The following is a 144,179-nucleotide window of genomic DNA, read 5'->3' on the forward strand; positions in this document are numbered from 1 at the left end:
ATTCAGTAAGGATGATTTAGCTTTAATAAACCAAGGTGAAATTACTGCAATAAACAGCCTAACATCTGAAACTTTTTCAAGAATGTTAGCACCTTGCAAAACACAAGCAGAGATGCCTGAGCAGAATTTAGCAGCTACCACTGCTCCTCAGGTATCTGCTGCTGAGCCCACTGCTCTAGGTGATCAAAGCAGCAGACCAACTGTTTTGAAACCCACACCTACAAATCCCAAAAAGCAACACAAAAAGAAAAATCCAAAACCCCCCAAACCAATCAAAACGGCAACTCTGAAGGATGAGATACCAGAGTTAATGCCCGTGACAACACAAATGTCACAAGAAACCACTGCTGCTTCTTCCTCACAGTAGTTGGTACAAATATCTCTACCTATAACCATAACTCCTCCTGATTCTTCACAAAAAGAACAGGTTGTACACAAAGGGCCACCACATTATGATGCTCTGGATACACTCGTTTCCATCATCCACAACTCAATGCCCGGAGCAAACCGCTTTCTACACCCACCATCACATCCACAATTCCACAAAAAACACAACTACTGTTGGATGCAATTGATTTGAACCAGGCATTACCCAGTCCTTCTCAATCACCTGTTAATGAGAATATGCCTCAACAAATGACTGAGTCTGCTGTATCATTCATTGCTAACCCACCAACAAAACCTGAGGAGGTTACACCCATTGAGTTACAAGTAACTCTTTGTGGTAATCCAAGTGAAGCAGCCACTACAACTGTTGAACCCACTGGTTTTCAGTTGGACAGTGGTTACATCAATAAGACTTCCTTGGAGGCAATTCCTTCTATAGCACCTCTGCCAACCACCAGTGGATTTATTTATCCTACTGGCAACATCAAAAGGTTGTCAAGTGTTGAAGGGAGAAGACCCCAGTACCGAGAAAAATGGGCATCAGTGGTTGATGTTTGGAGTAAACTCCCTACCTCTACCATTGATAAAACCACTGTTAGTGGGAAATCAGATGATCCCATTAACTTGGGTGATGGTTTAAAGTACCAGAAATTGACGGCTCGTGTTGAAAAACTTGATAACTCTGTTGCAGAACTCAAAGATATGCTACAACAGTTGTTACAAGTACAAAAGGTACAATCCACTGTTGTTCCATCTCCAGCACTTGCTCCACAACAGGCATCTGCTATCAAAGAGATCTGGAATCTATTTCAACCTTTTCTCCATCAACAAGCAAAAATAGCAGATCAGCAACATGAAAAACATGTTCAACAGCTGCGAAATGCAATGGAGTCAAGGTTCAAAAACACCCAGGCAGATCTAAAGGCTCTCAAATCTCAGATCCTGCACACCACTGGCACTGCTCCTCCACCAGTTTTCTTCATTGATAAACTTCCCGAAGATAATGCCAAAAAGGGGGAGAAAATTCAGGAATGGAGAAGGAAGGGAATAGAGGATGGTCTCTATATTGCACCAGAAAATTCAAATATGACCAAACAAATCCCTTTGTCAGATGGAAGCAAGAAAATTGATGTGACTACAAATGCACTTGCAGAAGCAGTTGCATGTGTAAAAAGGGATAGAGAGGCCAAAAAGAAAGCCAGGGTTGATTACCTGGATCAGGGTACTTCAGGGTCAAGAGATGATGAAAATCTTATTGATGAAAAGAAGAAGCCTACAAGAAGAACAAGGCTACCCAAATCCATTCCAACCAGACGTTCAAAGTCTGCTCCAAAACCACCACCTAAAACAGCTGTTGTAACTCCTGTTGTAACCACTACTGTTGGTACCTCAGTGGTTTCAACATCTGCTCCCATTTCAACACACACCACTTCAACACACACTACATCCACTGCCTTACCACCATCACCACCAAAACCAAAATCACCTCCTGCCAAAAGGCAGAAGACAGCAGCTGTTATAACATCTGCTGTAAAGACAACAGTGGTTGGAACACCAGTTGTTTCAACAACAAACCACTGCCACTACAACCACCATTCCATCCAAAACATCATCAGTCCCTCCTCAAATAAAGAGGAGAAGGCTAATTCTTAAAGATGATGTCACTTCACCATCCCAAACTTCTTCAAAATCTTTAGCTCTTGTCAAAATACCAAAACCAGTTCCTCTTTCTTCAGTTCCAATGCACAAGCCCTTACCTCCTGCAGGTGTTCAATTTCCTCTTGAACTGGAAGCTGTTAAGAGAAGAAATAAAATCCTTTTATTATGAGGATGACCCTGCCAAAAGGAGTTTGCCATCAATCAAAGGATATCCCTGGCCCAAAAATGTCGATGAATATTTGAAGATAAAGGCCAAGCAAGCAGAGGATATCTCGAAAAGAAACACACAAGGGAAATCTGACAAAGAAATTTCTAGATACTACTAATATCTGCTCACACAAGTCAGTTCCCTAGAACGTTTTGCAAAGAATGTCAGTCAACAAATTTCAGAAAGAGCAGCTGAAACTTTGAAGAAAGACTACATTGAAAGCATCATGGCTCAAAAAAGTACAAAGGAGAGAGATACATGTACAAAGAGTGGACTATTTCTGAGCTTGAAGATGAAGCAGCAAGAATTCAAGACATGATAAAAAGAAAAGTCACTCACACTCCTCCTGACTAGGCAAAGTATAGAAAGAATGTACCTGACAAACAGGTAGAACTGAAAAGAATGAGAGAAGAACTGGTTGCTGCTGAATTTGGTAACAAAAGACAAATTGCTAGATGGAAAGAAGATGTGGTCAGGTCAACCTACAAAAGGTTGTAGGAATTAAGAAAGAAAGATCCAAAAGTTCCTCAAAAACCTGACTATCCTGAAGCAGCGGTTTTAAAAGGACCATCAAAGCTGCAAATCAGGAGAGCCACTGCTCCAACTGGTATTGCCTTCTACAAAAGAAGGAGACAAAGCCAGTTAGGTGTTGAAACAGTTCAAGAAATTCTTACTGGAAATGTCGTTGTAAAAGAAGGCTTGTTAAGAAAGTTTAAAGAAGAATTCGAACTGGAAAACTCTGCTAACACTGCTCAGCCAGTGATGAACAGGCCAACCTCACCAAATACCTCTGCTAATAAACATCTCCCAAGAAACCCACCAGGCTCAAAAATAAAAAAGTGGGAAACTGACAAACAGACCTGCGTATTGACTTTGCTCAGGTCTGGTGGAGAAGTGAAGAAAATATCAAGGGAACAAGCTCTTGGCCTGAGTCTTGAAGATTTGCAGGATCTCCTTGATCTTCCACTTAGCAGGGATGATGAAGACACAGATGCCCTTAACTTTGAATTACAATTTAAAGGCCAAATAAGGGAGCTGTTAATGAGGCAATAAAATATCCACAATAATGAAGAGTTTTGGCATTATCTGTTCCAGGGGGAGATTGTTGGGATTGAACCCTATCAGAGGAACAGATAATTAAAGCCAAAACTGGATCAGAGCAGTGGATCCAGAATAAGCAGATGTTTATATACAAATTTCTCCCCTTGAAAGTGATTACAACAATTGATGACCTCCTATCTGCTGATCTTGCTAACTGCTGACCCACAACTGCTGCTCAACTAAAGATCTGATGAAAGACTGAAGTCCTGCTGATTCAATCTACTGCCTTGAGTCAAGGACTTCTGATCCAGACAACTGTTGCTGGGTTCACAGCAGTAGAAGGTTGCAGCAGCTGATCAAAAGTCTGTTTTGTAATATAATGTATTAGTAGTAGTTAACACAGCAGTGTCTGTATGGATCAGAGGTTAGAGTTTGTTAGGAGGTTAGATGTCACTATCTTGGTGATGTCAGCTGAGATACCTCAGTGGTTTGATTTGCCTATAAATGGAGCAATACTCTGTACTGTTACATTTGATGGTCTTGAGTGAGTTATTCTCCTCAATTCAATCCTTTCATCTTGGGCAATCAACCTTGGGTTATCAGGCTGAGGGGGAGCTTAGTATTGTAAGCATACTTGTAATCTTTTGATTTTCATTGTAATCATTTGACTCAGAGTAAAACAAGTGTTTAACATACTATTTTCTTCCTTTGATTGTGTTTACAAAGTTTGTATCCATTTCCGCTGCACTTTACATTGTTTTACATTTATTGACATGTCAAGTTCATACAAACAAACACAATCATGTCAGCCTCAGATCCTAACACTTCATAAGGGTAACGTTTAAAAAAGGGTAACAAAATCGAAAAAAAGTCAAATTTTTCAAAATTTACACTATCGCCGGAGCGCCAAAGGTAGCGGAGGCTACCCCTTATCATAAGGTAGGTCCGCCCGTGGTAGGACTAAGGGCCTGTTTGGTTGACAGGAATCCATAGGATTTCAAGGGAATTGGAATTTGAATCCCATTCCTTGTGTTTGGTTGGACAAATTAGTTGAAGGGAATTAGTGTAACGCCTACTTTTCACATTTGACAAATAACATAGACTTCATACAAATTTTTGAAAAATTTTGACATGACCCATTCGTAAAGTAAACGTTTTCCTACTTTATAACGAAATCATTCCAAAATACATTCTACGACATGTTTCAAAAGATATAAAAGTAATAACCATACAAGATTTAAAATCCTAACTTACTTAGGAAACATCCTAGACATAAATTTAACATTTACATTATGAAAAAGTTTTGACCCATTTACAAAAGACGACTTTAACCAGAAGCGCATAAAGGGCTATGTAGTGTGTTCGGTCCGAGCTCGCATCGCCAAGAGCGGGATTTACCTAACATACATAACGCAAACATTCATTAGTTCAAATCTCAAAACAAATTTAACGCCTATCCTTTACTTATTCTAATTCGACCCATTAGCGAAATAAAACATTTTATCAACAACCTTATTAAATCATTCTTTTCATTCTAGCATGAAATTTCTTCATGCTCATTTATTCTTACCTTTCGAATACATTCAACATGTAAGACCTTCGACCCATTCATAACGGATCAATTCATACCATACGCTTTCAACGCTTTTTCCTCATTCCGACTCGTTATCTACAAGTCTTTACTTAAACCATTACATTATCCTTCCTTTTTAATATTTCGACCCACTTGAAGCGGGTTAAAATGCATCCATTGCTAATACACTTCCTATCCATTACCAATACTCAACATAACACAATTTTACCATGAACAAGCGTAAAAATTCCACACTAGGATTTAATTACCCAAACTAACATTCGCAAGTCTACAAGTAGAGAAAATGAAGTTCATATGAACTTACCGTGGTCTTGTGTCTCTTATGACTTGGAGTAACTTGCTTCTTCCTCTTTCTTTGTTCCTATACATCACAACTTCATATGCTTAGCTTTCGGAAATTTTCATTATTCTCATATTCTTTGTCATACAATATGATGTTTATGAACCATATGCATTCCCACCATAATCACATTTCATAAATTTAGCAAATTTTCATATGAAATCACAATTACATTAATTTAGACATTTCATCAAACACATGGCGTGCGTACATTCTAATAAGCATAATGTACAAGTAATTATAACACATTCCTCCTAAATTCATCAAATAAATCAACCAATTCTTTCAAAATCAACAATCATAACCATACTACATATGATTCATATCAAGTTACTCATCTAAACACTCCTATAACATGAGTTTAACATCAACATTATATAATTCATCCATGAATTTTACTAATTTTTTACTACCTTACATAATCTCAAGTGGGTTTTACCCCAACTACTAGTACAATCGAAATAGCACATAATATAACTCCTATTTGTTCATATCATCCAACATCTAGGTTTGATTTCATACAAACATCATAAATTATACATAACCCACTTCATGAATTTCATAAAAACATCAAATTTTAGACTTACTTGAGATCAAATATAGTTAGGAGATCCTAATTCCTAACTCCTGAATCAAGAATTCAGCTTTTAATCCCTTCAATTTGTAAGATTTGTGAGATTCTTTAGACTTAGGGTTTCCCCTTGGCTTCCCCCTTGTACGATCGCACCCAGGAACCAAATACTGGTTTCCTTTTCTTTCTTTTTTATTTTTTTTATTTATCAAGTCTTCATTAGACATTTACACCTTTGGTCCCTTGTCTTTTTAAAGTGTGTCAAAATGGTTAATTCTCATACTAACTTAATCACTTTCATTAGCATAAGGGGTTTTAGACTTATTATTAAAAACTTTCGAAACGGTAAAAATCTATATTTACCATTCCTTATTATTAAAACATCCCTATTAAATTATTATTCCAAGTCATACGAAATTTTGGGGTGTTACAAGTCTACCCCCCTTAAAGAAGGTTTCGTCTCCGAAACCTGAATACATACATCCTGACGAGTTAATCTGTATCCCTTCGTAATTACGTACCTCGAACTTCGATAACATGCTTTCATTCGATCATCCCTCATGATGAATCAGTCGTTACTACTCGGAACTTGTCTAATACATCTGGTAATTCAATCTTGTATGAATCAAAGCGATCCTATTACATTATTCATGATTATCATTCAATTGTTCAAGCTGATTTCTTAAAACTTATCTGTCAGATCATTCATTCTCGCATACCTCTAACATATACTTAGGGGAAATAATTATCATAATATTCATACTCGGTCATTCCTATTCATTCGTAATAAATCACAAACCAAATATCATTCAATAGTTTCTAACTATCTAGTTTCTATATACTCCCCATCCTTTCAAGGCCAATATCAAGCAAAATTTCTTTCATATCATTTGCTTGATAGGTCTTTTCATACTTTTCTTGTAATACCTTCGTATAATCTTTACCCGAGACCAATGTTTCTTCCACTGATGATCTATCATAACTGCATGGTTAACCACAACTTAATGTATACATTTATACAAATCGTGTACATATTATCCTGCTCTAATCCTCTTTATTGTCTATCCCTAGGTTACAAGGCCAACATAAGTCTTTAATCACGCTATCAATATGATCGTGTAATCAATACTTACATTTGAGCAACTCATATTACACGCGAGGTGTATGCTCAGCTATACTTGTTATCACATTCCATAGCCACCATACATACTTCATTCCTTCTAGCAATTGTAATACTAAGGCAATTACCCAACATTGTACCTCAAAGGGTTAATTCTTATCAACCTAGGTTCCGCTACATACGAGATTATAAGCTTAGTACATATGCCACTCCATTTCACGTATGAGTTACATAAAACTCGGCACAACCATTCATTCGATAATTAAGATTACACTCTACCACGTAGGGTTGTTTTATAACACGAACCAAGAATCATGTGTATAAAAACTTTAACTCTTGAACTTTTCTTTAGAGGCTTATCTTCTAATAATTCCTCACATACAATAGGGAACTCGACAGGAGGTAAGATTTATTCAAATATCCATTCAAATATTCATCATATTTTACATTCCACTCGATCCCTATTTATGTAACATTCCCCCTCTAACAGTTACCCATTCTTATATTTTCATTCTAGCTTCCATCTACGTTAACCTTTTACATTTTTCATATAGTTCTTTCTAATTATTCTAAATTTGGCATACTAAGTGTGTACCCCGCTTTCTTAACAATTCCTCGCTTTTCATTCTTTTCTATTACCCATTTTCCGATATGCGGATAGACTCTTACTATCTTTCCATCATGACATTTCAAGACATTTATTAATCTTACTCTACAATAAACAAAAATTTAGAGCCGTCATCATTTCCTATATTGATATGAAGATTATAATTTACTTACTAGCATTATGAGTCATTTACTTCTGTCTTCCAAGTCACTAACCATACATTGTTCCTTCACTATGTTGTTTGAATCAATAATGCCCACCATGAGCTTGCTACTTGATTCCTCTATTATTAACATCATCATTCTTCCTAGTCACCCCCTAAAGTAACGTAAAAACTTTGACTACTAATGTATTTATGTGTATGTGTTCTTTTAGTCCTACATTATGCTTGACTAACCAGGCTATCTGTGCCATTTACTTGTTATGTTTATACTTATCTTTAGTTAGGTGGAGAAAAAACATCTCCTCATTTGCTTTCATACTTTCCTTCCCACCTAATGACTCTAACTTTCATCTGTCTACGACCCTTTCTTAAGTCTCTATCTATGCTTACCACATAAATATCTTCCCATAAAATTTTAGTTCTACTAACATTTACTTTTTGTTAGACAAAAATTTTAATCCTTAGGACCATACTATTCTCGAAATTCTATCATCCTTTCATGTTCAATATTTTCTAAGCTTAATCGTAATTATCATTCCTGCCTTTCATGTCACACCCCGATTTCCACGTGTTTCACCGGTGGGCCCGGTGGGGGATTACCGTGACGTAGTTGGCAACAATATAGTCAAACCACACAATATTTAAATGCACAGCGGAAGCATAAAGATAGATATATTTCAACTATCGAATGTAATATCAAAGTATCACAAGTAGTTGAAAACAATCCACAGGGGATCAAAATAAAATAGGAATAATGTTCAACAGATAATGGCATCCCAAGCTTGCGAGACTCTAACGATGCTAAGGAGTAGCCAGCCTATTTCGTACAGAACCTGCATTTAATCTTTTTAGGGAAAATACGTCAGTTTACACTGGTAAATACATTCAACCGACACTTTTGAAAAAGGTTTAATAAAATTTATTTGAATGCACAAGGCACAAACTCTTTATAACTTGGGATAATTTATAAATTAAATCTTGTAAAAGAATTACATGTTCACTATGCGTTCAGTCGCCCGGGTCGTGCCGGGTTTAAGGTTAATAGACACGCCACAAAGCATAAAGCCGTGGCGGGAAAACCAACGGTTATACCTTTATAAATATAGACACTTTGTCGGGTGTACGCCTACACCCGTGTGTCGAGGTCGTGGCCATTTCGTAAAATGATGCCAAGGATATCCGGGACATGGTCATTAAGCTCCCAAAGGCGTAAAGCCAACAAAACAAATTTTTAAACGGGTCACATTGATAATAACCAACTTCTAATGAGTTGGGTCAATTCCCCGACCAAGCGGTATCTTTATATACCGTAACCCAAGCCCGTATAACGGAAAATAAGTTAAAAGTATTTACCTGAGCAAGTAATAATCCTTAATCAACAAATGCAAGTATCTTTTACTGGTCTCCTATTTTGGAACGAAGGTTTATAATAACCTATTAGAATCCTAACGGGTCTTTAATTTAGCCTTAGCTTAGACCGGTCAGTTTCGAAGGATAATTATGGTCTAATCGCGTGAAAGGCGAAAACCGGGAATGGAATGTGATTTGGACCCAACAAGTTTGAAGACTTGTTTTATATGGGTATAATAATCACACTCTGGATTTTGAAGTAAAAACGATAAGGTTTGACCCGTTTCGGCTAGTTCATGTAAACTAGTTACATAAACCGAACCGTGCGCGCAAAAGGCGTAACGGGTAACCGTAAGAGTCCTACACAGGTTCCCTAAGTTAATATGCTCTAAAGAGGTTGTGGTATCAGTAGGATACCTTCCATTATGCCCATAACAAGTTTAAATCCAATATACGCCCCGTAGGGGTATTTCGGTCTTTTTAAAGATTATAAAAGAGATTTCCGAGTTCTACAGGAAATCTGAGTTTTCCGAACAGTTTATAAAGTTCAAAATACTTTATTTATTATTTAAAATCAGTAGCAACTAGAATCGGGTCAAAATACCATGTAGAACTCAAGTTATGTCCGAAAAGGGTATATTCGGTATTTACCGAATCGATGCCATAACCGTAGGTTATGAGCAGGTAAAAAAAATAATTAAAAATATTTAAAAATCTCAAAATATTATTTTACATCAGTGTGTAAAAGGTTTGGTGTCGAAATTTGGGTTTAGATAGGCTTTATGCTAATTGCGCCGTTTAATTACTAAAGTTTCCGTAATTGCGCTATTTAGCATAACTCCCATTCTAGACCTCGGATTGACATGAAATTTTAGGGACATGCTTAGAATTCAGCAACTAAGGTTATTGTCCTTTCACATGTCCAAAATTCTCGTTTTAAAGTAAAAAGGGTGTCATGGTCAACTTTTGAGCTTTTAACGGAAATGTGTGAAAGACTAGGACAAACAACGAACCGGTCACAGAGGGTTATACCATCATGTAACCTGATCCTAAGAGAGTCCTAAGGCATATCTAAATCATACCATAACGGGTCAGAACTGAAGTCAAAGCAAAAGTCAAAGTTATGTGACTTTCGGTTCCGAACCGGGTCAAAACAGTAAATGATCGGATCAAACAAGCTTAGACCAATTTTAATACTTATCATCATGTTTTATGAGTGTCAAAACAGGTTACATGCCATCTACATTACTGATTATGCATAAAATCGAAAGTTAGCATTCTGTTGACTTTTTCTAAGCAAGTTTGACTCGACATTTGGACTAGTTGGAGTGGGAATCAGAGGGTGCCCTTTTTGGGGTTTAATGCCCACGTGATTACCAACATATAACTACCTTTGATTCGACAAACCACTGGACCATTTGTGATTTACCGTTAAGTCAATCGTTAATTACGACGGATTGACTTTTAAGCTATAACTATGCAAAAACTAAACCACAAAGGGTGGAGCATACTTACAAGAGTCCTATGCACGACCAGGGATGAGAAATGAAGACACTTGAGCTCCAGAAATGATCAGAAGAGTTGTTTGAAGGTGTGAAGAACAATGGTGCACTAAATGGCCTTTTATAGTAAACTTCACACCTTAGATCATTAACAACTAAGGTGCTGTTTGTTTTTTCCAAAAAGGTCTGCGCAACCTCTTATGTCTGCGCCGCGCAGACCACGCGCAGACAATGGCCCCTACAGACTGTTTGTTTTCCGGAAGATGTTTCGTTAAAAAAAGTCTGCCCGCCCTCTTCTTGGGGCAGACATGGACCAACCTCTTTTTACCTCTTCTATCATCTTCTCCTCTTCTCTCTTCCCTTTTCTGCTCTCAAACAACAAAACTCTAACTTCTTCATCCCATCTCCACCACCACCTCATCACCCTCCCACCGCCGTCCGCCACCCACCTCCCTCCTCACCAGCCCCAGCCACCTTGTTCTTCTCCTCCACCACCTCTCCTCCACCCTACTCCTCTTCCCACCTCCGCCACCTACCAGCGCCACCACCTCCGCCACCTCCACAACGGTCGTCGACCTCCGCCAACCCTGCCCGTCGGCGACCTATCCGCCACCTTCCCACTGTCGTCCGGCAAAAGGTTGACCACTTGAATCACACATATAATGAAAAAGCCCCTAAATTTATTTATCTTTTTTCCATATTCGTTCATAATCCTGTAGAAACCCACACACTTGAGGCAGTTGAGACATTAAAGAATGCCTCTGGATTTCAAAGATTTTCAAGAAAAGGTTTCAACTGGGTTCAGACCATGGCAACACTCCTTTGAATTCTGGGTTCTTGCTGTCGATATCTACACTGGTTATAAGGTAAAAATTGGTTATAAGGTAAAAATTGATTATCAACAGTTATATGAGTAGACCAGACGGTTGTTTTTGCTTTAATCAAAAGGGGTTTCTTGATTTTTGTGTTTGTGGGGAGAAATTGTGTTTTATTGGCCATTGTTGTCCCAATTTTGAAACTTTCTTGGTTTCTTGATGAAGTGTGCATTTTTTTTCTTTTTTCTGTTATATTTTTTTGCTGTTTGTGTGATGGTGAAAAACAAACAGTCTTCTTCTTGCAGTCTGCAGAGGTTTGGTCCATCTCTTCAGCTGCAAATGTCTGCAGATATGGTCCGCAGACTGCAGACATTTTACCTCTGAAAAAACAAACAGCACGTAAGGCTACAAGTGTTATTGGATGATCACCAAGTGTCCCTGAGTGCTAGGGGACGTTTAGGGGGCCCCCATGCTCTCATAATTGCTTCATAAGTCGGTTAAAACAGCAAACAGTGCTCCTGTCCGACTTTTCTATATCTGGGGGGCTGACGCGGCCCGCGTTAAGGATCATGCAACCTTTACGCGGGTCGCCTGAATCCATTCGTCAGAGCCCATATCTTTACTGACAATGCGGCCCGCGTAAGATCTTTTGTAATCTTTACGCGGCCCGCCTGAGACTTGTTTTTCAAGATTTTCAAATCTTTTTAATTATTGCACTTGGCCTTTGGGTTTCGAAGGGGTAACTTTGCGTTTTGGGCCTTGGTTAATTACGCATAAGGGCCCCGTGGCTTTTACCCAACTTATTAACCCTTGGTTAATTTATTATTACCCGTAAAGTCATAACTTTCAAAGTTTGACTCTTTTAACCCTTCGCATACGATTTTGGTCATAACTTTCTCGTTTTAAAACGGAACTTCGTGAAATTTATATCGCGCATTCTAGTGAGTATAATTTACCATTACAATGCCCAAAGGTCACTCAGAGGTATAACTTAAACATGTTGACACATTTGGCCCCTGCAGTTTGTAATTCCTCACTTTCTTCCATAATTCGTTCCGTACGATCCATGATACATTCGTTTGAAGGTACGAGCATCATTTAGGGTTACTGTACAGTATATTTATCCCTTGTTGACATTTTTAACCCTCGAATTTTACATACTTTCAATGTTTGTCAACTTTAGTCCTTTATTTAGTATTTAATACCACGTGTAAACTTATGACACGTGTCAATATATTATTGGACGCAAAATTTCGAGGTGTTAAATTTCATTACATTCTAGGACCATACCATCCTCTTTCGTAATCATCGCTTTTATTCCTTCCCACCATGTCATTTGTTATCATTTGTGTTTCCTTCGCCCGTTATCTACAATTAAGCATTTTCTACATTCATTACTTCATTTACTTTCCATGTCATCTCAAGTAACATTGACGCATTCATAATCACATTTCAATAACTTTCATTCCACTTGTACATTATCATCAATGTCGGTCACGATAGGCCACATTACACATGCCTTTCGTTCATAGGGGAATAGAATCCCTCATCCTTCTTACTTACTTTATCTCACCACCCGCTACTCGGAAAATATTTTATTAACAATTTCTTCGTTTTCATCAGCCATCTACTATATCATTCGAGATCATTATTAAATTTATTCTTTGGTCATGTTCATTCCATTCTATCATTAAATTTTCTTTTATATACTTTCCTTTCTTTCATGCGAGGTGTTAACGGTCCTTTATGACTACACCACCTATCTCTCATTATAGGGTTGATAAACCCAACTAGAACTTAATTCACAACCTTCCAATCATATACGTTCTTACTTCTAAACATTTCAACATGACCCGGTTGTCATTTAGAGGATCCTAATCACACCCCGATTTCCACACGTTTCACCGGTGGGCCCGGTGGGGGATTACCGTGACGTAGTTGGCAACAATATAGTCAAACCACACAATATTTAAATGCACAGCGGAAGCATAAAGATAGATATATTTCAACCACCAACTGTAATATCCAGTATCACAAGTAGTCGAAATAATCCACAGGGGATCAAAATAAAGATAGGAATAGTGTTCAACAGGTAGTAGCATCCAGGCTTGCGAGACTCTAACGATGCTAAGGAGTGGCCAGCCTATTTCGTGTAGAACCTGCATTTAATCTTTTTGGGGAAAATACGTCAGTTTACACTGGTAAATACATTCAACCGACACTTTTGTAAAAGTTTAATAAAATTGATTTGAATGCACAAGGCACAAACTCTTTATAACTTGGGACAATTAATCAAATTTAATCTTGTAAAAGAATTACATGTTCACTATGCGTTCGGTCGCCTGGGTCGTGCCGGGTTTAAGGTTAATTGACGCACCACATAGCAAAAAACCGGGTTTAAGGTTAATTAACCCCTCGCATATGAATTCGATCATAACTTTCTCGTTTTAAAACGGAACCTTGTGAAATTTATATCGTATATCCTAGTGAGCGTAATTTACTGTTTCAAAGTCTCGGGTTTGTTAAAGGGTCACTCAGAGGTATAACTTAAACATGTTGACACATTTAACCCCTGTAGTTTGTAATCTCTCACTTTCTTTCACATTTCGTTCCGTACGATCCATGATTTATTCGTTTGAAGGTACGAGCATCATTTAGGGTTACTGTACAGTATATTTATCCCTTGTTGACATTTTGAACCCTCGGATTCACATACTTTCTATGTTTGTCAACTTTAGTCCTTATTTAGCATTTATTATCACGTGTAAACTTATGACACGTGTTAATACATTATAGGACGCAAAATTTCGAGGTGTTACATCCTCACCCCCTTAAAAGAAATCTCGACCTCAAGATTTATTGAAATAATTGAGGGTACTTTTCTTTCATCGTGGATTCTACTTCCCACGTGTACTCGGGACCTCTACGGGCATCCCATTTTACCTTCGCAATCGGTATATACTTCATGCGAAGCTTCTTAACCTGTCGATCCTCGATCGACACCGGTTTTTCTACAAACTTTAGGCTCTCATCGATGTGTACATCTGTATGCGGTATAACCAGTGATTCATCAGCGAAACACTTTTTCAGATTACAGACGTGGAACACATTGTGGATACCACTGAGCTCTTCCGGTAAGTTTAATTTGTAGGCAACCGATCCGACACGTTCGATTACCTCGAAGGGTCCAATATATCTCGGGCTTAACTTGCCTTTCTTACCGAATCGCATCACCCCCTTCCAGGGTGATACCTTAAGCAACACCTTGTCGCCTACCTCGAAATTGAAAGGCTTACGCTTCAAATCTGCGTAGCTTTTCTGCCTGTCTCAGGCAGCTTTCAATCGAACGCGAATTTGGACAATCTTGTCCGTTGTTTCAAATATTATATCAGGTCCTGTCATCTGGACATCTCCAACTTCTGCCCAATAAACGGGCGTTCTACACTTTCTACCATATAAGGCTTCAAAAGGTGCAGCCTTAATGCCCGTATGGTAGCTGTTGTTATAGGAGAACTCGACCAATGGTAGGTGGTTATCCCAACTACCACCTAAGTCTATCGCACATGCACGAAGCATGTCTTCCAACGTTTGGATTGTACGCTCACTCTGCCCATCTGTCTGAGGGTGGTAAGCCGTACTAAAGTTCAAACGTGTGCCCAAAGATTGTTGGAAACTTTTCCAAAAGTGTGACGTGTACCTGGTATCTCTATCAGAGATGATAGACACAGGCATGCCATGCAGGGCTACAATCTTATCTACAAACAACTGGGCTAACATATCGGAGCTATGAGTCTCCTTTATGGGTAGGAAATGTGCTGACTTAGGGGGTGTTTGTTTTCTGTGAAAAGCTCTTCTAAACCTCTTATGTCTGCCCCACACAGACCACGCGCAGACGTTTGAGTCTGCAGTGTGTTTGTTTTCTCGAAGTGATTTCATTAAAAAATGTCTGCCCGTCCTCTTCTTGGGGCAGATGTGAACTCTCCTCTTCTAACCTCTTCTCCTTTTCTCTTCTACCTCACTTCAAACACACAGGTCTCACACACACAAACCCTAATTTCTTCTCCTCCAACCTTTCCTCCTCCCGGCGGCCACCTCCATACCCGCCGCCGCCCACCTCCGCCACCCCCTCATCCGCCGAGCTCCCCCACCTCCACAAGCTCCGGCGACATTCCCTCCATTCCAATAAAACTAGGGTTTCAACACACATCAATAGTAGCGTGCAATGTCGAATCTAAAGAACGACGACGATGACGATTACAAGTTTCTTCGTATCATGGATGCCATGGCTTCAATCAATTAAGAAAGTTAACCTCATCGGCGTCATCACTGAGATCAGCATACCCAAACAGAGCAGAGGCATTGGTACGTATATTACACATCTTCACTATTTCATTTATTGATTTATCTCAGTTTGTAATGAAATATTTTATCAGTTGTCACTTTGATTTCTTAAAGATACAATTTTGAAAATATATTATTTGTTGATTAATGGTGAAAATTGGGTTTGAACTGGCAATGATGAAAGAAAGGCCGGACTTACAGCTGCCCCCATAGTGGTTGGTAGTAGGTTGATGATAAGTTCTATAAGGTTATTTCTGAGCTGGTGATTTGATTTATAAATATCTCATATATAGTATGTTAATTTCTAATTTTATAGGTAACAGTTAATTGTGAGCTTGTTAAGTGACCTGATCTTCAATCCTTTTTGCTTTATCTATTTTTTTAATGGGGGTGAAAGTTTAAAAAAACAAACAGTCTTCTTCTTGCAGACTGCAGATGTTTGGTCCACCTCTTTAGCTGCAGATGTCTGCAGATGTGGTCCGCAGACTGCAGACGTTTTACCTTTGAAAAAACAAACAACACCTTAGTCAGTCTATCAACTATTACCCATATTGTATCGTTTCCCTTCTTTGTCTTTGGCAACTTGGTGATGAAATCCATCGTCACCATTTCCCACTTCCACTCAGGAAGTTCAGGCTGTTGTAGCAAGCCTGACGGCTTTTGATGTTCAGCTTTTACTTGCGCACAAGTCAAACACTTTGCTACATAGGTGGCTATAGACTTCTTCAAGCCTATCCACCAGAAGTTTGCCTTCAAGTCCTGGTACATTTTGTCCGCTCCAGGATGAACAGAATATCGGGAACTGTGGGCTTCCTGAAGGATAACGTCACGAAGACCTCCGTACACAGGAACCCATATCCTTCCATTCAATCTCAGAATTCCGTCTTTGCCGTAGGATAACTGCTCTTCAGTTACTCCTAGCTTTTCGTTAGGATAGTTAGCTTCTGACACAGCTTCTTTCTGTGTAGCTAACAATCTCTCATTCAGACTGTTCTTGATTTCAATGCTCTTGGCATTGATCCTTATTGGTTTCACTCTTTCTTTTATGCTCAAGGCATCTGCGACTACGTTGGCCTTGCCTGGATGGTATCTTATTTCACAGTCATAATCGTTCAGAGTCTCCATCCAACGTCGCTGCCTCATATTCAAATCTTTCTGATTGAACAGATGCTGAAGGCTCTTATGATCAGAATAGATCACGAATTTGATGCCATACAAATAATGCCTCCATAGTTTTAGTGCACATACAACGGCACCCAACTCCAAGTCATGGGTGGTGTAATTCTTTTCATGCACTTTCAATTGCCGTGAAACATAGGCAATGACCTTGCCCTTCTGCATAAGCACACAACCCATCCCGGTGTGTGATGCGTCGCAGTATACAACAAATTCTTCCATTTTGTCCGACAATGTCAACACAGGGGCATTGCTCAGCTTCTGTTTAAAGATATCAAATGCTTCTTGCTACTTAGGGCCCCAATTAAACTTTATATTCTTTCTAGTTAAAGAAGTTAGGGGTGCAGCAATTCTTGAGAAATTTTCGATGAAGCGTCTGTAGTATCCTGCTAAACCTAAGAAACTGCGAATCTCCGTAGGCGTCTTTGGCTCCTGCCAATTCATGACGGCTTCAACCTTGGCGGGATCCACTTGGATACCACGCTCACTGACTACATGTCCAAGGAATTGGACTTCTCGTAGCCAAAATTCACATTTAGAGAATTTGGCATAAAGCCTTTCTTGATGAAGCAATTTAAGAATACATCGCAGATGCTTCTCGTGGTCAGCTTGACTTTTTGAGTATATGAGGATGTCATCGATGAAGACAATGACAAATTTATCCAAGTAAGGCTTACAAACGCGATTCATGAGATCCATGAATGCGGCAGGTGCATTAGTGAGCCCAAAAGGCATCACTAGGAACTCGAAATGACCATAACGAGTCCTAAATGCAGTCTTGTGCACGTCTTCATCCTTGACCTTCAATTGATGGTAGCCTGACCTGAGATCAATCTTGGAAAAGTAGCTCTCTCCTTGCAATTGATCGAACAGATCGTCGATCCTGGGCAAAGGATACCTATTCTTGATAGTAACCTTATTAAGCTCACGGTAATCGATGCATAGACGCATCGAACCATCTTTCTTTTTGACGAACAATATTGGTGCTCCCCATGGAGACGAACTAGGTCTAACAAAACCTTTGGCTAGCAGATCATCTAGTTGCGTTCTTAATTCTTTCATTTCTGTCGCGCCAATCTATACGGTGCTCTTGCAATAGGCGCTGCTCCTGGAATGATGTCGATACTGAATTCCACTTGCCTATCTGGTGGCAAACCAGGAAGTTCTTCCGGGAAAAATTCAGGATAGTCAGAGATGACTGGGATGTCTTCAATCTTGGGTTTCTCCTCACAAATGGTCACCTGTGCCATATAGATGACACATCTCTTCTTCAAACATCTGGATGCCTTTAGCATAGACACTTGTGCAGGCAATCCATGCCGAGTATCTCCTTGAATGGTAAGTGGTTCTCCAGACGGAGTCTTGATCACCACTTGTTTCTTGTTGCACACAACCTGAAATCCATACCCAACACTATGTCGAAACCAGCTAGCTTAAAGGGTAACATGGATAAAGGAAATGAGTGGTTCCTACTGGATATGACACATCCATCTAACACAGTTGAGATTGTTTCCATAGTCCCATCAGCTAACTCTACCTCATAATTCACACTCAAGGCTTTAACAGGCAATTTTAACAACTCACAAAACTTATTATCCACAAAGGATTTATCTGCTCCGGAATCAAATAATACTCTTGCGAATACATCATTAATGAGAAACTTACCGGTTATAACGTTGTCGTTCTGGATAGCCTCTTGAACATTCATCTGAAAGACCCTGGCATTGGTCTTTTTCCCTTCTTCAGCCTTCTTCACTATCTTTGGGCAGTTAGTCTTGATGTGCCCTTTTTCGTTGCAACTTTAACAAGTTGCATCCTTGAGTTTCTTGCACTCAAGTGTCCTATGCTCAGAGGACTTGCAAATCCCACATGCCTTCGGCTGGGATTTCTGTTCATACCTGCACCTTCCGAAATGGTGCTTCTTGCAAACATTGCACTTGGGCCTATCGCCAGACTGTCGGTCATTCTTCTTGGTCTCTGATCCCTTCTTGTGGTCACGATTTCCCCGATGCTTCTTGCTTGACCTACGTGAATCACCATCTTCACGTTTCCTCTTCTCAGTGTCAGCATTTCTCAATGATCTCTGTCTTACTGCATCCAGTGTAAGAGACAGAGATATATCTGCTACGGATCTAAATGTAGCAGGCCTAGAAGCCTTCACGCTAGCTTTGATCTCCGGGGCCAGACCCCCGATGAAACGCACGATCCGTTTAGGTTCCGGGTTCACAAGGTACGGAACCAATCTTGACAGGGTGTTGAAACTTGTGAGATAAGCCTGGCAATCTAAGTTCTTCATGACCAGTGATAGGAAATCAGATTCTATCTTCTGGACCTCGTGTTGAGGGCAGTAGTTTTCTTTGATGAGAGCAACAAATTGCTCCCATGTCATGCTGTACAGAACAACCTTTCCTGAGGCTTGAACCAATGACCTCCACCACGCTAGGGCTTCACCCTTAAATGACTGGGATACAAACTTCACCACATCCCTCTCAGCACAACCACTAACGTCCACCACAATGTCCATTTCGTCCAGCCAGGTCATGCAATCCACAGCACCTTTTTCCCCAGTAAAATCTCGGGGCTTGCAGGAAACAAAATACTTATATGTGCAACCCTTGGCGCGAGGTGCATTATCGAACACTATCTTCTTAGGACGGGCACTGTTTTCATTTGATGAATGACGATCATCATCCTTCTTAGGTTTAGAGAGTGGTTTGCTATGAGATTCAGAATGGGTTCTTGGTTTAGAGTGTGGTGCAGATCGGGTCCTACTTCGAAATTCCCTATACTCTTCATACTGCCGCTCTAAGGCTTCTTTAACAGCGTTGTCTACAAACGCTTTTAATTCAGCAGTCGTTATGTTAACTTGGGCGTTATCGTTCCCATCCTCCTTTGGATGACTGCTATTCTCGCCTGAGTCAGCCATTGAAATCTTGATCTGCTACAGAAGATAATAACAGAAGTCTTATTTGGGAGTTTATTATGGAATTACCCTTATTGGGTAATTCATCAACCATGGTAAACATAGACCATATCTGGTTAATTTGTTACTCGCATTTATTTAGGATTTGAATATAACTTATCCTAATTACAAACAATATTGTTAGTGGCACAAAAGCCTAGTCACATGGACGTTTTATATATCATCAGCCAGGATTTCAGAGAATCAAGGCATGAAGGTTTGAACCATAGTTCTTTTACCTTTTCTGACAGGGAGTCATAGACTACAACTGTCTTTTGTCTTATATGACAATAAGTATGGCCCGTAGGCACTACATCACTAATGGATGTTTGATAAGTAATCATCTACTTGATGATGTAAACCCATGATTTATAAATCATTAACTTAGGTTTTGGAATCCTTAGAAGGATTCTTTTATAAGAATGACGCATGCGATTTTAACGAATCACATCTGCCAAGAATGTTAACATGTTTACAGAGGTTAACAGGAATCTGAATCTTTTACTCAGGTCTCACCATCTAGGCCGGGTCTTATAATGACACCAGGCTAGGTCTCACCATTAAGATTCTTCATTTAGGCGGACTTATTTAAAAGGAATGATTCTTGATTTATTTCATACAATAATGTATATAATGACAAAAATGAAGTTTTATAAGTTAACATTCCATTAATCATAAGAATGATTACACACTACCCTAAACGGGACTTTAAATAGACAAATACCTACGCAGAGGTTTACAAAAAACAAGTCCACGCAGGGACCAAATATAAGGATAGATGTCCGCACAGGGACAAAAGATAAGTCCACGCAGGGACTGAAAGGCAATGGTCCACGCAGGGACTAAAACAAATAAATGTCCACACAGGGACTTGATTAAAATAGGAAATACAATAGTACATCTAAAGACTAATGATCTCGCTTCTTCTTCCCTTTTAACAGGTTTGCTAGGCCTTTGAGGAATCCACGATTATTCTTACGCTCTTGCTCAAAGTCTCGTTCCACTCTGTTCAAACGGTGGAGAATTTCGTCCTGTTCTGGTGGGGAAAAACGCGGCTGCTGCATTACGTGCTGAGCCGGAGTTCTAGCGGGTATTGGGTACCCATGAGTTGAGTATCCCATTCCCCAAGGTGTTTCATAAGGTACTTCAGGATGAAGGGCGTGATAATTTGCCGCCGCTTCTATGTATGGGTCACCACCCATATAGTTGTAGTGAGTGTGAGTTGGCTGCTCAAATGGACTGTACGCTGTGGAACCGGCGTACGCAGGTATCGGGTTATCGTACCCAAATGGTGGCGGAGGTGGTGCAACTGGTGCCGAATTCACCTCTGCAGGGTGACTCGAAGGTCCACCTATTTGTGGGTCTTCTGGCAGTGGCGGAAAATGACTGCCACTGGAGTGTCGAGGGGTGCTGAAATGAAAATCCCCTCTTCATGCGGATATCCGCGCGCCTGATCTCCTACGCCTTGGCGGATCCAGAGGTGCTTGTTGAACTGGTGGCGGCGGAGGCGGTGGCGTAACTGCCACAAAACGTGAATCCTCGGAAGGATCCTGATGCTGCTGTTGTTGTTGCGCATGGGGCGAAGAATAGTGAGAGGGTGTAAAGTACCACTCGCACTGGTTAAACCTTGCCTGGTAACTGTCGGGACCTTGATAGGGTGTTCCATGGAAGGATGACCCATCAGAGATCTCGATAGGATGGTCGGGGGTACCTCTTGCAGGTTCGATGGGGTCCGTGTCCTCATCCATATCTACCGCATTGTCTTCGGAGAAGTGGTCCTAGAGGGTTAAAACCCACTGGTTCTTAGACATAGTCTGCCGGGTTGAACTGGCCTTGGAAGTAAGGAGTAGGATCACCATAGGAACGGTGCGAAACAGAACGCTGGAGAGGTATGAACGAAGGTTGAGGGTTACTGGGCTCGTTTTCCGAGTTCGGCCCAAAAGAGTGACGGTATGAAGGCGTCGAACTGTGTGAGGTAGACCGTCTGGCTGGCTCAAAGAGGTTCCTCCTACGCCTCTGAGGTTCTTCACTCCTTGTGTTGGAAGGAGCTCGCATGTATGAAGGTCCAGCCTTGTGATCATTGTGGGTAGTGATCGACCCTTTGCCTCTTCCTCCTCTTCTGATTGCTGGTGGCATATTTCCTGCTTAACAAATATTAATTCAACAACAAACAATAAAAGACAAACTGGAACCACAATTCGAATTTGTCCTATGTTCTTGTCTAGACTCGAGTATGTGCAATTGTGTCATTGAGATTAAACACATAGGGATAGTGTTTAATTCACTCAACGTTGGCTCTGATACCAACCTGTCACACCCCGATTTCCACACGTTTCACCGGTGGGCCCGGTGGGGGATTACCGTGACGTAGTTGGCAACAATATAGTCAAACCACACAATATTTAAATGCACAGCGGAAGCATAAAGATAGATATATTTCAACCACCAAATGTAATATCCTGTATCACAAGTAGTCGAAAATAATCCACAGGGGATCAAAATAAAAATAGGAATAGTGTTCAACAGGTAGTAGCATCCAGGCTTGCGAGACTCTAACGATGCTAAGGAGTGGCCAACCTATTTCGTGTAGAACCTGCATTTAATCTTTTTGGGGGAAAATACGTCAGTTTACACTGGTAAATACATTCAACCAACACTTTTGTAAAAGTTTAATAAAATTGATTTGAATGCACAAGGCACAAACTCTTTATAACTTGGGATAATTAATCAAATTTAATCTTGTAAAAGAATTACATGTTCACTATGTGTTCGGTCGCCCGGATCATGTCGGGTTTAAGGTTAATTGACGCACCACATAGCATAAAACCGTGGCGGGAAAACCAACGGTTATACCTTTATAATTATGGACACATTGTCGGGTGTACGCCTACACCCGCGTGTCAAGGTCGTGGCGATTTCGTAAAATGCTGCCAAGGATATCCGGGACATGGTCATTAAGCTCCCAAAGGCGTAAAGCCAACAAAACCAATTTTTAAAATGGTCACATTGATAATACCCAACTACTAATGAGTTAGGGTCAATTGCCCGACCAAGCGGTATTTTATATACCGTAACCCAAGCCCGTATAACGGAAAATAAGTTAAAAGTATTTACCTGAGCAAGTAATAACCTCAATAAACAAATGCAAGTATCTTTTACTGGTCTCCTATTCTGGAACGAAGGTTTATAACAACCTATTAGAATCCTAACGGGTCTTTAATTTAGCCTTAGCTTAGACCGGTCAGTTTTAAAAGATAATTACGGTTTAATCGCATGAAAGGCGAAAACCGAGAATGGAATATTGTTTGGACCCAACAAGTTTGAAGACTTGTTTTATATGGGTAATATAAACACATTCTGGATTTTGAGGTAAAATCGATAAGGTTTGACCCGTTTCGGCTAGTTTATGTAAATTAGTTACATAAACCGAACCGTACGCGCAAATGGCGTAACGGGTAACCGTAAGAGTCCTACACAGGCTTCCTGAGTTAATATGCTCTAAAGAGGTTGTGGTATCAGTAGGATACCTTCCATTATGCCCATAACGAGTTTAATTCCAATATACGCCCCGTAGGGGTATTTTGGTCATTTTAAAGCTTATAAAAGAGATTTCCGAGATCTACAGGTATTCTGAGTTTTCTGAACAGGTTATAAAGTTCAAAATACTTTATTTATTATTTAAAATCAGTAGCAACTGGATTCGGGTCAAAATACCTTGTAGAACTCATTTTACGTCCGAAAAGGGTATATTCGGTATTACCGAATCAAATGCCATAACCGCAGGTTATGAACATGTTAAAAATAATTAAAAATCTTTAAAAATCCCAAAATATTATTTTATATCAGTGTATAAAAGGTTTGGTGTTGAAATTTGGGTTTAGATAGGCTTTAGGCTAATTGCGCCGTTTAATTACTAAAGTTTCCGTAATTGCACTATTTAGCATAACTCCAATTCTAGACCTCGGATTGATATGAAATTTTAGGGACATGCTTAGAAATTAGTAACTAAGGTTATTGTCCTTTCATATGTCCAAAATTATCGTTTTAAAGTTAAAAGGGCGTTATGGTCAACATTTAAGCATATAACGGAAATGTGCAAACGACTCGGACAAACAACGAACCGGTCACAGAGGGTCATACCATCATATAACCTGGTCCTAAGAGAGTCCTAAGGCATATTTAAATCATATCATAACGGGTCAGAACTGAAGTCAAAGCAAAAGTCAAAGTATAACAGTACAGAATACTGTCAGCCTTGCCACACACCCTAATCTCAGATTGAGAAGAAGAACTCACTCAAAACGATCAAGTATAACAGTACAGAATACTGTCAGCCTTGCCACACACCCTAATCTCAGCAACAAGCATCGTCTTTTGTAAATGGGCCAAAATTCTCAATATGTCGAAGCATTGTACCCAGATAACCAACACAGCTGTGTTTGGGCAAAATTTCCACAAACTTCATATTTTCTTGAGTTTTCCGCAACGAATCACCAACAAGCTTTCCAAAACTACAATATTCAAATAAAACACAATTAAATGTCGATTCAATCGAATTTGTAACCACAAATATATATAAAATAGGGGATAAAAAGAATTAAAAAAAATGATACCAAGGCATATGGGATAAAGAATACTATGAAGTTGGTTGTCGGAAACGTTGAGTTTCCAAAGAAAGTTTAAGTATGATTTAGTCGCGAGTAATTTCTTTTACGTATTAGAAAGAATGAGAGCTACGTATCACTAGCATGGTTATATGATAGAAAGGATGAATGAATGTCTAAAATAAAGAATGATACGATACGATCGTCAATGACGATATGGCATGAAGTATGAATGATGAATGGAATGTGTCATGATAAAATGATGTTAAAACACGATGGTGGGAAGTATGAAATGAAATCTAATGAATGTAATAAATGTTATATGTAGATGGCGGACAATGTAAACGTGAATGACAATGAAACCGTGAATATAAGTTTACTAACACGAAGGCAATTAGTTAAATAACGAAGGAATAAGAAGTAAGTATAAGAATGAATGTATGTTTTGATTAACATGTCTAGAATGTTCGTAATGAAGGATAGTATGGTTTTATGACCTGCGAAAATGAATTATTGAAAGCAAAATAATGCATGAATGATAAAGAAATGAATGATAAATGGTATGCGGTGAGGTCACGAAGTGACCGTTAACACCAAGAATGATGAATGGTATGTGGTGAGGTTGTTAGCTGCACAGAAAGAAGCTGTGTCAAAAGCTAACTATCCTAACGAAAAGCTAGGAGTAACTGAAGAGCAGTTATCCTACGGCAAAGACGAAATTCTGAGATTGAATGGAAGGATATGGGTTCCTGTGTACGGAGGTCTTCGTGACGTTATCCTTCAGGAAGCCCACAGTTCCCGATATTCCGTTCATCCTGGAGCGGAAAAAATGTACCAGGACTTGAAGGCAAACTTCTGGTGGATAGGCTTGAAGAAGTCTATAGCCACCTATGTAGCAAAGTGTTTGACTTGTGCGCAAGTAAAAGCTGAACATCAAAAGCCGTCAGGCTTGCTACAACAGCCTAAACTTCCTGAGTGGAAGTGGGAAATGGTGACGATGGATTTCATCACCAAGTTGCCAAAGACAAAGAAGGGAAACGATACAATATGGGTAATAGTTAATAGACTGACTAAGTCAGCACATTTCCTACCCATAAAGGAGACTCATAGCTCCGATATGTTAGCCCAGTTGTTTGTAGATAAGATTGTAGCCCTGCATGGCGTGCCTGTGTCTATCATCTCTGATAGAGATACCAGGTACACGTCACACTTTTGGAAAAGTTTCCAACAATCTTTGGGCACACGTTTGAACTTTAGTACGACTTACCACCCTCAGACAGATGGGCAGAGTGAGCGTACAATCCAAACGTTGGAAGACATGCTTCGTGCATGTGCGATCGACTTAGGTGGTAGTTGGGATAACCACCTACCATTGGTCGAGTTCTCCTATAACAACAGCTACCATACGAGCATTAAGGCTGCACCTTTTGAAGCCTTATATGGTAGAAAGTGTAGAATGCCCGTTTGTTGGGCAGAAGTTGGAGATGTCCAGATGACAGGACCTGATATAATATTTGAAACAACGGACAAGATTGTCCAAATTCGCGTTCGATTGAAAGCTGCCCGAGACAGGCAGAAAAGCTACGCAGATTTGAAGCGTAAGCCTTTCAATTTCGAGGTAGGCGACAAGGTGTTGCTTAAGGTATCACCCTGGAAGGGGGTGATGCGATTCGGTAAGAAAGGCAAGTTAAGCCCGAGATATATTGGACCCTTCGAGGTAATCGAACGTGTCGGATCGGTTGCCTACAAATTAAACTTACCGGAAGAGCTCAGTGGTATCCACAATGTGTTCCACCTCTGTAATCTGAAAAAGTGTTTCGCTGATGAATCACTGGTTATACCGCATACAGATGTACACATCGATGAGAGCCTAAAGTTTGTAGAAAAACCGGTGTCGATCGAGGATCGACAGGTTAAGAAGCTTCGTAGGAAGTATATACCGATTGTGAAGGTAAAATGGGATGCCCGTAGAGGTCCCGAGTACACGTGGGAAGTAGAATCCACGATGAAAGAAAAGTACCCTCAATTATTTCAATAAATCTCGAGGTCGAGATTTCTTTTAAAGGGGTGAGGATGTAACACCTCGAAATTTTGCGTCCTATAATGTATTGACACGTGTCATAAGTTTACACGTGATAATAAATGCTAAATAAGGACTAAAGTTGACAAACATAGAAAGTATGTGAATCCAAGGGTTCAAAATGTCAACAAGGGATAAATATACTGTACAGTAACCCTAAATGATGCTCGTACCTTCAAACAAATAAATCATGGATCGTACGGAACGAAATGTCGAAGAAAGTGAGAGATTACAAACTACAGGGGTTAAATGTGTCAACATGTTTAAGTTATACCTCTGAGTGACCCTTTAACAAACCCGAGACTTTGAAACAGTAAATTACGCTCACTAGGATATACGATATAAATTTCGCAAGGTTCCGTTTTAAAACGAGAAAGTTATGATCGAATTCGTATGCGAGGGGTTAAAAACGTCAACATTGAAAGTTAGGACTTTTCGGGTAGTAATAAACTAACCGGGGACTTAACGGCGCGGGTAAAAGTCACGAGGCCCTTATACGCAAATAAAAGAGGCCCAAAGTGCAAAGTTACCCCTTCGAATCGCCAAAGGCCAACTGCAATAATGAAAAAGATTTGAAAATCTTATTAACAGGTCTCAGGCGGGCCGCGTAAAGGTAGCAAAGGACTTTACGCGGGCCGCGCTGACAGGAAAGATATGGGCTCTGACATTAGGATCCAGGCGGGCCGCGTAAAGGTTGAATGATCATTAACGCGGGCCGCGTCAGCCCCCAGATGCAGAAAAGTCAGACAGAAGCACTGTTGAGTGTTTTAACCGACATATGAGCCATTATTATGAGCATGGGCGCCCCCTAAACGTCCCCTAGCACTCAAGGACAGATGTTGATCATCTAGGAACACTTGTAGCACTTGTTGTCAATGATCTAAGGTGCCTAAACTACTATAAAAGGGCCATGAGTTGCAACATTGTTCTACACACCTCAATCTGCTTTCTTGATCACTTCTGGAGCTCAAGAACTCTCTCTTAGCATCTCTGGTCGTGTACTTAGCTTCTGTAAGTGTGCTTAACCCTTTATGGTTTAGTTTTTGCTTAGTTATAGTTTAAAAGTCAATCCGTCGTAATTAACGATTGACTTAACGGTTAATCACAAATGGTCCAGTGATTAATCGAAACAAAGGTAGTTATATGTTGGTAATCTTGTGGGCATTAAACCCTTAAAAGGGCACCCTCTGATTCTCACTCTAACTAGTCCAAATGTAGGGTCAAAGTTGCTTAGAAAAAGTCAACAGAATGCTAACTTTCGATTTTATGCATAATCAGTAATGTAGATGGCGTGTAACCTGTTTTGACACTCATATAACATGATAATAAGTATTATAACTGGTCTAAGCTTGTTTGATCCGACCATTTACTGTTTTGACCCGGTTCGGAACCGAAAGTCACAAAACGATCAAGTATTCATATTTGATTTGGGTGATTGGAGGTGATTGGACTTGGTCCCCATAAATCACAATGGACTAAATCAAGAATATGTAAAGCACGTTTGTTATTTATTGCAAAAGGTAACCGATGTTGTTTTGCTACCTGGCAAGTAGAACATAAAACTGGTTTCGGCAATAAAGAAGTGACATATAAAGAACCATGTTTTTGTAACAATGAAATAGTATCAAACGCAGCATGACCCAACCGACTATGCCAAACTTCATAAGATGCTCGAGGCGTAGAGATAACTTGAGATGCCACATTTGCTTGAAAACGGGAGCTTAAAATGTAAAGGCCATCTTCATGTTTCCCGGTTGCCAACTTTTTCTTTGTCACCCGATCCTGGATATGAAAATAATTACGAGAAAATAATACATCAACGGGGTGGTCATGTGTCAATTTACTAACAGAGAGTAAGCGTTTGGATAAATTTGGAACGACAAGAACATCTTTAAGATGAATATTATTAGAAATGGTAGCATTTCCGATATGTGTAATAGGTAACGTTTTCTTATTACCGAAAACCACTTTATCAGATCCATTATATGGTTTAAAATTGTGTAAAGAACCTGTCGAAGGAGCCATATGACTTGTTGCTCCCGTGTCCGTACACCAATCCGGAGTTGAATCAGAAACATTACAATGAGCATGGAAGGCCTCGGCAAGATGTGCTGCATTGTAAGAAGAGTTTTGTGCAAAGGAAGACAAGCTTGGGCAAGCGGGTGCGTAGTGGCCATCATGACGACATAACTGGCAATGTGGAATACGTTTACCTCGTCCACGAGTGCCTGATTGTTGGGTACCCAAGCGGCCTGAGCGACCGCGTCCACGAGCAAAGACGCCCCGGTTTGACGGGGTGGGTTGTTGGCCAGTGATAAACGCCGCTTGTGGGGGCGTCGAACTATTAAGAGAGGCCAAGAATAACTCATGAGATTCAGCTTTGGACATTAAATCACGAAAAGGAGGTGGCGGGTAAAGGGCACGGTGAGCTGTTGAGAAAGTCTCAAACGCCGGCCCCAAACCACATAAGAACCAGTGAGTCTTGTCCATGTCGGGAACGGGATGACCGATTGCCGACAGTTGATCGCACAATGATTTGAATTTTTTACCAAAGTCAGCAACTGATGAGGTACCTTTTCGAAGTTGTCTTAACGAGTCCCGTAAGGTTTGTGTGCGTTCAACAGAGGCATTTGAATAGGCTGATTCCAAAGCCATCCAAAGGGAGCGCGCGGTTGTGTGGCCAATTGCTTCGGCAATAGCTTCTTCGGTGAGAGACGATTGAAGAAGAAGGAGAACACGTTGATCCACCTCCAACCAGGAGGAGTAATCCGGATTTGGAACTTCTGCTCCATCAGTGATAATATTTTTCTCCGGTGCTTGAATAGTTCCATCAACATAGCCCGCGAGTTTTTGATGAGACAGGAGAGGGAAGACTTGATATCTCCATACCAGGTAGTTTGTAGAGGATAATTTTATGGTGAGCATGTGTAGAAGGGTTGCCATAGGAAGAGTAGCATCTGATTTTGTAGATGAAGAAGAATCAGGGGAGACCATGGGGAATAATCGGAGAGGAAGGAGGTGGTATTTTGCCCTAGGAAAGAGAGGCTGATACCATATAGGAAAAGATAAATGATTTTCCCTTGATTTACAAAAAGATACAGACCCCTTATAAATAATGGGGATGTGCTTAATTTAAGCTTTAGAATAAGGAAATTACAATAATCACTACAACAATCACGTGGTCAACATAATTTGAATTTTAAATTCTATCAGTATCTATACTATATAATAAAAGAAACCAATTTTGGGACACTTGTCATCATATTAGGCAATGTATCTTATAGATAATTATTATTTAGTTTAATCTCTTTTAATTAAATATAGATAACCATCCTATTAAATATTACTTAGTTTAATCTCTTAATGATAATTATTATTTAGTTTAGTTTTAATTTAATCTCCTTTAGAAAAAAATTCATAATTAGTTTATTAACCAAACACATTTTTTTATTGAAATATCTAACGATAAATTTTAACTTCGTTTGATGAAAATAAATAGAACTGAAGTTGGCTTAAAATTCATAATTAGTTTATTAACCAAACATATTTTTTTATTAAAATATCTAACGATAAATTTTAAACTTCGTTTGATGAAAGAATTGAAGTTCGCTTCCGCTTTTTTTTTTCCTTTTAAAAAAATTAGAGTAAATTGTCATTTTAGTCTCTGAGGTTTGTCCAAATTTGTCATTTTAGTCCAAATTGTTTGTTCCCCTCTGGGTCCCCGACTTTTCCCTTTTGTTGTCATTTTGATCATTTTGTCTAACTCCATCCAGAAACCCCACTTTTAACCAGGGGTATTTTGGGGATTAATTTTAAAATGTTTTTAGTTGAAGGTTTGATCCATTCTTTTAAAATGGGGTTTTTGGATGGAGTTAGGCAACATAATCAAAATGGCAACAAAAGAGAAAAGTCAGGGACCAAAAGAGGAAAAAAAACTATTTGGTCTAAAAAATTTGGACAAACCTCAGTGACTAAAATGACAATTTACTCAAAAAATTACCTACATCTACCAAGTAAATTAAAGAAACTAGAGCATATTGATAAAAATTAATTGCCATATATATGACCTAAACTAATTAAAATAAATTACTAATCTCATGAAGTTCATCATTTTTTTTATGTCCGGTATTTTTTCGCTTATGAGAAATGGGATGGCTTGATGATATAATCTATTTAAATAATTTAAACTGCAATATAAATTATATAACTAAATCTATCTATCAATCTATATATATACACACATATATAATAAAGTAAACCAATTTAAGACACATGACAATCATCAAGACTAGAATTCTATTTTCCCGTCTAAAACATAATCGTTGGCTCTGTTGTTATTAGCTTGAATAATGGTCCTGTTTTTTTACAAATAATTAATTAGTGTGTCAAATATGATGAAATTACTATTTTAGCGATTTATCCATTTTTTAAATTAGGATGTTATATATAGAACGGTTTGTGCATTAAAACATACTTTGGCCGGCTTTTGATCTATTTGACCTGTTTTGTTTTTTAAAACGTCCCATGTATAAGCGTTGGAGGTAAATTCACTTGAATCAACCCAATCAACTAAAGTGATTGGGTCTAGATTGCCACTTTACTCATTGCTTAGCTGTATAATATTACAAGCACATTACAATAATTTTTTAAGTCAGGCTCTATCAAACATATCATATTTACTGGTGGAAACTAGCGCAACTGGAGCCTTGGCTGGAGGGATGTCGGATGGGGCTGCTCTATTGTTTGTTTCCCCTGCCATCGCATTTGCTAGACGGTAGCAACTAAGAGAGTATATAACAACAATCATCGAAAGTCAAAACAGTTTCTCTTATGCTTCTATATATTTTTATAAATAGCAAATATGACAATGTTTCATTCTTTTAATGTCGTGTATCCACCATTGCCATGCATCTAATCATGAACCTTATATATACAAGGGCAGGCTTAAGTGTTAAAGGGAAAGTGTTATGGGGTTTGAAGGGTGGAAACAACTGAATTTGGATCATATATGAGGAAAAGCATAGCAGAAGCAAGAGACAGAGGAAAAGAAATGCTTGGTAGAACTTACTTTTTCTAAACCTAATTTCGAATTTCATTTCTTGATTTGAAACTTTTCTGGGCATATAATTATGTAATCCTCACTTTGATTTCTTTTTTCTTGCAAAATCTATATTTATTATAGGTTTATAGTTTTGTGGTGTTTATCAGCACTTAAATTGAATGGATTTATGTTTTATTGTATTATTTCAGTTTATTTACAGTATTATTTGAAACTTGAAAGGATGATTGATTTTAGGCAAATAATGAATACTATTACCGTACTGATACTCTTAATAGTAAACTTCACATAAAACTTTAGATTGCACATTTTAAAGTTTGGTTTCATTTTAGACAATTAAACCTTTAAAGTACTTTCATTGGTTAAACCGCGTGTACACGCGGGGTTTAACCTAGTTTCTATATGTTTTACAAAGTCAAAATCACGTTGTTGAATAAATTGCAACAAATATAAAAGCATGTAACAGCCAATCAACACAAATATGGCACCGTCGATGCATATATGACAAGTCCATAACATCGACCTCCCAGCTCTTAACAAACCGTCTATTCGTATATTATTTCTTTCAACCTTTTGACCAATTCTTGCACATTAAAAAATATAAATATACGAAAACACATTCTTGAATGATTAAATATCTAGATACTTTGAAATGAATATTTAAGATAAAAAGAAAAATAAGAGAAGATCAAGTGAGATTCAAACTTGTACATCATTACAACACTTGATCGATGACTTGATTAACGTTTTAATAGAAATCAATTCTTTAAAAGAAGTTATTAGGATCTTTATCATAGTAAAGAGAAAACATGGTGATCTCTACGATCTTGTATAAAAGATCAAGTAGAAAGGTGATCACTACCTTACTAGTGAAAACACGTGTGTGTATCGATCATCTTGCCATTTAAAGAGAATACTAGTGGAGAAGAATTTTTTTATGAAAAGCCAAGGGGCGAACGTGAGATGATTTTTTTTAACATTAGTCTGAACAACTATATATCTTATTGGTTCACTTGATGATGATTTAAGTTTCTTTCTCGTATGTATGTCTTTAGCATCGATAATTGTAGTTAAAATTTTAATATAAATATACTTAAAATTAGAAGCAAAGTTACCAATGAGCAAGATTATTGAAGATATCAAGCCAAGTTCGTTTTTATGGGTAAAAAATAAGTCGATAAAAATATGTTTAGTTTGGTAAATGTAGTATAGCACAATATTGGAGCTTTTATGATGCAAACTTGTCAATTAACAATGGTTCATAAAGAATTTCAATCCAACATTCTATAGAATAAACAAAACAAAACAATCTTTTTCACACATTTTAATACACACATATCAGTCTTTCATATAACTTTCAATCCTACCAAATCATTCTATGGATATTCGGTATCTAGCTACTTGCTAGGGCAGGTGCTTTTTGTGATTTATAAAACTCTCATACCGTTCAAAGAAAAAAACCGCAAACTCGCAAAGTTATCGATTAACTAATTGAAAATTCTTTTAACGGTCCATAAAGAATTTCGATCCAACATTTTATAGAATAAAAAATACATGTTTTTCACCCGTTTTAATACACATATCAATCATACATATAAACTTTTAGGGGGCGTTTGGTTCGCGGAATGTGTACGAATTGGAATTGGAATCCCTATGGAATTGGAATTTGATGGATTCCTTTGAAATCCATAGATGTGTTTGGTTGATAAATGTATTAATGGAATTAGAATTTAAAAATACCTAAAAAGACAAAATTACCCCTAGTTATAAACAATTGCCAAAAGTTTAAAAAACAACTATCTTAGGATATATGGGCATGATAAAAAATTTTTAAAAAATCCAAAAAATTATAAAAATAAAAAACAATAAAAAATTCTTAAAACTCAAAAAATTCTAAAAAATCCAAAAAATTATAAAAAAAACCAAAAAATTCTAAAAAATTCTAAAAATCCAAAAAATTTAAAAGTATCAAAAACAATTAAAAAATCAAAACAAAAACCTAAAAAATAATAAAAAGTTCAAAAAATTCTAAAAAATCAAAAAAATTATAAAAAATCAAAAAAATTCTAAAAAATCAAAAAAATTTCAAAAATTAATTTTTTGAATTTTTTTTTGATATTTTAGAATTTTTTGGTATTTTTATTATTATTATTTTTTATTTTTTAGATTTTTTTAATTTTTAAATTTTTTTTTTGGTTTTTTAGAATTTTTTGGGGTTTTTTAGATTTTTTATTATTTTTTAGAATTTTTTGGATTTTTTTATTTTTTTTATTTTTTGGATTCTTTAGAATTTTTTTTATTTTTTTTTTATTTTTTTAATGGATTTTTTATTATTTTTTTGATTTTTTAGAATTTTTAGTTTTTTATTATTATTATTTATTTTTTATATTTTTTTGGATTTTTATTATTTTTTTATTTTTAGAATTTTTTGATTTTTCAGAATTTTTTTGGATTTTTTTAGATTTTTTATTATTTTTTTGATTTTTTGATTTTTTTTGATTTTTTAGGATTTTTATGGATTTTTTAATATTATTTTTTTGTTTTTTTTTTTTGGATTTTTTAGAATTTTTTTGATTTTTTTATTATTTTTTTGTTTTTAGACAAAAAAGAAAGAGGCAAAGGGTTATTTCCGTAACTTTGGAAACATTCCCGTGGTTGTTTAAACTTTCCTTTTAAATTTAGAAGGAATCTGAATTCCATTAAATAAGGGATTTTGTTGGAATTGAAATCTAATTGTAACACCCCAAAATTCCGTATGACTTAGAATAATAATTTAATCGGGATGTTTTAATAATAAGGAATGGTAAATATAGATTTTTACCGTTTCGAAAGTTTTTAATAATAAGTCTAAAACCCCTTATGCTAATGAAAGTGATTAAGTTAGTATGAGAATTAACCATTTTGACACACTTTAAAACGATAAGGGACCAAAGGTGTAAATGTCTAATGAAGACTTGATAAATAAAAAAAATAAAAAAGTAAGAAAAGGAAACCAGTATTTGGTTCCTGGATGCGATCGTACAAGGGGGAAGCCAAGGGGAAACCCTAAGTCTAAAGAATCTCACAAATCTTACAAATTGAAGGGATTAAAAGCTGAATTCTTGATTCAGGAGTTAGGAATTAGGATCTCCTAACTATATTTGATCTCAAGTAAGTCTAAAATTTGATGTTTTTATGAAATTCATGAAGTGGGTTATGTATAATTTAAGATGTTTGTATGAAATCAAACCTAGATGTTGGATGATATGAACAAATAGGAGTTATATTATGTGCTATTTCGATTGTACTAGTAGTTGGGGTAAAACCCACTTGAGATTATGTAAGGTAGTAAAAAATTAGTAAAATTCATGGATGAATTATATAATGTTGATGTTAAACTCATGTTATAGGAGTGTTTAGATGAGTAACTTGATATGAATCATATGTAGTATGGTTATGATTGTTGATTTTGAAAGAATTGGTTGATTTATTTGATGAACTTAGGATGAATGTGTTATAATTACTTGTACATTATGCTTATTAGAATGTACGCACGCCATGTGTTTGATGAAATGTCTAAATTAATGTAATTGTGATTTCATATGAAAATTTGCTAAATTTATGAAATGTGATTATGGTGGGAATGCATATGGTTCATAAACATCATATTGTATGACAAAGAATATGAGAATAATGAAAATTTCCGAAAGCTAAGCATATGAAGTTGTGATGTATAGGAACAAAGAAAGAGGAAGAAGCAAGTTACTCCAAGTCATAAGGGACACAAGACCACGGTAAGTTCATATGAACTTCATTTTCTCTACTTGTAGACTTGCGAATGTTAGTTTGGGTAATTAAATCCTAGTGTGGAATTTTTACGCTTGTTCATGGTAAAATTGTGTTATGTTGAGTATTGGTAATGGATAGGAAGTGTATTAGCAATGGATGCATTTTAACCCGCTTCAAGTGGGTCGAAATATTAAAAAGGAAGGATAATGTAATGGTTTAAGTAAAGACTTGTAGATAACGACTCGGAATGAGGAAAAAGCGTTGAAAGCGTATGGTATGAATTGATCCGTTATGAATGGGTCGAAGGTCTTACATGTTGAATGTATTCGAAAGGCAAGAATAAATGAGCATGAAGAAATTTCATGCTAGAATGAAAAGAATGATTTAATAAGGTTGTTGATAAAATGTTTTATTTCGCTAATGGGTCGAATTAGAATAAGTAAAGGATAGGCGTTAAATTTGTTTTGAGATTTGAACTAATGAATGTTTGCGTTATGTATGTTAGGTAAATCCCGCTCTTGGCGATGCGAGCTCGGACCGAACACACTACATAGCCCTTTATGTGCTTCCGGTTAAAGTCGTCTTTTGTAAATGGGTCAAAACGTTTTCATAATGTAAATGTTAAATTTATGTCTAGGATGTTTCCTAAGTAAGTTAGGATTTTAAATCTTGTATGGTTATTACTTTTATATCTTTTGAAACATGTCGTAGAATGTATTTTGGAATGATTTCGTTATAAAGCAGGAAAACGTTTACTTTACGAATGGGTCATGTCAAAATTTTCCAAAAATTTGTATGAAGTCTATGTTATTTGTCAAATGTGAAAAGTGGGCGTTACAAGTTGGTATCAGAGCCTAGGTTTGAGGGATTTAAGCATTAAGTGCTTGAACTCAAACTGAAAGCTCTTGAGAAGTGTGTGTTCGTTCCGTGCCGCAAGTCAAGTAAGTATTTTAAAAGTTGAAATTTTTGCATTACAAATAATTTAGTTACGGAATGTTATGGAATGGTTACGGGATGTTGTGGAAAGATGTGGGATGAATCGGATCAGTTTGGGGGTTAGAACGAGTCAAATGAAATGGGAGCTAAACATTAGGTTACATCAGATCTGGCGCTGCACACAGTTGTGTCGTTAAGTGACACAGCTGTGTGGACCGTGGATGCTTGTTGCTGAGATTAGGGTGTGTGGCAAGGCTGACAGTATTCTGTACTGTTATACTTTGACTTTTGCTTTGACTTCAGTTCTGACCCGTTATGATATGATTTAAATATGCCTTAGGACTCTCTTAGGACCAGGTTATATGATGGTATGACCCTCTGTGACCGGTTCGTTGTTTGTCCGAGTCGTTTGCACATTTCCGTTATATGCTTAAATGTTGACCATAACGCCCTTTTAACTTTAAAACGAGAATTTTGGACATATGAAAGGACAATAACCTTAGTTACTGATTTCTAAGCATGTCCCTAAAATTTCATATCAATCCGAGGTCTAGAATTGGAGTTATGCTAAATAGTGCAATTACGGAAACTTTAGTAATTAAACGGCGCAATTAGCCTAAAGCCTATCTAAACCCAAATTTCAACACCAAACCTTTTATACACTCACTTTACTCAAAAGCATCCCAGTAGTTATGAAGTTTGAATTCAAATCGCAAAGCATAAAAACCAATTGCTAAGTTTAACACATGTACATTCACACCTGATCTTGAAACTATAATATCCCCAACTCCTATTAACACATTAACATATCATAGAATTAGCTTAGTTACTTTAATTGAAAAAGATTCTAACTTCGCGCACCTAAATGTTAAAAAATCAAAATGAACGATGACAATCCTTAAGCATTTCAAACTAATAGAAAGTGTATATATAGAAACGATTGAATAGTATCATAGGCATTTAATATTAATTGAGAGAATAACTCTCAGCCTCTTGTATATATTTGATAGTCTCAATCAATAAAACACACAGAGAATTCTCATATCTTACATGGTATCAACCTCTTTTTGTTCCTAACCCTAACCCTACCTCCGCCGCTGTCTCTCTTTGCAACCTCTCCCCTTACTTTTGATCTCCTATTTCACCTTGTCCTCTATTATGGATAGCAAACTTCATCCTGCTATGACAGTCTCTAATATTAAAAACCTAGCGCCTATAACCCTAGAGGTGGAAGCCGCCCATTACAACACTTAGGCAGAACTTTTCCAAAATTCTTTCTATGACCATCTGAAACTAGACAAAAAGCGTCGGCTGCTACCTCTTCTGCTACTGAAGCGGCTAAGGCCGCTGATTCTTCCCCTTCTGAAGATGAAGCTCTTTGGACTCGCCTGTATGCTATTGTCAAACAATGGATATATGGCACCATATCAACCGACCTTCTTCACACCATCCTTGGTCAAACAACCTACGATGCCTGGACCACCTTGGCTAACCTTTTCTGGGACAACAAAAACACCAGGTCTGTTTTTCTTCAACAAGAGTTTTCCAATTATCGTTTGGAAAATTTTCCAAACATGTCAACCTACTGTCAACAGATTAAACAACTTGCAAGTGTAAATGCTCCTATACACAACCAACACCTTGTTTTACAGCTGCTCACCAGTCTTACCAAGCAATATGATGGCCTCTCTACTATTCTGTAAAACAGGGAACCACTACCAAACTTCAATGAGGCACGTTCCCGTTTGATAATGGAAGAATCCAAAAGAAAACATAGGGCTACCTCAGCTCCTCTGCAACAGCCCTGGTAGCCGCTGTAACAACCCCATCTCCCCCAAACGAGTCACCAAGCAGCCACTCAGATCCCAACCGTGGCCGTGGCTGCACCCGGAGGAGTGGTCGGGGTCGGGGTTGTGGAAACAGCAACCGCAGAGGCCGGGGCCACTCTCCCTCAATTCAGCATCCCTACATAGTCTTTCCACAGTCATGGGCGTCTAACCAGTGGGGTTCTCTCTTGCAAAATCAGCAGTCATAGTGGCCAGCAGGTAACCCGAACCCACCCTGCCCATACCCGTCAACACCCAGACCTAATCCGGCAGCCGGAATCCTTGGTTCATCCCCATCTCAAGGCTACACTGCAGGTCCCGCCCCAAACACCCCGCCCCATATTTCTCCCCTTCCGCAATCCCAACATCAACCAAAACACAAGTCCTGCCCTAATCACCCAATGTCACATTATGCAAAATCGACGCATTGTTCCCAATCACCAACCCAGTAGCTTGATCAAACAATACCCACCCACCATCTTCAAGAGCAAAGCAACAACTTTGCTAATCTTTCTTTGCCTTCCAGATGAGAGACTTAAAAGGGGGTTTTCTTTCTTTGATTGATCAAGTATTCAATATCTTCCACCAACATACACCCTCATCTCAAATTTGGGATTTTTAAACACCCCCCCCCCCCAATGTCACATTATGCAAAATCGACGCATTGTTCCCAATCACCAACCCAGTAGCATGATCAAACAATACCCACCCACCATCTTCAAGAGCAAAGCAACAACTTTGCTAATCTTTCTTTGCCTTCCAGATGAGAGACTTAAAAGGGGGTTTTCTTTCTTTGATTGATCAAGTATTCAATATCTTCCACCAACATACACCCTCATCTCAAATTTGGGATTTTTAAACCCCCCCCCACCCCAATGTCACATTATGCAAAATCAACGCATTGTTCCCAATCACCAACCCAGTAGCATGATCAAACAATACCCACCCACCATCTTCAAGAGCAAAGCAACAACTTTGCTAATCTTTCTTTGCCTTCCAGATGAGAGACTTAAAAGGGGGTTTTCTTTCTTTGATTGATCAAGTATTCAATATCTTCCACCAATATACACCCTAATCTCAAATTTGGGATTTTAAACCCCCCCCCCTAATGTCACATTATGCAAAATCGACGCATTGTTCCCAATCACTAACCCAGTAGCATGATCAAACAATACCCACCCACCATCTTCAAGAGCAAAGCAACAACTTTGCTACTCTTTCTTTGCCTTCCAGATGAGAGACTTAAAAGGGGGTTTTCTTTCTTTGATTGATCAAGTATTCAATATCTTCCACCAACATACACCCTCATCTCAAATTTGGGATTTTTAAACCCCCCCCCCCCAATGTCACATTATGCAAAATCGACGCATTGTTCCCAATCACCAACCCAGTAGCATGATCAAACAATACCCACCCACCATCTTCAAGAGCAAAGCAACAACTTTGCTAATCTTTCTTTGCCTTCCAGATGAGAGACTTAAAAGGGGGTTTTCTTTCTTTGATTGATCAAGTATTCAATATCTTCCACCAACATACACCCTCATCTCAAATTTGGGATTTTTAAACACCCCCCCCCCCAATGTCACATTATGCAAAATCGACGCATTGTTCCCAATCACCAACCCAGTAGCATGATCAAACAATACCCACCCACCATCTTCAAGAGCAAAGCAACAACTTTGCTAATCTTTCTTTGCCTTCCAGATGAGAGACTTAAAAGGGGGTTTTCTTTCTTTGATTGATCAAGTATTCAATATCTTCCACCAACATACACCCTCATCTCAAATTTGGGATTTTTAAACCCCCCCCCCCCCTAGAGGGCTTATTACATATTTATATCATATAAATTAGCAACAAATGGAGGCATTAGGTGTTGTACCATATGTTTTGGGGGTTTTTCAAAAAAAATTGTTGATATTTCACTTTAAACCCAAAAGTACTTGATATTGTAGGTTTAACCCAAAGTTTTTTGTTTTTCTAATTTAACCTCACAACTTTTTTACTTTCAACTTTGATCCCCTATGTTTTTCATATTTTGCAAAATTTTTTGTTTTACCTTTGGTTCTAAATCTTGTGAGTTAACACGACACAGTTTGTGTGTGGATCAACAATTTTACGTTTTGTTATCCGCTTTGTTCTAAATTTTGCGAGTGAACATGGCGTAACGTACGTGTGTGGTTTAGTGTATTTACGCCGTCTATTTTTTCCCGTTTAATAAGTTCGTCACAACGCGCGAGTCCTAAATCGAGTTAGTTATTATTTTCTATGTTTTATATGTTGGTCTAATTTCTCCATATAAAAAAGTCACAACTTCAATGTTGGTGGTCCTTGGCTATAGTGTGGCGTTGGTGCTATTTGTCACGGTCTTATGCCCCAGTCGCAATGCAGGGGCTTAACACGATAGGTTATTTATATGGATACAAGTCATGGAACGTAGTAATTATGATACCATTAATTGTATTGAGCTTATTTGGTGAATTACTTATTTGTATAAGATTGTAAATGTGAATCTGATCAACAGCGTGTTAATCTCGTTGGCCGCGGCGCAACGCGCACGGGTCATTGTTCTAGTTTCCCCAAACAAAAAATTTAATTACATATTTCCCCTTTTTTTAGAGAAATTACCCAATTACCCTTATAAAAACCCATCACTTCCTTTTCCCTTTCTTCTTCCTCTGGAACTCATGACGTCAAAACCTGCAATCGTTTTTCTTCCTCTCGAACTATTAGTTTTTCTTTTTCGAAAATGGTCACAGACTTGTTGCGTATTGGTTGTGAGCTGAGACCCGACCCATTTTCAGTTTTGGCGTGGATTTTTTTTTGTGTGTATCCAGAATGTTTTGGATGCCATGCGTGCAATCAACCAATTGCTGATTATGAGGTAATGAGGTCATTTACGATTACTTCCATATGTTTCAATTCTTCATTGATCTTAATAATTAATATTAACTAATGATATTCTGCATCGCTTTTTTAAATATAGTTTTCCATGTCGGGATATTATCCTTATCATAATGGTTGCTACAAGGAGCACTATCATCCTAAATGCGATGTTTGCAAACACTTCGTAAGTATCGTTTACACAAAAATAATACATTTATTCATCAATTCGTAAGTCAATGTTATTCATATATTTACTGATCCCAACAAATGCTGCTGGGCTTATTGAATATAGTTTTTCATGGAACTTTGGTAAGACAAATGTGAGGAACAGTCCTAGAATGTTTAGTCATGACTCATAAATATTCTTATATAGTGAGTGTTTCTTTTGAACATCAAACACACAAAAAGCACCGGATCGAAAGAATGAAAGATAACATGCACTGATGCACCAACAAAGAGGTATTCTTGCAGCTATGTTGGTTTTTTTGATTTTCTAGTTTGGCACTTGTATTGACACCATCACACTCACTCGTCCACTTAAAGATGGAGATATTTTGGTCTCCAATGGAGCAACTTTTGCTCTAGGATTTTTTATTCCAACAAGTAAGGATTGTAATTTTGAAAGTTTGTGTTTTTTTATTATGAGTATTATGGTATTGTTTGGGAAATACTATATAAATTGGGAAAAATATGTAATTGAATGATATTAGAAAGGGGAAATATGTAAATATTTATTTAATAAGTTCATTAAGGGTAAAATAGTCATTCAATTAGAGTAATTTTAATGAAAATGGGGAAATATGTAATATGTATGAATTAGGGAGGGGAAATATATAACATATATGGGTTAGGGAGGGGAAATATCTAATTGAATTTTATGGTAGGGTAAGTCATGGGGGAAATATGTAAAAAAAACCCAAATTTTACATCCAAGATCTCAAATCAGATAAAACATTTGCACCGATTCCTAATTTCTTTTTAAAAACAAATCAACTCAACGTCAAGTAATGAAAGAGTTTAAACATCATAATCAACAACTGACCAAGTAAATCACACATAACCGAACATCAATCATGAGAAACAACGATCAAACATAACTGTGTTTCCATTGCAGCGTAAAAACTTAAAACGTAAAACCTAGTAAAAAAGCAAATAGCTTAGCTATCTACACACAATTGACAACTGAAAAACGTAACATGGTCGAAATCTAAAAACATAATCTTTCAGGACCACATTATACTTGGTTTTCGCATGTTACAAATCACTTCATTCACAAAAGTAGCAGCTCCGATGCACTTACCGGGCTACAAAAAAACCACAAAACTCATTCAAAGATCTGAATATATTCCAAAAGGTGTGTTCAGTTTCTTTGGGTTTTAAACTTTATTATGTCTATTTGCATACCCTGAGTTGATGATCTGGCGCTTGACAGCATAGTTGTCAAAAATGCCCTCCTTTCTCAGGGTCAATTAGGTCCCCCGTGTGCTGATTTAGTCCAACAACATTCCCCTTGTCATGCTCTCCCTATATAATTAGTTAAAGTGAGATCATATTATCATAATACACTTAACATAACATATTATACAAAAACTAAAAAGGAGTCAAAAGGTATAATAGAAGACAACAGTCAAAGAAATTATGACGTCTTGCGTGTCAAGTCCAGAATTTTCACTTTGGCACAATGAGGAGGGCATCCGCAAAAGCTTGAACACCAATTTGAGCATGCTAGTCACAAAAATAAACCAAGATACTTAAACAAATAATTTTATATATGTGTATATATATATATATATATATAGAGAGAGAGAGAGAGAGAAAGAGAGAAAGTGCACTGTACAATTGGCCTTAACGTACAATGCATATGCGATTTGAGTTCCGCATGTTATAATCCGCCAAACGAAAACCCGCATGTTATATATTATAAACCCGCATGTTGGAATACCTTACGTGATTGGAATCTTCTGATTTTGTGAACCGCATGTTGGAATATTCCGAGGTTGTGTACTCCACATGTTGGAATCATCCGAGTTTGTGAGTCTTCCGAGTTTGTAAGTTAAAGTCCGCATGTTATAACCTCAAATCCGCATGTTACGTGTTCATCGCGTACGCATCGTACGTTATGGCCAATTGTACATTAACTAACCCCTATATATATATATATAAGAGTTGGCTACAAAGTCCAAATTTTCTAGAAAGTGTAAAAAGTCATAAAACACCAAAATGTTAACCATAAACACACCCAAAACCCACAAATAACAAAATGAAGATTACTAAAACATCATATGTGTGGCTTGTGATTTGTGTTTTGGATGGTAAGGATCTGATTATCAAACGACAAACATTATTGTGTTTTATGTTAATTAGCATGTTGTAATTTATGTCCATAGTTCTATGATTGTGTGTTTGAAGTTTTTATGGACTATTATAGTTTGAATATAGTGTTTTAGTAGTTTTCACTCTGTTATGCGTAGGTTTTAGGTGTGTTTTATGACTGAAACTATAGTGTTTTATGACTTTTTACACTTTTTAGGAAATTTGGACTTTGTAGCCGAGGGTGGGAGTTGACTACAACGTCCATTTTTCCTACAAAGTGTAAAAAGTCATAAAACACCATAATGTCAACCATAAAAAACACTCAAAACCTACAAATAACAAAGTGAAGAATACTAAAACGCCATATTTATGGGTTTTGTGTTGTGTTTTGGATGATAAGGCTTTGATTATCGAATGACTAACATTAGTGTGTTTTATGATGATTATCATGTTGTGTTTTAAATTCATAGTTCTACAATGGTGTGTTTGAAGTTTTTATGGACTGTTAGGGTTTGGATATTGTGTTTTAGCGAACTTCACTCTGTTACTTGTGGGTTTTGAGTGTGTTTTTTGACTAAAATAGTGGTGTTTTATGACTTTGTACACTTTGTAGAAAAAATGGACTTTGTAGCCGAACTCTACCCTTCTAGCCGTACCCCACCCTCTGTGTGTGTGTGTGTGTGTGATATGGATTAAAACCTGAAAAATATTTATGCATGGAATATAAAGTGTCAAACCTACCCCTTTAGTAGTTTTTTTTCACTACATTAACCAAAGTGCGTGATTAGCTTTTTTTTTTCTTTGAGATACACATTTAGCACGTTTTTTGTTTCTTCTTTCTTGTGCGTTTTGTTCGATTGATGCTTTGTTTATGACTGGGAGCTCTGTTTGTTTTGTTAATTTTTAATTTTGTAGTTTCTTTTGTTAATGTGAATTGGTCGTTCTTTGATTTTCTTGCAGGGTTTTTGCTCTGGCTGTTTTAGGGATATAAGTTGCGTTATTAGCTGGTGTTATTGTGCATATTTTGGTTGTGGTAAGTGTGTTATGAAACTGTTGTGGTTCATAGTCATGTGATTTTTTAGTGTCATGTGTTTTTTGTGTGCTTGGAACGTCTGGATTAGGCATTATGTTCTTTTTGGTGATTGATGTTTGGATTTTTTTTTCAGAGTGAAGTGCTTTATGTTAAGGTTATGTTGAATGGTAACTTATTTGCATTTTTCTGTGTGATCTGTTTATTTGATGTAATCTTTTCATGTAATGTGTTGCGTTGATTTTCTGATGATGAAGTAGTTGGCTAGGGGGTTATATAGGTATGGTGTAATGGTGTTTTGTTTCTAGGATGTTGATTAGAAACAGTTAGGCTTGTGTATAGTAGGCTATTGAAGAGTCTGTGTAGTCGAAGGGTAAGGGTGGTCATTATTATTTATTACTATTGTATTGTTTTTGACTATGGTACTCGGTTCTGTATGGTTGATTTTGTTGGGTGTTGTCAAGTTAGTTTTCTTTTTTACCTTGATTTTATGCATATGATTAGTTAAATGTTTGATTATTTAGTAGCAAGTTGTTAGTCCAATGTTAAAAGCTGACTTTGTTGGTTTGTAAATTTGTAGCTGTTTTGTTTTTGTATTGTACAACGTGGAATATGTTTATTGTTGATAGGACTTTAAGTAATAAAAATAGGTGTTCGAATAGGCTGATTTGTTTTTGGCTTTTTGCTGGACCAGTTTTATGTTTGCTGCTAAGTAGAGTCTCTATGTGTTGGTGTATGTTTTGTTTTAATAGCCATACATTTATTTTTCTTTCATTTATTTTTGTGCGGCTCTTGAGATGTTTAGTTTAAAGTGAGTATCGAACTAAAAGAACCGAAAAAACATCATAATATCCATAACCAATGAAATCGGCATAGTTCTTGAACAAGTTTAAAGCATTGTAAAAGGTATTTCAAGTAGTTCTAAAAAATTCACTTTTTATTCCTTTCAACGACCTCTACCTTTAAAGACACCGAACAGGCACGTTCAAAGTTCTTCATCACTTTCAAAGTCACTCAATTCATTAGCATTGTCAATCGTCAGGTAGCGACCGCTTTTAAAACAATAGTTTGTTGTTCTCTTTAATGAGTAAGTCTTGTCAGCATAATCTCCGCGCCCCATCCTGTTTATGTATACTGGATATTCCCAGGTTGGGAATGTCGTCTTTTCAAACAATATCAGCCCGCTCTCTTTAGCCAATTTTTTAATGTTCCAGAGGCGATAAGGACCGTTGTAACCTTTATTGTCCTTTTGTATCGGTAAACTAGCCAGGCTGCCCTAGCAAAGAACCCACGTAATAGCGCCTTGTTATCCTTGCAATATAATCTTATTAGAACTGTTTTTAATAGAACTAAATCATCATTATTATTTTATTCTTACTCTATTATCTTCTTATCATATTCATAGCCATTCACATGCGCATGCGGTTGGTTGAATATGATTTGATGATATAGCCGGTGATTTATTCTTTCACAATACAAAGCAACATTCTATACAAAGCAACATTCTATAAATAAGTTGCAATAGAAAATCGAATCAAGTGGACGGACTGTTCATGTTTAATGACCTAATTACGATTTGCAACACTAGTTGAAAGTAGATCTAACAACGGATTTTTAACATTACAGTATGAAAAACGAATCTAAAACAATTAAAAAATATAAAAAGGCAAATAAAATCAACATTACAAAGCAACATTTAAAAAATCGAATCACATTGGACAAATTGCTCACGTTTATCTACCAAATTGTATCTGCCGTGAGGTGATTCAGCCATCTTCCTCTCCAATTGATGTGCAGTTTCCAGTATATGTGAACCTAAAAACATTACGATATCAAAAAGCACATAGAATGAACATTACAAAGAAATATTTTAAAAATAAGTTACAATGTATGAACACCGAATCAAATAGGACAGAATTGCTCACTTTTATAGACCGAATTGTATCTATTGCCGTCATTCAGAGGTGATTCAGTCATCTTCTTCAACTGATATGCAGGTTCCGGAGGTTGTGATCGGCGAGAGCAGATTCGACGGACTTGAAAGTATCTGGCGAGATTTCGTAGCGTCGCCATTTTAGAGAGTTCGATTTTGGAATTCAGTGTACCCCCAAACCGCCTTTATTTCCCCCAAATTGTTGACGGTTTTAGACTTTCAATTTATCCGTATTAGTCCCTTAAGTTTGATCTTATTATTAATTTCCCTCAAATTGTAGACGGTTATCGACTTTCAGTTTATCCGTATTAGTCCCGTAAATTTGACCTTATTAAATTAAAAAAAAAGTCACTCACTAACCACATCCACTTTTTCGGTTACATTTTGGTGTAATAGAGGGCATATACGCCATCACTTCTCTAAACAATTATAAATGAACTTTATTTTTTTCTAATAAATTCTAACAGTTCAAACCTGCACATAATTATATTCATATTTAGCATTGACAATTGGACATAAATTGATTCATTTAAATTTCTCAAACAACATTACTTCAAACATTTAAAGTAAGTACCTTATCAATGTTCACTGTTTTTTAGCAAGCAACACTACTCGAAGCATTTGGAGTAGTTACCTTAGGATTGTTTATTGAGTTTGAAGCATTTGATTCTCGACTAATATCAAGCGACATTATACATTCAGTGAGCTCCTCTAAATTAACTTCGTTAGAACCTACAAAATACAAACAAACATATATTATTAATGTAATATTATGTTATAAAAACCTTACAAAACACAAGGAAAATGGACATTACAACGATCTCCATATAACCAATCCTTTGTGCATATTATAGCCTAATCAGGGCCCAAACCCTCCGGGGCCCGGATTTTTTTTTACTAAAGTTACGTTATAGAACTTAAAATATATAAGTACTTAATTGGAAAATGACATGATGAGGCGCATGGTCTGGTGGTTCCCATGTCACTTTAATAGCAAGCAGACATTGAGTTCTACTCTTGATAGCTTCAATTTTAGTTGATTTTTTTTTCTTAATATTTGTTACTTATACATTAAATGCAAATGACATTAATTGACTAATTTGTGTTACATTGAATCAAAATGGGAACCATAGTTACTTCTCAAATCTAGTTTAAAAATGATTATTTATGTTAATTTCTAAAAATATTATTCAATCTACAACTAGTTGTGTGTTCCATTTCTTTTATGAAAAAAATCTTATTATGTTATTTTTTTCTTTCAACTCTGTGTGTTTTCTAAATAAATTTGTGTATTTTCTAAAAGTTTGTATTTTAGGGTCCCGTATTTTATCTTCGCACAGGACCCACAAATTTTCGAAGATTTTCGGAGACGACCATGTCTTGAGCGCCCCAACGGAACATATCTGGAAAATATTTATCTTTGTTTATCTTTTTTTTAGCATTAACCGAACAAATCTCAAGGTGTAATCTTGAAAACCCTTCATGAAAAGCATAGATCTGAGATTAAGTAGAGAAAAGATGTGATTGTTGCAAACAATAGATGGAAATATGGTGGGCGCCAGTGAAGAAACATGGGATCACCGTCGGGTAGGGCTAGGCAAAGTGCTCGTCGCTCACCGCTCGCTCGTCGCTTGCTCGGAAATTGCTGGAAAAATGCTCGCTCGATTTTTCACTCGGTTGTAAACGAGCCGACCGGCTCGGTTCGGTTTGTAAACGAGCCAAGCACGAGCAAAGGTTCGCTCGACTTGGTTCGGCTCGAATACTTTTATTATATATATACATATATATATATATATGCACAAATATATAGTTATTTTTATAAATATCACTATATTGAATATTGTAATTGTAAGGGTATTAAGCCCAAATTATCTATACCCCAACATCAAATCTAAGTCACTAAACCTAAGTTGTTTTGGTTTTGACTTCACACGTTTACTCACTCAAATCAAATTAAGTCACTTCACTCTTAGTTTTGAATGAAACAACTTCATGTTTATATTTGTTGAGCTCATATGTATCTTTAGTGAGTGAAAATTGAGCAAAAACAAGCATTAAATAATTTTGAATTAAGCAATGGTGACTTCTAAATTTAAAGTATTTGTATTAAAATTTAATTTAATATCGTAACTGAGCGAAAACGAGCAAAACCGAGCTGCTCGGTTATGAGTTCGAGCAACATTTTTTACTCATTTCCTTAAATTCGAACAGAGCCGAGCCGCTCGGTTTCAATTCGAGCAGAGTACAAGCAGACTCGGTTCCGCTCGGCTCATGAACAGCCCTACCGTCGGGGTGATTAGAACCGCTTTCTCTAAGAGACCTAGAATCACATCTTGGTCCTATCTGAACCTAGATCTAAAGAAAAGAGAAAAATGAGGATGTAGAGACGACCGCCAGCTACAAAAAGTGTTTCATGTCTCTTGCCCTAATAATAAGGTGAAGACCTTCTTATATAGAAAACATGTGCAACCTTAACCTTAACGGGCCAAGCCCAGTTAGAGGTTGTCTGTATAAGCCCAAATATAGTTAAATTATTAAGTTTAGGACAATATACCAAACATCATGTTTATCATATAATTTTCAAGAATGAAATGAAGCAATTTTGCTTGAGGGTGCATAACATGGGTTTTTTTTAAGTGAATAGAAAATCAAATCTAGTAAAAATATAGCGTATAAGAAATTCCTTCCAATTAGTTTTTGTTATTAAGGTCGTTAATTATTAAAACTATTTTATATGATATTGAAGTACGTATTCAGTTTATATGTACAAAATACAATTAAAACCTTGTTGAGCTAACTTTTTTATTATTTTCAATAGTTTAATAATTTTTTTACTTTGTTTTTGTAGAAAAAGTAGCCAAAAATATATTTGTTTTTTTTTTTTTCCAAAAAATTATGTGTTATGTTTGTCATTCAACACTTAAATAGTTAAATTTGGCGCAAGTTAACTTTTTTTTTGTCGCACGAGAAACTTACCATGCTTGAGGTTAAGGAGGCATTGTGATTTTGTAGTTGTGACAAGTCTTCTGGTCTGGAGGTTTTAGCTTTAGCTTTGTTAAAAGGTATTAGGAGGTTAAATCTTCGACTTTGTTAAGGATTTACTTTTACGCATGGTCGTCTCCGCAAATGTACGATTTTTTTTATCACATAATTCCTAAGACCAATAGCCCTATGTTTGTTACCGATTTTCGGCCTATTATCCTTATTGGGGTGTAATATAAAATTATTGCTAAACTTCCAGCAAAGCAAATCGACTAGCTAGGGTGATTGACTCTGTTGTGAATTGTGAGTTGTGAATAGGGATGAGTACCTGTACCCATACTAGTACCAAGAACATCGGTACCAAATTTGAACAAAATTGGGTCCCAAATACCATACTGAATATATTGGTATGGTACGGGTATTTCGGTACAGTACCCGCTTTGGTACCTGTTTGTTTTATTTTAGTTTTTGAGCACTCGTACGGATACTATATAGGCAAAATCGACATGAATATCAATATAGCACAAATACCAAATACGTAAAATTGGTATGAGTACCAATACGATATGGGCACCAAATAGGGAAAATCAATACGGGTACCATAAATACCATAATATGAAATAAAACATAATATAAAAAAACTTTTAAAGTTCTATATAAAATTTGGTAGCCGTACCCTTTTTACCCGTACCTGTACTCGTACCAATACCGATAGTACCGAATACCAAAATCAATAAAACCGGGTACCAATACATGTACCGAGTACCTACAATCGGTACGGGTATAAGTACGAGTACGGTACGGTATGGGTACGGGTATTTGGAAAAAAAAATCTATCCCTAGTTGTGAACTATCAGCTTTCATTAAGGGCCAACAAATTTTGGATGGGCCTTTAATTATGAATGAGGTGGTCAATTAGTATAAAAAGAAAAGTAAAAAAATAGTGATGCAAAAAAATTGATTTTGAAAAGGCCTATGATTTTTTTTTTTAAGTTGGAATTATTTGGAAACTATGATAGATTTTATGGGTTTTGAAAATGAATGTGCGCTTGGATTAGGGCGTACATGGAATTGCTACAGCTTCGCTTTTATCCCTAGAAAAGATTTATCCCTAAGTCAATATATTGTCGTGGTGGATGTTACTAAATCGTCTTCCTATGCGACAAAATTTGGTTGATATTCTATGAAAGGACATCTAAAGCTAAGGTTACGGAGTAAAGGAAGTCCCAGTCATTGTTCAGTTGCGTCGAGAACTTGGCAAATGATTAGAAGATGGTTAAATCTTGATTTCCCAAGCTCTTTGAAGCCAAAGAGCTTAATCTCTTGGTTTGATTCTATTTCTTTGATTAAGGGCATGTTTGGGTAAGCTTATTGAAACAACTTATTGACTTATTGGCTTCTTGGAAAAGTCAGGATTTTGTGACTTATTGACTTATTGGCTTTTCCCCCTCACATACACCCTCTTTGCCAAACATCATTTTAGAGCTTATGACTTTTCAAAAAGCCAATAAGTCAATAAGTTGTTTCAAAAAGCTTACCCAAACATGCCCTAAATCCAAGAAAGCTTTACCGAGGCTATTATAGTGTCAGGATTGTGGATACTTTGGAGGTTTTGGAATGAAGTCCTATTTAAGGATGATAATGGTTTGAAGAAAAGGTATGTTTTTGATTCCATAATTAATATCTCGTTTTTGTGGTGAACCATAAAGCAAACATTACTTGGATCGAGTGATTGCAAAATCCGCCCCTTTTTTTATAATTGTTTGTTTCCCCTCATCTAGTGTCTTACAAGTCGGGTCATTTATAAATTTATCTTCAGTCGTCTCAGAAAAAAACTACCATGACATTTTAATCATAACTAGATATATTAAGGAAATAAAGGCTTAAAAAGAGTATAATACCCGGATGCTCCCTGTGGTTTGGTAAAATAACACCTATGCTCCCTAACTTTTGGAAATTACATGTATGTTCCCTGTGGCTTGCTCGTTTGTTACTCGGATGGTCTCTGATGTGGATGGAGGTTAGTTTTTCCAGTTAAGTGGCTGTGAAATGACTTATTTACCCTTAATAATAAAACAAAATAAAATAAACTTTGATTAGGGCCCACTCTTTTTAGATTATTTTATTTATGAAACCCTACCACTACACTTCATCTTCAACCTCCATCCACAACCATCACCCTGGCCTCCACCAACCGTCGTCACTACCATACCCCACTACATTCACCATCATCCACTACCTAACACCACTCACCACCACCCACCTTTCACCTTCAGATCCGACAACCTACCTGCATACAACCAACCATCACAACCAGTCCACCTCCCGTCTATAACCACTACAACCACCACCATTCAAACGTACAACAATCCTCTCCAGCATAACCATCATCACTACACTGGCTCCGACTCCAACCTGTAACGCACAAGAATCATCTCCATGCTTAAATCCCTAATCAGACAAACCACTAATTCATACCAAAGTAAATCAAAACCTAATTTTAAACACGAACCTGATAAGCCCCCTAGCAAACTTGATGAAGCCCCCAAGCAAACTCAACCCAAATAAACTCGATGGCGATTCTTAGTGATGACGATAAAGACCCCGATTAAACTCAACCCATACAAACGCAATTATTATTTTTATACATCAATTGGTGACAAAATTGAAGCATAACAAGGGGAAACTCTGTGAAATCAGGCGCCGAGGTATTGGTTGTCTGATTGTATGTGAAATTGGACGACGGCGATGGGTGGTGTTTCTTCACCGGAGAAGATCAAAGGACGGAGGTCGGTTTATGATCAGATGACTAATATTTGATATGTTGGTGCAACACCATTGGATAAATTTCTTTTGATGAAGATTCGTGGAACTAGGTTTTTGAACTCTAATGATGATGATTGTCCAGGAAGTGGGAGAACAAATATATAATTTAATATTTAATTAATTTATTTTGTTTTATTATTAAGGGTAAATAAGTCATTCCACAACTACTTAACTGGGAAAACTAATGTCCATCCACTTTGGGGACTATCCGAGTAACAAACGAGCAAACCATATGGAACATACCTGTAATTTTCAAAAGTTGAGGACTATAGATTTTTTAGTAGCTAGGGTTTCCAACTACATGAAATTGAAAAGCCATCAAATTTGGGAGAACATAATATGAACAAACAACAAAATCAAATTTCATCCTAAACATAATTGAAAAACGCTTGAAAATCCGTTGTTCATATATCTGCTGCTTATTAAACATCGTTCCTTCTCACATCCTAGTCATGTTTCACCCACTGGAGTACGTCAATCGCTACCTGATGTGGCCTTCTTTCCGCGTTTGCTGGTAGTTGTTGCCACTGGTCCACCTCCTCCGCCATTCCCTCTCTTTCCCCGAGTCACTCTATCTCTCTTTGTTTTGAAGACAAAATGAAGGCACATGTGGGTTAAAACCTGAGTACATCATCAACAACAATATATTATGTACATTAGCATAAATTATGAACGACACTTTTGTATAATGGGGCAGATTCAAATATTACATGCATGGTAATTTATCATCGATTAATGAAACAGAACCATAATAAATATCACTTTTAATACCTATGAGTGGCAAAATGGGTGGGTTGGGCAAGTTTGGGTAATGGGTTAGGAAGGTTTGGGTTAAGATGGGTTTAGGTTAGGATGGATATATTAAGAAAAACGTCAGGATAAGTTTGAGTTAAGATAAGTTTGAGTCAAAATGGGTTTGGATCAAGATTGGTTTCAAGTCATGATATGCTAAAAGAAAATAAAATTAAAAAAATAAAAATATTCAAAAACAATACAAAATATAAAAAAAATTCTATAAAATAAAAAAATTCTACAAAATCAAAAAATTCAAAAAATTCTACAAAATCAAAAAACTCTAAAAAATCTAAAGATTAAAAAAATTAAAAAAATAAAACATTCTCAAAAAATCAGAAAAACTCTAAAAAAATTAGAAGTTTTTTCGATAATTTAGAATTTTTTGAATTTTTTAGAATTTTTTATTTTTAGAATTTATTATTCTTAGAATTTTTTTATTTGTAGAATTTTTTATTTTTTAGAATTTTTGATTTTTTTTGTATTTTTTTATTTCTTTTAGAATTTTTTTAATTTTTTTTTGTTTTTTTTTTTGATTTTTCAAACTCAATCCAAGGTGTTTTCATTGATTACCTAATAGTTTAATTAATATGTAAATCACCGATTTCAAATACACATCCTTCTCCGACTTCTGAGCCTTCTTTTTTCGACACCGATTAACCTCTGATTCTACTGATCTTAGCAACCTTATACATCAGCGGAGGTCAACTACTCCATTTTTGTCAACAACCATATTCTACTCGCAGGAGCCCTAATCTCGTAAATTGTTAGTGATGAACATGATCGAACCACTGTCATCGCTCTACTTGGTCGTTTACGACGATTGTGAAGTTTGAAAGAAAGTATTGAAAAGGTTGCAGAACAAAGAAAGCATTGAGAATTTTAGCAAAACAAAGAAGCATTGAGGAGGTTGCAGAAGTTTTGAAAGAGCAGCACATAGGAACTTTTGTCTAGTCTGCACCGACCTTTCATTTTATGGGTATATAAACAAATTTGTAACATTTGTAGGCTATGCAGGTTGTACCTTCTACTTAATTGGTGTCTTTTTAGGTTATAGACACATTACTTCACTTTTCAACACATATCATCATAGTAGAGACAGAGAGAAAGGTAAGGTCTGACAAATAGGAGCTTGGGAGAGAGAGAGATAGAGATTGGCGACGATGATGGTGAATCTCCGTCCCTATTCATCACCGCCACCATCCCCGGTTTTTGCAAATATTTCTTTCTATACAACTTCACCACACATTTGCAAAAGTTGTACAAACATTTTCGTGCAGATCTTTCGGACATCTTTAAATACTCGTTCCATGCATCGATTGTCGTCCCGTAAGCCGGTTAGCAAATTGCCGCCGTGGATTTTTGCATGGTGGTGAAACCCCTTTTGCCTCTAGCATCGAATCTTAATGTAAAAAGGGGGTCAAACCTCGACATGTCATCGGCTGTACATACGAACAACCGACGACTCATTCGGAACCGATGTTTAAACATAGCAGCCGTGTACAAGGGTTCGTCAACAAAGTAATCAACCCAAATAAAAATATAATGACATAAAAATATAATAACGACATAATAAGTGAGTGTAGAAATAAATATATAAATACAAATATAAACTAACCGTCTCGGTCTTTGTTTATGGTCACTTGCCTAGTTTATGGTCGTGACGTGGTTTCTTCCTCTGCAATGATCATTTGTGCCGCTTGCATTATGGTATTTACAAAAAAATTGATCAACTTCACCCGAAGATAAAGAAGACGTTGTGTGATTTTTTACATAGAGTTTGAGAATTTTAAAGAGTGGGTGTGAGTCTTTATTATTATTATTATTATTATTATTATTATTATTATTATTATTATTATTATTTGGTAAAAATGAAATGATTGATTGGTTTATATAATAAATAAAACTGATTTTTTTTTTTTAAAAGAATAGCCTTTGTTCAACAACAATATTTGAAAAGAGGAACGTCGGCGTTTTCCGTTGGGAAATATAATACTAGTTAACCTCATTCAATTCAATTTCTTTAATATTTGTAGTGATATAAGTTTTCTTATTGTTTATAGAGTTAAATGCCATTTTAGTCCCTGTGGTTCGGGTCATTTTGCCAGTTTAGTCCAAATGTTTCATTTTTCGTCTGTGGGTCTAAAAAGGTTTCATCGTTGCCATTTAGTCCGCTGGTTAACTTCATCCATTATTTCTGTTAACGAGAAGGGCAATTCGGTCATTTTATATGGCCGAATTGTCCTTTTAGTTAACAGAATTACATATAAAATAACCGAATTACCCTTCTTGCTAACAGAAAATGGATGAAGTTAACTCAGTGGACTAAAATGGCAACGGTGAAACCTTTTTGGACCCACATGCGAAAAATGAAACCTTTGGACTAAAATGACAAAATGACCCAAACCACAAGGACTAGAATGGCATTTAATTCTTGTTTATATTTTGCAGTTTGAGGTGATGGTTTATTTGTTGAAATATAAAGACAAGTGGGCTGTACTGGTGTTGTGTAGCTGTGGCCTGGGCTGAGTTGAAGTGATTAGTTGGTGGGCTCAAGGGAACGCGGGGTTAACCCAATTGATATGTTTGGATCCAGACGCAATCGAGAAATGCTTCTTTATCTCTACCCAAAATCAATCATGAACAAGCTCTCAAAATTCCCAAAAATTCACTTCCCCATTGACCTAACGTTGATTTCTCCATGGAAGAAATCTTCATCCACACGTAGGGGTGTTTGGGTTAGCTTATTTTGGAGCAACTTATGACTCGTTGACTTATAAAAGTAAATAAGTTGTTTTTTGAGTGTTTGGGTTAGCTTATTTTGAAGAATTTTGTGTGTTGAGAAGTTAGCTTTGAGAAGTTAGCTTTTGAGAAGTTAGAATTTCTAACTTCTCACTTTTGACTTATATAAGTTAATAAGTAATTTTGAAAAGGAATCCCAAACCCCTGTACAATACACCCTTTGAATTTCACTCAAATCCCAATTCACCCGCACTACAAACTTTTCCCCAAATTCAATTCAAAAACCCCATTACTCAATTCTCAAAACTGTTTTGTCTTGCTGTTCATTTGGTCTGAAAATCGGATCCTCTAGGTTTATTACATCGATTCGAACATGGGTTTTGTTTGCATCAGAATCTTTGTTGATTTTTGGGTTGTTTTTCTTTTATTAGGGTTACTAATCTATCGTTTTGTCGCTAATTGGTTAAAAAGAATGTATTTTTATCGTAAATTTCCCCTTTTGAGATATGGGTCTTGCTTCTTTATATCATAGTAATCTCTTTTAGGTGATTATGTTAATTTTCGGGTTTAATTACAAAATCAGTGTGTTTCTGGATATTTGGGGTTTTTGAATTTTCTTCTGGTGTTAAACTTTTGCTTGTTTCTTGATATGTATCATAATTTTTTGACTGTTGTATAATTCTTAAGGTTGTTGTTATCTTTTTGGCAATTAGAGTTTTGGATTATTCTGATTATGGTATTTACTTTAATTGTCCAAATTTAGGGTCTTTTAAGAACTCAACAAGTTTGGGGATAATGATGATGTCACATATGGAATCAAATGATCTAAGATGGCCAAATGTAAGATTGGGGGAACTAGGAGATATGTCTGCTGCTTTTAAGAATGGATTTTCTGATATGATGATGAACACCTTGTGGGTGTACGTACTCGAGGAATCACAAAACCATCAACTTTCTGGATTCCCTGTTCAAGAATCATCCGAGTATAATACAGTTTCCAATCCTGCGTTATCTTCTTCGAGGTTGTTGGTTGACGTGAACCAAAACAGGGAGAATGACGATCCAAACTCCATGAAAAATACAGAAACGGTTGAATGTAAAGTGACCCAAAAGGCCCGCCAAGCAAGAGATGCAAACGGACCGTCCCATGGGACTTCAAATCAACTTCTTCTTTGGATCTTTACGGGTTGGTTGATAATCAAGGGTCTGCTAAGAGCAAATGACCGGTTTCCAAGAAGCAAAAGAGTGAAAATCTTGGAAACAATGATCTCATTTCGGGATTCGTTAGTGTAAATAGTGTTGGTAGATGGTTAGAAGATGTGGGGTTTGGTAGATATGCAAGTGTGTTTGAAATGCATGAGGTTGACGAAGAAGCATTGCCGTTGCTTACTATTGACGATTTGACGGAAATGGGTGTTGTTGCTGTTGGGGCTAGAAGGAAACTGTATGCTGCAATATGTCAACTTAAGGGGAAGTAAAGGAAAAACAAAAACCAGACATGTTAATGTAAGTGGTATGGTTTTTCGACATGTTTTTTTGTACACACTTTCTTGTTTTTTGACCTGCTGATAGGTGTATTTTAGATAACAATAGAGTGAGATGATAAGTCATTAAGCTGTGTTTTTTTTTTTAGTAGGAGTGGCCATTTTGTTAAAGGTCAAAATGTGAAAAAGATGTTAACTTGTTCCAAAGAATTTGAAAATAAAAACTGCAAAACAAAACAACCATGATGTTTGATAGTTTACATGATAGATTAAAGATATATAGGTAATAAGAAATAACATAGTAACATATATTTACTATTTACAAAGTTGTACTGTTAAACAAGATAAGAAACACAATTACATACATTTATAATATAGAACTATAATTAAGGAAAATAGGTAGAAAGGCCAAAAATCAAATAGAAAGCATGGTTTTTTTTTTTTTTTTTGTGAGAAGTCTGAGAAAACATATGGTATTGATCTGAATTACATCTTCGTCATCTCCATGGTCACCCTTGCTCCACCACCAACACCGATCCAAAGCACTCATGGTGGGAATCCATCATCAAAGCCCGATCTCGCTTCCACCTCTTATCCACACTCTTATCTAAACCCGACTCCCACAATCCGACTCGCAACCACCACCGGCTCCGGTGACGATCCTTAATGCAACTTGCTCTACGACACCTTCTCCTCCTCCAATCCAGACCTCCGTCTCATCGTCCTCTCAGCCATCCCCTTAATCGCCGGTTTATACCTCTCTCGCATCCACTCTCTCCAAACCCTAAGTCCGTCACTCGCCGGATTCGATGCAGGTTTACTCGTGCACTCTGTTCCCGAGTCTTATTTAACAGGGGGAGGGGAAAGAAAATAGATGAAAATATGAAAGAAAAAACCATGTTTCTGAGATTTTTTAAGGATAGAAGGGGAGGGAAAAGGGAAGAAAACTTGTTAATATATTTATCCTCCCAAATTGGAGAGATTAGGAGAAAAAATATTATTAATTACTAAATTGCCCTCATATCTAACTAAAATGTTTTAAGTTTAAAGGGTAAAATGGTAAAATTGTTTCTTTCTTTTCTTTTCCTCCTAACTCGGGAACTCACAAAATGCTTGATTTCTTCTCTTTTTCTTTACTTTTTATTAAACTCGGGAACACGAAAAAAATCACATTTTTTCCTTCCCTTTCTCTCTTAATCTATTTTCCTTCCCCTTCCCCTCCCCTGTTAAATGAGACTGTTGAACATAGTGGTGGTGTACTTATTGGAGAAAGTTAAAACTGTATATCACATAGTGGAAGTTAAATGCATATGGAAGAACATTTACGACATAATTAATGATTTGTGCAAGACAGAGAAGTGATATGGATACACACAAAAAAAAAAAAAAAAATCTATAATCGATAACAAAAAGAAAGTTTTAAAGTACAATATCAGAAGCTAAGGTGAGACATTTTTATACAGATAATTTGTTAAGATTTAATAAAAATGAATCTGTAAAATTATTTCCAATAAAGGGAAGTTACAGTTACACCCCATCCGTACTGACTGTAGCATATAAATTTACAAGACTGGACCTGCAGAACCCCAAAACGGCAAAACCCGAGAAACCGAAACACTCGAAGGAACCAAACACAATCACTCGCAGCTAGCCTATCCCACCCAGCCGGTATGCATTTACCACCAAACGCATCCGCTCCAAGTGACATAAGATTCTTTCAAAGCCACTGGTACAATTTTCACTCTTTGTTGTCTTTTACATACATACAACAATATTAATGACCAATATTCAAGACAGAACCACACTAATAAAGTTAGTAAAGTCAAATAAAACAACCCGAAAATGAAAAGAAATTATGATAAAGTTACCAGTCAGGTAGTGAACCAAAGCTGACATGTTTCGTTTACAACCCTACCCTTAAAACACGACAATATGAAACTCAAACAAAGATCACCAACAGGATGAGAGATAGAAAACCCTATGCAACACAATTCTAGAAAAATGAGCATGTTTAAAACTGCCTGAAAGTAAGGGATAGATGGCCAGATCTAAGTCCTGCTTCGAATTGTAGTGGCTTAGGAGTTGTGTATTGAGCGACTTGCATCACCCCGTAATAAATAAGTCTGGACTTGCCACCAAATATCAACACATCACCAGAATTCAACAAAATACATTTTAACTTATTTTCATCTCTAGTATGGCCATACACAAATTCAGCACAGTCGCCTATGGCGATGGAAACCACAGGCAATCCTCTTCTGAGACTATCGGAGCTCTCATCCAGATCCTACATTCAAACACAACTCGAAAATTAATCTACCATTTTAAAAAGTTTAACTACAAATGGGTCTATTATGGTCACATTATATATGCCGTGCCAAATACCTTATGTTAAAAAGGGTTGATACCATTGTGTAGAGTTCACATAATCATCATGTGTCACATACATTACGCAAAAAAAAACAAAAACCATAGTTGTAAAAATCGCCAGGCATAGTAAAGCCGGTGGGGTACAGACTAGCGATTAATCGGATTGAAATTTTTATAGGCAACTTTTCAAACTCATATACACAAACACACTCTCTTCAAAGTTCACATAGTTCAAATACTTCAGTCATAAACAATTGAACTTAAAAACATAACAAATCAAGTACTTAAAAATATAAACGTTAACATATTAGTTCAAATACTTCAGAAAAAAAAAACAATGGGCTAAGTTGGGTCGATTTGGTACGCCTTTGACCGACTACCAATTATTGGGTCTGACTAGGTGAAATTAATCAGTGAATCCCGAATTTTACTAACACCGAAAATAATCTATAACAATAAGATGAAAGACTCGGAGTATAGGCTTATATAACTTAAATGATGACAAAACAAAACAGGTTAATTTAGAAAAAATAGTCTAAAATTTAAAAGTAGTTTTTAAAAAAAGTGCTTGGATTAGCTTATGGGGAGTGAAAAACCAACAAGTCAATAAGTTATTTTTTAAAAAGTGTTTGGCTTAGCTTATTCATATAAAATGACTAAAATTGATGGGGAAAAGCCAATAAGTCATAACCAGCTTCAAAAAATCACTTCTTACTAACTTTTCCTCCCTATACAAAAAGTTATTTTGAAAATTGCTTATGAGTTTGCCAAACGCTTTTTCTCCATATTAGCTTTGTGTAAAAGTCAATAAGTTATAAGACCACCCGTAGTGGGGCGTGATTTTTAAAAAAAATTGAAAAATAACGCCCCAAAACGCGCCCCTAACCATTACACTAGGCGTTATATAAAAAAAAAATTCTGAAAATGATGTTTGGCGTTATAATGAAAACGCTCCATGTGCTGCATGTGGCCAATGGGCATTTATTCCAATATTTGACCAGCCAATATGATTTAAGTTGCTTTTTTTTGTTTAATATTGGAAGGGACATTATTTGGGCATTATCCCCACTATACCACTTTTGCTATAATGCCTCATTGCTGACTAGGACGCCACGTGTCGGATAATGCCCCATGGTGGGGCATTATAAGTTGTTACCACTACACATGGTCTAAGGAGGTGTTGAAAAACTTAGCCAAACAGCCCCTAAAGAAAAAAATGGATATGTTGCATAGGTAATTTTTCTTAAAAAATTCACATGAATGAGTTTATTTGGATTATATTCCAACCTTAATGTGTCAAATTCAAAATACCTACAGTTGAATTGAAATGGTCTATTTTCTTTTAGCTTAGAGTCCAACACCAAACCTATATAAGATGAATGGAAGTTCACATTCACAAAAAGACATCAAGCATGCAAAAAAAAATTATTAATTTTGATGGTGTAAGATTACTTTGTATATTCTAGAATAGAATGAAGATTTTATCTTAGTGATTCATCTAGCAGTAAAGACAATCATACACAATGTGAGCATACTACAGATTGAAAAACATTCGAACACTTTTTCTCCTTATTAGCTTTTTGTAAAAGTCAATAAGTTATAAGGCCGGCTCTGAGAATTCATGTACCCTGTTCGTGCTCGAAAAAACGTGCCCTTAGGAGTTAACGAAATTGGGTATTGGGCTCACTAAAGGTCTAAACCTAATGCCAATGGGCTAATAACTAATTTAAACAAAAAAATAGTTTTGTAAGCGGGCCAATGTTGGTGTTTGTATGGGTATACCTTATTAATTTATTTATTTTTACATAAACCTATCGAGCTTTTTTAAAAAATAATGTGCCCTTCAAAATATCGGGCCCTGGCCGGTAGTCCTCCCCGCCCACCTTCAAGGCCGGCCATGATAAGTTATAAGGAGGTGTTGAAAAGCATAGCCAAACACCCCTAAAGAAAAAAATGGATATGTTGCATAGGTCATTTTTCTTTAAAAATTCACATGAATGAGTTTATTTGGATTATAATCCAACCTTAATGTGTCAAATTAAAAATACCTACAGTTGGATTGAAATGGTCTATTTTCTTTTAGCTTAGAATCCAACACCCAACCTATATGAGATGAATGCAAGTTCACATTCACAGAAAGACATCAAGCATACAAAAAAAATATTAATTTTGATGGTGTAAGATTACTTTGTATATTCTAGAATAGAATGAAGATTTTATCTTAGTGATCCATCTAGCAGTAAAGACAATCATACACAATGTAAGCATACTGCAGATTGAAAAACATCCAAACACTTTTTCTCCTTATTAGCTTTTTGTAAAAGCCAATAAGTTATAAGAAGGTGTTGAAAAGTTTAGCCAAAACACCTCCTAAAGAAAAAAATGGATATGTTGCATAGGTCATTTTTCTTAAAAAATTCACATGAATGAGTTTATTTGGATTATATTCCAATCTTAATGTGTCAAATTAAAAATACCTACAGTTGGATTGAAATGGTCTATTTTTTTTTTCTTATAATCCAACACCAAACCTATATAAGATGAATGCAAGTTCACATTCAAAGAAAGATATCAAGCATGCAAAAAAAAAAAATTATTAATTTTGATGGTGTAAGATTACTCTGTATATTCTAGAATGGAATGAAAATTTTATCTTAATGATCCATCTAGCAGTAAAGACAATCATACCAGTGTTTTAAAAACCGGTAAAATTAGGAAGCTATGTCACCATTTACCCAAAAATAAACACACACCATTATCGTATAACTTTGAAAAATACAAATTATTCAAAATAAAGTGGTTTACTATGTATTTAATTTTTATCATTTCTCAAAAAAAAAAAAAATCGTTACTTTATTCTCGATCTTATCTATACCTATTTCAAATTAAAATATATTTAACTGATTAACATTTATCTTTTTGAAAATAATTAACATTTATCTAATACTTAATTAGTCTGTAACGTATTTATAAATTGTAAAACGTTAACAATTTTTTAAGTATTTGTATTTATTGTACTAGTCTTAATGTTTTTATCAATAAACGTGTACATAATTTATTTTTAAAGTTTGCATTATTTATATTTTTTACTTATAAATAGTTTTTATATATCCCTCATAACTTTTTTACACGACTACTACTGCTCCGTTTACCACCATGCCTTGTGTATCAACACTATAAATTTCAATTTCATAGGCAGTGTGTATTTGGATTTGATGTTATTATTATAGATGCTTTTAGTTGCACTGATGCCTAGGGTATAGTTTTCTATATGTTTTATTTATTATTTTCTATTAACTTATTAAAATTTGCTTAACTTTCCTTTTGTTTTCATTTTGTCGAGCTTAGGTTTTGGCCAAAACAACAAAAACAGGATAGTTTCTTGAAATATCGATTAGGCACTTCTTGAAAACTTTGTACTTGCAATTTTATGTATTTAAATCCGCCATTCGTTGTTGAATTGGAGTCCAAACTTGCAATTTTATGAATTTAATTTAACTAGGGGATTTCCCCGCCCGCGTTGCGGGGCACTAAGCCGAATATTTCTCTATCATAACATGTACGTCCGTGTTTTGGTTACCTGTACATACTACTTATAACACGATCTCAAAAAAATTACACCGAGTCAACCAAATAAATTAAAACACTATTATACTTTTGCTTAAGGAAAACAAAAACGATAGAAAAACTATAATTTTACACTGGGGGCAAAATTGTAATTTTTAAAGATAAATGTTATAGGTATAATATAATGCCTAGGGTATAGCATTTATCCCGTGTCCATGCTTAGTTCATAATTTATACCATTTAATCTCCAGCCAAATATTAAGAAAACCCCAAAACCGTAAACGTCGGCTGACCGCTGATGAGTTATCATGGAAATGCCATTAAAAAAAAAGTTATTGTGGAAACACGTCATAGTTCCACTTAACGTGGAGGAATGATCACCCACCCAAAATGGCGGCACCTATTTAACCACACCTGCCTCCCCCACATTTTTTTTTTTTTTTGTTTTTTTCAAACAGGGTCATTTTCGTAAATGGACGTCTAACCACTAAATCATATTCTTTTAGATCATGGGATGTGGACGCTCACATATTTCCATTCCTAGATATTTCTTATTTTTCATCCTCCAAGTTCCAACCACTTGCTCTTTGCTAAAGTCTGTGGATTAAATTTTCACAACACAATTTGAAAAAAAAAAATGCAGGATATACAATCCATCCGCAATAGAGCGGGTAGTTTGTTTGCTGGTGGTGATCGCGGTAGTTGTGGTGATTTAAAGTGTCCGAGGTGTGGTTGTTTAAACACCAAATTCTGTTACTACAACAACTACAACCTTTCCCAGCCGCGGTTCTTCTGTAAGGGATGTCGCCGCTACTGGACCAAAGGCGGTGTCCTTCGCAACGTCCCAGTTGGTGGTAGTACCCGTAAAACCAAACGATCAAAGAAAAAGAGCTCAAGAAGCAGCAGCAGCAGCAACAGCTCCAGCTCCATCAAGATCTCGCAGGAAACGACACAGTTTACACTGGCTGAGGCAGTACCGACGGTGTTTGATCAAAGTTTGGAACCGCCTGTGCTGACCGACAATGTTCACAAGTTGTATTCCGAGATGGGGACGTTTGGAAGCTTGATGAATTCATCTTCTGATGAGTTAACTGTGGGATTCTCGTCCGTGGTGGAACCGGAAGTGTCACTGTTAATGCAGCAACGAGATCAAGATCAGAGGCAACAATGGGATTGTAAAAGGGGTGAGTTTGAATATTCTGGGTTAAGCAATGGTGGAGATGTGATGGAGGATTGGGGTTCGTTTGATCAGTCTTATTGGTTGAGTAATTCTGATCAACAGCTTAATTATCTTCTTTGATGACTCCAGGTTAAGTTAACTCAATTTCTGATTGGTTGAATGCATTGCAACACTCAAGTAGTTTTGGTGTTGAAAGCCGTTACATTTGGCATAAACTTTTTAACTTATGTGAAGTTTTTTTTAATTGGGCTTCTATTATCTTACTTGTAAAACTTTATGTCTCTACTGATTTCACAAATTTCGGTACCTCTTACTCATTGCCCACTGGTTCCGTATATGTGTTCAAAACTATGTGTTTCATTGAATGATTGAATGTGAAAAAAAAGGTGTCACATAGAGTGGGGGTTTCGCCTTTCACACCGATCAATGTAAGTTATGGAGAGGTAAAAAGTGAAATATGGTGATGGGTTAAGATGACTCTAAATGATTGGTTGTATATAAATTAAAGTAAAGAAAAAGAGAAATTAAAACCTCTTTTAGCCCCACGCCTACGATACGCTCCACATTCGCCCCCTAGCACCCAGTCATGCCCCTGGCGTTGTGGTGTTCTGCACCTTGGTTTACAATGTGACGGAGCCTAGCACCCGGCCCCAGAAACACATACTCTAATCGTATATGGTTTAAATTACTTGTTATATCATTATGCTCTTAAATTCATCCCAAAAACTAACTTAAATTATAGAAATTTTCAAAAACTAGTTATACTTCAACGTGCTCTATATTTTGTTTAACACTTTTTAAATAATTTCAAGTTTTTAATAATTTAGAAATATATGTATTTATAAAAATACATGATACATTAATATATATGTTTTCAGTTCGAGTAAAATATATGATGCTTGTTTTTGGTAATTAGAATTGCTTTCGATCAAACAAAATTATTTTTAACTATTCATTAAGTTGGGTGGTGTGGAGTGATGCCCCACCTCCACATCAGCCAATAACGCCCCACCTCTACCCTATGGGCGCCAAGGGGGGGGGGGGGGGGGGCTAAAGAAGTGCCAAAGGGGCTCTTGTAAGTGTAATATTAGGTCTTATTGGAAGGGGGGAGGGGGGGGGGCTCTTGTGGACCCCATATTGTAGGTGAAGAAGCCAATCAAAATCCCACATTTGGAGGGGGCGCCATTCATAGACAACCCACACCGGATGGCCTTAAAAGAGAGTTAAACTTGAACTTGTTCAAATACAACGCTTTTAATTACTTAGAAGGTATACATGTAATTTACAATCTTTTACAATTTTTAAAACTTCAAATCTATGGATTACAAATAAAAAAGACCTACTTCCTTTTCGTCTCTCACCTTTTCATGGGTGTGATGGTAGGAAGTGTAATTGGTAGGGAGGCACCGGTGTGGGACTGTTGACGGTGGACCATAAATGCGTCTAGATGGAGTAGTTAAATGAACCTTGACAATGTGTACCCGACCTATTTAGATGTGTAGTTTGAATGCAAAGTACAAAATGGTGTTTGAATATTGAATATTGGTTTTTCGTAACCCCACAAGTACATCAACAATTCAATTACCAATCTGGTTAACAATAGGAATATTTCACATGTGTCTTCTTCATTTCACATTAAGGAATGAGCTATCATCTTATAATGAATTCATTCAACTTTTAATACACCATGTGCAATTGTGTTTCCTTCTATTCGATTTTATTCTACATTTAAAATCACATCATTCGAACCAGGAAAGTGATAATCAAAGCTCCATGATCATCCATTGCGACTAGTCAGGTATTAAAAGTACAATAAATTGTACACCTATAGACTAAAATAACCAACTAACAAGAGCATGATATGCGACGAAGCACTTCACATCGCTACAGTCAATTTATTTATTTATTTAATGATGAACATTATTGAAACAGTAGTCAACTCTTGGTCTCATAAATGTCCCCCTTGTGGATAGAAGTCATGCTAAGTTTGACAGTTGACACTACTCTACTTGCCTCCCTCTAGAAACATTCCTAGACTTACCCTTCGTCGGATTTGTATATATGTTTATAATTTTCAACAATAAAAGCATAAATAATGAAATGTAACTTCCGACCATTCATACCAACCAATACTGTTAGCTTTACTCAATACAATATAAGATTTGAGCATTCACATTCTTAATATTCTTCTAGGCGCCGGTCACTAAATGCTTGAATTGATTTGTGATGTGTTCATTGCTGCATACTTGTTTAACTTATGCAGCGTTAAGTAATTTTGACTAGTGATTTAACAAAGACGACGAAAATATGGGATCTAAAACAACAAAGTAAACGAGAAACTTATTTTCATAAACATGTTTATGTCTAATCGAAACAGAAATGAAATATTCCATTTCTAATGTTAAATGTTGTAAGGCAAAAGAGAGAAGTCCTTTTGGTAAAGAAACGCCATACAAGGCGTTCTAGTTTTAATGTATCATTTTCCTAACGTTATCGCAATGCCTGTGAAATGAAAATTATACCCTTTGAGATACGCGTAACCACAAAAATTATCTTGTCCATTACCATGACTTTTAATTCCAGCTTAGTTCTGTAAGTTGACCAATATAATCAAAAGTCAACATGGTATATGAATGATTAAACACAAAACTAAAATTGACAACATTGAACACAAACACCACCGGACTTGTTGTTTCCTTCCGGTCTTGGCATCAACACCGGGCTACCCGTCCACTCCCTTTGAATTCTGCAAATTATCAAGGGAATACAATCACTATAAAGGGTCGGTTTTGACTTTTGAGTGTTAATTTGGATTGTGACTACTGACTAATTTATAAGGGTGCTATTAAACGTACCCTTTCTCTCACAAACTTGTGGGAGGGGTCCACCAATTAAAAAATATTTTCCATCTCCCATGGGACCTATGTTGAGATAGAGGGGTACGTTTAGACATAATTTTTTAAAATGATAATGTGTCGTTGTTACTTACGTTGGGAAGGCAAATGAACTCGCACTCGAGTCGCTTGACTCGCCCAATACGTCTCGGACTCTAAGCTCCCCTGTCTCACTCTTCTCTTTAGTTTCCGTAGCAATTTCCTACAAACAATATTAAAACAATTAACTCGGGAAACAAGTAACACTATCTGTGACAAACAATACGCTAACTTATCGAAAACTAAACAAACCTTCTTCCGTCGAATGTCTTGTTTTCGCTCCAATGAGCTTTCGATGGTTCTTTCCTCTATAACGCCTCCGTTTACATCATCATCCTTAAAGTAAAACACAATGTAATCATCTTCCTCGGACTCACACGACTGCCAGCTCGCTGGCGACTCTTGTCCACCTATCTCTACCGTCGTTCCAATTTCCACCTCATTAACAATTGGCAATGGTGGTGGGTTCTGATGATCGGATTCGTCGGCTTCTTTCTTGATGGGAAGTTTACGTAAGTTGAAACATGATATTAGATCTTTCATCCGACATCTCTGAAAGGTGTAGGGAGTACTCATGTTTGATGAGAGAGAAGAGGAAATGTTATGTTTTGAAATGTGACGGTTTTATGTGAATTGTTGAGGATGAGACATACATGGAAACTGCTCCATGATGCTCGTTTGTCTTCTACTAATCAATCCTTTTGCTTTTCAAATTATGTTGTTTCCCTCCCAAATTAATTTTAATTGAATTAATTAAACAAAATTAATGTTTTAAATTTGGATACCATTTTGTAAAAACATTAAATTCAATATTGCACAAATCTGGTTTCCTAGTATAGAATGATTAGAATCATCTATGTATGTATGTGTGTGAAAAATTTTCAAATAATGTTTTGATAAGATAAGTAAGAAACTTAAATAAGAATCAGTTCATTCCTTCGTGTGTGTATGATTTGAATTTAAGCACATAACAGATTTTTTTTTTTTTTTTTTTTGTAATTAAAAATGTAAAATTAATTGTTTCAGTTAATTTTATTTTAAGTTTTCAACTTTTCATTATTGATTAGTTGTTTGGGATGGTTTAATTATGATTTGGCTAATTGATAACGAGGCCTCATTTTTAGGTTTGGATTGAGTTATGTTTAATAGACTTTGTGTGAAATTTAATAAAAATAAAATGTTCAACCGATTTCAATCATTTCATGCATGTTTTGTTTTAGTACATATTGAAATTTTCAATTCTAATGACACTAAGCTTAAAATATATATATATATATATATATATATATATATATATATATATATATATATATATATATATATATATGTGGTGCAACAGGGGCGGACCTAGCATGTTACTAGGGGGGCTACCACTTGACGCTCCGGCGGTAGTGTAAATTTTGGAAAAAAATTGACGTTTTTTCGATTTTGTTATCCCTTTTTATATAAAACGTTGCCCCTATAAAGATTTTCTAGATCCCCGCAACTGTGGTGCAATACAGTTACCTAATGATTATATCTAGTTTCTAATGTTTACGTTATACATCGATGTGGTTTAGTTAATCTAGTTTTGTAAACGTACATAACCAAACCCGAATTGATATACTTGGTTATCAATATTTGAGCAAAACACTAGATTTCCATTGTCTTTGATTTTTCTGGTTTGATATATTAATATTTTTAGTTATGATTTGGTTAATCACTTTTGTGCTCATATATTTTAGTTATGATTCAGTTAATGAGTTTTGTGCTCATATATTCTTCTTACATCAAGATACTTTAGTTTAAAGTTGAAACTTTATCAAAGTTGAAGGACAAAACTTTTAAATTCTCCTCGCAAAGGTTTAACGTGTAAAAACCGGCCTCTTAACTTCCCCGCCAAAACCCTAGGTTTCGGTCATCACCCCTCAACGAACCACTCTCGAATTTGAATTTCCCAATTGAATCGTCTCCAATCAAATTCAAATCCATTGAATTCACACTACAGAACGAATCACTGTTGAAGAACAAACGAACAGATTTGAACAGATGGACGAAAGAGAGACCGAAATCGAAGTCCGAACCCTAACCGGTGAAACAATTACAGTCTCAATTTCTTCAAACAGAACAATTCAAGACCTCAAACTTCTCCTCAAACAGATATTTCCACCCGCAGCATCGCCTCCGAACTTCCACCTGTTACATAAGGTATTTCAATCGTCTGCATTTTTGTTTACTACATATGCATAGTGTAAAATGTGTCAATTAGGGCTAATAACTTAATATATTGATTGATTACTGCAATTTCTGTTATTTAGGGTACGAAACTAAGTTTGCAGAGTCAGATAAGTAGTAATATGATTTCCGATGGAGAGTTTATCGTTCTTATTCCGTTTGCGAAAAAGGACAAGCAGAAATCGGTGGATGTTAGTGCGAGTGAAACGAGTTTTCAAAATGCACATCAGTGTTCCACTTCCAGTTTTGCTGAGTCAGCATGGTCGGATATGATGCAAGATCTGTCTTCGCTTCGACAACGAGAGATTGATGGAAGCGAAAGTTGTCCGCCTGTTGACGTTGAAGGCGCGTGTTCGGACACGCGGAACGAAGCAGATAGGAGGAATTTTGATAGTTTGCTTGATGAGGCAGTATTGGTTTTGAACATGTTATGTGATGATGATGAGCTTGATGATAATGGTTGTGAGAAGTTTATGCTGGTTTTGGAGTCCGTTAACTGTTTGTATGATTTGAAATCCAAGAGTTGTATGTTAAGGAATGCGAATGTACGATGCGGTGAAATGGATTATGCTGCTGGCAGTAGTTATTTGTGTTTTTGTCCGTCTTGGCTGAAGGTTTTGTTAAAGGCGTTTTATTTTTTGAACATCTACTGTGCTTTTCTTCAAGTTCAGCAGAAAAAAGTTACCATGCTTAGTTTGGAGGGAGGCTTGAACCGGTTAAGTAAGTTCGGACCGGGATTTGATTATGCTGATCTTGAAAATCTTTCTTTGCTTTGCCCTAAGGTAACTAGTCTTGTTATAGTACTGTGTGCAAGTAATCATCGTCTTACAAATACTAACAACATATGTTTATTGTGTCAAGTTTTTAGTTTAATCCATTGTTTTTGAAGTGTAAACATGCATACATCATACATTATTACATTTCACTCAAACTTTGCAGGTTATACAATTTGTTGACGATGAGACTGAGTGTAAAAAGTCAAATAACATGATTGTTGTCGTTAAGTCAAAATTAGATACTGAGTACCCAGTTAAAGGTAAATCAAACTGTTGCTGAATGCCAATCATGATGGTTTTTGTTTTTCCGGTTTCAAGTTCACTATGGTTGCATACTTTACAACAAAGCTAACTTCTTGTTGTGCTGGTATAGGCAAGAAAAAATTGTCTACCACAAGAGTAGTTAACGCTATGAAAAAAAGAGAAGGTTCCTTCAAAGCAGATTTATATGCAATTGTCAAATCATTTATGGTATGTGTAGATGTTACATTTCTCTCTTTTATATATATATATATATATATATATATATATATATATATTACTAGTTTGAGAATTTTGGTTAGTTGATAAGAAAAATGTACTCCTGCAGGAAAAACAGGGGAATGAGAAAATCAAATCATGTTCAGTGAACGATCTTTTGCTGCATGTAAATGAGAAAAATGATAAAGAAACTAAAACTGATGCTAAGCAAACAAAGAGAAATTTGTCTGAATCCTCAAGTGCTTTTTCATCCGAAGCATTGTGTAATGTAGATATCATCATTTTCTTTATTTTTCCAGTTTCGTTTTTATCGTTTTCTGTTTCATTAATGTATTCCCTTACAGGCGACAAATCCTTTGCTACCTACAGAAATGGTTGAGCATCTGAGAGCAGGCATTGGTTCTCAAGGACAGGTGTCATCTTTATTCTTACTCGTTTCATTACGTGTCTTTCTTAATTCGTAGATACGATGCTGCATCGTTTACGATGAAATTTTCAGATGGTTCATGTTGAAGAGATTAACGGCCGAATAGCCAACTTTGTGGAGATTCCATCTTATTTATCTGAACGAATGAAATGTGCGCTTAAATCATCAGGGGTCTCAAAGTTGTATAGCCACCAGGTATACAAATTTGGCATCTTTCTATACACACACGCGCGTATTTGAAAGTCCGATTTATATTTCCATCTTGCTCTTGACGTATTTTCAGGTGGAGTCAATTGAGGCTTCTTTGGCTGGAAAGAATGTCGTTATTTCAACTATGACGTCTAGTGGAAAGTCACTTTGTTATAATCTACCGGTTCTTGAAGTATTATCGCAAAATCTTTCAGCTTGTGCTCTGTACCTTTTTCCAACGAAGGTACATTACTACATTCCTTAAGTTTTATCAAGCATCATTCACTTATATGGTTTCTTTACTTTACTTTAAATCAAATGTATGCAGGCTTTAGCACAAGATCAACTAAGAGCATTACTATCTATGACAGTAGGTTTTGATGTAGGTTTAAACATTGGAATATACGACGGTGATACTGCTCAGGAAGATCGATTATGGTTGCGCGATAATTCTAGACTGGTAATTTTCGTAATTTGTGGATTTTGAAACAATGCGATTATTTACTAAGTTTTTACAAACTTCTTTGTAGTTGATCACAAATCCTGATATGCTTCACATGTCAATCTTGCCATTACATAAGCAGTTTGAGCGATTCTTATCTAACGTCAGGTTATGTTTCCAAGTTATTTCTTGTCTTTATGTGTAGAGACAAGGTTTTTTTTTTTTTTTTTTTTTTGTCTTTTTTATAAATAATCTTGGCCTTATACTAAACTTATGTATCAGGTATGTGGTAATTGATGAAGCTCACACATATAAGGGAGCGTTTGGATGCCATGTGGCTCTTATTTTAAGGCGCTTTCGCCGGCTTTGTGCTCATGGTATATAATTGATTTACTCTAATCGTATAAAAAGTCCTATAGTCGTATAAATGTACCAATATCCGAATTTAGCATTTGGAAACCGGGATCTGAATGTGAAATGCTAAACGGTTGTACAATGTGTATATAATATATATACATTCAGATGCTGCTTTCATGTTTGCAGTCTATGGGAGCGATCCATCATTCATTTTTTGCACTGCAACATCAGCCAATCCCAGTGACCATGCAATGGTAAGATATAAACAAATATATATAGTTTGTTTAGAAACTTGATTTTATATTCTTTCTATACATTAACAGAACTGTTAGTTGCAGTATAGTGATCATTTTCTGTTAACCGTTAGGATCTTGCGAGTCTACCAACAATGGAGTTAATTCACAAAGACGGCAGCCCTTCGGGCCCCAAACTGTTTGTCCTCTGGAATCCTCCTTTACACATGAAAACCGTAAGATTTGTTGATTTGGGGGGGGGGGGGGGGGGTTCTAGTTACAAGGTGCCAATTGTTTCTTTATTTGACTACAGGTAACCAAGAGAACTAGAAGTAAGACAAATACCATCCAATATGACAGAACCGTTTTTGCTGGTCGTTCAAGGTACAGGGCTATCTGTATAACACATGTGGCACATAAAATAGTGGTTCAGTGATCGGAACATTTGTTTTTGCAGTCCAATCTTGGAAATTTCATGTCTTTTTGCAGAAATTGTTCAGCATGGACTTCGGTGCATTGCGTTTTGCAAAACACGCAAACTGTCTGAACTTGTATTGAGCTATACGTAAGTGTCCCTTTTCTGCATCACAGTTTTCCTTTATATGATAAATCAATAATTGTCATGCACCTGATTTGAGGAGTTATGATTGCTTGTGGTAAGGCGTGAAATTCTTCAGAAGACCGCACCCAATCTTGTAAATTCCATATTTGCATATCGAGCTGGCTATACTGCTCAGGTTAATAGATTCGACTATTCATTCTCTTTTTGTTTTCAAAATACATGAAGATGTGCTTTTAGGATGGCGTTTTAAGTAAATGATTAAACAGGATAGGAGAAGAATCGAGAGTGAGTTTTTTGGCGGGAAAATTTGCGGTGTTGCTGCTACAAATGCACTTGAGTTGGGGATTGATGTTGGGCATATTGATGTCACCCTACATCTAGGTTTTCCTGGTAGTATAGCTAGGTACGCGGCTGGATTCTGTTTATTTTTATATTAGAGTAAAATGCCATTTTCGTCTCTGAGGTTTGGCTACTTTTGCGACTTTCGTCCAAAGGTTTGTTTTTCTGCATCTGGATCCAAAAAGTTTGAAATCTTGCTATTTCATCCAATTCGTTAACTTCATTCATTTTTCTCCGTTAAGTCAGGGGTGTTTCGCTTTTTTGTTAACTTAAAGGGCTATTCGGTTTTTTTCACTTTATGTACAAGCATTTAGCATAATGTACAAGTATTCAAAAGACCGAATTGCCCTTTAAGTTAATAAAAAAGACGAAAATGCCCTGACTTAACGGAGAAAAAAGGGATGGAGTTAACAAGCCGGATGAAAATGGCACGATTTCAAACCTTTTGGATGCAGATGCGAAAAAACAAACCTTTAGACGAAATTTGCAAAACTTACCAAACCTTAGGGAAGAAAATGGCATTTTACTCTTTTTTTAATCTTTCCGTTCTTTTCTATGTTCTCACCAATACCAGTTATTGTAATTTACTAGCTTATGGCAGCAAGCTGGGAGGTCTGGAAGAAGGGAACAACCGTCACTTGCTATATATGTTGCATTTGAAGGACCTCTTGACCAATATTTTATGAAGTATCCTCATAAACTATTCAGAGGCCCAATCGAATGTTGCCACGTGGATGCAAACAACCAGCAGGTGCTTGAACAACACTTGGTCTGTGCATCTCTTGAACATCCACTAAGTGTTGTTCATGATGAAAAATACTTTGGTCCATCTCTAAAATCTTCCATACTGTCACTTAAAAGTAAGGGATACGTTACTACCGATCCCTCCAGGGGCCCCACGGCCGAAATTTGGAACTACATTGGGCACGAGGTATATAATATCCGAAATTAATTATGTTGATTAAATATCTAAACTACCTTCGCTAATGGTTTTTTTTACTAGAAATTGCCTTCCCATACTGTTAGCATTCGTGCAATAGAGTCAGAGAGATATAAAATAATCGACATGAAAAACGACAAACTTCTAGAAGAAGTAGAAGAGAGCAAAGCTTTCTTTCAGGTGGTTATGGGGATATTCTTTTGATATATGAAATAGATGTTTATATATATTAGACTAAAATGCCATTTTCGTCCCTGAGATTTGGCCAGTTTTGCGACTTTCGTCCAAAGGTTTGTTTTTTCCGCATCTGCATCCAAAAGGTTTGAAATCTTGCCATTTTCATTTGGCTCGTTAACTCCATCCATTTTTCTCCGTTAAATCAGGGGTATTTCCGTCTTTTTGTTAACTTAAACGGCTATTCGGTCTTTTTCACTTATTATACAAGCATTTAGCATAATGTACAAGTATTGAAAAGGCTGAATTGCCCTTTAAGTTAACAAAAAAGACGAAAATACCCCTGTCTTAACAGAAAAAATAGATGGAGTTAACGATCCGAATGAAAATGGCAAGATTTCAAACCCTTTGGATCCAGATGCGAAAAAACAAACCTTGGGACGAAAGTCGCAAAACTGGGCAAATCTCAGGGACGAAAAATGGCATTTTACTCTTATATATATTAATCTTACGGTAACTAATGTTTCAGGTGTATGATGGTGCTGTTTATATGCAGCAGGGAAAAACCTATTTAGTCAAGAATTTGGATTTATCTACTAAAATTGCTTTGTGTCAGGAAGCCGACTTGAAGTATTACACCAAGACTCGTGATTATACCGATATTGAAGTAGTAAACGGTCACATTGTAAGTTTGAGCCTAAATTATCCTATAAATAAAATAGCATTAATACTTATCCAAATTCTAATAGTGTAAGATATTTTAGGCCTACCCAGTTAAGATTTGTAACATTCAGAAATCAAAAACAAACGCCCAATCAAACCCATGCAAAGTAACTACTACATGGTTTGGATTTAGACGTATATGGAAAGGAAGCAACCGAGTATTCGATACAGTTAATTTATCACTTCCTAGTTATACATACGAGTCACAGGTACGTTTTTCAGTTTTTGCCTCTGGTGATGTTATTAATCTTGCTTTGTTGACGGTTTAATTATATTGTAATGACTCTGATTTGAGTAGGCTGTCTGGATCCGGGTCCCACAATCAATAAAAACAGCTGTGGAAACAGAAAACTATTCGTTTCGTGGAGGCTTGCATGCTGCTGGTCATGCACTTCTGCATATCGTGCCTCTGTAAGTCTATTTACATAATAGTGTTTGATTGAATTATAATTAACGGTCTTATTTGAACGCAGATATATAATATGCAACTCATCTGACTTGGCTTCAGAGTGTGTAAATCCTCATGACACTCGTTATATTCCTGAAAGAATTCTACTTTATGATTCCCATCCTGGAGGAACAGGCATTTCAGCACAGGTGAACATAACCTTTTTTAAGAAAAAGTTATATGTTTCCTTTAAATAAAAGAGTAAATTCCCATTTTCGTCCCTGAGGTTTGACCACTTTTGCGACTTCGTATAAAGGTTTGATTTTCCGCATCTGGATCCAAAAGGTTTAAAATCTTGCCATTTTCATCCTACTTGTTAACTCCATCCATTTTTAACATTAAGTCCAAGGGTATTTTCGTCCTTTTACCTATTTTTTAATATTATAAGAAAAGTCATAACTAGAAAGTCAACAGAGGTGGATTTTTGTTTCTTAATAGTGTTTTTGTTTTAATAAAAAATGCCTAAAAAGACAGAGATACCCCTCATTTAATGGAGAAAAATGGATGGAATTAACGAGTCAGATGAATATGGCAAGATTTCAAACCTTTTGGATCCAGATGCAAAAAAACAAAACTTTGGATGAAAGTCTCAAAAGTGGTCAAACCTCAGGGGACAAAATGGCATTTTACTCTAAATAAATTTCATGTTTTTATAAAGTTTGTATGTTCAACATTGAAATATCACATATGTATAACTAAATGTAGGTTCAACCTATTTTCACTGAACTTTTAACTGGTGCATTGGAACTTATAACATCTTGCTGCTGCTCTGGGGACACTGGTTGCCCCAATTGTGTTCAGGTCGGTACTACTTACTGATATTGATTATATTGTTTTCTTCTATATATAAAAGTGTCAGCTTATTGTTCATTTGTTGTATGTCAGAATCTTTCTTGTCACGAATACAATGAAGTTTTGCACAAAGATGCAGCCACAATGATCATTAAGGTTGGTTTATGAGCATTAAATTTTATATTTAAGAGAAATTGTTGTATATGTGTTTGTTTGCTAATTATGTCATGTTCTTGCAGGGTGTTTTAGAACTGGAGAAATCAAATTTTGGAGATCCTTGTAGTTCCTCTAACGAGGGTCATTCTATATAAAATCAGTTTTTAGTAAAGAACCGCAAGAACCATGTAAATACTTGTACTATACATGTTGATTTAATTTAAACGGTCGTATAGCCCACCGTCTTTTCTCTCCCTCATTATACTTGACCAGTGTCATGTCCAAGTGTTTCTTTTGTTCTTACGGCTTTCTTCCTTAAAATTGGTTATTTATTAAGCACGTCTCGATGTATATATTACGTTTGTTTGTGGGTTTTCAACTTTCATTTTGTTCTTAGATCTAAATGAAAGTTGAAAACCCACAAACAAACGTAATATATACATCGAGACGTGCTTAATAAATAACCAATTTTAAGGAAGAAAGCCGTAAGAACAAAAGAAACACTTGGACATGGATGTATTTTTTTACTTAGGTCTACATATCTTTTTGGTTTCTTTTTACTTTCTTCTACTTAGGTTTATGGATGTATTTTTTTACATCTCTAGTCTGGTTTGTGGTATCCCTGTTCACAAGTTTGTTAAATGTTAACTACTAGGTGATGCCCGGCCCGGGGCGATAGCCGAACAATTCTCAACCAATTAAAAAACAGTACTATAGTTTTGATAAAAATAAAAGAGTTAATTACTGTTTTCGTCCCCGTAGTTTGTCAAAAATCACTATTTTAGTCCATTAGTTTAAAAATTGTGATTTCAGTCCCTGTGGTTTCACTTGTGTAACCATTTTAGCCCCTATGGTTTCACTTTCGTAACCATTTCAATCCATTTATTCTGTAAGTACAGGGACTGAAATGGTTACGAGGTGGACTGAAATGGTTATGAAAGTGAAACCACATGGACTGAAATCGCAATTTTTAAATTAATGCACTGAAATAGTGATTTTTCACAAACCACAAGGACGAAAACAGTAATTAACTCAAAATAAAAAGTAAAAAGTGTTAGGCGGCTTTTTAACACGATTTTCAGCTAGGGCAAAGTCATATTTTTATTTTTACTTGGGCGAAAATCATTTTTTTTCCCGAGGGTAAAATCCTAATTTTTAGTTAGGGAAAAACCATAGTTTTATTTTTCACGGGGGGCAAAAATGTAATTTTGAATTGAGGGTGATATCGTAATTTTGAATCGAGGAGAAATTCATAAATTTTAGCTGGGGGCAAAAGCATAAATTTATTTTGAACTGGGGGCAAATACGTAATTTTAAACTGTGGGAAAAAACCGTAATTTTAAAGTAAGTATAAAATAATAAACTGGTGTAAATTCGTAATTTTGAGCCGGGGGAAGAACAAAATTTTATTTTGAACTGGGGCGAAAACGTAATTTAGCCTGAGGGTAAAAGCGTAATTTTTTTACCGAGGGCGAAATGGTATTTTTTAGCTCGGGGCAAAAGGGTAAATGTATTTTGAAGCTGGGGCAAAACCGTATTTTTTAACGGGGGGCAAACCTGTAACTTTAAAGTGAGTATAAAATAATAAACTGGTTGCTCCAATGGGTATTGCTCGCCGCCCATTTGAACCAATGGCAGAGAAACACTATTCCGGGGCAAAACCATAATTTTAAACCATGCGTAAAATAATAAATTGGTTGGTCTAATAGGGGAGGAGCGGCCGCACATTTCAGCCAATGGTTGCGAACTACTATACCCGCCAATGGGAATTGTATTTGTTGAATTAAGGAAAATATTCAAATTACTATTACATCATCTATTTAGTTTTCATTACAAAAGTCTACCTCCATATTTTTCCTTTTGTCGAAGCTACTCTCCACGAGTTCATGTTACAGCTATCTTTATCCTATTTAATACTTCTTTGTATATGAAATGCATATTTGCCGTTCTAAAAAATATACATATAAAATGCATATATCGTGGGTTATCAACGTCTTATAAAATGTGTTGTAAAACAATAATCTATTAAAATGTATGCTGTAATAAGAATGAAGAGAAAAGGCAAAGCTAATTTCATCGAATATGTATTTATGTACTCTTCATATTCTTAATACGTTTAGTAAATAAACAGAATAAAAAATATTAAAACCTTAACATATAAATAGAAGAGTATAACTTTAAGAAGTTTAAGCAATAACAATATATTCAATATATTTGTGGAGGTATTGTTAAATGAACCTAAAAATATTAAAACCTTAACATATAAATGGAAGAGTATAACTTTTAAGAAGTTTAAATATGTAATAATAATATATTCAATATTTTCGTGGAAGTATTGTTAAATGAACCTAAAAAATAGGGTTATTGGATTTTAATAATCCTAAGTTTTACCAGTTGTCCGATGATAATCCCAACTTTAAAAATTCCCTCCAATAATCCCAACTTGTAAAAGTTTGGCCGCCATTGATCCTTTTCAAACATATAAGAATTTAGTCTCCTCAATAGATTCAATTACACCTTAGGACTCCTTAATTGATTTAAGTGCACCTATGTCAGAAAAAGGATCAATGGCGGCCAAACTTTTACAAGTTGGGGTTATTGGATGGAATTTTTAAAGTTGGGATTATTATCGGCCAACTAGTGAAACTTAGGATTATTAAAATCCAATAACCCTAAAAAATATTAAAACCTTAACATACTAGATGTTTACCATTGCCACGCGTTGCGGCGGCAACATCAAGTCTGTGACTTCGTCACATACATTACGATAATAGTATGAACATGTGATGCCCACGCGTGACGTGGCACAATTTTGACTTTATTACACACGTTACGTTAGTGACATGAACGTGGTTAAGTATAAATATAAAGAGTATAATGTCTCGCACATTGCGATATAAAGTCGTAAAAATACCTTACTTCTTTCTTCGTTTCTGAAACAAATCACGAACACTCAACTTCTATTACTCACAATTACCTCAACAACACACACATATATACTATATTTTGTTTTATACAAACAGCAACAGTAATATTCAACGATAACAGCAAGAAACATCAATTCTTTTTCAACCTGCAAGTTCATATATATCATTAATTTCCATTTTTGAAAAATTCAAAAAAAAAAAAAAAAAAAACCTGCAAGTCCACCGTATGTAATGCCTTTGAAAAACAAAATACAATATTAAGAACATATATTGCATTTCGATTCCTCCTCCTCCGGTGGCGTTAGCACCAGTGTCGTCTTGCGTCTTCTCCGGCGGTGGACTGGAACCCCAACTGGTAGGAATCGCAGCTATGACTCCGACTGTCGTCTATTCACTGTTGAACTCTCTTCTCCGTCATCTAAGCACCCTACGTCGCCGCCAAGTGCCTGAACCCTAACCCGCAGTCAACATCCCCGTGACCCGTCGTCGCCATGGACCACGGTAACCACCGTCTAACACAGTTGCACGCTACCGAACCCTAGCCGCTGCTTGTGGTTGTCTGAATCAGAACCATCTCGATCTTCGTTTTTGGATGGAGGCAACGGTGAGAGAGGGAGAGAGAGGTGAGTCGTGGTGCTGGGGGCAGTGGGGTGGGGATGATGATGGTGGTGGTGTGTGAAAAGAGAAAAAGAAATCACTGAAACAAAGGGCAACAATGTAATTTCCAACTAAGGGTAAAAATGTAATTTAGTTGGTACACCGACATTTTCTTTTAAGATTATATAAATAAATGGAAGAGTGTAATGTAATAACAATATATTCAATAAGTAGGAAGTTAAGTCTTAGGCGCAATTAAGTCATGTTGTTGACAGTTAACATCCAACTATACTAAAAATATTGTTAGATTTTAATTTTTTTCCATAAAAAAATAAATATTGTTCGCTTAAATTACAGATCTATAATCGTCACCTCACTTTTACTTTCAACTACTCTAAAACCTTTTAACCAGCACTCAACTCAAGTAGGGATAATGTCACGGGGTTAGTTTTCGACCCCCGTGTGGCGTCCCCAAGTCCCGGGGACAAGTCAATCCATCCCGCTTCTTTGTGTGGGTCACTGGTTTCGTCCTGCCTTGGACTCATCAGGAGAGCGGCGTCAGCTCTCGACCAGTGGTGCGTTCGTCGTTTGCACGACTAGGCACGTACACCTCTTCATTGACACTGACTCCGTCCCCCGATAAAGTCCAGGACTAGCCAGTAACCCAAGCGTTCAAGCACAGCCCATAGCATTGTGATCTTCAAACATTTGGCCCGTGACAATAAGCTCGAAACCGGTACAAAAAATACCGGTGCTGAAAATCGCCAAATATGAGTACCGGTACCAAAAATGTTCAGTATGGTACGATATTGATATTTGTGTGTAAAATTTCTGGTACCGTACCGAACTGAAAATACCGGTATTGTAAACTCCAAAAAATGGGTACCGAATCAGTAACGAAATATTTTGGTACCTATACCAAGTTTCAATGTTCATCCGTAATCTCAAGTATCCTAAAAGTATTTTTCTTTTCTTTTTTCTAATAAAAAATAAATTATAAGATGATGGGTAATTGGGTAGGTTGTTAGACTAAGGTGGTGTTTGTTTTTTTTCAAAAAGAGCTTCCTGCCTCTTCTGTCTGCACCGTGCAGACGCGGGAAGATGTTTAGCCTCAAAAGAGTGTTTTTTTTTTTTTTTTGAGAAGTGCTTTCTGTCTCTCCCCAGCCTCTTCATGAGGAAGTGATAAAACCAAAGCTTCTCCAAGAAGAGCTTTACCTCTTCTTGGCACCACCTCCACCTCCACCCATGCTCCGCCCCTGCTCCGCCACCACCACCACTGCTCCGCCACCATCATCATCATCACCACCCCTGCTCCGCCACCACCACCTCCACTCCGCCACCACCTCCGCTGCTCCGCCACCACCACTGCTCCGCCATCATCATCATCATCACCACCTCCGCTGCTCCAGCCTCCACTCCGCCATCACCTCTGCTCCACCTCCACTCCGCCACCACCTCCGACATCATCATCAACATCACAAACAAAACCCCCACATCAAAACCCCCAAAACGAAAACCCTAAAAGCGAAAACCCTAAATCGATCGGAAACGAACACCCCAAATCGATCAAAGTTCAGCGAGTCCGGTCGACCTCATGTTCAGCGACTCCGGCCAGGTGTGAAGGCGGAGGTGGTGACGGTCGTTTTGTTCGATTCGTTGCAGGCTCGGTGGTTGTGATGATGGCGGTGGAGGTGGTGACGGTGGTTGTGATGATGGCGGTGGTGAAGTGGTGGCGGTGGCGGTGGTGATGATGGCGGTGGTGCAGATTGTAGAGAGAGAGTAGAGAGGGAGTAGAGAGAGAGTGGAGGTGCAGATTGTCTGTGTGGTGTGTGTTAAAACCTAGAAGAAGAAGAGGTTTTATATAAAAGAAAAAACAAACCCTCTTCTCCTTAAGAGCCCCCCAATCTCCCTCTCTCTCCTCTTCTCTAAATGGCCCACCACAAACAACAACCCATTATGGGACCTCGTGGGAGGCAGCGCCGTACCCGCGACCTTACTGTCAAACACTACTTGCATTAGACTACGGGGTATGGTGGGGCTTGGGTTGGACATTGGTTGACACGTGGAATGGGGTGGCAGACATGAGTAAACCCACAAGAACACACGGTATGGTGGGGCGGGAGTTTTGGGGGCGTGGGTTTGGTAGGCTTGTGGGCTGACCCGCTGGGAAGACCCAATATGATTTAAAACACAAATTTAATTTTTTTAATATTTTTAAATACAGAAAATTACAAAAAAAGAAAATTACAAAAAAAAAACATTCCTAACTTTTATATTTGCTTTATTTAAAAAATCACTAAATTTTGTAAGTTGGGTGCTTATCTCGCTCCATTTTGAGGATAAGCTATCGTTTTCACGATAAGTCCCCCTACCCATTTCTTCATGGAATAGTCTACTAACCGATTCCCACAGGGCGGTTCGATGTTGCGAATTTCCTATTTTAATAAAAAAATATTAATATATTACAAAGTTATATAAAAAATAACCATTCCATTAATATAAACAAAGGTTAAGAATACCTAAAGTTGAATGTTGAGATTGTTCACACCAAGCCCTCGCCAATGCAACTTCTTTAGCGTAGACCCATTTTTGTTGTTTTCGTTTGACGGTTTCAACTACTTTATCATCCTCGGTTTTTTTCTTATGACTTCTCTTTTTGATGGGTTTCGATGCGGAAGGACCATCATTGGGTGGTTGAGTTTCGGGAACGGTTTCGTTTTGTGAAAGGTCGATGGAGGTTGGTGAAAGGTTGATGGGCGATTGTGTAAACGGGGTTGGTATCGAATCATCGGAGTGTGGGAAGTTAGTAAATACACGATTCCCAAGAAGCGATGCATAACTCGCTTCATGGGGCATAGAAGAGTATGAAAAATGGACAAGGAATTGGACGAGTGGGTTGTGGGCTAGGATTAGTTTCTTGGAATGCATACGGGTTGGTCGGGTCATAAGCACAGTTATAAGGATGCATTTTTTCGTATTGTAGAAGGAGAATTTGAAAATGTATAGAAGATGTGGTTGAATGTGGTAAAAAATGGAAGAAAAAATTATTTTTTTTTCATATAGCCGTTGGCCAACGACTAGCCCAACAGCTATTTTCTTTTGGCCATTCACAAACCGCTATGTCACGTTGCTCTCCCGCCCCACGCCCGGCTTGAAACCCAAGCCCCAAGGGGCCACGCCCCAACCCAAGCCCATCCAGGTGGTGCCTTAAGCGTTTTCCCCCAACTCACGCCCCATACCCCACCGCGTTAACATCTCTTCCACCATTACAATTTACAAGAATAAAAAAAGTAAATCTATATAGTGTAGTATCACTGTATATAAATTGTGTACTTCTTAAATACACATACATAAGTTATGTACATAAATAACAACAAACTATTTTTTTCATGTGTGTTTTAATTTGGTAACATTGACAGTACAAAACGAACAATGAAACCTGATGTTGACATTTTATCTTAATTTTTGAAAAGATATGTGTGTAACAATAATTCTTATTTTTTAACCATTTTCTTTTAATTTTTAAATTTATAAAGATACAAAGAGAATGGTTACTCAAAGTTAATATGCATGGGGTGAACTGAAACCTTTAATGATTATATCATTAACCCTCTTAAAATACATACTAAACTATATCAATACGTAAACAAGTCTTGTACTTCTAAAATTGCATCCAACCATCGGCGACCATAAGCTGCACGTCTAATGCAGAGATGCATCGACCCTTTGCGACGAATTTCAGTTAAATTTAAAGGTTTTTTATTTATAACTTTTGGGTTAGCTTAACTCCACTAGTAATGCATGTATAAATACTTAACAAGTTTCTTATAAAGTCTTCTAGAAAAGTTGGTAACATACTAGCATGCATGTATAAATTCTTAATAATAACGTAGCATACAAACGTTATTGTAACATAAAATACAAACAAAAAACCCATAGTTTCAACTTTCAATACATATGACAAATGGCATGTTTATTTGGTGAGACCTAACGTTAAACCAGAACCTTTCAACTTGTCGTTGGTGATATTATCAATCCGATCTTTCATCTCTTCTGTCAAGTGATTCTTCCAATCTCCCACCTCTCCTTTCCTGAAAAACTCCTGATTCTCCACCACCACCTTTGCGGTGAACTTCTGACCACCGCCGCCACCTTTGTTAACCTCTAGGCTACTCAAATTCTCAAAGCTACACAACTTTACGATCTCCTCCACCACCCCTTCCTTCTCTTCCTCTGCTGTAAACGGCATTCCCATGAACGCCGCTAGCTTCTTCAGCTCCACCGATGGCTCCTTCTTCATATCCTCGTACTTCAAAAACAAGATCTTATCCGGTGATTCCTGATAAGAGGAATAGTGAGCAACCGACGTGGTTAGTGTGTTTGAAGTCAAAACGATACAATTATAACAAACAAACGTACACAGTATAATCTAACTATTGATAGGAACGTGTGATGAAAGGCATCCTTTCCTTTTATCTCACTAGCTCGCAATACAATTTTTAAATAGCTACTTTAGAAAGAAATAAAAAAAAAACCCTTAAGCCCTCTATGTAGCTAGTTTTAAAAACAATTTATTCATGATGGATTTTTTATAAAACTTTATTGTACGCTTATAAAATAACAAAAAAAAGCATAAAATTATGCCTTTTTGATATTTTTCGATTTAATTTACCTTAGACTTTTAAGCACATGTCTTGGACTGAGGTATCTTGTTTGAATGAACGTACTAGTATTATAGAATATTATATAATTTTTTAATGATATCAGCGCCGGCTCTATATGCTTGGTGAGCTAGGCACGGGCCTAGGGTCATCAAAAAATTCGTGCCTCTAAGTTTTTAGAAAGTTTTTATAGGAGTCCAAAATAAATATTGTTTAGCAAAAAAAAGACCATGTTTTAAAGCTCATTTCGCCTTGATTTCCAGCTATTACAACACAACCACCATCTATTGAATCATCATTTAGAGGCTAAAGCCCATAAATACAACCAAAATCATCGTTCTCACTTTCCATCGCAACCTGCTTTCAATTTCTAGGCTATCGGCTATCACTAGCCGAAAAAAGTAAGGTAATCACCCATGGCATCGGGATTGAAGGAGAGTATATCGGTGAAATTAGGGCCCCTACTTCATAGTTTGCTTAGGGTCTCTAAAAACATAGAAACGACCCTGAATGATATAATAGTTTATATTAAAAACTTATATATAGTCAAATATAAAATTTTGGGTACCTACCCTGTGGCCCAAAAGGGCCGATAAACAAAATTACAAACAAAGAACAATTATTCCAACAATAAGCGTAGAGGGGGCACTAGGTGACGGGGCAATCGGTGGCGGACCTAGGAATTTTTTCATGTGGGTGCGGAATATTTTTAAAGATTTTAGGCCCCTAGGTATATAAAAAAATTCGGTTCATATCGGGTCGGTTCGGGTCGGGTCATGTAAAACAAAAGAATAATCGAGCCATACCCAAAAATAGTGATGAGATGTTGTTTTCGTGAGTTTGGTGGCCGAAATTGAGATGGGTTGGGTTATTATATTTTAGTTCAAATTAGATTATTAGATTGAGTTGGACTTGAGTTATGGTGTGTTTATTGGGTTAAAGGTTAAGAGAAAGTTAATTGGGTTGTGTGAAAAATAATTAGTTAAGTGGAAAGTTAATTAGGTTGTATTTAAAAAAAATCAGTGTTTACGTAAATTTTTTACAAATTCATAAGATTTTTTTTTCCTAAGGGGGGTGGTCGAAAATTTTCAAGGGGTGCGGTCGGGATTTTACCGGGAATTTAGCATTAAACTTTATTTTTTCAAGGGGTGCGCCCGCCCACCTTGAAATATAGGTGGGTACGCCCCTGGGAGCAATGTGATCATCGTAAAATACCGCCGCAAGGGATTCAATCACACTGTATGATGGAATTCGGTGATGGTGGTCATTGATGGGATGATACAGTTATTTGAATAAAGAAGTTAGCCTTTATTGGTATAATTTATAATAGGGGTATATTAAAAAAATCAATAATGCATGCCCTGCTAAATTGAATGTTTAGGAGAAATAAAGATACATGGAAGTAGATAAGGGTTGATCTTTATAGAGTTTTTTCCTAAACTAGTGTAGATACAAAATGTATTTACCTATTTGGGTACTTTGAAAAATATTTACCTATTTGGGTACTTTTCTATATCCCTTTAATTTTTACCTAATTTATACATTTCTTTTCATTTTTCTACCCAAAGTTAAATTAGATTACTCACAGAACTAGAATCAGCAAAAATATGAGTATTTTTTTTTTGTAAAAAAATAAAAAAATTCTGCAAATATTCAAAAAAAAAAATATGCAAAAATTCTAAAAAAATCTGCGAAAAATCCACAAAAATCTGCAAAAATATATTAAAAAATTCTACAATAATTCTACAGAGTTAAAAAAATCTGCAAAATATATTATAAAAAAACCATATAATCTACAGTAGTTTGGAAAAAAACTCCATTTCTTTTTCCGTTTTATTTTCTTTTTATAACCTGAAATTGTCTAGGCCCCGTTTAAACTAAGCTCATAAAAAAATAAAACAACAAATTCACAAATTTACTCCCCTAAGTTATATCGATTAAGTGATAGTAATCTGGTGGAAAGTTTGATATTTCAAACAAGTTTATTTAAATTCAAGCAATTTATAAAATAAAGTTACAAAGTTCGAATTTCTTGAAATTTGAGTTTTGAGAAAAGATCCGAAGTATTTTAATTATTTCAATTTTATTGATAGTGATTATTTCTCCAATATTTTGTACGTATAAGTAGTTTTTTTTATAGATATTAACCCCAAACGAACTACACAATGTGGACTATCAAAGCCACCAACTATTACCCTATAGTTTATATGGTATTTTTTATAATATTTTTTTGCAGATTTTTTTTAACTTTGCAGAATTATTGTAGAATTTTTTAATATATTTTTGCAGATTTTTTTGTGGATTTTTCACAGATTTTTTTTTAGAATTTTTGCAGATTTTTTTTTAATATTTGCAGAATTTTTTATTTTTTTTTTACAAAAAATAATTACTCATATTTTTGCTGATTCTAATTCTGTGAGTAATCTTATTTTACTTTGGGTAGAAAAATAAAAAGAAATGTATAAATTAGGTAAAAAATTAAAGAGATATAGAAAAGTACCCAAATAGGTAAATATTTTTCAAAGTACCCATATAGGTAAATACTTTTTATATCTACACTAGTTTGAGAAAAAAACTCGATCTTTATATGTTTGTTGATGTTTTTTTTTTATTATTGATTATGTTGTTTTATTTGAATCTTTATTTATTTATGTTATTAGAATAAAGTAAAACTAGGGTTTCGTTGTTTAGGAAAGTCTCTCTAGATAATGTTTTGGATAAATATCAAAAAATGAAAACTCGTAGGACACAACTTTAAGTATCTTTGTAATGACTTATATTAATTTTAGTTTGATGTTGTCTTGTTTTACATGACTCGGCCCAATCCGACCTGCTAAGAACCAAATATTTTTTATATAGTAGGGCCTAAAATCCTTGAAAATTTTCCGCCGCTAATAATAAAATTAGTGATAGGGTGATAGGTACCTTTTCCTCACGTGACTGATAAACAAAATTAATGTCTTAATAACTTGTCATTAATTTTTCACATAGTGTACCTGGCTTGGTTTCCAATATCCTAACACATGGTCCCAAAAGGGTCCATACTCTGAAACTCCATTGCAAAACAGCTCGTAAGCTTCATCAAACGGAAGAGGTGGCAATTCTTTCGACCTAAGTTTACTCAAAAAATGCCACTTCGAAACAAGTGCATCTTTCGGGTCCCTACACACGTACACAAACTTGCATGTCGAGGTAATCGACGTCGGTAACAAGCCATGCGCGAAGTGTGTTGCGAAGAGTCGAGGAACCGGGAGGTTGTCGAAGTTTGTTGCCGGGTAATCAAGGAAAATATGGGTGTCAATGAAAGGGAAAGCGCTCTGAGGCCCGGTTCGAAGGAGGGGGTGGTCAGAAAGCTTGTAACGGTGGCGGTTAGCGATGGCGAACATGAGAGCTTTGAGCCAGGTGGTGCCACACTTCATGAAAGCTGCAAGGAAGATATCGGTTGGTTGAGGGGTGAAGTGTTTGTGAATCAACAAAAGGCCTTTGATCACTTCGGAGCTTAACCAAAAACCCTTGTAGAGAAAAATGTGTTCACTTCTCCATGCTTTCGCTTTGGGGAGAGTTGCAAGGAGGTTGTTGATCATGTGTTGTTCATCTGATTGAATGTCGTTTTGGGCGTTAATGGACGCGCCGTGGTGGCAATCGTTTTGGTCTGGAAGAAGGTAGGTCGACATGGATGATAGGTAGGGTATGTTTAGCAACACCCTGTATAGATATAACTTGGGTACGTAAGTTATAATTTGATTTTGAGGAGTTGGAGAGTGATATATGGATGCAAGGAAAACTTGGTATCTTAGTCTTCTTATATAATGCCATTTTGGCTTGCCACTATAAATTACACGTGTTGCTTGTTGGGTTTAAGCTTCAATTACCCTTAAAACAAACTCACGAACAAGATAAAATACTGCTTGAAAACCCACACTTTTCATTGATTGCATATTTACATTAAATACACTCTAAACAAACTAAGATGTAACAAATTATCTCCCAACACTATGTGTATTGCTAATTGAACTTCAAGCCTCTCTTTTAGGCATGATCCGATATGTGGTTGCCTAGTCAGTAAAGACGCATTCTAGAGCTTGAAATTAAAAACGGTGTAGTGATATAATGCCTTTGCAATAATTGTAGGACATGAGTCACAATTTTAATAAGAACTTATATAAATAAAAATAGTAAAGACACTCTCTTTACATATTTGGGAAATTATAGTACATGTACCGTGTACAAATCATAACGAAATAACTTATAGTACAACATATGTATCAAAATTGATTCAAACTACGGTCTTCAACAAGAGCTTTAACCGCGTTTTCTTGTATAGTCCGTTGTGTTTTCAGTCCTTTGTGTATGCTTCAACGAGGTCTTGAACCACGTCTTCTTGTACATTAATTTCCTACAAAAGAACAAACAAATGTTGACGGTTTTGGTTGAGGCGCGTGTTCAACACGCTTCCCTTAAAACAGATTGCGCGCCTCTACCAAAGACGACGCGTAGGGGTATTCATCCCTTTGGTTTATGGTTTATTTGGTTCGGTTTATTCGGTTTTCAAAATTTTATACCCCAAACCAAAAACCAAACCAAATTAGGAATATGCAAACCGAACCAAACCAAACCAAACCAAATTCAATTCGGTTTGGTTTCGGTTAGAAACCAAATAAACCAAATTCAACCAAATTTAACCAAATTGTACCTAAGTATTTTTTTTCCTAACTTATATTTATGTTTGTGTTCTAACTTCCGAACATCAAATCATCAACTAATTTAAACCTACCAATATATAAATAAAAGACATAGCAAAATAAAACAAATATATCCATAAAATAGTCGTACACACAACCACAAAGTTAAAACTTCAAGACATAGATCGTAGAAACTATAAATTGTCAACAAATCTAATGGCACAAAATATAAATAATCTTTAAACAACGGAGATACATATACATGGATATTAAACTTAGTATAATAAATTGTATATAGTTTATTAAACATTATTATTTTTATTTAATAATTAATTAAATTGACGTTTTATTCGGTTATCCAAATAAACCAAATAAAAAATGTGGATCCAAAAACCAAACCAAAAACCGAATTGTAGTTTGGATCGGTTTATTCGGTTACGATTACGGTACGGTACGGTTTATGGTTTTTATTTGGTTACTGTTTTTTATGAACACCCCTAACGACGCGTCTGTCTCCCAGAGTACAACAGCCGAAACAGTCTGTACTGCCGGAGAAGGCCACACGCCCGAGGTTACACAGGGTAAAATCATAGTGTTAGACCTTTTGGAAACTAAGAATAGAAATTTAGTTGAATCGTGTAGAGAAACTTATCTCTATATGTTCCCAACATATGGGTCATCAAGTACTTCTTCTCCAAGGACCCTTCATGTATGCATCTCTCTTTCTTGTATCTTTTTACTTATATTTTTTTTCTTTTCTCTAACCCCATCAAAAGGGGCACATAGCCTACTAAGTATGCAAGAACCATGGATAGTGAAAATTCCAACATAATTAGAGACTTAATTTTGCCATAAAATCTCTAATCAATTGTCATAAAATAAACTCTACTCAAGAGTTGTCATAATACACCACATGAAGAGTTTATATAATATTTATAATTTCACTAAATTATAAATTTACTAAATATACATTCACCAAATTTCCAACAATCTCCCACATGAATGGAGATTGATCAGAACACACAAAAATCCGAATGCAACCTCGACAGCTGAGTATTGCAGGATAGGTAGGTATTAACTTTAAACATTCCTTTGTGAAACATACTCAGTCTCCTAGCGGTGTGTAGACGCGATGTCCTTGAACAAACCCCCATTTGTGTAGACAACAATACACTTCACACAATACTATCCTTAGCCGGGTCATCCCCTCATAGTCGTGTCCAATAATGGTCGTGGAACATTTTCCTAGTTCTACGAGAGCTCTAGGAATTGTGCCCCTAATTCCATTCGAAGCGGCCCCATTTCTCTCTAACATAGGTAATTCTCCTTAAATCATTAAAAGCATTATGGTTGCCATGATTACGCAAAATCCTTTACTACATAATATGCTTAGCCTCACAATTTGTCACTGAATTTCATAGGATTGAACTAGGACGTATTTAAACAACCTTTTATCGTTTAGGGGGTATATATGACCATATATACTAGCTTATGCATATCAGCTATGCCCCCACAGTGACCACCCTTAGGCATATGAATTCGTTGTCATGTTGAACTTAGATCTTAGGATCTCCAGTCAACTAAGGTAGGTTTCCTTCACACACTCTTTTTTCCATGGGCTTTAGTCTCATTCCACAACTTGATCTCTAATAAAACCTCGGGTTGTTGGATCTATAACATTATCTTTATCTTTGACAAGTCACTAAAGATAACTTTGCAGTTGAGATCAATTGTCATGACGTGTTCGTAACTCGAAAGTTAACATTGCCTATTGTCAACTTCTAAGACAATAACCTCAGTGGCCACATGAATCTGGTTATAATATTTATCTTAGAATGATATATTTATCATTTAAGGCAAACACATCTCCATTATGCACTACGACATTTGTGTCCTCCACTTAGTCGTCTGTTTACAATGTTATATTGGATTACAAAATCCTTATTGCCAAAATATTATGGTACAAATGCAAGACACCCTTACATTTAAGTGTTATTGGATAACATCCAGATGAGTAGTGAAAACCATTTCTACATACCCTCATAGAGTTGTTTCTTAGATGGATCCTCCCCCATATTTCTTGCCATTTAATCAACATTTCTGTAACTTCACTTATGACGACATTTATACACATATGATTGAACAAAATCAACCTCATTGCGTCAGTGAATTCAACTCATATTGCATTAGCTTACATAAGCTTCTGAGCTGACTAAAGCAACACATGCCATTGTCATAAGTTTGTCACCAACTTAGAATAATTCTAATTTAACATCTAGAATAAGCCTAGACAATGAGTTCTCCTCATTAGCTTTTCAAACGACATCTTCAAAAGTTACATATCTTTTCCTTATAATGAATGAAAATTCTCCCTCAACTTTGTCTATACACAAATTCTTTTTGTGTTCATACACATTTGAATGCTTAGAGTTAATTAGTCTCCGTCAAGACCCATAATTAACCAAGTACTAGTCTAGCATGCTTTAGACTACAATACTTTAGCATGTGAACAGAAGATGCATCATTCTGATTCTTCACAGCCCTAAAGATATCATAATATCAATTTGCAACATTCATTCCTTGTTAAGACAAAATAATGAGACTTATTCATAATCCTAAAACATCAATATTGAGGAAGGTCCCACAAATTATTGTTTATAGCACATAGCTAAATTTTATCATTCAATTAAGAAACATAACTTGTTTACCTTTGATCTCCAACGCTTTACCATTGACTCATAAGGACTTGAACATAAGTCTTAATCCAAGTCACTTGGTGAACACATTCATCACTAACAAGATGAATGTTTATCGTCTACAATCACTATTATGTGTGACATAGAGTCAACTCGATCGACACTCAACAACATGGCACTCATAATTTTGTCATAAGTGATTTGCACACATTTATTGTTATTCATTAGAAGATATGTATATTTAGGATGCTCTCCCAAATGAAGGTAAAATCTTCATATAGTTCTAACAATAATCAAGTGGTAGACGCATCTACGTATAGATCACTCGGAACAAATCTCGCAAGATTTACTAAAGGTATACAATAACATATAGTACTTTTTCTTTATATGTTAGAATTCACACTTGTGAATTTTCCAATGACTTCTAACGAAGTATGTCGACATGAATCTCGTTTGTGTATTTCATACATTCAGTATGTTCTTTCATTATTCTCTCATGATGTGGTTACACATTTGATGTCTTGTCTTTGACATTTAGTCAATGCAACAACTCTTAAGTTGTTTATGTCCAAGAATTTTCATTTACTATCCTTTTAAAACCATATTCTGTTAAACAATGTATAATTGGTGTTATAATTATTTCCACAAAAAATAATTTATACGTCACAAACATTAGTGATTTATTTCTTTGTAAAAAATTGCATGCGTTATCCAAAGATATTGAACACTAAACAATAAAATACATTGGAAATTAAATTATAAGTGCCGAACACTTTTGAAATTTAAACTTAAGCATAGACGATATGTAGACATCAAATATCAAACTGCTTTGATCTTCAACACTTTATAATCTGACCGAAATCTTCTCAATGATATCGTACCATGGCATGTCTTGAGGTACTCCCTCAATAAGACTCCATGCACTTGTAAGTACAAGTTCCCAATTTCATCTTGAAACTTTAAACTTGGATAATTATGCTCAAAACAACACCAAGTTGTTACAAAGACTACATTTAAGTAGTAAACATGAACAATTAAATTTGTTCACAACAACACCAAGTTGTTTTTCACCAAATAACATTCACGAGACTGTTACTTTGTTCACCATATGTTACTTCTAGCACGAGTAGCGAACCACTTGAATTATCAATGTTATGCAAAACTTTGTTTTAAAAATCATTCAAAACAGTTTCTTAGTTTTGCAATATACAATATTAATAATATCAATTAGGGTTATGTAAACATAGATCAAAACCCAAAATATCAAATGGTTTTTTATTGTTTAGTCTTACTACACATGTACTAAACGTTTTCTGACACGCATGTTAGAAAAAAAAATGTTATAACGAGCACATTATAGAATCGAACGTTTACATAAAATGTTTTCCAAAGATATAGTTTATAAAATAAACCATTTCTCGTCATTTTTAATGCACACATAGGCAATTAAATGTTTACATAAAACATTTCCGTTCATTATGAACAATCTCTAACCTTGTATTCGTGATACACATTTTCTAACACGCGTGTTAGAAATTTTAAGTCATTTTATATATACAAAACATGACCACTTGTATTTAGAAATCACAAATTAAAGTTGGTGATAAATCCCACATAACTACACCATCACTTTATGGTGATTTAATTCTTGAAGCCAATCAAATATCAACTTCAATGTATGACCCTTTATTTCTAAACCATACAAAGCGTTAAAATCAATGCTTCAACAAATTACTAAAATGTTTACATAAAAATTTCAAAGCATTTGTATTTTAACCATTTTTAACAATCATGTTAAAATGAAAGAAGTTCTAACGCGCACGTTAGAAATATTAACATTTCCACAAAATGTTAATTCAACTTGCTAAAAACACATATATGGTTCAAATAAATAAGTCATTTCTAATACACACGTTAGAAACTAAACAATTAAAAAATTGCTTCCAAACTAACGCTTTTCATGAATATTTCTAACACACATATTAGAAGACAAATGATTACGAAAATCATTATAAGACTTATTTGTTCATATCAATCCATGGGTGGATGAAGAGTCTACTTCAAATAGAGACTTAATTAGAGACATAAAACTCTAATTTAAAGAAATAAAAAATACTTAAGAGAATTTAACGTTTACAAAAAAACGTATGGTTTACACCAATAATTCTGGTCTAACACACATGTTAGAGAATTTAACGTTTACAAAAAAACGTATGGTTTACATTTATAAACCCGATCTAACACAAAAGTTAGAAAATTAACGATTCCCAAAATTGTTTCAAAACCAGACGTTTGAACCAAAACTATTCGGTTTGTACCACGGTATAGGATTTAAGATTGTATCTCAATCTCAATAAATCCAAACACAACAAGTTGTACTACATACATATTTCCCCAAAAAAATATTTATAAGATCATAATCTCTAGAAATATATATATATATTATAAATCCTTTCGTGAACCCAAAATCCTTATAAATAAGGTTTTAAGATGGTAGCAATAATCTCACGAAATCTATTTTAAGTTTGTAGGACGTGGGTTACAATTTTAATAAGAACTTATATAAATAAAAATAGTATAGATACCCTCTTTACATATTTGGGAAATTATAGTACATGTTCCGTGTACAAATCATAACGAAATAACTTATAGTACAACATATGTATCAAAACTGATTCAAACTATGGTCTTCGATAAGAGCTTTAACCGTGTCTTCTTGTCTAGTCCGTTGTGTTTTTAGTCCTTTGTGTATGCTTCAACGAGGTCTTGAACCATGTCTTCTTGTACATTAATTTCCTACAAAAGAACAAACAAATGTTGACGGTTGTGGCTGATGCACGTGTTCAACACGCTTCCCTTAAAACAGATTTTGCGTCTCTACCAAAGATGACGCGTCTGTCTCCCAGGGTACAACAGGCGAAGCAGTCTGTACTGCCGGAGAAAGCCACACGCCCGAGGTTACACCGGGTAAAATTATAGTGTTAGACCTTTTGGAAACTAAGATTAAAAGTTAGTTAAATCATGTAGAGAAACTTATCTCTATATGTTCCCAATATATGGGTCATCAAGAACTTCTCCAATGACCTTTCATGCATACATCTCTCGTTCTTGTATCTTTTTACTTATGTTTTTTTTTTCTTTTCTCTAACCCCATCAAAAGAGGCACATAGCCTACTAAGTATGCAAAAGCCATAGGTGGTGAAAAGTCCAACATAATTAGAGACTTAGTTTTGCCATAAAATCTCTAATCAATTGCCATATAAGAAACTCTACTCAAGAATTTTCATCAATACACCACATGAAGAGTTTATATAATATTTATAATTTCACTAAATTATAAATTTACTAAATATCCATTCACCAAATATTAATTACCCAATTATTATTTCTTTTTGAAAATCAAACAAATAATATTTCATTAAGTAAATAAAAATTACATTACCATTAATTATAATACTAATCTTAAAAGTTTAAGCCATATAACCCAGTTTTATTAACCCAAGCTGAACCCAACCCAAAAATATCAAAAAATTAGTAAAATCACCCATTACACCCAATCACCCATTGTCTAACTATTGCAATTCCCCCCAAAAAACCCAGCGACGCACGACCTGGCGTCCAGTTCGGCGACATCCTTTTCTTCATAGGAAATCCTGAATTCCAGTTACCACTGGTCCGTTTTTCGCTGGAATTCTCATGTAAAACGAGTAAGGTATGTTTTATGATGGTTGTTTTATTGTTTATTGAATGTTTAGGAGAAACAGAGATATAGGGAAATAGATAACGGTTGATCTTTATGTGTTTGTTGAAGGTTTTTTAAATTTTTTATTATTAATTATGTTGTTTTATTTGAATCTTTGTTTATTTATGTTATTAGAATCAAGTAAAACTAGAGTTTCGTTGTTTAGGAAGGTCTCGTAGGACACAACTTTAAGTATCTTTGTAATGATGTTTGATTTGTTTTTGATGATTATATGAATTTTAGTTTGATGTTGTTTCGTTTTACATGACCTGACCGATCCGACCCGCCATGAACCGATTTTTTTATACAGTAGGGGCCTAAAATCCTTAAAAGTTTTCCACACCACTTGAAAAGAATTTCTAGGTCCGTCAGTGAACTAATGATAGAATTAGGTGGAGGAATAAAAAAACAAGTTGTGATTGATTGTTTTTTTAGCAATGGAGGTGATAGGTGCCTTTTCCCCACGTGACCGATAAACAAAATTAATGTCTTAATAACTTGTCATTAACTATTCACATAGATAGATGTACCTAACACATGGTCCCAAAAGGGTCCATGCTCTATTTAGCTACTTTAGAAAGAAAAAAAGAACCTTAAGCCCTCTATCTAGCTTGTTTTAAAAACAATTTATTCATGAAGGATTTTTTTATAAAACCTTATTGCACGCTTATAAAATAACAAAAGAAAGCATAAAATTATGCCTTTACGATCTTTTTTGATAAATTTTACCTCAGACTTTTAAGCACATGTCTTGGATTGAGGTATCTTGTTTGAATGAATGTACCTAGTATTATAGAATATTATATAATTTTTTAAATGATGTAATAGTTTATATTAAAAACTTATATATAGTCAAATATAAAGTTTTGGGAACCTACCCTGTGACCCAAATCAATAAACAAAATTACAAACATTTGCCATTATTGGTGTAATTTAGTCATTATTGATGTAATTTATAGTAGGGGTAACATTTGCCATTAGACCATGCGTAGTGGGAGGGAGAAGACCCTTGGTCGTTTTGCGCTGTGTGGCGGTCCTGTCAGCATGTGAATATTGTGGGACATTATGTTAAAAGGGGTGTAGTGGGGATGTGAGACATTATATTAACAGGGGTGTAATAGAATTAAATAAAAAAACATCAAAAAGAAAACTATTGGCCAAACAAAAGGAAGAAGGCGTTTTATAAAGCACGCTTCAGGTTTTTTTTTTGAAAAAAGAAACGCCCAGGGGGAGGTTTACAAGCGTGATTGGGCATTTTTTTGGAGAAAAACGCCAAAAACCACCCCACTACGGGTGGTCTTAAAAAAAAATCAATAATGCATGCCTCGCTAAATTGAATGTTTAGGAGAAATAGAGATATAGGGAAGTAGATAAGGGTTGATCTTTATATGTTTGTTGATGTTTTTTTTATTGCTTATGTTGTTTTATTTGAATCTTTATTTATTTATGTTATTAGAATCAAGTAAAACAAGGGTTTCGTTTTTTAGGAAGGTCTCTCTATATAATATTTTGGATAGATATCAAAAAATAAAACTCGTAGGACACAACTTTAAGTATCTTTGTAATGACGTTTGATTTGCTTTTGATGATTCTATTAATTTAATTTGATGTTGTTTTGTTTTACATGACTCGATCCAATTCAAGCCGCTATGAACCGAATATTTTATATATAGTAGGGCCTAAATTATTAAAAATTTCCTGCCCACTAATGATAGAATTAGGTGGAGATATGAGAAAACAAGTTGTTTTTTTAGTGATGGGGTGATAGGTGCCTTTTTCCCCACGTGACCACGAAATTAATGTCTTAATAAGTTGTCATTAATTGTTCACATACTACGTGTACCTGGCTTGCTTTCCAATATCCTAACTGTAAGGTCCACTTTTCCATAATAATAATAATTTACTTACAAAAATAATTTAAAGACATCAAAATACCAAATTTGATACATAAAGAAATTCTTACGAAAATTGGACATGACCCGTTCGTAAAACGAACATGCCCCCCTGTTTTTAACATAATAAACTAACGACAATCTACGGCCCATTTTAACTTTAAACTTCCCAAAACGAAGACAACAAGTTTTTAAGTATATGACTTCTAACAAGATTAAACAAAATAACAAGACATGGACCCAAAAGTGTGCATATAACTAGCGGAAGCGCTTGGTATAATAAGGCATGGACACGTGCTCGCTCCATATCTCCAAATCGCCTAAAGTGGAGTTTTACCTACATTAACAACCAAATGTTAAGGGTTAGTTATCACATTTATTAAATCATAATTCTTTCGTTTTAACTCCATCCATACAAGAACTTTCATTCTTTTTACGCATTCGACTACCCAAATAATTGGGTTTAGCATAAACACTCTCATTGAGAGTTAAGCATACACGTTCGACCCGTTTAATTGGGTTTGGAATAAACACTCTCATTGAGAGTTAAGCATACACGTTTGACCCGTTTAATTGGGTTTGGCATAAACACTCTCGTTGAGAGTTAAGCATACACGTTCGACCCGTTTAATTGGGTTTGGCATAAACACTCTCGTTGAGAGTTAAGCATACACGTTCGACCCGTTTAATTGGGTTATTTGCTTTCAACATTACTCTTCATTCTATCCGCATAACGGATTAAGCTTTCAACATTCATTATGGCATTCGAAGCTATCCGTTCAAACGGATGGCATTCATCTCTACTTGACACGATTTAATTTAAATCGGTCAAAATGTATAGCTTAACACAACTTTCGTTAGCATACCCAAATCCACAAAGGATTTGTTATTTACTTGCTATTTACCACGATTGTCATACAAGGATAGTTCTACATCAAGTTAAGTAAAAAGAGAATTTAACAAAGATTTGTATGCAACGGAACATACCTCGGTCTTGCGTGCCTTCCGTTTTCCTAATGCTTGTACCTTCTTCCTTCACGCCTACATTACAACATTCATTCATTCATTTAGTTCATCTACTTCGTTCTACCATTTTTTTCCAAGTTACTCCTAAATTCATCTCTTAAGCATTTCATCAAACACTTGGTAGGCATCATAGTTAAGGTACATGGTACAAGTCTAAAAAGCATATTCTTACTAGTTAATCATCACACAACAATTTCATTCATTCAATTTCACCTAGCTACATCATTCTATATCAATTTCATTCATTATTCAAGTATCACAACAAGCTTATACACTAACTTCCTAGTTTTATGATTTCTCATAATCATCAAACCCTTACTAACTTCTTAACAAGTGGGTTTTTGCTATAATCCTTTCATGCAACCTAAAATCAACAAAATTTCTGTTCTAGGAAGCAATTCTAACTAGGATTTCCCACAATAGATACAAGAATTCGCATTTGGGTTTAACCCCTTACTCTAAAATTCATCTTTTCAAGAAATTAAACTTACCCTTTCACTATGTATGCATAGATAATCGATAAACATGAGACATGCAACTGACTAGACTTGAATTTCTTGATCAATTGAGTAGATTAGCAATGGCAAGGGTTTTCACCCTGTTCTTCTGTTCGATCGATCCCAGGAACGCACCCAGGGGTGTGTTTTTTGGGTTTCTACCTTTTAATTCCCTAATTAATAAAGCTTTCACATTACACCCCTCCAAGTTTAATAAATATCTAATTCAAGCATCTTTCCAACATTAACTTATATCTTATCATATCCCGTCAACTAAGTTAGTTTATTTGTTCACTTTCATTTATTTTAATATTAACCGATTTATGGGGCGTTACACATATTATCATAAATTCTCGATCATATTAAGTTTTATCATTATTTATCGTGTTTTTCATTTTTGGGGTGTTACAATTAGAACATGACACTTCTTCATAATTTCATACTAACTTAATAAACTTCCATGCCTAGTTATAATATTTTAGATTTGTCAAATGCTATAAACTTTAATAATGGTAAAATTTTATATTTACCATTTCTTTTCACTAGGGTATTGAACTTAAACATTTTAACATGTCGTACGGAATTTGGGGTGTTACAAGTCTACCCCCCTTAAGGAAGGTTGCGTCCCCGAAACCTCAATACATACCTTCTGACTGGTCTAACAGTATCCCTTCGTAATTACATACCTCGAACTTCGACACCATGCTTTCATTCGATCATCCATCATGATGAATCGGTCATTACTACTCTAAAACTTGTCTAATACACCTGGTAAATGAACCTTGCATGATTCAGTGTTATCCTATTACATCATTCTATGATCATTGTTCATTTGTTTGAGCTGATTTCTCAAAACTTATCTGTCAAGTTAATCATTCCCGCATACCTCTAACATCTACTTAAGGAATTAATAATTATCATAATATTCATACTTGTGCATTCATATTCATTTATATAAAGTCACAAATCATACATCATTTAATAGTTGCTAAGTATATATATATATATATTTACAATACCTACATATAATCTTTACCCGTGACCAATATTTCTTTCATTGATGATTCCTCATAAGTGCATGGTTACACACAACTTAATGTATACGGTTATACAAATCATGTATATACTATCTTGCTCTAATCTTTTACCATTTATCCCTAGGTTACAAGGGCCAACATAAGTCTTTAATCATGCCATCAATATGATCGTGTAATCAATACTTACATTTGAGTAACTCATATTACACTCGAGGTGTCGTTATCACATTCAATAGCCGTCATACATACGTAATTCCTTCTAATAATTGTAATGCTAAGGCGATTTCTTAACGATGTACCACAATGGATTAACTCTTACCTATATACTTACTAAGGTTTCGTTGATACGAGATTATAAGCTTATTACACATGCCATCTCATTCCACGTATGAGTTACATATAACTTGGTACAACCCTTCTTTCGATAATTTAGTTTACACTCTACCTCGTAGGGTCGTCTTATAACACGAGCCATGAATCTGGGTATACAAACTCTAATTCGTGAACATTTCTTTAGAGGTTTACCTTCAAATAAGTCCTCACATACGCTAGTTAGCCCGACTAGGGGCAGGATCCATTAAATTTTTTTTTTAGTCATTCACTCCATTAGTCGTAAATTTTTCATATCTTAGCAAAATCCTATCTTATATTCCTTGCAAGGTTTACTTATGGCAAAATATCTTTTATGCAACATTCCATTCAAATATTCTTTATTTAGTATTCCACGCAATCCTTCTTTACGTAACATTCTACCTCTCTAATAATTACGCATTCTAGTATTTTCATTCTAACTTCCTTCAACGTTAATCTTTCACATTTTCCATACAATCCCTTCTAATCATTCTAAATTTGGCATATCAAGCATGTACTCCGCTTTCTTACTAGATCCTTACTTTCCTTTAGTAATTCCATCACTATTAGCATAAACAATTGTATGTGTTAACGATCCTACCGATCGCATAATTCACATTTGACTCTCTCGTTAGTCAATTCTGACAAACGTAAGACATATACTCAGATTCCCATTCTTTCAAATTCTTATATTCCGTCATGTCCTTCATAGTACGCGTATTGATTTAACATGTTCCATACAATTCCCTAAAATCCTACTTTTACAACCTTAAGTCAATTCATGCTTCTTATGCATAGACGCTTAGTTGTTTCTCAGAGATCAATAGTGTTAACATATAACTTACGACTTAACCTTGTTTATTCGTGTTGTTATGTGAGACTATAAAGACATCAATATACACATATCAAAAATCATGATGTAATTGGCTTATAACCACACAGTCACCTAACCATCGTCACATATACATTCACATACACATGCTCCCACATGTAAGTGCTTTCATTAGTCACAAGCTTATGATATGCTCATAATGAAAATACTCATTTAACTACTTCGTTCCATATCTACACAATTCAACGTTCATCGTTCACAACACAATCAATCATCTATTACAACATCCTAATTCATGTTTCTTACCATGTTATCTTATCAAACCAATTTCCATTGGCAATTCATCTAACACACATTCTTATGCAGATCTATTATCTATTATATCATTATCATTTGTCTTCATATATTTATCCATTGTTAGCATACAATTCCACTTACCATTCTCACCTAAGCATTTTATCAAACATTTGGTGGGCGTACCACTTTCTAAGTATAATGTACAAGTTTCCTAAGCATATTCCTCCCAAATTCATCTCATGAACCATTACATTCAAACAATTCACATTGTCATAACTTGCACATCACGTCTAACTACCAAAACTATCATGTAACATCTCATGCATCAACAAAATCACAATTTAACATCTTCACCATTTTACAATTCCAATTGGGTTTTACCACAAATCATTAATATGATCAAAACTGAGTACAATACAACTTCTATTTTCATACCAACCTCAAGCATATAATTAGTAACGTTAATACTATACGCATCTAAATTATGCTTACACACATTCTTACATGCATACGCACACATCTACATACATACCTACCTTCCTGCATCTCTACATACATACGTACACTCACACGCACCTTTATACATATATATATATACATACATTTACATACACGCATACCTTCCTACATACTTGTTCGAGATTTTGCATACAACTTACATACCAGTACATTAATGGCTTGGGACCTAAACTTCGATTTAAAGCCCATAAACATTAAAGGAATGATAAAAATTACATTTGGGATGCTCACCGTAGTCCACGGATAACGTATTGAAGCCCACGTTGCATAATCCACTTAAATAACAAGATTTCATGCACCATTTACGTGATCCTCTAATCAATACATATATATATTCACATACACGTATTTTCACATGCTATTGCTCCATGATTCTACAATTAGCAAATTTCATTCGGAACATCTATCTAACATATTTTGAACATATCCTTTACTAATTAGCTCGTATGATTTACATTTAGCACATATTCGCCTCTTAATCATACTAGAGCAAATCATTAAATATACATAAACATCACACCATTCATGTACAAGGTACAAGCCTCTAGTGCATAATTATTTCAAAGCATACATTCATCCGAATTTTCATACGAATTCCAACTCCACTTTATGCATTCGTCATTCATTTCATGCCATTACATTCGTTATATTCGACTTTTATAAATCTTACTTTATTGCCAACGATCTACATAACTTTACATAACTTATTACATCTTCTAATACTTAACAGGAACATAAAACGGGCATTTCTGAGGAGTATGGGAACTTAAATTATAACTCATAAGCTCTCGATTCATCATAGTTCATTAGTCCGTATTTACTTCATTCGCATTCCTACATTTCATACTTTATCCACTTTTTGGACTTTTGGCATTCATTCGTGTCATTTCGACACATTACTCTCGACCTTTACAAGTCTCTTTCCATCGTAACCACTAATTGTCGTTAGATATATCTTATTAGGCATTATTTGGACTCTACATGAACACTTAAATAGGCTTTCGGACAATCCGGTAACTCGAAACGCGAAAATAATACAAAAATAAAATTTTCAGCGGATTGATATTCCACAAGCCGTCGGCGACGGACTTACACCCGTCGGCGACGGGTCATGAATTGTGGCGTCGGCCACTTTTGCCCGTCGACAGACGATTAAGGCGTCAGAACTAAGGGGGCGTCGGCGACGGCATGGAAGCCCGTCGGCGACGGCCCTTCCTTTGTTAAAATGCTGAAAATTTTTGCCCAGACACAGCTGTGTTGATTATCTGAGTACAATGTCACACAGCTGTGTCAGCCTTGCTATACACCCTGATCTCAGCAACAAGCATCAATGGTCCACACAGCTGTGTCTCTTAACGACACACCTGTGTACGACGCCAGATCAGATAAAACCCAACGTTTAACTCCCATTTTTACTATTTCGCATACTTAACTTAAATATTTATCATAAACACACTATACATACTTGTGTTTAACAAAAACTGAAAGTTTTACCTCATTGGCGATCTCGGAGCGAGCACACTTTTACACGAGCCATCGGTTTGAGTTCGAGCACTATGACTTTTGCCCGAATCCCTCAAACTTTGGCTCTGATACCAACTTGTAAGGTCCACTTTTCCATAATAATAATAATTTACTTACAAAAATAATTTAAAGACATCAAAATACCAAATTTGATACATAACGAAATTCTTACGAAAATTGGGCATGACCCGTTCGTAAAACGAACATGCCCCCCTGTTTTTAACATAATAAACTAACGACAATCTACGGCCCATTTTAACTTTAAACTTCCCAAAACGAAGACAACAAGTTTTTAAGTATATGACTTCTAACAAGATTAAACAAAATAACAAGACATGGACCCAAAAGTGTGCATATAACTAGCGGAAGCGCTTGGTATAATAAGGCATGGACACGTGCTCGCTCCATATCTCCAAATCGCCTAAAGTGGAGTTTTACCTACATTAACAACCAAATGTTAAGGGTTAGTTATCACATTTATTAAATCATAATTCTTTCGTTTTAACTCCATCCATACAAGAACTTTCATTCTTTTTACGCATTCGACTACCCAAATAATTGGGTTTAGCATAAACACTCTCATTGAGAGTTAAGCATACACGTTCGACCCGTTTAATTGGGTTTGGAATAAACACTCTCATTGAGAGTTAAGCATACACGTTTGACCCGTTTAATTGGGTTTGGCATAAACACTCTCGTTGAGAGTTAAGCATACACGTTCGACCCGTTTAATTGGGTTTGGCATAAACACTCTCGTTGAGAGTTAAGCATACACGTTCGACCCGTTTAATTGGGTTATTTGCTTTCAACATTACTCTTCATTCTATCCGCATAACGGATTAAGCTTTCAACATTCATTATGGCATTCGAAGCTATCCGTTCAAACGGATGGCATTCATCTCTACTTGACACGATTTAATTTAAATCGGTCAAAATGTATAGCTTAACACAACTTTCGTTAGCATACCCAAATCCACAAAGGATTTGTTATTTACTTGCTATTTACCACGATTGTCATACAAGGATAGTTCTACATCAAGTTAAGTAAAAAGAGAATTTAACAAAGATTTGTATGCAACGGAACATACCTCGGTCTTGCGTGCCTTCCGTTTTCCTAATGCTTGTACCTTCTTCCTTCACGCCTACATTACAACATTCATTCATTCATTTAGTTCATCTACTTCGTTCTACCATTTTTTTCCAAGTTACTCCTAAATTCATCTCTTAAGCATTTCATCAAACACTTGGTAGGCATCATAGTTAAGGTACATGGTACAAGTCTAAAAAGCATATTCTTACTAGTTAATCATCACACAACAATTTCATTCATTCAATTTCACCTAGCTACATCATTCTATATCAATTTCATTCATTATTCAAGTATTACAACAAGCTTATACACTAACTTCCTAGTTTTATGATTTCTCATAATCATCAAACCCTTACTAACTTCTTAACAAGTGGGTTTTTGCTATAATCCTTTCATGCAACCTAAAATCAACAAAATTTCTGTTCTAGGAAGCAATTCTAACTAGGATTTCCCACAATAGATACAAGAATTCGCATTTGGGTTTAACCCCTTACTCTAAAATTCATCTTTTCAAGAAATTAAACTTACCCTTTCACTATGTATGCATAGATAATCGATAAACTTGAGACATGCAACTGACTAGACTTGAATTTCTTGATCAATTGAGTAGATTAGCAATGGCAAGGGTTTTCACCCTGTTCTTCTGTTCGATCGATCCCAGGAACGCACCCAGGGGTGTGTTTTTGGGTTTCTACCTTTTAATTCCCTAATTAATAAAGCTTTCACATTACACCCCTCCAAGTTTAATAAATATCTAATTCAAGCATCTTTCCAACATTAACTTATATCTTATCATATCCCGTCAACTAAGTTAGTTTATTTGTTCACTTTCATTTATTTTAATATTAACCGATTTATGGGGCGTTACACATATTATCATAAATTCTCGATCATATTAAGTTTTATCATTATTTATCGTGTTTTTCATTTTTGGGGTGTTACAATTAGAACATGACACTTCTTCATAGTTTCATACTAACTTAATAAACTTCCATGCCTAGTTATAATATTTTAGATTTGTCAAATGCTATAAACTTTAATAATGGTAAAATTTTATATTTACCATTTCTTTTCACTAGGGTATTGAACTTAAACATTTTAACATGTCGTACGGAATTTGGGGTGTTACACTAACCCGTGGTCACTTATTCATCACGCGTTCTTCTCTGTGATACACCATCACCACTGCAACTTATAACACATTGACATAGCCACACATAGCCATAGTCACGCTTGAAGATATTTGTGATGCTGCACATGTTCGGTTGTTTTTCAATGGTAGATATTTGTGTGCTGAGTGATAGGCATTTCCACTAAAATCCATCACTAGTGATGGAATAAAGCTCGATGACGTGGCGGAACTTGATTGGATGTTGTGTGACGAGGTATGACCCGAAACGGCTAACCCGACCCGATCAGTACCTATTATTTTATTATAAATATATAATTACACATGTTTATTCTAGAATGTTCCATTCTGCATGGATAAACCACGTAACCAAATCCCCAATCTTTTGGGAAGATCATGCAAATCCCTAACTTATCGGAGCCCATCCTAAGTTAGAGGAAACCCTAATGGTAAACTATAAATGGAGGTAAACATCAAAGGTATAGACATTCTGCTCTCGTTTACTCTCTCTCTCTCTCTCTCTCTATATATATATATATATATATATATATATTCTTTACTCCCAAACCGATACTTATTCTCATGCTAGAGGGTGGTTACAGGAATAACCCCATTCCTGTAACGAGTCCTAACGGTGTTCTGTTTTGCAGTCAGCTGTTCAGATTGCCAAGAGTTGAAGTCCTAGTCGGAGCCTACCGTTCAGGTTAGTGTTTCTTCATTGGCGCCATCTGTGGGACCATTCGGTAACATCTGTGAACTTAGACCCAATGGCAAGCGATCAGAACACTGCAACAACACCAAACCAAGCGGTGATAACCAGTAATCCGTCGCTGGCAACGAGTTCGGTGGTTACCTCTATGCCGGCTTCACCCGCCATAACCAGGTCTTTGGACCTGGAGTTTGAAGCAAAAGCACCACCGGGGTTCGCAAACGCCTCAGTTACTCCCTCTGGGACGGCAGCCGCGGACCCCCTTGCATACACCTAATGGCAGTTACGACCGGTGGCTACAACAACCACAACCACCACTGTTTCTACCCCAGCATCGACGACAAGTGCACAGACTATACGTCACAACACCATGCCCGTTATCACATCCGTGGGTCCAGGCAACCTTACACAGCAGATGTGCATGGCCCAGTATTATCAGCCGCCTATCACGCACGCTATGCCACCGCTTTATACGGCGGCGCTTACAGCAGCGTTGTCTACGCCACCCCCATCAACCAGTAATCATGCCTGCTGGAATTATGAATGCTCCAGTCACACCTGGGAATCAAGCTTATTTCCTAGGATACTATTATGCACCTCCTTACGGGTACCTACCCCCGTACAACAACCAGACGTATTCACCTCAGATGACAGCGCACAGTTATGCTCAGCAGCCGCTATACGCGGCCTACATGCCACCCTGGTGGTCTTTCCCAATTTCACAGCCAACTTACGGTCAATCCCCGCCTACGGCGGAGCCCAACCCCCTGTCACCCAGATCAAGACCTCATTTTTCTCCAAACGAGGGGTCCCAGCTCCACGCTCAACATCACCACAGCCCAACCCCCTGTCACCCAGGGGATAAGCTAGGGCGGGGTGACTCAACAAGTACAGCCCATCAACATGGAAGATGACGACCTTACCAGGCCTTACAAGCCTGCGGACGCTACTTTCAGGTCCAAATTTACAAGAAGAATTGCTGAAGCCCCGATCAAGGAGAAACCTAAGATGCCCTAGAAAGTGGGCAAATATGATGGTTTGAGTGATCCTGCTGACTACCTTAATTTGTTCAAAAGCGCAGGAGTGGTAGCCTGTTGGCCCATGCCTCTCTGGTGCAAGATGTTTGTTCAAACGCTGGTAGGGGCGGCACGAGTATGGTGGGATAGTCTTCCTGTGGGAGAAATTGACAGTTTTGAAGATTTAGTAACCAAGTTCCAGCTACAATTCAGTCAACAGAGGCGACACACAAAAGATCGTAACGAACTCCTCCATATTCGTCGGCGAGACAATGAGACAGTGGAGAGTTTCATCGTCAGATTTAACAAAGAAATTTTGGCAATCCCAGGTATAACAAACGATTTGGCCGGCAGTGCTTTCCTACAAGGAGTAAACGATGACGAGCTATTAAGGACACTGTATGGAAGGGATAGTGTGCCCTCCACCATAGACAAATCCTGAGAATAGCCAAAGTGTATGTCACACAAGAAAAGACTGTGGCGGCCAGTCATGCTGCTAACAAGAAAAAGGAGGCACAAAAAAGCCAAGAGGACAGGGAGCAGCGAAACTCTAAGGGCAAAAACAGAGGAGATAGATTCCAGAAAAGTGACAGGTCAGACTCACGATACGACAGGTCCAGGAGCTCATATTTAAGAAACGAATCCTCCTCCAAGTCAAGGTCTGAATACCCTAACCTGAGTAAAACGCCGGCAGAAATCCTGGCTTCTGAGAACCTGAAATTCAACCCTCCCAAGCCATTGAAAGACGCGCCCAACAAAGACACCAGCAAATACTGTGAATATCACAAGGGCCGTGGCCATGATACCAACGATTGCTATCAGTTGAAGAAGCAAATCGAATACTTCGTGAAGGCGGGTAAGTTGGCTCACCTGGTTCGGGATATAAAGCAGGGTCCGCTCCCTAACAAGGAAGACACTGACAAAGGTGCGGGCAAGAGACATCGGGAATTGAACATGGTTTACGCTGATAAGGGAAAGGGAGCAAAGCGGAGTTTCTCCACGCTCGAGCCCTGGATGCTTGCAACCATAACGGTCGAACCATGTGTTGAGGATTTACACCTCACCATTGACCCCCTCATCATATCCGCCGCAGTAGGCGATTACAACATGAGAAGGATCCTGTTGGACACCGGAAGCTCTGAAGACATAATCTACGAACACTGTTTCAACAGGATGCAACCGGAAGACAAGAAGCTTCTCGAATCAGTACAAGCCCCTATTAAGGGGTTCACTGGAGAAAAAGTTGACCCAATTGGTCAAATAACCTTTCCTGTAACATTCGGACACGCCCCTCGCGAAAGAACCATACTCCTCACATTTCTTGTGGTACGTGCCGAATCCTACCACAATGTGATAATTGGAAGGTTTACACTGGGAAAACTAGACGTTGTCGTCTCCACGGCGCGTGGGTTCATGAAGTTCCCCACCCCGCGGGGGATCGCAACAATTTACCGGGACAAGTTAGGTGAAGTTTTAGATACTAAAAGATGCCGTTAAGGACCTACCGGTATCATCGGCCCATAAAGGTGGGTTTTGAGCACACGCCATCCTGAGCAAACAGTTACAATAGGAGACGGCCTCTCTCCTGAGGTTAAAAACAACTTGAAACAATTGCTAAGGAGGAACGCCGATATCTTTGCTTTTGAACACTCTGATATGACCGGGATACCCCGGGATAAGGCAGAACACAGGTTAGCTATGCTCCCAGGCATCAAGCCAGTGGCCCAAGGAAAGCGTAGCATGGCCCCGGATCGAAAAGAAGCAGTAGTAAAAGAAGTACGAAAACTGGTTGAAGCTGTAATCCTCCGGGAAACTAAATATCATACATGGGTATCAAACCCCGTTATGGTCAAAAAACCAGATGGCACATGGCGGATGTGCATTGACTTCAAAGATTTGAACAAGGCCTACCCTAAAGACGCTTATCCGCTACTCGAGATGGATTTCAAGGTTGACTCTTTAGTCCCTTATTGGTACAAGTGTTTCTTAGACACCTATAAGAGTTACCACCAGATCAAGATGTCAAGAGAAGACGAAGAAAAAATAGCGTTTCACACTGATATAAACATCTTTTGCGACACCAAAATGCCTTTTGGTCTACGAAATGCTGGGGCCACTTATCAACGTCTCATGGACAATGCCTTTGAGAAGCAAATTGGCAGAAATTTGGAGGTTTATGTTGATGACCTAGTGATCAAGAGCAGGGAGGAAAAACAAATGCTTGAAGACATCGAGGAAACCTTCCAAAAGTTGAGAGAATACAACATTAAAATCAACCCCAAAAAGTGTTCATTCGGGGTAGAAGAAGGTAAGTTCTTGGGGGTAGTGGTCACCCGGGATGGCTTTAAAGCTAACATGGAAAAGTTAGCCGCTATAACGCGAATGCCCTCTCCCAGAACTTTAAAAGAGGAACAAGCACTGAATGGGCATTTAGTGGCCATAAACACGTTCCTGGCAAGACACGCCGAGAGATCTTTGCCATTTATAAAGACGTTGAAAGACTGCCTCAACAAGAAAAACTTCAAATGGACCAGTGAAGCAGAAGAGGCCTTACAAGACATGAAGCGGTTCATTGAAAAGCTACCTATTTTGACAGCGCCATACCTAGAGGAACTTTTAAAGATGTACCTGGCGACAGCCCACAATGCTGTAAGCACAGTTCTCATGGTGGAAAGGGATGGCAAACAAACGCCCATATACTACATTAGCCGAGTACTAGCGGGACCTGAAATGCGGTATCCAACACTTGAAAAACTGGTACTTGCATTAGTCCACGCTACCCGGCGTCTCCGAAGATACTTCCAGGGGCACCGCGTGCAGATCTTAACAAACTATCCCCTACAGCAAATCTTACACAAACCAGAAATCTCTAGGAGGTTGGCCAAATGGGCAATTGAGCTGGGAGCCCTAGACATTGAATATCGGAAACGAACAACAATCAAGGGGCAAGTAATCGCCGACTTCCTAGCTGAAATTCCCGATGGAGAAGTGATACAAGACCCGTGGTCAATGACATACTCGATTCTAGCACAGCCAGGCTGTAAGACCCTTAGTCCAATTATACGATTATTATATAAATTTCGACTATAATAGTGTATTTACGGTTAACCATACACTAAAAATACAAGTTCGTCAAAACATTTTAAGAAATAAAACATTTCCACATTTTATAAAACATTCCTCGTTTAAAACGTGACGCCGAATTATTTCGCGGAAGCGTTGTTCTTTATGTGTTCGGTTCTTCATTTAGCTTGATCGTCATCCGGTAACTCAAATAGTACCTACATTTCATAAAATATGAAATGAGTTAAGTCATATAGGCTTAAAACATGTCTAAACGAGTAGGAATGTTCATTAAATAGTAGGGGTTTTTACTGAATAGTAGGAGTTTTCACTGTACAGTAGAAGTATTCACTGTACAGTAGGAGTGTTCACTGAACAGTAGGGGTTTTCCAAATTATTCGACCCGTTCGTGCATTTATCAAACAAAAAAGTTTGTTTGACCGCTATTTCTCATGAACCTATTTAATTCAATGATGTTTATCATATTAGGTTCCAATTACAGGTTCATATACCTTCTTAAACCCCTTTTCGCTCATATGCTTATTTTGACCCATTAAGGGTATTTAAGCATATTTTAAGCACGAATTGCTTTCGTTCGTTTCTAAATGCATATGTCCACATTTCTTATCAAATGATCTCCTACCACAACTATATTTGTGGTGGATTCATTGTGGTGATTTATATATTCTGAGTTTTACCATTCAGATCATTATTTTACGGCAAAGACTCTTCTGGAGTCATTTGACCAATATTTTACATTTTTCACCTTTTATACTTATTCAAAGTATTTATTTCATCATATAAGTCATTTCCAAACAACCTTTAAGGGTCATTTGCTCGATTTAGCTTACAAGGGCGTTTTAGTCAATTTTAGTCCTTCTTTAACGACGAAGGACTTTTAATACTTGTTTGACCCCAAAATCCGACCTTTTAACCATAATCTTGTTTAGAAACCATTAGGTTTCTAAAACACCATGATTATAACTTAAATTATTCAGTTTACCTATAAGATAACCGAATATTCATTTTCAACTTCACTTAACTCTCATTGAACCTGACGTTCTAAATGAGTAGTTAACCTATCATACATACCTGGCTCGGATCAACATATTGACCCATTTAATGCTTTTCTTAATAAACGCTAATTAATAGCGATGCAAATTTCCATTCGATATATATTCCTGTAATCATACACTTGACAAAGTCATTAGTCGATATCGTCAAAGGGTGATATTTTCACCTTTTGACCCGTTTAGTCTAAATGACTGTTTATCTTTGCAAGATGATATTTACTATCATCTCATCTACATGACTGACGTGATGTCGTGGTTACAATCAAATTTAATACAAATACAACTAAATAGATAGCGGTAAGTGGGTATCGAACACAGGGAGTTTGTGGAAAATGTGTTATTTGAGAGTTTATCTAATTTAACTAAATTAATCTAATTGCAAGAAAGATAAGATTCAAGAGTTTATGTGAGTGAATTGGTTTTAGACTAAATTAAACTAATTAAAATTCAAGAGAAAAGAGTTGGTTGTAAACAGATTAGAGACAAATGACCATCCTAAGCTTCCGGTTTTGTTTCAACAATTGTGCTATCATTTACTAGAAAGAACTACATAGACATAGTTCATATGAAATTACTTGTTGTGATAAAAGGGAACTAAGTACTCATATTCCTAGAAGGTGAGGTTGTTACCCGATGACCAATTGACCCTTACCCAATCCTAATTCTACCCATGATATCTCGATTGCCAATGGCACCAAGAACGTATGGTTTCAAAGAAGAATAATTGTAAACATCAACAATTTACAAACAAATAATAACACACCATGATAAACAAAACATAAGTTTAATTCATCATTCTAGAAATATAAAACAAACACAATAGTTTTCATAAACCTTCCACCTAAGATGACCATAAAGTGTTTAGCCACACATGGAATGAACAAACATTGTAGCAAAATAAGATGAAATTGTTCAACACAATCACAACAACCAAGTCTAGATGAAAGATAGAAGATAAGATGATGTTCTTCACTCCCAAGAGCCTCTAATATACTCCCAATCTCGTTCTCCTCAAGTAGTAACCGAAAAACAATCATAAGTCTCCATAAAACCCCATCAAATGACCAATAAATGTGCAAGTTACAAAATAAGATCAGTCGGAGGCGTAACCTACGGCCCCCAGCCGTAGGTTACGGCTGTCAGCAGCTCCAAGGTCAACATAGGGTGCCGTAACCTACAGCCCCCAGCCGTAGGTTACGGCTCTGAGTGGTTCTTTACGGCAAGCCTCTCCTGTTTTACGGCAGAACTTTTGATGCAAAGGTTGGGGCCGTAACCTACGGCCCTCAGCCGTAGGTTACGGTGCTGAGTGTACTTGTCTTCCTATTTCTTCACTACAGCTTGATTTCTTCACCTCTTAACGGTGCCATCTTCCCACATCCATTCAAATATCATAAGTCCCGCATCTTAAGCACTTTAGCACCTGCATAATCAAACATAGAGTGGTTACCAAGTTCAAGCAATTAACTGAATAAAGCATGGAATGTGCGTACATTTAGACCTTTTAAGGGTTGTCCTACGGACCACCCGTCAATGACTCGCTCCAGTTTACACCGTATGTTCATTTTACTTATAAACCATTTCTAAATGCTTTTGACCCCTTATGACTTTCGCCATAAAGTGGCTTTCAAAACTAACGGTAATCGTCAACGAGTGATCGAATTACCGTTTTACCTTTATTATTTGTATTAGTTTATCTTATATGGTAATTTTTCAAAACTCATTATTTATTAGTCCTTTCATGACTAAATAACCATATTAGCTCTTTTTAACCATTGACCATGGTTTATCTTTATTGTCTTTTGTTCCAAACCGCACATGTTGTGTCGGAACATCAGAATTCAAACAAGACTTTATATTATTCAGAACCTATAAAATCAATAGGTATTAAATAAATAGAGTGTAAGCTTTACTTACCTAGCATCCAGATTATGCTTTTCCTTCATTCTTGATTTGTTTGACCCGCTTCCTTCCCAAGCTTTCACCTAGCTTGTCAAGCGTCAACTATCATGGTAAGTTGTAAGATGGTTAGACTAGTCATAATCATTCACGACTATTCCATCCTACGATCTTTATGTGGAAATCATCATTCGATCATATAAAAGGTCAGTTTGACTTTTTAAAGTCAACTGCCTATTGACATAATTAATTACACGAAGTAGCTCAACTACTCATTTAATTAATTAGCCAATCATCCGGTAAACATCATTCCTATGTTACTGTTTTATTTACTTAATTACCAAGTTCTTGTAACTATACGTTATCGACTTAACGCTTGATGATATTAAACATCATTAACATGAACATATCATCAATTCTTATCATATCATACTAAACCCATATCCTTAGTAAGTATGAGTACATGCTCAAACACATAATTTGTTCAAGTATTTCCTTATTACAATCACATATGATGATTCTAATCATAGTCATATCATCAATTTTGTCATATGATTAAAACCCACTTAACCTAGTGTGATAAATCATTCAATCTTTCAATTCATAGCATGTTATGTATGATTTTCACTTAGGGTTTAGTTCCTAAGCAAGTATACATCATTAATTTAGCCACAGCTAATCTAATCCATACATAATTCGCGATTATGATGATTATCCAAATTTCACAACTTCACAAATCATCAAAATTTTACATACCTTATGATCCTCTTGTTCGGGTGATCTTTAACTTACGTTCGGTTGTGATTTTGGGCTTCGTTTGGCCCTTCAATCTGATGGATTTGTGGGAGACTAGGGTTTTGGCTCCTGTGGAACCTCCCTGCTCGATCTAGAACACACACGTATGTGTGTGTTTGTGTTTTGATTTGTTTAAATAACCTTTCAGGTTATCCCACTTTAACCCCTCGTGTTTGATTCCTTATTAAGTAGGCCACAACCTATTTATTTTAATAGCAACGTTCCCATTTATTAACTAGGTTAAACATTCCTAGTTAACTTAGTGGATTTGGGGAATTTATGACTAAGTTTATTTTAAGTCCCGTTAACTCGGGCTTCCTATAAACTTTATTTTTAACAAAAGCCTTTATATAACTTTTATTTAATATTAGGTTTATTAATTTAAAATCCTAATATTCACTGGGTAAATTTTACCACTAATGGTACTTTACCCGTCTTTTAGTATTAACGTGGTTTGATTACCAAACGCGTTTTCGGGGTGTTACACAAGCAGACCTAGAAGTTATACACAGATGGGTCTTCCAGTGGAAAAGGATCCAGGGCGAGCCTCATGCTAATAAGCCCGGATGAGATAAGATTGATGTACGCCATGCGTTTTGACTTTGAATACTCCAACAACGACGTATAGTATGAAGCGCTGTTAGCAGGTCTGCGAATGGCCCAGTCTATGGGAGCAACATTGGTCGATGCATATATTGACTCTTTACTGGTCAACAACCAGGTGAACGAAACTTATAAAACCAAAGATGTGACGATGGCAAAATACTTGGCTAAAACCAAGGAACTTATAGCTTCTTTTGACAACGTCACACTCAATCACGTCCCTTGGGGAAAAAAATAAAATAGCTGACGCCCTAAGCAAGCTGGCTACTTCGGGCATGGAAAAGGAAGTGAAGGTGGAAACGCTACAGGCACCTTCCATTGAATCCCGGGAAGTGTCCGCCGTCACAGCAGAAGAACCTTGCTGGTACACTCCTATTCTAAAATTCCCCACAAAAGGGGAGTTACCTCCTGCCAGAGGAGAAGCCCAGAAGATACAAAACAAGGCGTTACAATATGAGGTAAACAATGGCGTCCTATACAGGAAGTCATATTTGGGACCGCTATTGCGGTGTGTATCCCCAGCGGAAGCTAAGTATCTGATCCAAGAAATACACGCTGGTATATGCGGCATTCACGCCGGACCGCGGGCAGTTGTTGCCAATATCCAAAATGCCGGATACTATTGGCCTGTGATGCACGGAGACGCGGTAGACGAGCTAAGAAAATACCGCAGCTGTCAAAAGTATGCCCCTCAGATACTCCGCCCTAAAAACAACTTGATTCCCGTTACAGCAGCATGGCCTTTCCAAAAGTGGGCGGTCGATATCGTGGGACCATTCTCGCTGGCCCCAGGGAAGCTAAAGTACTTAATCGTGGCAATCGACTATTTCACCAAATGGGTCGAAGCAAAGCCCTTGGCCAAGATAACTGCTAAAAACACCAAGAAATTCCTATGGGAACATATAGTCTGCCGTTTTGGATTGCCACTATATCTTGTAAGTGACAATGGAACACAATTCACAGATAAGGTCCTACAAGATTGGTGTGCAGAGCTTCAAATTCAAAAAATCTTTACATCGGTTGCACACCCCCAAGGAAACGGCCAAGTGGAGAGGGAAAATATAAGTCTTCTGGATGGAATCAAAAGAAGGTTAGGCTACGAGGGAAGTTCTTGGGTAGAAGAATAGCCAAATGTGCTCTGGGCACATCGAACCATGCCCAAGACAAGCAACAACGAAACCCCCTTCAGCCTAACCTTTAGCACAGAGGCAATGATACCCACGTAAGTAGGGCTACCTTCACTCAGGCGCCTAACAACTAATGATGACAATGACAGGCTCCTGCGGGAAGGCCTGGACCTCCTAGTAGAACGGCGCGAAACCGCCGCCATTAGTGTCACACCCCAACCGATGGCGGAATCATCGAGGCGCGGCACTGAGCGAAACAGATTGTCCAGAAGTTTCCAAAACAACTATTATTACAAATTCAGTTAAGTGATACGTCCCATACCGTATCCCAAATAAATAAACAAGTTATCATAGAATACAACTAAACAAGCAGTACTGTTTCGACAACTCAGATTCAAATTATTACAGACCAAATGTTTAAAAGTACTGCCCAGAGTCATTAAGACTCGTCCGGACAAGATCTACAGACAACTAATGCCATAGATGCTTGATCGAACAAATCCAACGGCTCCATGGCTATAGTTTATTCGCTTCTAGAGACCCCTAGGTAGGCTACGACCTACAACTGCTAGATGGGCTCTAAAGCTTTATTATTGCCTCGCTTTCCTAGCAAGTAAGCATCCTAATTACCTGTCACATACGTTAAAATAAAGTCAATACATAAAATGTAAAGGTGAGCACACAAGTTTAGTAATAGCATATAGAGTTCGAATAGTTTATGCATAACCAGGCACGTACACAGAGGAAAACGATGCATGTTAATTATCGACATGGGACCATCGATACCAACGACTGCGGGTTGACCGTCCGAGACGGTTCGCAATACATGATTACCACCGTAATCCATGCAAGTAATTGTCCTTAACAACCCCCGTGTGAACGGGTGCTGAGTCCAAACTATAGTACTATGTTGCTAAGGCAGGTAGATAGCACTCCACGTGTAAACATAATAAACAGCATTCATTTAGTCAAATAGCACATGCAATTTGGTTAGCGTTCAAATAGTTTGTTTCTGATTGTGATTTGATAGGTAACGTATGTAACACCCAAAAGTGCTAAAAGCAAAAAGGGATCGAGTATACTCACAGTGATTGATTGTGGATTGAAGGGAGCGCTGAGAGTAAGATTAGCCTGAATAGTTCGATAGCATAACGATAAGTAACGCGGAAAAGTAAACAAGTATGGATGGATCGAATGGGCTGGTCAATCGAACGGCTGGTTCGATCGGACGGCTTGTTCGATCGGCTGGTATATCCAATTGGGCAGTCCTGTTCGATCGGCCGGTTGGCTCGATCGGCTGAACCATTTGAGTAGATTGTTTCTTCCTCTAGTGTGTTTGTGTTAGAGGATTTGAACTTTTGAAGTTTTTGTTGCAGTATTTGAGAACACTGAAGTGTTCCTACCTTTCAAGTCGTTCGATCGAATGGTTCGTTCGATCGGCTAGCTCACTCGATCGGCTAGCTCACTCGATCGGTTAGGAGCTTCAAAGTTAGTCCCCAACTGAATGTCACTCGATCGAACAGTCTGTTCGATCGGCTGGCATTCTCTACTACGATCAAGTTGTGAAAATGGTTAAGTGTTGAAGCATAGTATCTCATGATCCGAGCAGTAATGTTTACCAATAGAGTGACCTATTCGATTGAATATTACTTCGTCAATACTAGACTTCAAAAGCTTGGGAAAGTGGGACGCCATGTGCTAGCCGATCGGCTGGTGTGTCCGATCGGCTGGGCTGTTCGAACAGCCTAGCCGTTCGGCCAGCATTTCTGACCTGGTCGGCCCTTCGTCTAACACTTGGTCATCTGGTTACTTGCCATTATATCGAGGTAGTTTGATAACGAGTTGAACTATGATACCTTCGTTCTTACCCGTCTCTCCGGCTTGGACAGGAATCACCCAAGTCCGGCCGGTGAACGGTTCGGAATGTCGGTTTAGAGTTTAATCCGAAATCGGTGAACCTTGTTCATAAAACACGAATCTTGAACCTTTTATCCGTTTGAATGATTAGTTAGCCGGTTCAAGCTCCGTTTCTATCGGTTTGAAAGCATTGAGTGTAAAAGAGTTGAAAGAAAGTTGGAATCCTTCTTTCAATCCTTTACATTATGAAAATGTTTAGATCTATGATGGATCTTAACTTGTTTATGTGGAAATCGGTTAGGTCTAAGCTAATCATAGTGGAATGAGGCCAAGACATGATGTTCTTCAAGAACACCATGATGACATCACCCAAGAACACTTAGATCTTGGTGATTTCACGGTTAGAATCCAAGTTTTGAAAGATAGAAAGGTGTAGAATCAAGTAATGATCAGAAACGTACAAGAATTAGAGTGAAAACTTACCGGGATTGAGAGAAATCTGAGAAAAGGTAAAGAAGATGGCTGGTTCGGTCAGAGCTTTCCAAAAATGGAAAGTATGACAATGACAGCCCTATTTATAGGCTTCCAAAAGAGGAAAGTGGAAGCCGATCGGCTGGGAACTCCGATCGAGTGGGCTGCTCGATCGGCTGGCAAGATGCTAGCCGATCGGCTGGCCTGTTCGATCAGGATGCTTCCTGTTCGATCCGCCATGCACTTCGAGTATTTTGCGACGTTTTTCGTGTCACACCCTGGCTTTGCGGAAGCGTGGTTAATTTTGGTGTGACTTCTTAATACCATAGCTTAGTCATAACAAAGCTATATGAATTAAAAACATGCAAGATCATCCATTAAGTTTTGAAAACCAAATACAATACCATTGTTTTAACGGGATTACACCCTAACAACCATAATCTTGTTCAACAAACAAACAAAACATAAACACAGTTTAAGGACTGTGACTTGTCCAGGAAAGAGTCACATTCCCTAAACCCCGGATGACCTCGAAAACTAGTGCAGCGGGAAAACGTACCATACCGTGCCAGATCCTTTAATTCCCTGAAATACATGTAAGTTGAAAAATCAACAATAATGTTGAGCGAGTTCATGTGTTTAGTATGTGCGCGCGAATAAACCTTTATAACCATTGTAAGTGTGAATATTTTGTAAACTCTGGTATGAAAGCAAATAAGGAAACATATCAGTTAATGTGTAACCACATGGTCCAACCTGCGGGCCCATGGGGGGGATAGGACAAGGTCACCACATGGTCCAACCTGCGGCGCATGGGTGGTGTTACGACAAGGTCACCACATGGTCCAACCTGCGGGCGCATGGGTGGTGTTACGACAAGGTCACCACATGGTCCAACCTGCGGGCGCATGGGTGGTGTTACGACAAGGTCACCACATGGTCCAACCTGCGGGCGCATGGGTGGTGTTACGACAAGGTCACCACATGGTCCAACCTGCGGGCGCATGGGTGGTGTTAAGACAAAGTCACCACATGGTCCAACCTTAGGGCGCATGGGTGGGGTTTGTTATGCTCAAATAGGCCTATCACTTGTATCCCTCGATCGTACTACGAGGACTAATGTTCTTAAGGTTTCACCTACCCAAATCACATAATCTAACAGTTCCTTCCTTAGCTGACAATACCATGTAAGAAATATTCGTAATCATAGTAACAAGTATTTCACCCCCGCAGTTTAGAAAACTGAAAACAGTTAAGAGAAAAGGGGGACATGAACTCACCGTCGGTGCGTCTCTACCAAGTACTCCAAATCAGGCAGTTGTGCAACGACCTACATGTGCTAATTCTATTAGACGGACGGCCGTGCCTTAGCTTTATAGTTTGAGTTTTTGGGAATTAGTTAGACAACTATTTCGTGTTTACTTCTCGTATATACTTGGTAGTTAATCTCCTTCCCAAGGATGGGGGATTTAATACATGTGCATTCGAATTACACCATTAAGTCTCACTTAATATATTTATTTCCAATTCCAAAATATAAGTATTTTTCTCAAAAATATTATATTTTCACTTCACATAACACTCCCAAAAATAATACGTTGATAGAATACGTGTTCGTAATTATTTCCGCATAATGCGTAAGTTACGTTTTTATCGTTCGAGTGGTAATAATAATTACCGTTGTAACTTATATGTTTATCGTGGAAGCGTTCGTATTATTTTGGATTCGTCAACGTTTGTAAATATTATTTTTACTCTTAAAATAATATTTGTGTATTTTTTTCACAAAATAATCATAAACAGTGTTGTGAAAATATATTTACCAAATATATATTTATCGCGTTTAGCTTTGTGAAAATCCCACCTCCGAATATTTGTAAATAAGGTCGTGGCGAAATATATTTTGAAAACATGTCAAAAATAATTCTAACACTTGTACATAATTCTAAGTGTTAGGTTTTAGAAAAAATTTCGCCAGAGTTTCCCCTGTAACTGGAGGTGGCCACGCTTTCAAGCGTATCATTTTCTTTTACAAAATCATTTCAACAACTTCTTTATTCAATCAACAATTTCCGACACATCAAACTAGTCGACAAGTATGTAAATTGCATAATCACATGAAGTTGTGGTTTTTCCGAAATTATAGTGTAAATCCCATTATATTTTGTGGATTTTTATATAAAGTAGCTTAATCTCGTAAAAACCTCGTTTTTAGAATAAATCCATCTTTACAACTTCCCGTCATCTTTCACAAAGATTGTTATTTTGTCGAAACTTTTCATTTCACCAGTGTTTATACACTTGTGGTTTGTAAAAATCATACTTGTTAGTGTAATATCCGTCTTTTAGAAAACATTATTTTCTAGACGCTTGGTTCTATGAAAATACCATTTGTACATACGTAGATCCGCCCGTTTTAATCACTATTTTACAAGTAAAAATACTTTTACACAAGTTCATGTTTCTCGTGTGGTAGAGTTTCACCTTTTAACCCTTGTACCGTTCAAAACAAGCTTATGTCAAGATCCATGATCTTAACCAAACCGGGTTAAATGGTGATCCGAGCTACCACAACATAGATCGGGCCTAGATAACCACAAATTTCAATTACTACATCATTTACACAACTTATGATCTTTTAACCAACAATACTTGCATTTTAGTAGACTTTAATGCTTCACAATGCAAGATTCCGAGTTTTAATCATCATATATCTTATTAACCACCTTAGATTAGTTCGAGTACGAGTTCTAAGCATTATACCTCTAGCTCAAGGCTAGGGAAGATTCTATGCGAAAAAGAGGTGGATAAAAGCTAGGTAGAGAGGTCCTTCTCCTTCCGTTAGCTCCAAGACTCCTCGTATGCGACCCTTAACACTTGTAGGTGATTGAAATGTGATGATCAAAATCGAAAGTGGGTGGGGTGTGCAAGAGGGTGTTCGGCCGTGAGCTATGTAGAGCAAGAGAGAGAGTTTTGTGTTGTGAAGCTTGGAGTGAATGATCTTGTGTGTTAAGTTGATTACTTATAGACTTAAGCAAGTTCTTGATCCAGTGGTTTTAATGTTCCATAGATATTAAACATAATAGAATAAAATAATCAAAGGTTGTACAAGTCTTGGTCACATAGTGACCGATCGGCCCAGGGGGGGGGGGTCCCTAGTTCGATTCCAACTAGATGTTAAGTATTAGTTAGGTTAAACCAAGTTAGTTTAGGGATTAACTTAGTTAGTTATGTGTTGTGCTTTAAAGCGGGTGTTAGGGTGTTCAGGGACCCTAACTGGCTCAGAAAAAGACCAATAATATTTATGGCAAGACTTTTATGTTCCGGGTAAAGTCCGGTTGATCGGTTGGATAGTAATCCGTTAAAGCGCTTAATAAAGCTTTTAAGTGTCGTTAATAATATTTTTAGTGACACAACTTATTTCCCAAAGTGTCAGGAATATTTCCTCCATGTTTTGGCACTTTATTAGTTAGCCAGAGGCTGAAATGTTAATTAAAGTGCTGTGTTTTGTGCTCAGTGTACGTTTTAGGCGCATCCAGTCATTGTAACTTATTCCTAGAGACGCAGTTCTACAACCCTTGTATCCCTACACTCACTATGGGTGTAGTAAAATATTTCTGGCTCATACAGGCCCTTAGAGGCAGTGTCTGCCTGATGCTGGCTTTATCAGCATGTTCAATGGGTTATCCGTTCATAGTGCTACTGTGCTTTTGTGCATCATGTTTGTCACTAGAGTTCAGCATGTAAATAACGTAGTGACGGAATTCAAAGTATGATGCAGATATGTACAAGTATCAACAGTCAAGTAGCAGTTTATCAGTAATTTCAGTTAAGCACAGTAATCAAGCAGTAATTAATTATTAATTAAATCGTGCGGATACCTGGTTTAGTGAGGGTTGTCACATTCTCCCCCCGTTAGAAAAATTTCGTCCCGAAATTTAAGTTCTGCTTGTAGAAGCAGGGTTCTTGGGAAATAGATGGGGGTATTTTTCTTTCATTCGGTCCTCACGCTCCCAGGTGAATTCAGGACCATGGGGGGCATTCCAACGAACTTTGACGAGCCTGAAACTGCTCCGGCGGGTCTTGTTCACTTTCCAATCCGTGACCTCAACGGGTTCTTCAACGAAGTGGAGCGTGTCGTCAACATGAATTTCGTCGGTAGGAATGACAACGGTATCTTGTGTTGGACTTTTTCTTCAGATTGGATACATGAAATGTATCGTGAACACCATTCAGTTCGGCAGGTAGGTCCAACTTGTATGCTACGGTCCCAATTCTTTCCAAAATTCTGAACGGACTAATATATCGCGGATTCAACTTCCCACGCTTCCCAAAGCGTGCCACACCCTTCCAGGGTGATACCTTCAACAAAACCATATCACCTACCTCAACTCTAGAGGTTTCCTATTTCGATCCGCGTAGGCTTTCTGACGGTCACGAGCCGCTCTGATGCGATCTCAGATCTGTGCAATCTTATCAGTGGTTTCTTGGACTACATCAGGACCAACCAGCTGTCTATCACCAGCGTCAGACCAACAGAGCGGTGATCTGCACTTGCGCCCATATAAAACTTCGAATGGCGCGGCACCAATACTGGTATGGTAGCTGTTATGAAAACTCAACCAGGGGTAAATGCTTATCCCAGCTACCGCCCAAATCCATAACACATGCTCTCAGCATGTCCTCCCACATCTGAATCGTCCGCTCGCTTTGACCGTCGGTCTGTGGGTGAAACGCGGTGCTCATATTCAGCTTCGAGCCAAAAGCTTCTTAGAAGGATTGCCAAATCCTTGAGACGAACCTTCCATCTCTATCGGAGTTGATTGAGAGAGGTACTCCATGGCGTGTAACAGTCTCTCTCATGTAAATTTCGGCCAATTTACTCGTATTATCCTTCTCTCGGATAGGCAAGAAGTGTGCTGACTTCGTTAATCGGTCCACTATCACCCAAATAGTGTCATGGCCTCTTGGCGTTCTTGGCAATTTTGTAACAAAATCCATGGAGATTTGTTCCCACTTCCACTTGGGAATCTCTGGTTGTTGCAGAAGTCCCGAAGGCTTCTGGTATTCCGCTTTAACCTTGGCGCATGTTAGTCACTTGCTCACATAAACAGCAACATCGCCTTTCATCCTAGGCCACCAATAACAATCTTTAAGATCCTGGTACATCTTATCCGCTCCAGGGTGGATAGAGTACCATGACTTGTGAGCTTCATCGAAAATAACCTTCCTTAGACCTCCAAACAAAGGAACCCAAATCCTTTTCTCAAAACACAACGTTCCTTCCCTGTTTGGTACCAAGAACTTCTCCATCCCACGGAGATATTCCTCTGCAAGGTTTCTCTCCTTGAGAGCTTCTTTATGCGCTGTACGAATGCGTGAGGAAAGGTCGGTTTGAATAATCATTTCTAAAGCCCTAACCCTTATGGGCTTGATCCTTTCTTTTCGACTTAGGGTATCGGCGACCACATTCGCCTTCCCTGGATAATTCTTTATCTCGCAGTCGTAGTCATTCAACAACTTAACCCATCGTCTTTGCCTAATATTCAACTCTGTCTGGTTGAATATATGCTGTAGGCTCTTATGATCTGTGAAGATCGTACACTTCGTACCATAAGGTAGTGTCTCCAGATCTTCAGTGCAAATATCACTGCGCCTAGCACCAAATCATGTGTGGTATAGTTCTCTTCGTGTACTTTCAATTGGCGTGATGCGTAGGCAGTAACCTTTTAGCGTTGCATCAACATACAGCCCACTCCTTGACGCGAAGCGTCACAGTATACCACGAAATCATCTGTACCCTCCGGTAGTGCTAAGTTTGACGCATTGCAGAGCTTATCCTTCAATATCTGGAACGCTTCTTCCTGTTTGATTTCCCAATCAAACTTCTTATCTTTCTGCGTGAGGAGCGTCAATGGTTGAGCGATCTTAGAAAAATCCTCAATGAACCCTTGATAGTAGCCAGCCAAACCCAAGAATTGTTGAATCTTGGTTGGCGTCTTTGGCGTTTCCCAATTCTTAATCGCTTCGATCTTGGTGGGATCCACGTGGATTCCATCTCCATTTACCACGTGCCCAAGGAATTGCACTTCTCTTAGCCAAAACTCGCACTTAGAGAAATTGACGTATAGCTGTTCCTTCTTCAACAGCTCCAAACTGGCTCTTAAATGCTGTTCGTGCTCGGCCTTCGTCTTTGAATAGATCAAGACATCATTGATGAACACGATCACGAACTTATCCAAGTACGGCTTACAAACTCGATTCATTCAATCCATGAACACTGCAGGTGCGTTTGTCAGACCAAACGGCATAACGAGAAACTCGTAGTGTCCATATCGAGTTCTGAAGGCTGTCTTCGGGATACTCTCCTCTTGTATCCTTAACTGGTGGTAACTAGATCGCAAGTCGATCTTTGAGTAAAAGCTTGAACCTTGCAGTTGATCAAACAGATCATCAATTCTTGGCAGAGGGTATCTATTTTTGATCGTTAGCTTGTTCAGCTCCCGGTAGATGATGTTTATTTGAAAATCATCATCCTTCTCTTTGACGAGTAGTAATGGGGTTACCCCAAAAGGGAATTTTGGTCTGTTATCTTCCTTCTCTACCCATTGCTAAAACTTCTCTGTCAATCCTTGCATCTCCGGAAATGTAAGTCGCTACGATGCATTGACTACGGGTGCAGTGCCTGGAATTAAATTGACGCGGGATTCGACTAATCGTTGAGGAGACGATTCCGGCAAGTCTTCGAGGAAGACTTCGGGGTATTCTCCAATCACAGGGATATCTTCGGATTTTGGTTCTTCAGCTTCTTTTTCCACGACATGAGCCAAGAATACAACACACTCTTTTGGGCGAAAATTTTTGTGTCTTCTTTGCCTGATAATCCGTAGGAGCGTATCCTGCTCCATGAATCACAATCATTTCTCCGTTCTTCGTCGGGGTGCGGATGACAATCTCCGCTGGGTTGTTCGACAAACAGTCCATCCCAATTATCACATCGAAGCTTCCGTTAGGCTTGTTCTATCGAGAACTAGGTATCTAGGTTACTTACTACTAAAAGAACTATATTTTCTGAGGCTAAAATTTGACAATACTGTCAAATAGAGCGTAACATTGACTATTATGAGACGTACCGATATCCACGCTTGGATTCTATCCCCGCTGTTGAGCTTTCATCCACGTGCCTGAGTGTTCTTAGGGCAATACTTCCTGAAATGCCCCACATCACCGCAATTAAAAATGCTTGGCCACAGCCTTGATCGTCACCATCCCTGCCTTGATAGTTGTTGTCGTTGTTATTTCCTCCGCGATTTCCGTTACCATCTTGACCTCTATTTCCATGTTCAGTACCTTGCCGACATGTTTCCTTGACATGTCCCACCTTGCCACAGTTACCACATTTTCCATATCTACACCGCCCGTTATGGTGACGTCGACAGTTGTCGCACTTTGGTAGGATACCCGTGTACTCTTTTCTCTTTTTGGCCTTGTCGTCGCTACTCGACTGGGTACCCTGTTTGAAATTCGCCAACTTCCTCTTGTTGTTCCCAGATGACTCTACATGAGTCTTCTTCTTCTCCTCAGAGGCTGAAAATTTGTTCATCCTGATTGCCTCTTTCGTCAGGGCTACACTTAGATTGATGGCCTCAGAGATTGTGGCAGGCTTTGATGCCGTTACCATGCTCATGATTTGGGGTGCCAATCCCCAAATGAAACGCTCAATCCTTTTAAACTCCGGATCTACCATGTAAGGAACGATACGCGATAGAACTTGGAACTTCTCCACATACTCAGCTATTTTTGGACCTTCCATCTTCAAGTTCCAGAACTCAGTTTCTACCTTCTGGCTTTCTGTTCTCGAACAGTACTTTTTATGCATTAGCTCTTTCAGCTCGTCCCACGATAGAGCATACGCAGCAGCCTCGCCCATTGTCTGAACCTGAAGTTTCCACCATGACAGAGCCTCATCTCGGAACAGCCTAGAAATGTACGTGACCTGATCTCTTGGGGCGCATTTGCTCGCACGCAAAACAGTGTCCGTCTTCTCAATCCAGCGTACGAAGGCTACGGCACCCCCAGTGCCGTCGAAATGTAGGGGCTGGCAGCCTAAGAACTGCTTGTAGGTGCAGCCGTTGGGTGGGTTATTTCCTGAGGTACCTCCGTTGCACTCGGAGTGATGGGCCTCGTATTGTGCGATGATGGCAGCAATGATTCCCTGAAGTTCCGCCTCGTTGGTGGGTATGCGTACATCCCGTCTTGGAGGCATCTTCTAAATGATGATCGTATGGGTCAGGTCATAGTAAGTAAAGTGTACGTAAGTATACAACAATATCAACACATAACATCCCATGTTATAAACAAATCAATCACATAACATCTCATGTTATAGAACATAAACAATAGATTACTGCGATTGCATTGCCACGAATCGAGACCAGCATGTAAGGTTTACAGGTACCTAACTGTATCATACAATCATCAATGACTTAGTAGGTAACGACCCTAGGCAAGTCGTGCGATCGCTGGACATGTTCAGGAATCTCCGGTTCGTCCATTTTCAAATTCCAGGACTCCATCTCAAGCTTCTGTTATTCCAGTCTTAGAACCATATTTCTCCTTAATCATTTCCTTGAGCTCGTCCCAGCTCAGTGCATAGGCAGCATCTGTACCAAGGGTCTGAATCTGAAGATCCTATCATGAGAGTGTGCCATCTAGAAATGACCCCGAGGTAAAGGTAACACTCTGTTGGGGTGAACAGTTAGTCATTCTTAGAATGGAGTCAATCTTTTCGGACCAACGAACATTTGCAATGGCGCTTACTGTCTCGTCGAAGTTCAAAGGCTTGCAGTTCAGGAACTGCTTATAGGTGCGGTCAGTTTGGGGGGGGGGGGGGGGGGTTATTCCCCGTAGTGCCATCGCTACGCTTAGTGCGGAGTGCTTCATGACATGCATTTGCCTGTGAGATGCGTTTTTGTAGCTCGGCTTCTATCCTTGGCAACATACTGGTGTTTGTGTCTTGCCTGGGTGGCATTTTCTTCTGCCGAAATGGCATGAAGTGGGTTAGACAACTTCCCAATTGTCTATGAGATACATAGCACCATAAGCCATCATGTACTCACCTAATTTTATACGTAAATATACTCAATGTATGGGTGGGGAAATAAATTACTGGGCCTTCACATAGGCTTGCCAATTTGGCTTGTTGCTTAAAATAGAATGAACTCGAGGCTTCATCGCCTTGGTCATTCGTGTTCGAGTTATTTCCTGCCACATGGGTTTTTATTAGCTTGACCCGCAGAGTCCACCAGGATTTCTGTGCACTACAAGTCGTTATTACGTGGGCCCCCGTAATAATAAATTGTTTTGCACAGTTACCCCAAATTTTCTCTCGTCCAAGCAGATGATCAATCAAGGAGCAACAGCAGGTGCATTGGCATGAACAGGGTCATGCTCTAATGCGGTGTTAGGAGCGACGCCTGGCTCAGGGGCCACGGCTAGCTCCGGATCAACAAACTCCATCTCAAAATCAGCTGGATCAACCATCACAGGGGGTTACAGGATCCTCCAAGGCCTGGCCTAAGCGTATGAACTCAAGGTCATGGTCTGGATCAAAACCAGATGGAAGAACAGGATCACCCTCAACACTGTGATCAAACTCAAAGCTATGTGCGGGAACCGGTGCAGCCGATGATGCCGTATCAGGGTCGGCATTGTGTGAATGGTGCTGCACTCCCTGTATATGCGAAAATGCGGATGTCGGCAACTCAAATGAGTCTGGGACAGGGGAATGGGAATGAGTTTCCCCTGCAGGAGCGTCCGCAAGCAGTAGGCTAATACCAGCAGCAATAGGGCCTCGCCCTCGAATGGGTCCTCCTCTAGTAGATCGTTATCGTCGTCAGAGGCCATGTCGGGGGCATATCGACAAAGGGGATAAGCAGCAAGGGGGCACAGGAGCAGGGATCACCGCGAGTGGCAAATTCCCAACAAGATGGCTATCAGTAGGCTCTACTACGACTTTAGGCAGCGCAAAGGGCTGAATGTCGTCATTGTCTGTGCCGGTAGTATCGGAAATGTGCACCTCGTGCTTTGATGTACTATGTCGTCTGATGCTATGGCCATGGGATTCGTAGTGTCCATCTTTCTTGTATATGATGAAAGCATGACATTTGTAACATAAACACATATACGTATAACAATCAATCACATCCTCATATAAACATGTTAGTCAGCAATAAGCAATCAAATAATTCTCCTAGTCCCACTAGCCTCCCAGCCTCCCAGACTGATATTCCTAGTCCCACTAGCCAAATTTCTCCCAGTCTCTAAGACTGCTCTATCATCCACCTCGACCTCCTAGATCGAGCCTCGGCCTCCATGACCGAGCCTCAGCCTTCATGACTGAGCCTACTCTTCCTAGTCTCACTAGCCATCTACCTCGATCTCTAAGATCGAGCCTCAGCCTCCAAGACCGAGCCTCAGCCTCCAAGACTGAGCCTAAAATAATAAAATGTGCTCAACATGTGTTTGTAAACACGTTTTGGATCTGGACTTAAGTGGTATGCAGTAAAAATGTTTTCGTGAGAGCCCTAGTGATCATAGTCTAGACTCGAGAAAGAATCCTAGTTCGCTATGATCAGAGCTCTGATACCAAGCTGTCACACCCTGGCTTTGCGGAAGCGTGGTTAATTTTGGTGTGACTTCTTAATACCATAGCTTAGTCATAACAAAGCTATATGAATTAAAAACATGCAAGATCATCCATTAAGTTTTGAAGACCAAATACAATACCATTGTTTTAACGGGATTACACCCTAACAACCATAATCTTGTTCAACAAACAAACAAAACATAAACACAGTTTAAGGACTGTGACTTGTCCAGGAAAGAGTCACATTCCCTAAACCCCGGATGACCTCGGAAACTAGTGCAGCGGGAAAACGTGCCATACCGTGCCAGATCCTTTAATTCCCTGAAATACATGTAAGTTGAAAAATCAACAATAATTTTGAGCGAGTTCATGTGTTTAGTATGTGCGCGCGAATAAACCTTTATAACCATTGTAAGTGTGAATATTTTGTAAACTCTGGTATGAAAGCAAATAAGGAAACATATCAGTTAATGTGTAACCACATGGTCCAACCTGCGGGCGCATGGGGGGGGATAGGACAAGGTCACCACATGGTCCAACCTGCGGCGCATGGGTGGTGTTACGACAAGGTCACCACATGGTCCAACCTGCGGGCGCATGGGTGGTGTTACGACAAGGTCACCACATGGTCCAACCTGCGGGCGCATGGGTGGTGTTAAGACAAAGTCACCACATGGTCCAACCTTAGGGCGCATGGGTGGGGTTTGTTATGCTCAAATAGGCCTATCACTTGTATCCCTCGATCGTACTACGAGGACTAATGTTCTTAAGGTTTCACCTACCCAAATCACATAATCTAACAGTTCCTTCCTTAGCTGACCATACCATGTAAGAAATATTCGTAATCATAGTAACATGTATTTCACCCCGCAGTTTAGAAAACTGAAAACAGTTAAGAGAAAAGGGGGACATGAACTCACCGTCGGTGCGTCTCTACCAAGTACTCCAAATCAGGCAGTTATGCAACGACCTACATGTGCTAATTCTATTAGACGGACGGCCGTGCCTTAGCTTTATAGTTTGAGTTTTTGGGAATTAGTTAGACAACTATTTCGTGTTTACTTCTCGTATATACTTGGTAGTTAATCTCCTTCCCAAGGATGGGGGATTTAATACATGTGCGTTCGAATTACACCATTAAGTCTCACTTAATATATTTATTTCCAATTCCAAAATATAAGTATTTTTCTCAAAAATATTATATTTTCACTTCACATAACACTCCCAAAAATAATACGTTGATAGAATACGTGTTCGTAATTATTTCCGCATAATGCGTAAGTTACGTTTTTATCGTTCGAGTGGTAATAATAATTACCGTTGTAACTTATATGTTTATCGTGGAAGCGTTCGTATTATTTTGGATTCGTCAACGTTTGTAAATATTATTTTTACTCTAAAAATAATATTTGTGTGTTTTTTTCACAAAATAATCATAAACAGTGTTGTAAAAATATATTTACCAAATATATATTTATCGCATTTAGCTTTGTGAAAATCCCACCTCCGAATATTTGTAAATAAGGTCGTGGCGAAATATATTTTGAAAACATGTCAAAAATAATTCTAACACTTGTACATAATTCTAAGTGTTAGGTTTTAGAAAAAATTTCGCCAGAGTTTCCCCTGTAACTGGAGGTGGCCACGCTTTCAAGCGTATCATTTTCTTTTACAAAATCATTTCAACAACTTCTTTATTCAATCAACAATTTCCGACACATCAAACTAGTCGACAAGTATGTAAATTGCATAATCACATGAACTTGTGGTTTTTCCGAAATTATAGTGTAAATCCCATTATATTTTGTGGATCTTTATATAAAGTAGCTTAATCTCATAAAAACCTCGTTTTTAGGATAAATCCATCTTTACAACTTCCCGTCATCTTTCACAAATATTGTTATTTTGTCGAAACTTTTCATTTCACCAGTGTTTATACATTTGTGGTTTGTAAAAATCATACTTGTTAGTGTAATATCCGTCTTTTAGAAAACATTATTTTCTAGACGCTTGGTTCTATGAAAAATACCATTTGTACATACGTAGATCCGCACGTTTTAATCACTATTTTACAAGTAAAAATACTTTTACACAAGTTCACGTTTCTCGTGTGGTAGAGTTTCACCTTTTAACCCTTGTACCGTTCAAAACAAGCTTATGTCAAGATCCATGATCTTAACCAAACCGGGTTAAATGGTGATCCGAGCTACCACAAGATAGATCGGGCCTAGATAACCACAAATTTCAATTACTACATCATTTACACAACTTATGATCTTTTAACCAACAATACTTGCATTTTAGTAGACTTTAATGCTTCACAATGCAAGATTCCGAGTTTTAATCATCATATATCTTATTAACCACCTTAGATTAGTTCGAGTACGAGTTCTAAGCATTATACCTCTAGCTCAAGGCTAGGGAAGATTCTATGCGAAAAAGAGGTGGATAAAAGCTAGGTAGAGAGGTCCTTCGCCTTCCGTTAGCTCCAAGACTCCTCGTATGCGACCCTTAACACTTGTAGGTGATTGAAATGTGATGATCAAAATCAAAAGTGGGTGGGGTGTGCAAGAGGGTGTTCGGCCGTGAGCTATGTAGAGCAAGAGAGAGAGTTTTGTGTTGTGAAGCTTGGAGTGAATGATCTTGTGTGTTAAGTTGATTACTTGTAGACTTAAGCAAGTTCTTGATCCAATGGTTTTAATGTTCCCTAGATATTAAACATAATAGAATAAAATAATCAAAGGTTGTACAAGTCTTGGTCACATAGTGACCGATCGGCCCAAGGGGGGGGGTCCCTAGTTCGATTCCAACTAGATGTTAAGTATTAGTTAGGTTAAACCAAGTTAGTTTAGGGATTAACTTAGTTAGTTATGTGTTGTGCTTTAAAGCGGGTGTTAGGGTGTTCAGGGACCCTAACTGGCTCAGAAAAAGACCAATAATATTTATGGCAAGACTTTTATGTTCCGGGTAAAGTCCGGTTGATTGGTTGGATAGTAATCCGTTAAAGCGCTTAATAAAGCTTTTAAGTGTCGTTAATAATATTTTTAGTGACACAACTTATTTCCCAAAGTGTCAGGAATATTTCCTCCATGTTTTGGCACTTTATTAGTTAGCCAGAGGCTGAAATGTTAATTAAAGTGCTGTGTTTTGTGCTCAGTGTACGTTTTAGGCGCATCCAGTCATTGTAACTTATTCCTAGAGACGCAGTTCTACAACCCTTGTATCCCTACACTCACTATGGGTGTAGTAAAATATTTCTGGCTCATACAGGCCCTTAGAGGCAGTGTCTGCCTGATGCTGGCTTTATCAGCATGTTCAATGGGTTATCCGTTCATAGTGCTACTGTGCTTTTGTGCATCATGTTTGTCACTAGAGTTCAGCATGTAAATAATGTAGTGACGGAATTCAAAGTATGATGCAGATATGTACAAGTATCAACAGTCAAGTAGCAGTTTATCAGTAATTTCAGTTAAGCACAGTAATCAAGCAGTAATTAATTATTAATTAAATCGTACGGATACCTGGTTTAGTGAGGGTTGTCACATTTCGACATTTCGATTTCGATGGACGATGATATGAATACGATAGAGTTCCTAGTCAAATTACTTTTAATCCCAACCACTATATCTAACATACAATCTTCTATAAGTCACGTTTCAATGTCGGTTTCGATTGAGTTTGATTGCTTTTTGAGTTTCGATTCGATTTTCGATTGATTTGCTTGAATACCACACCAATCATAAAGTAAGCACGCACAAGTAACACATAAGGCACACACACGTAAAATAATACCACAATTCGCATGATTCGAGTCTTAAGTTCGATTGATTGTTAGATCGGTTTGATTACTGATTGGTTAACTTTATCGCATTGTTACTTCCTATTATTCACAGTCGTACATCGGTTCGCGTTAAAACACATTCGATTACTTCGGTTCTGGCTGAATACAACACTTACTCCACATAATACAACTAAAACACAAAATCGACTATTTACAGTCAAAGAAAGTCAAAGTTGACTTGGACTTTGACTTTGACTTTGACTTTGACATTCGAAAACACGGGGTGTTACAGCCTCCCCTTGTTTAGGGAATTTCGTCCCGAAATTAGGCTCGAAGGCTACACGACACCGTGACTTACCAATTTGATGCTTCAGATCTATTTATTTAAACAACTGCGGGTAATTGGCCTTCATGTCGCTTTCGAGTTCCCAAGTGAACTCCGCGCCTCGTTTGCCTTCCCATCAGACCTTCACGATCGGGATGCGAGAGCGCCTGAGCTGCTTGGTTTGGTGATCCATGATTTCGACAGGCTTTTCCACGAAGTGTAACGTTTCGTTGACCTGAAGATCGTCGAGTGGTACGATTAGATCATGATCAGCAAGGCATTTTCGGAGGTTAGAGACGTGGAAAGTCGGGTGGACGTTACTGAGTTCCTCCGGTAATTCGAGTCTGTAGGCGACTTTTCCGATTCTTTCCAGAATCCTAAAAGGTCCAACATATCGAGGCGCGAGTTTCCCTTTCTTGCCGAATCGGACTACACCCTTCCAAGGTGATACCTTTAGGAGTACGTAGTCACCAACTTCAAATTCAAGGGGCTTGCGTCTTTTATCGGCGTAACTTTTCTGTCTGTTCCGAGCTTTTACCAAGTTGTCTCTTATCTGGTGGATTTTGTCAATCGTTTCTTGTAGAATCTCAGGACCGGTGAGTTGCGAGTGACCGATCTCGTGCCACACAATAGGCGATCGACATCTTCTACCATACAAAACCTCGAAAGGTGCCATTTGGATGCTGGCATGATAGCTGTTATTGTACGAGAATTCCACCAATGGCAGGTGTTTGTTCCAACTTCCACCAAAATCTATAACACACGCTCGGAGCATGTCTTCAAGAGTACGGATCGTTCTTTCAGTCTGTCCGTCGGTTTGAGGGTGGAATGCAGTACTCAGATTAAGCGACGTACCAAGGGCCGCTTGAAATGTGTCCCACAATCGCGAAGTGAACCGAGCGTCACGATCTGAAATGATGTCACGAGGCGTACCATGATTACGAATGATCTCGTCGGTGTAGATTTGGGCTAGTCGTTCCACCTTGTAGTCCTCTCGTATAGGCAAAAAGTGGGCTGACTTCGTTAGACGATCAACTATGACCCAAATGCTGTCGTGACCTGATGGCGTGGGCGGGAGCTTCGTTATGAAATCCATAGCTATACTCTCCCACTTCCATATAGGTATCGGCGGTTGTTCGAGTAAGCCAGAAGGTCTTTGATGTTCAGCCTTGACTCTTGCACAAGTTAAACAGCTTCCAACGTACAGAGCGATATCCTTTTTCATACCCGGCCACCAGTACTTATAACGCAGGTCCTGGTACATCTTGTCTGCACCGGGATGAATAGAATATCGGGACTTGTGGGCTTCGTTCATGATAATCTTTCGCAAATCGGTCCGCTTAGGGATCCAGATTCGGTCCAGATAATAGAATATCCCATCTGGTTTGCTTACTAACTGAGCTCCATCGTGATAGATCCTTTCTCTCTTCAATGTACGCTCGTTAAAGCAAGCATGTTGAGCTTCTCGGATGAGGGTTTCGAGGTTGTGTTGTGCTTGGATGTTTCGAGTACTGAGCACGTAACTTTTTTCTGCTGAGAGCGTCAGCAACCACATTCGCCTTGCCTGGGTGATAACGAATCTCACAGTCGTAATCATTGAGAAGTTCTACCCATCGGCGTTGACGCATATTAAGTTCTCTCTGATTAAAGATGTATTGTAAACTCCTGTGATCAGTGTAGATTGTACACTTAGTGCCATACAGGTAGTGTCGCCAAATCTTCAATGCAAAGACAACCGCGCCTAGCTCGAGGTCGTGGGTTGTATAGTTCTTCTCGTGGATCTTGAGCTGACGAGATGCGTAGGCTATAACCTTGTCTCGCTGCATGAGAACACAGCCGAGGCCAAGGTTAGAAGCATCACAGTAGACAATGAAGTTGTCGCTTCCGCCGGGCAGTGTAAGAATCGGTGCGTTGCACAGCATATGTTTAAGGGTTTGAAAGGCAGTCTCTTGTGCGTTTCCCCACACAAAAGGCTTGTCCTTGTGGGTAAGAGCGGTAAGCGGCACAGCGATCTTGGAGAATCCTTCGATGAATCGTCGATAATAGCCTGCTAGTCCGAGAAAAGAACGAACTTCTGACGGGTTCTCAGGCGTAATCCAGCTTTTGACAGCTTCAATCTTTGCAGGATCGACATGGATACCCCGACTATTCACTATGTGACCCAGAAACTGAACCTCCTCCAACCAGAATTCGCACTTGGAGAATTTGGCATAGAGTTGGTTCCCCTGAAGTAACTCGAGAACCAAACGTAGATGTTGCGCGTGTTCGGCTTTCGATTTGGAATAGATCAAGACATCGTCGATAAACACGATGACGAAACGGTCAAGATAAGGCTTACACACACGATTCATGAGATCCATGAAAACCGCGGGTGCGTTGGTTAAACCAAAGGGCATGACAACAAATTCGTAATGGCCATAACGGGTTCGAAAGGCGGTTTTAGGAATGTCTTCCTCTTGAATCCGCAACTAATGGTATCCGGAACGTAGATCGATCTTAGAGAAGCATGCTGCACCTTGTAGTTGATCAAACAAATCCTCAATTCGTGGCAAAGGGTATCGGTTCTTGATGGTTAGCTTATTCAATTCCCGATAGTCGATGCACATCCGGAGCGACCCGTCCTTCTTTTTGACGAAAAGGACTGGTGCGCCCCAAGGAGAGGTGCTTGGGTGAATAAAGCCTTTTTCGAGTAATTCCTGGAGTTGGTTCGAGAGTTCCCGCATTTCGGATGAAGCGAGTCGATAAGGGGCTTTGGCAACGGGGTTAGCTCCAGGAATGAGGTTGATACGAAAGTCGATATCACAACTTGGTGGTAGTCCGGGAAGATCATCAGGGAACACCTGAGGAAATTCACGAACCACTGGAACATCTTTGACTTCAACTTTCTTTTTCTTTCCCTTCTCCGCTACGACGATGTTGGCCAAGAAGGCTCGGTATTCTTTGCGGAGATACTTGCTGGCTTGAATACACGACATAAGCTTAAGACCTTTCGACGTGGTTTCACCGTATACACATAGGAGATCACCATTCGCGAGCGAGAATCGAATCATCTTTTCAAAGCACACAACTTCAGCATGGTTTTCACGAAGAAAGTCCATGCCGATTATGACATCAAAACTTCCAATTTGCATCGGAATAAGGTCGATCGGAAAGATGTGATTGTTGAGTTCGAGAGTACAATCACGGAGTACTGAGTTAACGGCAATAGTTCTCCCTGTAGCAACTTCGACTTCGAATGACGAGGATAGATAAGAGCGCTTACGACTAAGGAGCTTCTCGAATTTAAATGACACAAAGCAGTTATCGGCTCCAGTATCAAACAAACATGATGCATAAATACCATTCACAAGGAACGTACCATTAACCACGTTGTTATCCGCCTGAGCCTGGCGGGCATTGAGGTTGAAAGTTCGGGCATGGGCTGCTTGCTGCTGTTGCTGAGGCTGCTGTTGTTGCTGTTGCTGCTGGGGCTCTTGCTTGACCACCCTGTTCGGGCATCGGTTGGCAAAGTGGTTAGGGTCACCACATGCAAAGCAGACTCGAGCATTGACTGCTGGTGCTGGAGCTGCTGGCTAACCCTGAGGGGCGGGGAGTAGAGCTTGGTTGACAGTAGCTTGAGCTGGGGCTTGACGAGGACCATAACGACAGTTCGCAGTGAAATGACCGTAAAGGTTATAGTGAGCGCAAAAACGACAAGCTAGACCCACTGGATGATGATACGAACATGTCGGGCAGAGTGGGTGAGGGCCTGTATATGCACGCTTCGCTGGCGGTGCATTGATCACTGGGGTTGAACGCTGGTGCTGCTGCTGTTGAGCTGTTACAGATTGTAGGGGAGCAGCGGTGGTTGCGGCAGCACAGCTCTTGTTGCTGGAGCTGTTGTTGTTGTTGTGCTTCTTCTTCCTTCTCGATGATTTGGAGGATTGAGCAGATGTGTCGGTGGGTGTTGCAGTGGCTTGATGCAGAGACTTAGTTTGCTTATCCCAGAAACCAGACTTGACTCGCTTATCGTTGATCTCAGCGGCGAGTAGGTAGGTTTCTTCGATCATTGCTGGCTTGGCGGCGTGAACAAAATCGGCTACATAGTCGGGGAGGGCTCGGATATACTTCTTGATGGCTTGATCGGAGGTCTTGACTTGATCAGGACAGATGATGCTAAGCTGCTTGAAGCGAGCAGTGAGAGCAGCGTTGTCTCCATCCTTCTGCTTGATTCCCCAGAACTCGTCCTCCAGCTTTTGGCATTCATGAGGAGGGCAGAATTCTTCGATCATAATCGCTTCCAACTCCTTCCATGATAGCCCGTAAGCTGCATCATTTCCGCGCTTGTTTCGTTCGGCCGTCCACCAGTCTAGAGCACGGGACTGGAAGACGCCTGTTGCATTGAGGGTGCGGAGATGCTTAGGACATCCGCTCTGGCGCAGAGTGACTTCGACCGAGTCGAACCAGTGAAACATGGCTGTCGGACCATCTTCGCCAGTAAACTCCTTTGGCCCGCATGCCTTGAACTGCTTGAAGCTGAAAGCAGCCTTGCTTGAATCCTTAGGGATTTCAGCTCGTGATTCTTCAGATGACTTGCTGGCATTCTCATCACCTCACTCACAGCTTTCGCCACAGTTTTGGAGATGATAGCAGCGAGACGTCTGTCCCTCTTTTCCTGACGGGTAAGTGGGGCTCGGGGTCGGGATCCAGACGACGACATGGTCTGCATTAGACATCGTCACGAGTCTCAACACAACGAAATCGAATCTCACCTCACACGTCTACTACTATCTAAAGCTTAGAATCACGTCGAAGCACATATCACGTAAACACATATGCACAAACCACAGATGCACGTAAGCACAGAAGCACATAAGCACAGAGTCACATAAACACGAAAGCACGTAACCATTTAATCACAGAAGCAGTCAGAAAACAGAAACCTATCCTTCAAAGTTCGCGTGTCGTTCGAATATCATATCGAATAGCATAGTATAATATAGTCTAACTTAGTCGTATAGCATAACATAGTATGATACCGTCTAGATTTGCGATAACTGGGTGTCGATCTAAGATAGAACAGCAATTGCGAGTCGTGTGTGTCAATTGAAATGGTAGCAAAATCAAATAACATCACAAAACAGAAAAGAACACATAAACATATAAAAATTCAACGAGCCATCAGAGTACGCGGTTGCGGCTCTCAGAATCGAAACACATAAAATCGAGAGATAGATTGTCTGCGGCTACTAGTGTCACACCCCAACCGATGGCGGAAACATCGGAGTGAGACGAAGAAAGATTGCTCATCACTCATAACGCTATTTGTGACAATAATTTAATAATCCAAATTTCATTTCCAAACTTCAAGTAGTCATCACTACAAGATCCCAAATAACAACAAGTTTAATCAAAATAACAAACCAACTTAACCAAAATTCGATACAACATATTAAACCTAACGTCTAAAGTGTGTATCTAGGCATCGTGCTACCTCTTTCATTTCATCATCATCAACCTGTAACATGTTTAAAATACAATTCAATGCAAAAGCAAAGGCGAGTATACAAGTTTGGTACATACATAGCATAAGATAAAAGTGTGAACAATCCCTCATAGCAAGCATGCGATTCAAGATAAACATTAAATATGGCATGTGTCTAACATATCAAACCAAGAAAACGCAACTTGCTCATGACATAACCAAAGTTTCAGTAGAGGCGGGTCGTTAATCCTATAGCGCTACATATGTCACGGTTTGGCTCGTACGAAGTTAATGATAAGTTCAACACATAAGAATCACCCAAATTTAAAGTATCAAGCCATCACATATACAAGCATGTTATAGGAATGTTCATGTGTTTAGACAAAAGTTCATGTGTAAGTTTCAATAGGTAAACATGTTACACCCCAAAAGTGGTAAAAGTAAAAAGGGGAAAAATGCGAGTATACTCACATAATTGCTAAGTCTTCTGATTATCCAAGTGTTGACGAGTGTGCGAGTTTGGGAGTACGGAACACCGAGGTCACCCTATAAGGGCAAACGATGGTGCATGAGTAAAAGAAGTTATGACGGAGGATAGGAAGTGTAATCTAAAGTATAACTTGTTGATTTCTATATATATATATATATATATATATATATATATATATATATATATATATATATATATATATATATATATATATATATATATATTCGCATAGAGTATACATAGTTTATGTGTTCGCTTCCAAATTAACTCATTAAGATAGTTATAGAAGCATTATCAAAAGAATGAAAATAAATAAATGACTAAATAAATAAGTTCACGTTTATAATTATAATTATTGTTATAAAAATTTAATTGGATCCGATGGGCTTCGTCAAAAAAATAAACGTTTCGTTTTACGGGATTTTACGAAAAACGGGCAGAGTTTCCTCTGTTTTTGGACGATCCCGTCAACAGGAGTTGTCGACCTATTTTCAAAAGTCAATAAACAATTCGATGACGCAATTTACAAATATAAGATTTCTATGTAAAATATACAAATTATAACAAGTTTGGTGTCGCAATAAAAATATAGAAAAATAAATGATTATGAAAACACTAAGATTAGTATTCGAGTCGTTATTGTATACCAAAACTTGTGCCGACCCGACAATTGACTGACGGTTGACCAGAATTGACCGAGTTTGACAGTTTGACTTGAGACACTAAACCAAACCATAACACCGTACCGAACATCAAACTGGACCGTAATGTGACTCGACGCAACTGTTGACCAGGTTTGACCGGTCAACCCGAGCCGTAACTGAACCGAGTTGCATCGAGACTCGCACTTGAGCCGTGACCTAGACTGAACCGAATCACCACTCGAGCCGGAGTCACCACCACTATACCGAGCCTGCAACGAATCGAACAAAAACCCACTGAATCGAAGCTGACCAGAAAACTGAACCGAATAAAATCGAAATAAAACCGGAACTAAACTAACCTAAACTGAAACAAAATAGAATCTGACCGGTGTGACTGGTGTTAACCCGAAAACCCGAACACAAATCTGAACCAGATCGGAACCCGAACATCGCCAGTGACATCTTTCAACAACCCGAACTTCGTTTAACCCAAGCTAAACCTGAATAATAAAAAAAAGACTTGAACCAACTTGAACACGAACCGGAATCAGAATCGAATCGTCTTTCATCCGATTTAAAGAAAGCAATGGAATCCAGAATGAAGAAAAGGAGTGAGGGATTACCGATTGAAGTTCGTCGGACCAAACCAGTGCCATCGCCGCCTCCATCGCCGGCGACGTTGCCATCGTCGGCCTCTTTATTTCTCCTATCTCTCTCCTTACTTCTCCTCTCTCTCTCTCTCCTTCATCTCCATCTCGTCCCGTCACCGGAGATACGGAAGAACGAAGATGTGGGGGGGCTGACGTCGGAGAAGGGGAAGAATCGGCGCATGTGAGGTGCGACTGGAGAAGAAAGGGGCGCCGACGGTCGCCGGTCACCACTGTTCGGCTGGCGGTCTTCATCGGGGAGCTGGTGAGGGTAACCGAGAGGGGGGTTTGGCTTGAATCTAGTATGAATGTATGAGTTGCATAAAGGGTTTTGGTGTGAGAGGGAAATGAAGGTAACAGGCATTAGATGTAAGTGAAAAAGAAGGGATTTAGGGTTTCTAGATGTAGAAGATGAAAGGCCAGTGGTGTTTGTGCGTGTTATTTTGTGTCTGGTATATCAAAAATAAAGCTAAGGTGAGGATAAGGTACACTACAAATTTATATGTCTAGGGTTTGATTAGTGGGTTTTGGGCTTGGGCCCAAGACCCACAAGCCCAATCCCCGTGTTTGCGTGGCCCGATAAAATTCGGAGAGTTGTCGAAATTTTATTATTATTATTATTATTATTAAAAAAAACACGGAAAATACGTAAAAACGGGGCGTTACAGTCTCCTCTCCTTTAGGAAATTTCGTCCCGAAATTTATTCAGAAGGGAGACCTGAAAGGGTTTTGGCAACCAGAAGGGGTTTGTTTAAAATTGAGGCTTTGGAGTTTGAGACAACAGAGGATAATTGAGGTACAAGGGTGAACGATTGATCTAATAACGATTATGAGTATAAGAATAGCATAAGTATCAGATAGACAAAAGTAAGGATAAGGTCTCGTCGTGGATAATCGGGTATAATGCGTTGGTAAGTTGTTAAAGTTTGCGTATTAGGTCAAAGAGGTCTGCAAAACACCGAATTTCTCATGGCACGTTTTACGAAAGTTTGGTAGCATGGTGAAAACACTTATATATAGGAAGTACCAGCGGCGTATCCACCATGTTTTGACCACGTTACGTCCGTTTCGTATTCGGTGTCATGTTACGTTCTGTGTCTTACCATACACAATAGTACACTCTATGGTTTTCATACGCCCATCACTATAATCCCGTGTGCACCCGCGATTATTTTGATCGTCGCATGATCCGCATAGCTTGTACTAGTTGTGTATGAATTAGGGTATACATAATCTAAAAATAAGAACGTGTACGTATAAGAATATAGTATATAAGCAAGTCCATGCTTAAGTATGTATGAGACCCACGTGAGCGAATCCCTCGGATTCCACTCGCGTACGTGTACAAATGTATGAATCATGAGTATGAATGAAAGTATGAGCATAAATATAAGTTTAAGTATGAATATACACGTATGTATGAGTATAAACATAAAACATATGAGTATGAATACAAGTATAAGTGTGAACACAAGATGTATGAGCATATATATGAACATGAATATATGTGTAAAACATGAAGGTTTAAGTAGGAATAAAAGATAAGTGTATGAATATAAGTGTAAACAAGTTGTATAGCGTAAATGAAAACATAAAATGTATGATCATGAATATGAGTATAAACATGAATGTAAGTACAACGTAAGTGTATAATTGTGAGTGTATGTATAAACGTAAAACGTATGAATCTTGAATCATGAGTATAACATAAATGTGTAAGTGTGGACATATGTGAAGGCATAAGATGTAAAAGTATGGATGTAGGAAATAATGATTTTGTTTATAGTATAAATCGAAATACACGAGTTTATGCGCGTAAAAGGTCAAAAGTTTTTTTTTTTTTTTTTTTTTTTTGAGTATGAAAGAAAAAGGGAACGAGTGACACGCGTGAGATTGTTGTGAGATATTGACCAAAACGTGTAAGATGGTATGCATTTATAGTTGTTTGCGCAAAAAAACGTGAAGTTAAATAGATTTAGTTGTCTCGAAATATAGACTCTAGTTTGTGAATGTAAAGAGAGTATAAAACGTTTATTGGTTATGTGGGAAGTACTTTGTAAAGGAATGGAAATGCTACTGCGGTTCTAAAAGAGTTTACATAAGTTGAAAATTTGTCGGTTCTTATGAAGTTTCCTTGCCCACGTGTTTTGAATTTAAATGACGTATCGAGTGAGATTTTGAAAAAGTTCTAGAGATTAATAAGTTTGCATCGTTTTAAGTAACTTTGTGTTAGAAAATTTTGAAACTTACAGCTTCATGTGAAAAAGTTGATCCTTAGGAAAAGGAATTTGGTACATGAACTTAGTGATTGTTGAAAAATGTTTCATTGGTTTTGAAAAGGGATTTAGTAAATGATTGAATAATATTGGTAATATTTTATAGGTGTGTGCGAAAAAGTTGATCTGATTCTCAATTGAGAATAATTATCTCTAATTTAATGGTGTGAGAGGAGCGTGTTTCAATGTTTACGTTGATTGGTGAATTTGTGGGCAACGGATTTATTAAACCGACTAGGCTGACAAGTAGTTTTTTTTTCGTGAAATTTTGAAAATCGAGGAACACGCGTTTATGGTAACATTAAGATTTTTGTGTATGCGAGTGATGTGAAAATAGGTTATAGAATAAGAGTACATTTAAATAAATGAAGCATTTTGAAATACATGATAAATGATTTAGGTATAAACATGATCGTGTTTACATAATATAGCCTATTAAAAGAAAGCGTTGGTAACGATCGCTTAGGTAAGGGAATCACCCCTAATCCGTTGGTGAGGTCGTTGTAAGATGGGAAAAGAAGCGGAGTTAATCGTCAAGGTAAGGAAATCACTCCTATCTCGATGATATGTCTCTGCTCGTTACAAAAGTGTAATTAAAATTACGTGAAATCATGCATGCTAATAATGTATAATCGTATGAAAAGTAAGAGTATGATGTGTGCGCAAAATGAAATCTCGAAAAGTTGTTCAAATTTGCCAAAAGATCGAAAATAATAAAGCGTAAGCTCGAATAAAATTTGGATGGTTCCAAAACGGAACGTTGACTAACCAAAGTGGCCGAAAGATCTTTTGAAATTGAGAAACATGCTTTGGCCTAATAGGTGGAATACTCTTGCCGATATCTCGGCTACCGGTACTCACCCTTCCAGTTATTACATGTTCCCAATCCATCAAAATTCGAGACTTGGCGGGATTTTTGAAAATCAAGGAGTGGAACTAGTCGACAAGGTGCGGGTTTCACCCCTAACTTGACGATTTCGTACCCTAAATGTGGTTGGTACTCGTCGGGTCAAAATTTAATTTCGACTTGTTGACGAGGGTCCACGAGAATTTGAAATTTTGAAATTCTCCATCAAGGTGAGGATTTCACTCTTAACTTGGTGGTAAATTTCGTGTAAGAAAAGAAAAGTAGAAGGATTGAGAATCATGCACCAAATTGTGGGTTTCACGCCTATTTTGGTGAAGTCGTCTCGTTTGTGTATTATAAGTGTTTTCGGATTTAGAAATATCGAGTAAAATGCATAAAGGGAGTGTATGTCAAAGGAATACGCAAACAAGTATAAACACGTAAGAGGGCATATCAAGAATGGTACATAAATAATGAAATGATAAATCAAGTATTAACACATAGAGAAATAGGTCAAGAATAATACGTAAAGGATCGACCAACGAAACAAGT

The 144,179-nt window shown here is 37.5% G+C and overlaps 5 protein-coding genes, 6 long non-coding RNA genes and 1 other non-coding gene across 12 annotated transcripts; 6 read left to right on the plus strand and 6 right to left on the minus strand.

Annotated features, from left to right (window-relative positions):
- Positions 1-4,495: 4,495 nt before the first annotated feature.
- Positions 4,496-5,954, minus strand: LOC110874975. Its single transcript, XR_002556398.2, has 3 exons — positions 5,817-5,954; positions 5,194-5,250; positions 4,496-4,693 (listed from the first exon to the last, which is right to left on the minus strand). It is a non-coding gene; the product is annotated as an uncharacterized LOC110874975 (long non-coding RNA).
- A 9,913-nt stretch (positions 5,955-15,867) lies between these two features.
- LOC118482541 lies at positions 15,868-15,961 on the plus strand. Its single transcript, XR_004868575.1, has one exon. It is a non-coding gene; the product is annotated as a small nucleolar RNA snoR113 (small nucleolar RNA).
- Positions 15,962-34,591: 18,630 nt separating this feature from the next.
- Positions 34,592-36,050, plus strand: LOC110874974. Its single transcript, XR_002556397.1, has 3 exons — positions 34,592-34,729; positions 35,296-35,352; positions 35,853-36,050. It is a non-coding gene; the product is annotated as an uncharacterized LOC110874974 (long non-coding RNA).
- A 9,898-nt stretch (positions 36,051-45,948) lies between these two features.
- LOC110874973 lies at positions 45,949-48,143 on the minus strand. The gene is made up of 3 exons (XR_002556396.2): positions 46,843-48,143; positions 46,261-46,742; positions 45,949-46,150 (listed from the first exon to the last, which is right to left on the minus strand). It is a non-coding gene; the product is annotated as an uncharacterized LOC110874973 (long non-coding RNA).
- A 3,104-nt stretch (positions 48,144-51,247) lies between these two features.
- LOC118482239 lies at positions 51,248-52,130 on the minus strand. Its single transcript, XR_004867857.1, has 2 exons — positions 51,763-52,130; positions 51,248-51,665 (listed from the first exon to the last, which is right to left on the minus strand). It is a non-coding gene; the product is annotated as an uncharacterized LOC118482239 (long non-coding RNA).
- A 4,290-nt stretch (positions 52,131-56,420) lies between these two features.
- LOC110876792 lies at positions 56,421-57,088 on the plus strand. Its single transcript, XM_035977128.1, has 2 exons — positions 56,421-56,836; positions 56,899-57,088. The coding sequence occupies exons 1-2, from the start codon at positions 56,421-56,423 to the stop codon at positions 57,086-57,088; spliced, it is 606 nt and encodes a 201-aa protein (XP_035833021.1).
- A 6,471-nt stretch (positions 57,089-63,559) lies between these two features.
- LOC110879672 (dof zinc finger protein DOF5.4-like) lies at positions 63,560-64,519 on the plus strand. The gene has a single exon (XM_022128187.2). The coding sequence runs from the start codon at positions 63,669-63,671 to the stop codon at positions 64,329-64,331; it is 663 nt and encodes a 220-aa protein (XP_021983879.1). The 5' UTR covers positions 63,560-63,668; the 3' UTR covers positions 64,332-64,519.
- Positions 64,520-68,995: 4,476 nt separating this feature from the next.
- On the plus strand, positions 68,996-76,650 carry LOC110879670 (uncharacterized ATP-dependent helicase YprA). Its single transcript, XM_022128185.2, has 26 exons — positions 68,996-69,331; positions 69,442-70,140; positions 70,298-70,394; positions 70,508-70,605; positions 70,724-70,882; positions 70,959-71,027; positions 71,114-71,236; positions 71,325-71,474; positions 71,559-71,690; positions 71,761-71,840; positions 71,955-72,049; positions 72,216-72,283; positions 72,397-72,498; positions 72,576-72,646; positions 72,720-72,827; positions 72,924-72,999; positions 73,091-73,227; positions 73,755-74,094; positions 74,167-74,283; positions 74,807-74,962; positions 75,042-75,209; positions 75,299-75,411; positions 75,474-75,597; positions 76,154-76,249; positions 76,334-76,396; positions 76,480-76,650. Exons 1-26 carry the CDS (start codon positions 69,173-69,175, stop codon positions 76,549-76,551), a joined length of 3,672 nt encoding a protein of 1,223 aa, XP_021983877.1. The 5' UTR covers positions 68,996-69,172; the 3' UTR covers positions 76,552-76,650.
- Positions 76,651-83,786: 7,136 nt separating this feature from the next.
- Positions 83,787-88,329, minus strand: LOC110874972 (flavonol sulfotransferase-like). Its single transcript, XM_022123274.2, has 2 exons — positions 87,578-88,329; positions 83,787-84,259 (listed from the first exon to the last, which is right to left on the minus strand). Exons 1-2 carry the CDS (start codon positions 88,253-88,255, stop codon positions 83,894-83,896), a joined length of 1,044 nt encoding a protein of 347 aa, XP_021978966.1. The 5' UTR covers positions 88,256-88,329; the 3' UTR covers positions 83,787-83,893.
- A 9,311-nt stretch (positions 88,330-97,640) lies between these two features.
- On the minus strand, positions 97,641-99,245 carry LOC110874971. Its single transcript, XR_002556395.1, has 3 exons — positions 99,111-99,245; positions 98,581-98,634; positions 97,641-97,930 (listed from the first exon to the last, which is right to left on the minus strand). It is a non-coding gene; the product is annotated as an uncharacterized LOC110874971 (long non-coding RNA).
- A 4,556-nt stretch (positions 99,246-103,801) lies between these two features.
- LOC110874970 lies at positions 103,802-105,434 on the minus strand. Its single transcript, XR_002556394.1, has 3 exons — positions 105,295-105,434; positions 104,765-104,818; positions 103,802-104,114 (listed from the first exon to the last, which is right to left on the minus strand). It is a non-coding gene; the product is annotated as an uncharacterized LOC110874970 (long non-coding RNA).
- A 1,540-nt stretch (positions 105,435-106,974) lies between these two features.
- LOC110876791 lies at positions 106,975-109,117 on the plus strand. Its single transcript, XM_035977129.1, has 2 exons — positions 106,975-107,122; positions 108,315-109,117. The coding sequence occupies exons 1-2, from the start codon at positions 106,975-106,977 to the stop codon at positions 109,115-109,117; spliced, it is 951 nt and encodes a 316-aa protein (XP_035833022.1).
- The last annotated feature ends 35,062 nt before the right edge of the window (positions 109,118-144,179 follow it).

The sequence above is a fragment of the Helianthus annuus genome, chromosome 9 (genome assembly GCF_002127325.2).
Source record: "Helianthus annuus cultivar XRQ/B chromosome 9, HanXRQr2.0-SUNRISE, whole genome shotgun sequence".
Classification (NCBI taxonomy): Eukaryota; Viridiplantae; Streptophyta; class Magnoliopsida; order Asterales; family Asteraceae; genus Helianthus; species Helianthus annuus.

Bases quoted from the DNA above. Each gene is read 5' to 3' on its own strand.
- LOC110876792 (XM_035977128.1), top strand. From the start codon at position 56,421: ATGGAATCAAATGATCTAAGATGGCCAAATGTAAGATTGGGGGAACTA. The intron at 56,837-56,898 runs GTTTCCAAGAAG...GGGATTCGTTAG, and splicing joins CTGCTAAGAGCAAATGACCG to TGTAAATAGTGTTGGTAGAT.
- LOC110879672 (XM_022128187.2), top strand. From the start codon at position 63,669: ATGCAGGATATACAATCCATCCGCAATAGAGCGGGTAGTTTGTTTGCT.
- LOC110879670 (XM_022128185.2), top strand. From the start codon at position 69,173: ATGGACGAAAGAGAGACCGAAATCGAAGTCCGAACCCTAACCGGTGAA. The intron at 70,606-70,723 runs GTATGTGTAGAT...GTACTCCTGCAG, and splicing joins CAATTGTCAAATCATTTATG to GAAAAACAGGGGAATGAGAA. The intron at 75,412-75,473 runs GTAAGTCTATTT...ATTTGAACGCAG, and splicing joins CTTCTGCATATCGTGCCTCT to ATATATAATATGCAACTCAT.
- LOC110874972 (XM_022123274.2), bottom strand. From the start codon at position 88,255: ATGTCGACCTACCTTCTTCCAGACCAAAACGATTGCCACCACGGCGCG. The intron at 84,260-87,577 runs GTACACTATGTG...TCCTCTTATCAG, and splicing joins GATATTGGAAACCAAGCCAG to GAATCACCGGATAAGATCTT.
- LOC110876791 (XM_035977129.1), top strand. From the start codon at position 106,975: ATGCCCGTTATCACATCCGTGGGTCCAGGCAACCTTACACAGCAGATG. The intron at 107,123-108,314 runs GTAATCATGCCT...AAACGCCGGCAG, and splicing joins TACGCCACCCCCATCAACCA to AAATCCTGGCTTCTGAGAAC.